General features: G+C 40.4%; 5 protein-coding genes and 1 long non-coding RNA gene across 7 annotated transcripts; 3 read left to right on the forward strand and 3 right to left on the reverse strand.

Annotated features, from left to right (window-relative positions):
• Positions 1–9,249: 9,249 nt before the first annotated feature.
• On the reverse strand, positions 9,250–18,146 carry LOC134288696 (uncharacterized). The gene is made up of 3 exons (XR_009998099.1): positions 17,353–18,146; positions 9,765–10,151; positions 9,250–9,586 (listed from the first exon to the last, which is right to left on the reverse strand). It is a non-coding gene; the product is annotated as an uncharacterized LOC134288696 (long non-coding RNA).
• Positions 18,147–19,662: 1,516 nt separating this feature from the next.
• Positions 19,663–29,684, forward strand: LOC115267927 (uncharacterized). 2 transcript variants are annotated; one of them, XM_062854324.1, is made up of 2 exons: positions 19,663–21,075; positions 29,513–29,684. In XM_062854324.1, exon 1 carries the CDS (start codon positions 19,906–19,908, stop codon positions 20,860–20,862), a length of 957 nt encoding a protein of 318 aa, XP_062710308.1. In that variant the 5' UTR covers positions 19,663–19,905; the 3' UTR covers positions 20,863–21,075; positions 29,513–29,684. The 2 variants fall into 2 exon arrangements, with proteins under 2 accessions (XP_062710308.1, XP_062710307.1); XM_062854323.1 differs by lacking the exon at positions 19,663–21,075 and adding an exon at positions 27,755–29,437.
• A 3,742-nt stretch (positions 29,685–33,426) lies between these two features.
• Positions 33,427–66,131, reverse strand: LOC109622492 (ubiquitin carboxyl-terminal hydrolase 31). The gene is made up of 6 exons (XM_029870500.2): positions 64,890–66,131; positions 48,981–49,169; positions 48,765–48,899; positions 48,562–48,696; positions 40,099–42,456; positions 33,427–35,380 (listed from the first exon to the last, which is right to left on the reverse strand). Exons 1-6 carry the CDS (start codon positions 65,373–65,375, stop codon positions 35,330–35,332), a joined length of 3,354 nt encoding a protein of 1,117 aa, XP_029726360.2. The 5' UTR covers positions 65,376–66,131; the 3' UTR covers positions 33,427–35,329.
• Positions 66,132–76,590: 10,459 nt separating this feature from the next.
• Positions 76,591–78,514, forward strand: LOC109622491 (monocarboxylate transporter 12). The gene is made up of 5 exons (XM_020076833.3): positions 76,591–77,009; positions 77,073–77,199; positions 77,257–77,603; positions 77,672–77,938; positions 77,998–78,514. Exons 1-5 carry the CDS (start codon positions 76,938–76,940, stop codon positions 78,481–78,483), a joined length of 1,299 nt encoding a protein of 432 aa, XP_019932392.3. The 5' UTR covers positions 76,591–76,937; the 3' UTR covers positions 78,484–78,514.
• A 1,717-nt stretch (positions 78,515–80,231) lies between these two features.
• Positions 80,232–81,861, forward strand: LOC109408528 (otefin). Its single transcript, XM_019681850.4, has 2 exons — positions 80,232–80,389; positions 80,457–81,861. The coding sequence occupies exon 2, from the start codon at positions 80,458–80,460 to the stop codon at positions 81,679–81,681; it is 1,224 nt and encodes a 407-aa protein (XP_019537395.3). The 5' UTR covers positions 80,232–80,389; position 80,457; the 3' UTR covers positions 81,682–81,861.
• Positions 81,862–85,952: 4,091 nt separating this feature from the next.
• Positions 85,953–88,855, reverse strand: LOC109408514 (xyloside xylosyltransferase 1). The gene is made up of 2 exons (XM_019681844.3): positions 87,912–88,855; positions 85,953–87,700 (listed from the first exon to the last, which is right to left on the reverse strand). The coding sequence occupies exons 1-2, from the start codon at positions 88,507–88,509 to the stop codon at positions 87,045–87,047; spliced, it is 1,254 nt and encodes a 417-aa protein (XP_019537389.2). The 5' UTR covers positions 88,510–88,855; the 3' UTR covers positions 85,953–87,044.
• Between the last annotated feature and the right edge of the window lie 55,324 nt (positions 88,856–144,179).

Below are 144,179 nucleotides of genomic sequence, written 5' to 3' on the forward strand. Positions count from 1 at the left end.
GAGCTTATTAAAACTAAGTTGAACGGTTACAAGCTTATTTATACTGACGGCTCCAAGGATCTATGTAAAGTAGGCTTTGGCGTTTACGGCCCCAACATCAATATAAGCGGCGGTCTTCCCGAATGCATTTCAATCTTCACGGCTGAAGCTACAGCCATCCTTTCCGCCGTTACAGAATCAAGTTTCACCTGGAAAGCCATTATCACTGACTCAGCCAGTGTGCTGAAGGCCCTCGAGAGTCCACGCAATCGACATCCACTCGTCCAGGCTATTAGAAAGGCTACGAACAACAACACCACATATGTTTGGGTTCCCAGCCACTGCGGCATCAGCGGCAATGAAGCCGCAGACAAACTGGCAGCAAATGGTAGATCAAAAACGCCCGCTAATCTTGAAGTACCTGCAGCAGATCTAAAAACGTGGATCAAGTCGGTAGTTTCTTTGGCGTGGGAGAACGAATGGAATCGAGTTCGCGATCTATTTCTACGAAAAGTAAAGGGGAACACACATGGCTGGTCTGACAGTAAAAACTGGAAGGATCAGAGAATACTGTCTAGGCTACGATGCGGTTACACCAGATTCTCGCACGATCTAGGATCTCGAGATGGATTCCACAAGCAATGCGCGGCGTGCTCAACAAAAATGTCAGTTGAGCACCTTATTGTAAATTGTCCTGCTTACCAAAACCTTCGAGACCACTACAACATTAGCAATAGCGTCAGAGAAGCGCTATCAAACGACCCCGATAGAGAAAAAGCACTAATTGAATTCCTGAAAGATACAGGTCACTATCAATCAACATAGTACCAATAGATGCGACGAGGCACGACTGTGGCAAACGACATTTTCGAATAAAGCTGCCCTACAATTGACGTGACAAACTGACGAACACCAAGGATACATCAAGGACCCGACAATTATATTTCAAAACTCTGTAAAAAATATGTAATCTATTCTTGTTTCGGGGCCCCTTCAGGAAACCCTCTTTTTCCGAAAGAGACGAACCAGCTCAGGGCTGAAAGTCTCTAAAATAAAGCAAAAAAAAAAAAAAAGTTACATACGGTGATTTTTTAAGTTAAGCTAAATATTTAAATTTTCAAGAAGTGTCATTATGAATTCTTAATGATATTAAAGTGTTAGTGAATAATTAGTGTATCTAAATATCTTGGATATGGTGTTTAAGGACGATAGACCACAACCTGGAGTTGGTTGAGGATCTGAATGGTTCGTGAAGATAAGGCTAACGATGTGCACCTATGGGTAGAACAACTGAAACGCAATCTGGCGGAAGTAGGTAATACGAACCCAGATTTCAAAAATGCGAATCGAGGGTTGTGGTTGACAAGTTATGTGGCTTAGATCAATCCAATGTCCATCAACCCAGAGATTCAATCTAATCACGAAATAGGTGGGAGAGGGTGGGAGATGGAAATAGGCATCGGTTCTGTAAGGAGCAATGTTTATTATTCAGAAGCGTAGTAAAACTGCGCAGCGCATTACATCTCAAACTGACACTCATTACGAGCAATAATCTCAATGGCTTGGAGCTTCCTCCAACCCAACTATAGACCGCGACTAACCCGCACTCTTCCGCAGTATGGTGTGACGTCGCATAGTGGCAAGATCATCTGTATTTATTGAACCCAACTACCTATAAACAAAGCAACACGCGACTGACAAAATTGCATTTGCTTTTATTGTCCCACCACTAATACAAACGCGGCGCACATGGCGTCTGACGCCTTTTCGCGCCTGCCGCAATGCAAGTTCGTTCGTTAACTTCAGGCGCGGCGCGCGCACGCACCACTTGCACCACCTAGCGCGACAGGCGGCGACAGCGCAATAAGCGGAACGAAACGGACAGGCGGCGACGACCTTGAAGCGCGTCACTCGCGGTCGGTGATCGCGTTCGCGCGCTCTGTGCTGTTGGTATTGTGCTTGTGGTGATGGTCATTTGGAGGCTTGTTTTCAACAACAGCTAGCGAGCGTCCCCACACAGAAGAAGGAACTGTGTTTTGCACATACAAACAAGGATGCGATTTTGACGCGTTTACCTTTGTGTCAATCGTTCCATTGACTTTGGACTTTCTGTTTTGGTATTCAGGTTGGATTTGGATTAATTACGCACCAAGGATGAAGTCTAAATAGCTAAAGTCGACAGATTTTCTGCAAAGTGGCTCAATAACTTATTCTTTTTTATGCGAGATTATAAGACACAAAGGGTTTCCTTCCGAAAGAAAAGGATGTTATTGTGAGGTGATTTCCATCGCAGATATGCAGCAAGACTTGATTTGTACCCAGCATCCTCAAAAAGGACAGTATATCGTGGCGTGAAATTATGCCGTTTTTGGGAAAGAATCAATCATAACTCATAACCTTCAAGAATTAGCAGTAATATAATACCGCTATTCAACACATCCAAGGAAATATCCGAAAGCTTCATCATATCAATGTCGTTCACGCGGTAGCAATCACTTAACGACTATGTAGGTAAGCTGCTGCTACAGAGTTCTTTGTAGCTAAGTAACTGAAACCCCATCGACACAAAGCGCCGCTTGCCAATGAAGCAAATGGGATTGACCGCCACTCAATGCCACACGACGACCAAGCGCGGGCGAATTGTGCAACTACATACCTACGCCACGCTAAAGCTCAGCTCGTGTGGCTCATCTTCTCTCGGTCTCGATCCGCTTTCATCGGCCTAGGATTTCAAAGAGTGCTACAGCGAGCGGAGTCAATTTTCTGCTCCGTTGCTCGATATTTCCTTTGGACATCTTCAGTATGCATGCAGTAGGAAAGTTTAGTAGACCCTGTCGGAACCTGGCTAGTGTGAATAACTGAGTATGTTGCTGAAAAACTGGTTTTGTAACATTAACGTTGCATTCCTGTTTTCCACATCAGCTGCAGCGTTGCATTGAGCCTTTACGCGTGCCCATGCTTACCCGAGTAGATGTGAACAACAAATCAGGAACAAATTTTTAAATTGAATATTGTGAACATTAAATGTTAAAAAAAATTTAACTGTCCAAGTTTCCAGCGTTTGTTACCATTGAAGTGCGGACCTCTTACGAACACCAGCTTTGCAGGGCTGTTTTCCGGCATTCCAACAACATGCCCTGCCCATTGTATCATTCCAGCTTTCGCGACCTTCTGAATGCTAGGTTCGTCGTAGAGTGCAGCGAGCTCGTGATTCATTCTTCGCCGCCACACACCGTTCTACTTCACACCGCCAAAGATAGTCCTAAACACCCGACGCTCGAACACTTCGAGTGCTTGCATATTCTTCTCGAGCATAGTCCAGGCATCGTGCCCGTAGAGAACCATCGGTCCTATTAGCGTCTTGTACATGGTGCATTTGGTGCGGGGGTGAATCTTTTTCGACCGCAGGTTCTTGTGGAGCCCATAGTAGGCCCAACTTCCAGAGATGATGTGCCTTCGTATTTCGTGGCTAACGTTGTTGTCTGCCGTTAATTAGGATCCGAGGTAGATGAATTCTTCTATAACCTCGAACGTGTCCCCGTCTATCGTAACACTGCTGCCTAGGCTTACCCTGTCGTTCCCGGTTCCACCTGCCACCATGTACTTAATTTTTGATGCGTTCACGATCAGTCCGACCTTTGTTGCTTCACTCTTCAGGCGGATGTACAGTTCTGTCACCGTTCCAAATGTTCTTGCAATAATGCCCATGTCATCCGCGAAACAGACAAATTGGCCGGATTCCGTGAAAATCGTACCCCTGTTGAGCACGGCTCGTCGCATAACACCTTCCAGGGCGGTATTGAACAACATGCATGAGAGTCCATTTCCTTGTCACAGTCTCCGGCGAAATTCGAACGAACTGGTTAGTTCACCCGAAACCCGAAACGCAGTATTTACACCGTCCATCGTCGCTTTTATTAGTCCAATGAGCTTCCAGGAGAAGCCGAACGGCTCCAGTTAGCCTAGTCGTTAAGACTATGGATCGCCAATCCGGAGACGGCGGGTTCGATTCCCGTTCCGGTCGGGAAAATTTTCTCGACGCCCTGGGCATAGTGTACCATTGTGCTTGCCTCACAATATACAAATTCATGCAATGGCAGGCAAAGAAAGTCCTTTAATTAATAACTGTGGAAGTGCTCAAAGAACACTAAGTTGAAGCGAGGCAGGCCAAGTCCCAGTGGGGACGTCGAGCCACAAAGAAGAATAAGAAGAAGAAGAAGAAGAGAAGCCGTTCTCGTCCCTGATTTTCCATAGCTCTATGCGGTCAATACTGTCGTACGCCGCCTTGAAGTCGGTCGAAGTTAAGACCTGGTATTCGTGGCATTTTTGGATAATTTGTCCGCACGGTGAAGATCTGGTCTGTTATCGAGCGGCCATCGACGAAGCCGGCTTTCCTGAAACTCATTCGCTTTAGGTGAAAGACGACGGAAGATAATCTGGGATAGCACTTTGTAGACGGCATTCAGAATAGTCATCGCTAGGCATCATTACAATTTGCAGTGAAACATAGTAGCCTTGATTTCTTTGTGCTATCTTTGGGCTTGTGTAGTCTTAATTCTCAACCAAATCAGCCAGCTCAAGTTTTAGGAGGAGGCATAGATTCTGGTTATGAATCAAATAAGCGGTGTGGAGCAAAAACAATTTTATAAAACATGCTAGGTGTACTTTAGAGTTCTAATAACGTGAGATAATGAAGTTATCAGTGAGGTGAAAAGGTAGCTTGCAACTACAAATGGGGCACGTTCGGTGTAGTACTAGATTTGTAGTAATGAGCTGAATTTTTGTATGGTGAGAAGGTCAATTCTCCGTTTCTGCAATGAAATGGTGGAAAAAGTGTGGGTATTATGATTTCTTGCCTAAATTGATGCTGTTTGAGCAAAACTTTGGATAACTATGTTGTTTATGTTGCAAGAAATGGAGAAAACAACAACACAGTTACCCAAAGTTTTGCTCAAACAGCATCAAATTAGGCAAGAAATCATAATACCCACACTTTTTCCACCATTTCATTGCAGAAACAGAGAATTGGCTTTCTCACCATACTAAAATCCAGCTCATTACTACAAATCTAGTACTTCACCGATCTGTCCTATTGTGCAAATACGCTAGAATTGAGCACTTATTTGCAGTATCGCATAGATTGAAAGTCGGAGAAACGTTCGTCGATAATGATATTCTTTGGAGAACCAGGAAGAGGGTGAATTCGCGTGCTGCGAAGTGGTATTCCTTCATTCTGAAATTTTGAAGAAATTCCCTCTGGCATTCCTACAAGAGTTCTTTCTGATATTTTCCTCCATAAATTATTTTTGGTATTTTACAGAATTAGCTATGAGATTCCTCTTACTAATGTTCCTGAAATTAATTCAGGAAATCTATCGGATAATCCTTTAGGAGTTCTTTCTGGTATTCCTCCAGGAGCTCACTCATTCTGGGGTTCTCTCAGCCCATTCTAGGAATCATCAAGAAGTTGCTTCTGGTATTCATCACCACAGAGAACAGACATCCAAGTCCAGTTCCGAAACTGTGTAAAGAATTTAACGGCCATTTGAAATCGGCAACACAAGTGGCAACATCGTGGCGCTGCAATCGATTAATTTCCCATACTAATATAATTCACCACTTGAAATGTTTCAATTCACCACTGACTGTGGCAATATGGTGTTTGGTGGCGTTAGTGTTTTCATCGTGTATTGGTTCGAAACCTTACTCAAGTGAAGATTCAAATCCTTACACAGCTTTCTGAATGAATTTTTTTCTAGCCTGGATGTCTGTTCTCTGTATCATCACGAAGTTTTTTTTATAGGGATTCTCTAGTTAGAGAATTCCTTCTTTTGGGGTTTTCTCCGGGAGTTGCTTCTACGATTCGTCCTAGAGTTTCTTCTGAAATTCCTCAGGGAATTCCTTCCGGGATTCTTTCATTTGAAAACTCCTCCTTCAGCGACTGCTCAGAGAGTTGCTTTTGAGATTCCTGCGGGAGTACTTTTTCAGATTCCTCTAGGAGTTTTTTCTGAGCTTCCATCAGAAGCTCTTTCTGAGATTCCTCCAGGATATTCTTCAGAGATCAAGCAGCATTTCCTTTCTTCTGTATTCTCCAGCAGCTATTTTTATGGTTTCTTCAGGAAGTCCTTCACGGGTTCCTTCATGATTTTTTCAGGGGTTCCTCCAGGATTTTCTTCCAAAAATCTACAAGGAGTTAATACCGGGATCTCTAGTGCGATTATTCAAGGGGTTCTTTGAAGGATTTTTCCTTTTGACAGCTCCTTCAAAAAAATACTCTCTCGGTATTCCTTCGGAAACTTCTTCTAGGATTACTTCACGAGGCCCCTTACGAGATATTGACGGTCTTCTTTTTTGAATAGGACAGATCGTTGATGTACTAGATTTGTAGTAATGAGCTGGATTTGAGTATAGGGAACTGCACTGTTTTGATTTTGTATGGGATTTTGACGTTTCTTGGCCTTGTTGTTTACAAAATCCCTGTAAGAGTGAAAGAGAAGGAGAGAATTTCATGCAGTGCCCTATGGTGAGAAGGTCAATTCTCCGTTTTTGCAATGAAATGGTGCAAAAAGCGTGGGTATTATGATTTCTTGCCAAATTTGATGCTGTTTGAGCAAAACTTTGGGCAACAGTGTTGTTATTTTCTTCGTTTCTTGCAACATAAACAACATAGTTATCCAATGTTTTGCTCAAACAGCATCAAACTAGGCAAGGAATCATAATACCCACGCTTTTTGCACCATTTTATTGCAGAAACGGAGAATTGACCTTCTCACCATACTAAAATTCAGCTCATTACTACAAATCTAGTACTACACCGAACGTACCCCATTTCTCCAGGATTCTCTTTTAGATCAACCAGCAGTTCCAACTGGGATCCCTCCAGGAATTTATTCTATGAAGTTTCTTCACGGATTTCTACATGAGTTTTTTCTGAGTTGCCCCCAGGGGTTCCACAGGCATTAGTTTTATAAAAAAAACTACAAGACTTTTATAAATCAATGCTTATAAAGCCATGGTCAAAGCAAAGTTATCGCCATTGCTGCTATCAAAACCTTATAAAGAATACAATTGGGTTTTTAAATTTTGAAAAATATATTGATTTTATGATTTTATACGAAAGAGCACCTTTTTCTGAGCCACTATGATTTTTTTCTGATTTTTAGAACCTTGTTTTGGTACCTAAAATCTATTCCAAAGAAATTTTTTGAAATCACCTTTTAACAGCTCCGCCCAGTACAAACTGAGACGAGGGGTGACTCGACAAATCGCTCCCATACAAACTTTAAATTGATTTTTAAATAGGTTCCCGGGCTCCAAAATTCATGAAAATTTGGATTTCGGCTCAGTTTGGCATGCAGATTCAGAATATCGAATTATATCAACACAGTTAAAGAAGCCAATTCTGCCAGAGTGGGCCAGGTAGAAGTTTTGAAGAGTATGTTTACGACTTGTTTCAAGATCAAAACAAAACAGACAGGTTACATGACGATTGCGTAGAAAGGGGCCGTTCATAAACCACGTAGACTTTTTGGCGGAAGGGAGGGGGTCTGACCAAAGTCTACGCTCCATACAAATTTCAAAATTTTTGTATGGACAAAAGTCTACGAGGGGGGGGGGGGTCTTTTCTAAAACCAAGCAATCTTGGTATACATTATGATTACTAAACGCTTTTGAAATAGCCAGAAGTAAAATTTTGAAGGGTAGTCATTTTGCATCTTTAAATGCCTCATCAAAACAGAACAGTATTATGTGCAGCATTCTAGATGTTAAAATAAAGCATTCATAAAGCAGTCAGATTGTAGCTTGGGATTCCATCCGTTCAGTTGTTTCTTCTGGGATTTCTTCAGGAATTCTCTCTGGAATTCATCCAAGATTTCTCCAGGTGTTCCTTCAGTGATTCCTCTAGGGGAAGCAGGGTGTTTCTGAGATTTCTCAATGAGTTCCTTCTATGATTGATACAGGAATTCTTCCGTTAATGTTTTCCACTTTTCCAGGATTCCTCCAGGAACTTGTTCTAGGATTCCTCCATGAATTCTTTTACGAATTTCCTTCTTAGTTTCTTCGGGATTCCTCCTGGAACTCCTATAATTTGACCAAAAGTTTGTTTTTTTTTTTCATTTTTCCTTCAGGATTCCTTTGAAGATTCCGTCAGGTATACATTCCAGAACTTCTAACGCCCCCATCTGTAATTCCTGCAGATCCTTCCAAAAGTTCATTTCCCAATGGAATTCCTTCAGAAGTTTTGTTTATTACAACATTTCTTATGGAATTACGCAGGAGTTCCGTTGTAATTCTTCCATGAATTCCTTATGATATGCATACAAGATTTCCTTTTCGAATCCCTCCAAGAATTCATCGGGAATTCTTAAAAAAGCTACTGAAAACATTCTTAACCTTCCTTTTGCATCACGTTGGCAGCAGTTCGCTGACGTAGTGTACGGTTTGGGTCAAAATGATCCTAATGCCAAAGGAGGGTTAAAGGAACTGCAGGATGTGGAGCGGACCTGGTGTGATGGTTAGAACACTTGACTATCACGCTGAGGACCTGGGATCGAATCCCACTCCCGACAAACTCACAAAATGTGAGTTCTTCCTTCGGAAGGAAAGAAAAGCGTGGGTCCCGAGATGATTTAGCCTAGGGCTAAAAATCTCGTTAATATAGATAAAAAAAACTGCAGGATTCTCAGAAAATACTCCCATAGAAATCCCCGACGGAACTCCTAGAAGACCCTTATGGAATCTTGAAAAAGTTCCTCAAGCATTCTCTGGAAAACTTCAGAAACTCCTGAAAGAGTCCTGGTAAGAATTCCTAGAGAAATCCCGGACGAAATCTCTGAACGAAACTTATGAGAAGAGGGAGCTCTTTCAGGAAGAATATCTGAAAGAGCTCGCTGAGAAATCCCAAGAGGAACTCGTGTAGAATCCTGGAATAAGTTTCAGTAGAAACCGTGGCAGAAATTCCTAAAGGAATCCCAGCTAGATTTCCTAGGGGATTGATTTGATTTGACTTTATTATAGAGACTTTCAGCCCTTGGCTGGTTCGTCTATCTTTCCTAGGGGAAGATCAGACGGTATTCTTCCTACAATCCCAGAAGGAATTGTAAAAAGAATTTCAGAATGAATCCCAGATGGAGCTCTTGGAGGAATCCCTCCAGCAAGTCATGAATTAGCATTGATAATTACATTTTGATAAATTTAATCACTGCAGTTTACTACCGTATTACTAACATGCACTATATAAGCAATATGATTGTTTTTTTCTCATTTCTCTATTTCACTAGTTTTGTTTTTCTATTCTTCTATTTCACTTCACTGGTAAAAGTTGCTAAACATTCTACTGTTATTCACCTCAACTCGGGTAAAGTGCGCTACACATCCACCCTCCCCCTTATATAAGCCCCTCGGCAGAAGACAAAAAAGGGATTGACCTTGGCCACTTACCGATCACGATCTTGGAGAAGAATCCCACCAGCCCGATGACTCCGGTGCTAGCAATGTGCCACAGCCGCGACGGTTTTCGCAGCTTGGGAAAGATCCAATCGATGTTGTACTGGATCAACGGTTGGGCACCCGCCGCCGCCGCTGCCACTCCATTCATCGACGGGGGCTTTAAAATTAGATTAAACAGAAACGCACTCATTAGATCCGTGGTTGCGAGGTGGTGGTGGTGGTGTGGAAACTGGGGCGCGAATTTCTCGTCAAATTGGCGGTCAGTCAGCTCGTCGCGAACGCGAAATGTCAACTGGCCGCGCCACCGCTGATCGAGTCGTGCTCGTAGCAATTACCTTCGAGTTCATGTTTCCGCTCGTGTGTGAATATATGTTTATATTGACGTCAAATTTAATTAGGAAAACTATCCGAAGTCGCACAACAGTAACAGTAACGTTGCACTCTAACGGTCCTCCTCTCGCTGATTATGTTCGTGATGTGTCGTCGGATGACCGTCTTCGTCGTCGTCGCTGCGCGTTTCCTTGCGCCGAAGTCTCGCACGAGATTGTTGTGCTGTTTAGAGCTGGATGTTGGTGTTCCTGACGATGATAATGCTGTTGATGTAGGATAGGGCAGTGTATGCGTATCGCGTACGTCCGTCCATTCACCACCTTGTCTCGGAGGTTTCTTTGGTGGAGATCCTGTTTTTTTTTAATTGTGGTGTTGTAGGCCTCACGGTGTCACTGGAAAAAAGTAAGTTTTTTTTTAAATTAATCACTTTTGCTATTTGAAAAGACATTTTCTAGTTTTTTTTTCAACTGATGCAGCATTTCTTTTGGAGTTTCTAATAGATTTTTTTAGTAGATTATGAGATTTTGCCAGAAATTGTTATGGAACGTAGCGTTTTATCAACTCAGGCTCATAATAAAGTTTAACCCGGGACACCCGGGACAATCTTCTTTTAGTAGAAATTCAATATATTGCGATATAGATATACAGCTGCGTTCATAAAAATAGCAGTGCAAGCCGTTTTCCATAAACAATTGGCGATTAAAAGTAGAGGTTATGTCGTGAAAATTTGGAAGTTTGAAAGGGGAAAACCAGTTCCCCATCAGTTTAATCATTATTTTTTGGTAAATTTATCGATAAAATGAAGTTTTCTACCCCGATCTCACATTGAATTTTATCTGAAACGACTCAATCACTAAAATACGAAATAGGCCTAATCAGAAGACGTTTGAAATCAGCTGATTTTGGGGGCTTTTGACAGTTCTCCTATGAAAATGACAGTTCAGCGTTTGCGCCTTTGTTCGGCAGTTGTGGCACAGTGGCATACGCGAACCTGTCAACTGAAAAGGCATATGGGATTTCACAAAACTTAACCTCACTTTAGGAGGCCAATAACCAATGTTCACATGCTGTAACTCTGTTCTACTATGAGTGATTCATCTGAAAATTTGACAGCAAAATCTTTCGAAGCACGTGGAAAACAAGCTAAACACTATGTAAAATTGTTAATAAAAGACGCGGACACCGTCTTCAGCCAGAGGCTGTACAGACTGAATGAAATTAAACACTAGACAAGGGACACACGGAGCATGCACCAGTGGATACGGGGAGAAACTATTCTCACGAAAAGTTTCATCGCCCGGATCGGGAATCGAACCCTCACCCCATAGCATGGTGCGATTAGAAGCTTGGTGACCCTAACCGCACGGCTATGAGGCTCCACAATTGTTCAAAATAATAGCAGATTTTGCTATAACAATATTCACCATATGTGTAGTTCGCTATCAAATTTTCAGCCCAATCATAGGAGAACGAAGTTACAACATTACAAAGTTGGCCATTTTGTATGAAAACGGCTTTCATTGCTACTTTTATGAACACAGCTGTATCTTCTTTGTTTTCAAACATTTTAATATTTTTCATAGCCAGGGGAATAGCTGTGCTGAAAAATGCATGGTACCTCCCTACTCTTCACCCTTCCCCCTTTTGCTAATATGTAGTAACAAATACGTAGCTTTTTTGTATTTTTTTATTTCTTGAGCAAAAAGCTCAAATTTCATCGTTTTGCTAATCAACCGTTTCCACTGATCCTTGACATGAAACGTATACACTATTTCTGTTAATTTTTTTCATTCCAGAACTCTAAGGCCTTCAAAGTGCTAAGAAGTTTGTGTCACAAATCCAGCATACTAAAACAAATTTTCCTCCTCTCTCCTCTTCTTGGCGTAACGTCCTCACTGGGACAAAGCCTGCTTCTCAGCTTAGTGTTCTATGAGCACTTCCACAGTTATTAACTGAGAGCTTCCTCTGCCAATGACCATTTTGCATGTGTATATCGTGTGGCAGGCACGAATATACTCTATGCCCAAGGAAGTCAAGGAAATTTCCTTTACGAAAAGATCCTGGACCGACCGGGAATCGAACCCGTCACCCTCAGCATGGTCATGCTGAATACCCGTGCGTTTACCGCCTCGGCTATATGGGTCCATTACAACAAATTTTATACACGTTGAATAATCATATGTACAAGGGTCTACCAAAAGCCTCAAAGCATCATCATAAGAAAATTCATGACACATGACTTGGGTGGTGTAGATCATCCAAACTACTCTGGAATTGTTTTTGTTTATTGCGACCCATACTTCAAAATACATTGGGGTCCATCTGTTGTTGAACTGGCATCACTGTTCCGACACCGTTACGAGAATTCAGTCAGGCAGCGAGCGTTACCTTTTGATTTGTATAACGTTATTAAATAAAGTTACTATGCAATTTCTGAATCGGTCGTGCCGTGTTTTTATTCCACCGAATTCCGATATATTCCGGGTTGATTAATACTCTGCGAACCGTCCGCCCATATCTATATGTCAAATACTTTCAAATAGCAGCACATACATATTCCCGTATTATAATGAGGTACAACAGACACGATTGTGAAAAAAAATATGCCAAAGGAGTGGAGAGAATCAAGAATAGAGCCGGTAGACATTGAAGGTGCTAATTCCAGAATAATTTGGATAGCCTAGAGTATCCCATGAATGTTCCAAAAGCGTGCACTGAAGCTCGAGCAAGCAGCATAGACTACAGTCCACGAACATTCTTTACAACCAAAGCATGTCACAGTATGTAACCCAAACTTCAAAGTGAAATGAAAGCCACGGAATATCCAACTATTACAGGGTAACAAACAAAGTGTACAGAAATGATGGTAAATCCTGAAGAACTTTTATTTTAGGATTTGAACCATTGCGATCATTACTGTGATCTATTGTAGTATACCCCTATTTAATGTGTTTGCATTCCAAGGGTAACCGTCGTTTGTTGAGGATGCAATGTTGGCCAATCTGGTATGATTCTAAGAATGTAGGACTCTACAACTAGATTGGGATGTTTTAGCCAAATTTTTAAAAGGACTCACGACTTCCTTGTTGATATATTTTCTTCTACGCAAATTTTTCAAATGATATCTGACGGACAATGTCCTGTGAAGAGCCCAATGATTACGTTCAGAGTTTTTTTTTTATATTTAGTAACTTCTCTGTAATTTTGCTATTTGGCGTTATAAACCATTTTGATTGCCTTGCATTTTTCGTTGCAATTCAATTCGACTGTATCTTTTGGTGTTTCCATTTTTTTATTTCCATTCGTATTTCACGTTTAGCAACATCACATAAAGGTTCAGGTTCCAAGAATTGAACACCTGAACATTCTCTAGCAAGTAAATCCGCTTTTTTATTACCTTCTATTCCACAATGACCTAAAACCAAGTACAGATTAACCTGGTTCATAACGGGCAACTGTTTCAATAGTCCTATACATTCCCATACCATATGACTTTAGCGCATTCAAAGCCGCTTGACTATGTGAAAATATGCATATTTGTGTAAGCCTATACTTTCGTTTTAGACACGCTGATGAACATTCTAAAATAATATAAAGTTCTGCAAGGAAAACAGTTGCTCATTTCTCCATTGGTATTGAACTATTAAGCCCTGGGCCTGTAATTCTAGCTCCAATGCCTTCATTCATTGTTGATCTAAAATAACCGATTCTGGTGAGATTAGCATCGCACCCAATGATAAACCGTTTATTATTTTTGCTAAAGTTAACAAAAGTTATCAGTTCGGGTGGCGATACCGTATGCACATCCCTTGGAAGGTAGGCTGAAGCTCTGTATGCTTCAGTTTTTCCTCGGGTCGTGGCGGTATCTCCATTTGAACTGCTACTTAATTTTTGATAATGAACTTTGTCAAAGGATGAATTTTGTTCCCCCTTTCATAAGAAAAGCTGTACAAGGTTTTACGCAATTTTCATCGTATATTAACTTTCCTGTCTGCATATAAATTCCAAGAACTTGGTTTTTATGAGCCCACGGTTCTTGTAAAAGTGCTACGTTCAAATTTTCTTCAATAAATCTTCGACAAAGGATTCCCGTTGGTGCATTAGCATGATGAAGATTGATTTGGATGAAGTTGATATTGGTATTAATTTTTATAATATAAAACAGGATGTTTATTATTCCGTGTCCTCAATTTTATTATTCACTCATTGTTTTAGTAACTCATTTGGTCCTTTGTTTGCCTGGATTTTCCGTTTATTATATTGTCTTTCCTATTCTGAAACATTTTGGTCCTTAGGAAGCCCAGTTCCCGGGCCTGATTTATTCTGGTTTCAGAATTTCTGAAGCTCCAGATTGATTCTGACCAGTCCGATCTATTATTGTCCTGGAGCTTTCTGGGTTCTTCAGAGTTCTTTTTTTTTCTGGCCCTTTGTGGGGTCAGAGTTGGACAAGATCTGTGGAATTCTAGAAAGTTGCTGCTAATGGTCAACCAGGGAACTTTGAAGACTGTCAAGTGTTTTTATTTATTGTCTGCTGTTGAGTAATTCCCGGTTGTTCCACTCGTTCCCGGGACACTAGGGTCTTGTCGGTTGCCAGGTCTGGCTGAACGTTCCGGTTTTTCCTCTCTGAAGATCTTAGAAAAAATCAAAGTAGTTTGGATGACCTAGATCAACTAAGTCATTGAAGTACCTTGATTTTTTTTTTTGCGATGCTTTGAGCCTGATAGAACCAAAATATCTACATATTTCTTCTATTAGGCCAGTTTCAGTTACTTCTGTTCTTCTAATCTAACTGACAAAAAATAAAACTATGAATTTCAAAATTTGAACTTGAATATTTTTGTTGAATTTACCGAGTTTTCCATGAATATTGCCTGTAGCTACTGTGATTGCATTACTCCCCTCTACTATGAGTAGTATTAGATTCCCGAAAAAAAAAACTAATAAAAGATAGTTATGATAAATTATGCGAAGATCAAACCTATAACATTTTGCAATACCTAAATTTGTTGAATTTATTGATGAAAACTAGATTGAATTTCTGTTCGAATTTCAGGAGGACTGGAATTAAGAACCTGGACAATTTAACGGAGATGTTTCTAGCTCAATAAAAAAATGGTAAGAGGAGCTTGCAAAACATTGTCACAAGAAAATTCATTGCAAAAACATATTAAACCATTTCCTTAGAGAATTCCTGACATTTTCTTGTAGATTTTGCAAGAGTCGAGTTCATGAAAAATTCAAGGAGGAACCCAATGAATAGAATTGAAATATTTTGAAGTATTTACGAAAAAAAAATAAATGCATAGGAAAAATATTTTTAAGCAAATGTTTTGGTGATGTTCCTTGGAAAACAATTTATTATTAACCATTCATTATCCATTCGTAGGTGTTTTCTTTTGATATCTTTAGTAATAATATCTACGTAGGCATTTAGATTGTTACACTGAAGTTTTAGATCTTTCAACTAGTACTTAAAAGCACCTACTAACAGTAGACTAACCCGAGGAATAAGTTGAGTCGGTGCAATAAGATTACTCAAACGAGAGCTTTTGAAAAAAGTTTTGAATGATTTTTGGAGCAGTACAGATTTAAGTGGTGAGCTTAGACAAATTCTTGGCTTAATTTCATTGTTTGTTTAATAGGGAAAAAAAATGCCTAAATTCTTGGAATAGGTAGGTAAAGCCTGTATCCGCAATAATCGGGACACAGATGTACGGCTGTAGCTCTGTAATGAATCAGTAAAATTGGCCAAACAATTGACTGAGAACTCTTTGTTGTATGTTTATTATGTGTGCCAAATTTTATAAAAATCGATGCATTACTTTTAACTGTGGATGAAAAAAAAAACAGACGTGGTTTTAAGCATTTTGTACAATCGTGACCAATTTTTATTCACAAAATAGATGGTTCTTTTACGCTGAAGCTCAAAGTTATGTGATAATAATTATGAAATCTCGTTAGCAGTTATGGTTCTAACAGAGACACTTTCTTGCATAATTTCATCAACTTTGATCAATTGGTTAAAACGTTACTGGTGTTGATAGGGGTGAGTGTTAGTGAAAATTTTTCGTGTTGCCTATTCGTGTTTGCCTATTCATAACTTTTGAATTTCTCTGCCAATTTTCATAAAATTTTCACAGAAAGCAGTTGATTATGTGTATATTAGGGGCATAATGGACACTCTAAGCAAATGAGTATGTTAGGCCTGTATAACAGACAAAAACTTAACATATTATCAGTTGTCTAACAACTTTAATTTGTTTCCTACGTATTTCAATCATTTATAGCTGGTAGAATGTCATTATTGTGAAGAAATAATGAATTGAAAACCGTGTGTTTTTGGGGCTGGCAGGAAAGGTACGGGGCGAAATGGACACCCATCGGGGCATAATGGACACCCCTGCATAATTTATGCTGTATTTTAGAGAATATCGACCAGTTAAGTAATTTGCCAACGGAGATCAATACCACAGATATAATACTCCATCTCAGACGAGTTTACATAACTTCAAAGTTAATTAAATAAATTTTAGGGTAAAATAATCGGATTGAATTTTTTCAAACTCTCTAAAACGCCTAACAGTATGCAATGCGCGTACATCCATTCATAATTGCCAGTGTTCATTTCGCCCCGAATTGACTACAACATTGAAATTGCTATTTTCAGTGTGTTCTGATCAAAAATATAATACTTCATCCATTGCTGAATCTACGTATACATGTAGATAAGCTAACAATTCATTTGTCTGTATGGTGGACACACTCAATCACTCGTAATACCTTATTTGCTGCTGCTTCGAAATTATAAGAAATCCACCATATGAAAAACATACTTCAATTTCAATGATATTTTGGTTATTTTGAAGGAATATAAATGGTATTTTTGAAAAATAGAACAAGACTTGTTCCTTTACACTTATGCATTGAAAGTTTTACATAATAGTCAACGGTTTCAGCAAGAACAGGGGTGTCCATTTCGCCCCGGGTGTCCATTATGCCCCTAATCCCCCTATACTTGCAAAATTGGATGATTATTGGTATAGTACTTTAAATAATACAATCGAAACAATAAAGGATGCTAACTAATTGCTGTTTGAGGGGCTAAAATCACGATTAGTCCCAATACATGTTTCGACTATAAAATTGTTAATAGTGCATCGATTTTTTTTTTTAATTTTGCCTATGCTACAAATGTAGATTGAGAAACATGTGTTCAAAAATTCAGCCATTTTCTTTGCCAAATTCAAAAGTTACAGCGATGACAAGCAAAACTGGGGGCTGTACAAAATTCAATGGCGCACATTCTACTCATTCATTGCTACAACAAAAAGTACTGCACCGATTCACATGAAATTTTGTAGATGAAATTAACACATCTTAAGATGTTATCAGGCCAAATTTGAGCCATTTTCATGTATCTATTGCAGAGTTACAGTTGTATCTCTGTGTCCCGATTATTGCGGATACAGGCTTTACTTTCTTCAGAGATTTGTTGTGGAGCTGGAATCATTGATTATCATGTATTGAGATCAAAACAAGTCACTCGTAATGATTATTTGAATAGAACCGCCATTCAGAGACACCGTGACTTACCTACAATTTCTACTGATGTAAGTGTGATACGCAACGTAGTAGTATTACAGCCTCTCGCACCACACTGCCTGATGGGTTGTGATTCTCCACACCACTCACTGTTACGAGTAAAATACCTAGTATGCAGATAAGCACTACTGCACTATTTGATGGCGCTAGAGTTCACTAACTGCGGCACTATCACAGTGAAAAAATCCATCAATCAATACTCTCAAAGCGTCGTGGACTAAGCTTTTGCTGTTTTCTTCGGAGACTACCTCAATGCAGCACTTTCTACGACGCCACTAAATCACTGCTGAAACACACGCGCCGTGCCCTTCAATAGCACAATCACAGCACATTCAATGGACCCTTTAAATTTTGACCCTGAGTAGTGAATGGCAGCCTCGGGGTGGACGAGCGCTGGGAACATTTACACACGGTACCGTTAGTTCCAGACACGACGCGATTACCGAGCTCTGCCAGCTTTTTTTCTCTTCTAGTTAGATGCTGGAGCCAGCCGTCGTCAGAACCTCCAGTTGTTACGAAACCAACGCCAAAATGGTAAACACGCGAGAACGACGTCGACGACGGTCGAACGACAGACAACCTGGCCTGAGGAAAGGCCCAGCCGATGCGAATTTTGACAGGTTTGCTACGCGATGGAGGGGAAGTTTTTGGCGTTTTGGTTGAAGGTTTCTCTCTTTGTGTTTTGGCATTTTGGAAAATGTAAGAGAGAGAGTAACCACGTTATGAATGAGTCATTCATATGAAGTGAGATGATTGTGAGCAAAATATTAGTGAGATGTATGAGTGTTATCAATGGGGTTACAAAGCATGTGTTCGTAATACATTAAGAATATGTATTTATTTCACTTCATGAGATTTTTAAAATACCTACCAATGAATGGGATTTAGAATTATACCGTGTACAGCCTTGATATCTTACTGGCTACAAATTAATCTTTGTTGATCGTGGGCGATGTTCCTCCAGTTTTCCCGAACGTTCCCAGGCCTTCTTCAATCACGATCCTACACCTAGCGCGTCCACGGCCGCTAACCGGCATCTACCTGATTCCCTGCTGAAAATTGTTTTCACTACTCTTTCTTCCGACAGTCGCACTACGTATCCAGCCCACTGAAGTCTGCCGTTTCAAATTGGTACAAATAGTGGTTAATACGTTTGCGTCAAACATATTTCTATGTTTCCCCCCACGAATTCGCCTTTTGACTTCACGGTTAACGTCATTGTTACATATCACAAGAGTTCACATTCACAAGCTCAATAAACTCTTCAATTTCAAGCACATGCCCATCTCTCCCTACCTCAGCACTAACACCGCTAGGCTTGCCTTTGTCTTTACCCGTAATAATGTACAAAAAATGTGGTCGTGTTTATCGTCAAACCTATCTTCGCTGTGTCCCTCTTTAAGAGTTTTAGCTTTCGAGTGGCGAGCGTTTTCGCGAGCGGAACGGTCTGAGCGCGTGCGATCCAAACTCGTTTTTCTTTTGTGGATTGAGTTGTAAATTTGGACAAATTTTTACGTGCGGAGTATCTTGCGAAATACTCGTGTGAAAAAAAATAAGTGCTGATTGATTATTGTGGACTGTTGTAAAAGAAAATCAAAGAGAAAAAGTGCTTTTGAAGAGAAAAAACATGGCGTCTGGTGGAGGCGGCGGGCTGCCTCCGGATAAAGGAAAAGACCAGAGTGAAAACGACGGAAACAAAATGGCGGACGACACAATGCCTGAATCGTTCATGTACACGGCTAGGGATGCTGCACCGTATCGCGTATACGTTGAAATTATTGACAACACCAAGGATGGAAGAAAATCACTTCTAAGGATAAATGATACACGATACGAACAATCAAAGATAGCCGTTGCTCATGCGGTAGCATGATGCGACACCCTCGCATTGTGCCCGCATCACAGAACAATCAATGCATCTGATGCACGCTTTATCGCGGGATCTATCGTTATCGGATCATGTTACAAGTCGCGATAAACTTTATTCATCGCGATTAATGCCACTTATGCACCCGGAACCCCAATTCATGACCAGAAATATTACACTCATATACATATCGTGAAGATTCAGTAACAAGAATGCACAAAAAGTGATTGATAATCGAAATTTATCATTCCGGCTTCATGATAACGATCGCATCGCGGCCGCACATGCCGAGCGATTCATTATTCGCGGAGCATGGTTTGTTATGAATGCTTGACGACAAAATTCTATCGTTGTTGCTATGATCGCGCGAAGCCTTCCAACCGCGACACATTTGGGATCCTATCATGATCACTAGATTCCCATCCTTGGACAACACGAAGCGTATCAACAAGTTTTCGGTGGGCTCAGTCCTGCGAAAGCTCGAGAAATACCGAAATCAGATCACGGAGCTCAAATACCTCGGACGAAACAAAATCATTGTCTTCTTCAACTCATTTGTGAAGGCGAATCTCCTTGTAGGCGAAACTGCACTGGCGGAAAAAGGCTACAAGGCGTACATCCCTCGGCACCTGGTTTGCATTACCGGCGTGATTGGTGGCATTCCGACGGACATCGAAATGGAGGATATTGAACAGGACTACGAATGTGCATATCCGGTAGTAAGTCTGTACAGACTCAACAGATGGGATCGTGAGAGAGGAATGAAGGTCGCTTCAAACCGAGTCAGTGTCACATTCCGGGCAAGCAGTTTGCCAGAAAAGATGAAGGTGTTCGGATCGTCGGTGAAAGTACAACCGTACGTCCGAAGATTCGTATTCTGCAACAACTGCCACCGTTTCGGCCACAGGGAAGAAAGCTGCAAATCAAAAAAGCGATGCGGCAAGTGTGCACGCATACACGAGGAGACTGAGGACCATTGCCCGAATGAAGTGAAATGCCTGCATTGCCGAAAATCGGACCACCGTACCACGGACCCAAACTGTCCCTCCCGACAGCGAGAGATAAGCATCAAAACAATGATGTCGAAGAAGAATCTGACCTACGTGGAGGCACGAGAGCTCATTGCTCCGCTGCCGATACAGAATCAGTACGACGTTTTGGCTGACATCGCCGAATTCCCTGCACTACCGAATACGTTTGCGAGAATGACGGCCGGTCGATTCACCATGCGGAGCAATCAACCACAACAACAAAGGAGTAACGTAACTGCTAACAAACCCGAAGAACGACAGCTGGGCGCTATCAAGAAAACAGCGAACGACACGTCAAGTGGAGCAAAGAAAATGAAAATCGACGAGGAACGCCAGCAACTGATCAAAGATCGGAACGCAGAAGGATCGTCGAGAGGAAATGGACTGGAAAACCGACATACCGTTAGCGAGCGAGAAAGATGGGACAACATCATCAAGAAAGCAAACGCTGACGCACTGGAAACGGCGAACCGCAACGTTCGGGGTGAACTCGCGAACTTCTACACAGCTCTGATCCAATGCTCTGGGGTCACAGAAGAACTACAGGAAAAGATTAAAGAATACTCCAAAAAATACCTAAATCTTGAAAGCATAATAGTTTAAACCAACTTTGAACAGATCATTAAACAACACGGAATTTGCAATTGATTTAGTTTATCTCTTTTTTTTTTACAATGGATAATTTCAGATTTCTGCAGTGTAACATACAAAGCATTTCCAAAAATAAGGATGAGTTACAGAGGATACTAACCGTGGGAGACTATTCAGCAGTTTTACTATCTGAAACTTGGACAAATCCATCATTAGAACAAACAAGTAAGTACAATATTTCTCGGTATCACAGATTCGTTCAATCTAGAATAGACGGATATGGAGGTAGTGCTATTTATTTGAAACAAGAATTCGGTCATAGGATTCTTGAAACGCCCATTCTTTCTGACGCAACACAAGCAGTTGCGGTCCATAAATGTACTTTGGACATGGTTATTATCGCTGTTTACATTGCACCCTCGATTTCAAAAACAGATTTAGAATCAGATCTAACTAAGATTTTTGATATGATCAAAAAATATTCTAGAGTGTTGGTCGGAGGAGATTTTAATTCACATCACCATGCTTGGGGCAACGATTTCACCGATGCAAAAGGATCAATAGTAATGAATTTGATCAACGATAGCAATTTACTTCTTCTTAATGATAACTCTAAAACTTTCATTCCTATACAGTTAAACAAGAAATCAACAGCAATAGACCTAACCCTTTGCACACCTAATCTTTTTTCTAACTTTGAATTCAAAACGCTAGATTATGGAATTGGAAGCCAAGCCACCATTTATTAATAGAACTAACTTTCAACTATCATTCAATAGATAATAGAAAATACGTATACAATCATAAAAAAATTAATGCTCAGATTCAAGAATTAACGTTAAGTACTTGTAATAGCATTCAGGAATTTCAAGAAACAATAGCAGAAATATATGAAAAATGTAAAATTCGCAATAGATATACTCCCAAGCATTGGTGGTCGAAAGAACTGTCTCAGGCATGGGATGAGAAAAACAAAGCAAGATCAGAATTCAATAAACATTCTTCCTTGGACAAACTACTTGAATGCAAAAAAGCTCAAGCTAAATTTAATAAACTCAAAAAAGATGCTCAAAAAAAGAGCTTTCAAACCTTTGTTGACGAAATCAACCCTACAATGTCTTCGTCAGAATTATGGACGAAAATTGGAAGATTAACTGGTAAACGTAGAAAACCACTTTCCAACAACATCATTCAAGAAGATAAGTCCATGGCAGAATTGTTTCTAGACAAGCACTTTGGTAAAAATGATCCATTTTTCATGGTGGATTCAACTTATCGCATTGAGAATAATTTGCTTACATTTGATACATTTAATAACATAATTAATGCTAAAAAGAGCAGGTCTTCACCAGGAGAAGATAGGGTTACATACTCAATGTTGCGACAACTTCAACCAGAAGCAAAAGTTACGATAATAAAACATTTAAATGACATTTGGCGTGAATGCTATTTACCGATGACCCTTAAGACAATCAAAATTGTAGCCATCCCAAAACCAGGAAAACCTCAGGACAGCATTGAAGGCAAGCGACATATTTCATTAGTACCCGTTTTCACCAAAATTATGAATTCAGCGGTTTTAGTAAAATTAAATAACTTTTTAGAGGACAATAAAATTATTCCACAAACATCATTTGGCTTCCGAAAAAATATGTCAACTACAACAGCTTCAAATTTTTTAGTTAATTTAATCAAACAAAATAAAAGGGACAATTTTCTGACTGCAGTAGTATTTTTAGACTTGTCTAACGCATTCAATGCCGTTAAAACAGATATTCTTGAAAATATATTGATTGGTTTTGGTGCACCTGGTGAAATAACTTCCTGGATTGTCAATTTTTTACGTAATAGAAAAATATCATTTGCTTTGAAAAATCAAGTTATCGAAAGGTTTGTTTCCAACGGATTGCCACAAGGAGATGTGTTATCCCCCTGTTGTATCGGCGGAGAGAAGACGATCGGACGCGGAGTAAAAGTAAGAACGTTCGGACTCGGTACAAACACGTTTAATAATGATCAGTTCAAGTTTGGTTGGTAATACATGTCAAAGAGTCAAAGTATGTATAGTGATAGGTAGAACATTACACTGAGAAATTATGACAACTCTCCCCCTCGTGAAAAGGACGTTATACAATGCAAAAAATTAAAGATTCAATCTTTGAGGGGGTTTTACTACTCTTGTGGATCGTCTCAACGGTCCTTCGTTGCGTTGCTGCCCATTGCCATCGGATACCACGGCATGTGGTCGTTGCTCACGTTCGCCGTTCGCCACGGGTTGAACAGGTGCAGTTGCTCGTTGCCTTGGTGATGTTGCGCCAGGATCGAATTGATCATCTGCAGCTACCGTCGTACATCCTTCACCTCCACCACGAGAAGCAGCAGTAGCAGGTGGAACAGGGTCAATAAGCTCGTAGTTATCCTCGGCCATCGCTCGTGGTACACTTTCTTTGAATGGCTTGAGATTCGGTCCCACGCCGGCCATGTGATCGACGTGTCTCTCCCAAAGCCTACCGTCATCAAGTCGTATGGAGTATCGGAGTCTGCCCACTTTCGTCACAACTGTGCCGAATTGCCACTTATTTCCCGAAAGAAAATCGCGAACTCGTACTCTGTCCCCGTCGGAAAACGAGCGGGCAACGGGGTTTGTTGGTCTTCCTCCCGGATTTTTCGGTAGCATCAGGTCCAGGCGGGATTTGATCTGTCTTCCGAACATCATCATGGATGGGGATTGTCCGGTTGACGGATGGATCATCTTCCGATAGGTCATCAGGATATTGGCAAGTTCGACATCCAGTTGCGACTTCGAACAACGAAGAGCCTTGAGCTTCTGTTTAAAAGTCTGAACATAACGTTCAGCTTGTCCATTTGTCGACGGGTGGTAGGGGGCACCCATCTTATGTGTTATTCCGTTCTGCTTCAAGAATCTCTGGAACGAATCCGCCGTGAACTGTGTTCCGTGGTCACTCACAAACACCGTAGGGATTCCAAAGCGGCTGAAGATCTCCCGGCACATTCGTTCTGTACTTTCGGCTGTGATTGAATTGCAGACTTGGATTTCAGGCCACTTCGTGTAGGCGTCGACGACTATGAAGAAATAGGAGCCAAGGAACGGGCCCGCGAAATCCGCGTGAACTCTCTGGAAAGGTACGGTCGCTGGCTCCCATGGATGTGGCAGAACCTTCGCTGGTGCAGGACGTACAGCTTGGCAATCCGCGCAGTTTGAAATCATGGACTCGATGTCGTGATCAATTCCCATCCACCAACAGAATCCTCTTGCTAGTGATTTTGTACGCGTGACGCCGAAGTGAGTCGAGTGAAGCTCCTTCATTACCCGTTCTCGAAGCGGACTTGGAACGTACACACGTATTCCTCGCAGCAAACATCCGTTCTGGATCGAAAACTCCGACTGATCTATTCCAAAACGATCTTTTCCCTCGACAGCTTGTCCGTGCCGCAGCCCCTGCATCAGGTTTCGCACGATTCGGTCTTCCGATGTTGCCTGCGACAACTCATCTGCAGTTAACGGTAGAGCGTCAATCTGGTTCATTTCCACCACGTCCGATTCTTCCACGACGTTTTCCGGAACGGATTGCTTGAGTGGACATCGGGACATAGCATCGGCATTCGCATGATCGACGGACTTCCGGAACCGAACTTCGTAGTCAAAGGACTGCAGAAACGTAGCGTAATGTTGCATCCTCAATGCGGACATCACTGGCAACCCTTTGTGTTCATTGAAAATCTTCGAAATCGCATGGTTATCCGTCACCAGGATGAATCTTCGCCCGTACAAGTACTGGAAGAACTTTTTGACACCGAAGATGATGGCGTAAGCCTCTTTGTCGACCTGCATATACTTTTGTTGTGTCTGGTTCAGTGTCTGAGATGCAAACTGTATTGGCCGTTCAGAACCATCCGGGTAGACGTGGCTCAAAACGGCTCCCACGCCGTACGGTGAAGCGTCCGTAGCCAGGACTAACGGCAACTCCGGCGAGTAATGCACCAAACACCTCTCCGACTGCATCTGCTGCTTGACAGCGCTGAAGGAACGTTCACATTCTTTCGTCCACTTGAAGTCAACCGCATCCTTCAACAAGTTGTTCAACGGATACAGCGTGCTACTCAAATTGTCGAAAAAGCGGCCGTAGTAATTGACGAAACCTACGAATGATCGCACTTCGTCCTTATTCCGGGGTCGCGGCATCTCCTGGATTGCATCCATCTTCTTCGGCATCTTGTGAACCCCCTCCCGATCGAGGAGATATCCACAGTATTCGATACGGTCGACGAAAAACTCGCACTTCTGCTTATTTACCCGGATATTGTAGTGGTCCAACCTACGCAGCACTTCTTCCAAGCGAGCCAGATGAATCGCATCGGTCGGCCCTGTGACCTTAATATCGTCTAAGAATACGGTAACACCTTCGATTCCTTGGAGGATGATCTCGATCTGGCGTTGCCATATTGCGGGAGCGGACGAAATACCGTACATGAGACGATTTGGACGATATAGCCCTCGGTGCGTATTCAACGTTAGAATCTCTCGGTCTTCCGGGGCAACTTCCAACTGGAGACAGTGTTGGTAAAAACTCAAATTCTCAAATCTCATGCTTGAGTTGTTTCACGCGCGATTCTTGACTCGCCAAACTCACCGCCGAAAAAATCATGCATGAGTTGACTCACGATTTCACTCATTGCGTTATTTCTTGGTGTTCTTATTATGTACATCGAAGTTTTTAGGATTATATGATAGAACAAAAGCAAACCTATCGTACAACAACATTGGATGTCGTTCAAATTGATTTGGATTCGTTTTACAAGCGATCGAGATTTCGGCGCTTGACTCGTGAGAGCGAGATTTTGCATGAAAATCTCGCGCGTGAGAAAATGATTCAGAATCGCGTGCGAGTTTGCTCACGCAGGAGCGTTTCATGAGTGTGCTTTGAGTGTGATTTTACCAACACTGACTGGAGATACGCTTGAACAAGGTCGATCTTAGAAAACTTCTCGCCACCGGCAAGAGACACAAACAGCTCGTCAACAGTAGGTAGAGGATGTCGATCGACCTTCAGGATGGGGTTCACCGTCTGTTTGTAATCCCCGCATATTCTGACTCGGTTCTCTGATTTCCTAACCGGAACAATAGGAGTTGCCCAGTTACTGTTGTCTACCTTGGTTAGGACGCCCTCGGAGACCAACTTGTCCAGTTCATCCTCCACTGCCTTTTGCAAATTGAAAGGGACCTTCCGCGCCTTCAGAAAAACCGGAGTCGCATTCGGCTTCAAAGTGAGACGAGCCTGCACAGAAGAAATTTTACCGATCGAATCTTCGAAAACCTTTCCGTAAGTCTGGAAAAGTTCATTCAATGCAAAAGACGGAGACGCCGCAGGTGGGTTGATCGAGTGGACTGTGGATGTGTTCCGCAACACAGAATTCCAATCGACCGCAAGAACCTTCAACCACTCACGGCCCAATAGAGGATGCTTCCCAGAGTCAACAACGTACAGCGGCAGACGCGATTTCGATCCGTTGAATTCCACGTCCGCATCTAGCACCCCTTTGACGCGAATGTCGGTGTTGCAGTAGCTGACAAGATTCACGTCACTATTTCGTAGAACCATTCCACGGAAGCATTCGTTATAGCACTGGAAGTTGATTATGCTGACCGGGCTTCCCGTATCGACCTCGAAGCGCATCTCGACACCGCAAACCTTCACCGGCAGCCACATTTTTCCTTCCAACGATCGTGATTCCACTGTACAAATCTCCCCAACAACAATATCCCCACCAGAAGCAGCATCAGATCTTCCTGCGTCTTCACGAAGTTCAATGTAACTTGTCCGCGCTGAACCCGGCTTCGGACCATGCCGGCTGCTATCCCCTTTGTTCGCAGCAGATTTCTTCATACAAACACGCTCAAGGTGTCCTTTTATTTTACAGAAAGAACACACTGTGTTTTGGTGCCGGCATTTCTTCGCCAGGTGTGATTTATCGCCACAGCGATAGCAGTGTAGGTCACCCGCGGACTTGCCTGCTGCGTGACTCGATCCTCCCACTTTCTTATGCTTAGGCTTACCTGGTGGTTGTTGTAGGGCATGTACTTCCTGTTTGGCGAGAGCTCCTTCGATTTCGGCTCCTCCCTTGAGAGACAACTCCATTCCGACGGCAATGTCCCTCGCCTCCGTCAGCGTCAACACACGTCGCTCCAGTAGGCGGCTCCGGATGTCGTTCCGCTTCATCCCAAACACAAGCTGATTCCTCAAAGCGGTCTCCAGGTAGTTCCCGAAATTACAGGTTACGGCTATCCTTCGCAAAGCAACAAGGTACTCATCGATTGTCTCGTCCGGGGAACTAGCGTTCTTGTCCCCCTGCCGACGGCATTTGAACCTAAAGTTCTCGCTAATTTCGAGGGGCTGGGGATTGAAATGTCCCTCGAGCACATCGACAATCTGTTGGTACGTCATGTTGCGCAGGTTTCGTGGAGCCACTTTATCACAGGCAATGTCGTACGTGTCGGGACCCATCAAATGCAGCAGCAAATTTCTACGACGCAATTCTTCCGCACCGATCCCGTAGATGACGAACGCTGTCTCTAACCTCTCCACCCATCGCGCCCACCGAATCTTCTTCCGATCGAAGGCGTCGATGTGGAAGTTTGGTGGCGGAGCACCAGGGTTCACTTGCGGAGCACCTCCTTGTGGCTGTTGCGCCATCCTCGTCGGCCAAAACTGTTGTATCGGCGGAGAGAAGACGATCGGACGCGGAGTAAAAGTAAGAACGTTCGGACTCGGTACAAACACGTTTAATAATGATCAGTTCAAGTTTGGTTGGTAATACATGTCAAAGAGTCAAAGTATGTATAGTGATAGGTAGAACATTACACTGAGAAATTATGACACCCCCACTTTATTTAATGTGTATACAGCGGCTCTACACAATATGTTTGAAAATGACGAAATATTAATTCAGTTTGCAGATGATTTTGCTTTGATAATAAAAGAAAAAAACCTAGAAAAATTAAACAATAAAACTCAACATGCAGTCAATATTATATTCAGAGAACTAGAAAAGTTAAACTTTAGTGTAAACCCTCAAAAAACAAAAGCCATACTTTTTCAAAATAGTAACAATATGCTAGATCTAAAAGTTAATAATATAGAAATAGAAACAGTTAAATCGCACCCCTATCTTGGAATAACTTGGGATAGATATATGAGCTTCGGTATACACATTAAAAACACAAAACTTAAAATAATAGACAGACTTAACATGATCAAAGTAATAAACGGTTTAAAACAAGGAGCCCATCCACAAACTATGGTTTTGATTTACAACACAATTTTTCGTAGTGTAATGGAGTACGGAGCTTCAATCTTCAACAATGCACGAAAGACAAACAAAAAATTGTTGAGCACAATTAATAATCAAGGTCTACGTAAAATAACCGGCTGCACCAAAACTACTCCTTTGAATTCTCTGATTGCAGTTGCCGCAACTCAAACTTTGGAAGATAGACATGAATTAGTTACCTGTAAAGAAATAGCAAGATCCATATTTAACAAAAACCTAGTTGCTACACAGTTATTATCATTAAATGAAGGGACTGATAACGATAAATTATCATACATGGAATCAATTTTCATTAAAGAACAAGCCATTTTCAAAGTTATATCACCTCTTACGACTATTGATAGTAGTATACCCAAGATCGAAATATTTCCTGAATTAGACTCCATTAAATCGTCGAAAAATACTACAAATCCGATTAAACTAAAACAAGCTGCACTATATCTTTTTAATGGTAAATACAAAAATAGGCCAAAAATATTTACAGATGCTTCTAAAATAAATAAGCAATGTGGAATAGGTATTTACAATGCTTACAATAACAATAGATACTCATTCAAACTAGAAACAGAGACATGTATTACAAAAGCAGAATTATTAGCCATAGATAAAGCACTTTCTTTAATTGATGAAGAACAAACAAATTTAGCTGTTATTTATACCGATTCTAAGTCATCTTGTTTGATAATCGATTCTGGTCAACATTCTAGACAAACATCAAAATTAGTAAAACAAATTATAGATAAAGCTTCTAAGTGGAACGTAACAATACAATGGATACCTAGTCATATCAATATTATAGGTAATGAAATAGCTGATAGACTTGCAAAGTTTGCTCTTACTGGTAACTCGATCATTTCTAACTGCATACTACTTTCAGATGCCTTTATTTTGTTTAGAGAAAAATCAATTGAAAACACGAATCTGTGGTACCGAGAATATTCAACTGAGAAGGGCAAAACATTTTTCCAGTTTCAACAATCAATTAACAAAGAAGCATGGTATTTCAATAAAAATTTTACAAATCAGAATGTAAGATTGCTGAATAGACTAATAACAGGGCATGATTACTCTAAATTTTGGAAAGCAAAAATGAAATTAGTTGACGATGAAATGTGTGAAATCTGTGACGAACCTGAAAATGGAGAGCACGTTGTGTTACATTGTGTGAAATACGGAATGACGCGATCGAAATACTCATTTGATTGCAAGTTTCGTAGTTTAATTGATCTGTTCAAAAGTAAATCTATCGATACTCTTCTAGATGTGTGCAAATTTTTGAAAGACATTAATGTAGACATTTAATTTCCTGTAGCTTATTTGACTGATCTTATCATTGGTGATGGTTGATAGAGGGAAACGGGGGAGCCTTGTACTTAGTGGAACGCCTGAGTACAACTCTCGCTAATAACCACAGGGCATTATAGTCTTTGCCACTCTGCCCTTAAACGAACTGTCGGTGACAGTTCCAGAGATAAAGAAGAAGAAGAAGAGTTTTAGCTTCTTTCACCCACTGCTTTTATTAGTTTCGTTGGAAAGCCATGTTCTGAGTCAACTTCTCACACTGTCTCTCAAAGCTGTTTTCTTTTCACCAAAGTCATAGCCAGTTTTTTGCTAAGGGGGGGGGGGGGTCGATGGCGAACACTCTTAGCTAATTTATACCTACTACCTTTTATAACTAAACGAAACACGATGCAATTGAATATACAGTCAAGATTCGTTATACACGGTGGGTGATACTTTACGCCCAAAGCGATTTTTCGGCTGCCTTACATCCGATTGAGCTCATTTTTTGTGTGTAGTTGCGGCATATCGTAAACTAATCACCTTCCAAAAATGAGCTGAATTGGCTGAAAAACAACAGAGAAATTGCGGTGGGCGTAAAGTAAGTAGCACCGTATATAACGAATCCTAACTGTAATAACATTATATGCTAAAAGCACAAATCTGCACAAATCAGCGTGGTGCTAGTAGTGGTGATAATTTATGTAAGAAATTGTGCCATAGGGTATCGCGCTACTTGGGCGGTGGTTTTCTTTGTCTGTTATTTTCGTCTGTTTTCCACTGTAACTCGGTCAATTTTGAACCGATTGACTTGAAATTTTGTACATGGGTAGATACTATACCTATCTCACCGCATTCCAAGAATTGTGTCAATTGGTTCAAATTTGACTGAGTTATAGTGGAAAACAGACGAATATAGAAGCCACCGCCCAAGTAGCGCGATTCCCTATTTCTTCTGGCGCTATTTATTTATTTTTTTGTTCATATCCACAAAACTTTCGTAAAAAAACATAGTTGAACTTTGAGCTGAACTCTTTTGCAAATTAAGAACTAACTAAGACTAACCCAAGATTTTCTTCATGATTAACTTAAACTTTTTTTCCAACATATTGGAAACCAGTCCGAAGATTTTTTGAAAATAATGTCTTCCATGACTAATTCAAGTTCTTTCAAACTTCATGAACTTTTAGTGCCAACTCGTTGGTGATCGTTACAAGGATGGCCCTTCTTTGTTGAGTTGAAGCACTTATCCATGTTCCGGACTATAGGCCATGCCCCCAGGGAAGTGGCCAATTACCGACATGAAACAAACCCTAGCATGCGACCTATCATAGCTCTTGAATTCCCAGTGCCAGCTCGTTGGTAACCATTACAAGGATGACCTTTCTATGTAGAACAACTTGGCCATGCTCCAGACTAGGAGCATTCATGCTGAAAAACTCCTACAGGAACAACTTGGAGAAAAAAAAATCTCAAGATATATTTCTATAAGAATCGAAAAACGAACTTAAGACGGAATTTATGGATAAATTTCTGAACATATCCGTTGATGAACTCGTACAAGAGTTAGTTGAAGAAAAAAGATTAATTGGAAAAAATTGAGAAATAATTTCTGTATTACTTTTTGGAGAATTTCCTGACTCCTGTATCCTCTCAAAATATCTTAAAGAGTGCTAATACAAAACGCTGGAGAAATTCCTCTAAAAATCTCTAGAGGAATACCTGGAGGGATTTCGGCTGGAATGCCTAGGGGGATTCCTGAAGAAATGCCTGGAACTCCTAGAGGAATTATTCGAGGGATCCTGAATGAATCCCTGGAGGAATTCTTGGAGGAAATTCCTGGACGAGTTCCTGTAGAAATACCTGAAAAATACCTAGAAGAATTTTTGAAGGCATCCATGGAGGATTTCCTGGTAAAGTTCCTCGAGGATTTGTTTTGGAAAATTCTGAAGAAACTGCTGGAGGAATGGCTGGAGAAATCCTCGCAAGAATCCTAGGAGAATTCTCTGGAGGAGAAATTCGAGGAGAGGATTTTCTGGAGAAATCCTCGGAGGAGTTACTGAAGAAATCACAGAAGAAATTCTTGAAAAAAAAAACCTGAAGGGATTCCTAGAGGAATTCCTGGATTAAATTCTGAAGGAATCCCTAAAGGAATGCCTGGAGGAATCCCTGGACGAATACCTGGAAGAATTCTTGGAGGAGTTCCTGAAGGAGTCCCTGGAGGACTACCTGGAGGAATTCTTGAAGGAACTGGTATTGGAATGCCTGTAGGAATCCCTGAAGCAATTTTTGGATGAATGCCTGAAAAAATCCCTGGAGGAATTCCTGAAGGAATTGTTAAATAAGATCTTGGAGGAATTCTTGTTAGAATCGCTGATGAAAGCCCTAGAGGAACCCTTTGAGTAATTCCTAGAGGAATCTCTGCCTGGAAGAATTCCTGGAGGAATTCTCGGATAAATTTCTAGAGACATTACTGTATGAATTTCTGGAGAAACCTCTAGAAAAATCCCTGGAAGAATTACTGGAGGGATATCTAGAGAAACTTTTGAAGAAATCTTTACAGCAATTCCTGAAGGAATCCCAGGAGGATTTTCTGAAGAAATGCCAGGAGGAAGTGCTGAAGAAATTGCAGAAGGAATTTTCAGAAAAATCCTGAAGGAATCCTAAGAAGAGTTCGTGGGTGAACCACCTGGACCATCGATGGGTGATCTCCTAGAGGAATCCCTGTAGCAGTTCCTGAAGTAACCTCTGAAGGAATTCCAAAAGAAACCCCAGGATGAATCCTGGAAACAATTTCAAGACGAATTCCTAAGGGAGTCCCTTAACAATTCCTGTAGGAATTTCGGATTGAAGTCCTGGTGAATAATCTGTGGTGTAGTTCCTGAAAGAAACCCTGAAGAAATTCCCGAATGAAGCTCTGCAAGAAATCCTGAGGGAATCCCTAGAGGAATACCTGGAGGACTTTCTGAGGAATCCCGGAAGCAATCCCATGAGGGATTTCTTAGGATATCCAGGATATCCCAGGAGAGCTTTCTAAACGAATTCCTGGAAGAATTTCTGTAGTAATCCTTAGAAAAAAAAATCTGAAGGATCCTTATCTACAGTAATCTCTGGACGAATTATAGAAGGAATCCTCAGATGGACTCCTAAAGGATTAGTGTGTAACAATTTGAAGAAATTTCTGGATTATTTTTTTAATAATCTCTGCCAGAGATTCTCTTGTAAAATTTTCTGGAAGAATTCCCCGAAGAAATTCCTCCAGAACTTCGAATAATTCAAGATGCAATCATTGGAACAATCTCTAGCGTAATTCTTTGAAGCAAGGATGGGATCATTCATTTGCAATCATTTACATTCACTTGCAAATAACTCGCTTCAGAAACATCGTAGCAAAAACTAATGTATGGAGCACTTTTTCATTTTTGTTTTATCTGAACTTTTGTAAAACAATATACTAGCGTAGCGTCAATAATTAAGTCAACAGAAGCAAACGGAACTACCCACGGCGTGAAAGTAATTTACATTGTGGAGAGTTGCTTTCACAGCTCGTTCACGAATTTGATATGCGTGTGCGACCCTAATGCTATTCGGAGAACTTTCAGATAAAACTACAAGTTTCAATTCATCCATATATTGTTTTTTGATAGAATGCTTCTGAACTGAGATATTATCAAGTGAATGTAACTCTTTGCAAATGAATGATCCCATCCCTGCTTTGAACGAATATATGGAGACATCCTGAAAAAATAGAACTTACAAGTGCTCACGTTCCAAGATCCGACTTGTCAATCGTTGTCTTTAGTTCGTTTCTTGGTCTGTTGCCGTTCAATCAATCCGTTTGCTCTATGGAAAAGGTGACCCCAAACTTTTGATCGGGAGTGCTGATTCCACAAGTTTCTTAAAAAAGGGAAGTTTCGGAAAAATAAATCCCACCAGCTTCATAAATCTATTCTAATGTTTTATAATTTTACTCCTCTTTTTACAATCAAATAACTAACATTAAATTGTACTTGTTTCTGTATGCTTAATGTTGTTTTTTCTTTCCTTCTTCGGTAGTTCCTCTGCCTAACTGCAACGCTAGCTATCCAATCCGCTTCGACGAATATCTACGCAAAAATCTCTCGTTAATTTGGTTGATTTCAGACAGTTTTTTTTTTCTTCTTGTTTTATCACTCGCTCTACTAAACTCAGTCGTCAGTGCCAATAGTGCTAGCCTACAGTTGTTTTTCTTTTCTTAAATTTTGTTCTGGGCGGGGAGGGGCTGGCCTGAATGGCTGAATGGCGCAACACTTTCCGCTTTAATCGCTGCAGCTCGGATCCCGAAGGTAATGCGCGTGTGTGAAACGTAAATGTAAAAGTTCACGTAGTGTAAATTTACATTCGTCTAGATAATTGCTGTCTACTTTCGCGGTCACTTGTGATTCTGAACTTGCTCTAGTGGGTACCCCCGAACAGTTTTGGTTTAGTCTAAAGTTTTTCTCTCTTCTCTTTTAATTTGGAAAGTCTTGAAGAATGTGTCTAACGCGAAATAGGATTGTATATTTAGGTAGTAAAACTTCTGCATGGTTAAAGAGGAATGGGACTCTATCAGCAGTTCGATGGGAAAAGGTTGTAATTACTTTTGATAAATTTCCTTTGGCATAAACGATGTGAAGAAAACGAGTATTTAGAGAAAACAGTGAAAGATTTAATCTACTTGCAGTGTTGCGTGCGATCCTGCGCATACACTTACGCGGCCGTTTTTTGGTTATTGATGATGAATGAATACACGCTAAGGTGTTTTCAGACATGATGTTACATAGTATACATTATTATCCAGATCTTTAACACTAAATGAAGAATTGCTCTATCCAAGGATGGGAACACTCACTTGGAAAGAGTTATACTCACTTGCAGTTTTCTCAACTCAGAAGCGTGCAATCAAGAAACGATGTATGGATGACTTTTACCTTGTGATTTCGTCTAAAATTTTGCCGAATAGAGTAGGGGTCGCACACGAATACCGAAGTCGTGAGGGAGCTGCGAAGCCAACTCTCCACGAGGTGAATGTAAATTACACTCACCTCGTGGAGAGTCGCTTTCACAGCTCTGACACGACCTTGGGATTCGTGTGCGACCCCTACTCTATTCGACAAAGTTTTAGACGAAATCACATGGCAAAAGTCACCCATACATCGTTTCTTGATTGCACGCTTCTGAGAAAATAGCAAGTGAGTGTACTGCCAAATCATAAGAAATTCAGAAAAGTGGTACAACTTTTTTACACGGAACTGCATCTATAGTATAAAGTTTTTCATTTCGTTTCTTCTATCTTATAGTCTACTAGTCTACTAGCTCAAATAAATACTCACCCGAACGCGGACGTGTCCACTGTCGTGACGTCCGCGCACCACCTTGATATACACTAAACGGTACTATAGCGTTACCTTTTACGAACCCTCGTTCCTCCGTTTTTGTTTGTTTATAAATAAATAATAATGAGTGACTTTTTCCCTACTATTACTCACAGGCAAACAAAAAATTATAACATAAAAACGACTTTAAAACTTTCAACATGATCATATATAAATAGAGCCGCGTTACTCGCATTGCACGTGTAGGTAGTGGGGGGTAAGGTACTTTCACGCTGCGAATACTGGGATGCTCTGCTCTGCTCTCTCTATGTTTCGTGTACGGATTCCGCTGCAAAGCTACATGGTACTTATAAAGGACTGCACTGCAATATGTTCGATTTTTTTTTCTTATTTGGTGGTTGGGAGGTTGGTGGTAGATTTTTGAAATCTCATTCGACTTGTTGCCGTTGCTGTTGCTGCTGCGACTCATTCTCACCCACGGCAAGCTTCGTAGTTTAGTTCTTCGGTGAGACCGTTATCAGCTTATGCGGCGTGACTGGCGATATCTGCAATGGAAGAGTAGAAGTGATGTTATCTTGAAATTTACGGTACTATAATTTTGAAACCGGTTCGGATTGCTATTGTCTTGTTTAATCTACTGGCTTAATCCAGATAAGCTACTGTGATTTTTTTACACAGCCCGACTGAAAATATACATTTTTCTGACTCATAACTCCACCGTTAAAAATATCTCGTTTAATATTTTCTGAGTTTCTTGATTAATATTGCTAAAAAATATCACTTTACTTCAATCAATCCACTTGTACGTGGTACATCGTTCGAACTCATGTTGATTAGAAAAATGAATTGTTAACGGCATACGTAAGAATGAGTCATATTGGTGAGCTTGTTTCATGAAAATGTTTCAACACACCAAATAAACTAATGAAAGAGTTTCCAATTCCGTATTTTTTTTATTTATTTTGTAGTGGCTCTACAAAGTAAGGTCATCCTCAGTTTGCAGCAATTTGATCTCCTATATCACAGTCTGATTAAATAAAAAAACAACTCATGCAACTTTTGTAATGATGAAAATAAGTGAAATATTATGTTGTTAATTCTATCACCGTGGAAGAGTTTCTGGAAGAAATCCTGAAGGATTTCAGATAGATTTTTAAGATTAGCTCTGCCGTCATTTTTGAGCGAATGTTAGGTAAAAAAAATGTGTTAATAACTCCTAATGGTTCACAGTACACTAATTCCTCTATAGAAGCCACCATACTTAAATTGCTAGAATAATTCAACAGACAATAGGAAGCAATCAGTGAAGTACTAGATTGAAAGTAGTGAGCTGGATTTTTGTATGGTGAGATGATCAATTCTCCATTTCTGCAATGAAATGGCGCAAACAGCGTGGGTTATATGATTTATTGACTAATTTGATGCTGTTTGAGCAAAAGTTTGGGGACTGTGTTGTTGAAGTTGCAAGAAATAAATAATACAACAATGCAGTTACCCAAACTTTTGCTCAAACAGCATCAAATTAGTCAAGAAATCATATAACCCACGCTGTTTGCGCCATTTCATTGCAGAAATGGAGAATTGATCATCTCACCATACAAAAATCCAGCTCACTACTTTCAATCTAGTACTTCACTGGTTGCTTCCTATTTCTATCGTTAATATTGCCGAACCGTGGTACCACATTTGGGCCTGTCGATAAACTATGTAGATTCTTACTGTCACCACTCGCATAACAGTCATTTTTGATGTCTTATCACTATTGAGTTAACGTTTTGAATAGTAATAGAAAATGTTGTATGAACAAAAGTCTACAAGGGTTTGTGATGGCCAAAAATAAATCTATATAGTTTAAGGACAGCGCACTTCCTGGAAAGAATGAAGTAAGGTGATTAGGTAAAACCCCTCTGAAACGTCTACTGAAGCATCCAGAAATCTCCGAAAACGACTCCACATCCCCACTGAAACAACACAAAACACCTCAAAATGTTTTGAAACGCCTGCGAAAACCTTTTAAAACTTCCTTGAAAACCCCCAGAAACATCTTGGAAACATATTCTCTCAGAACATCTCCAAAATGTCTTTGAAAACAGAATAAAGCACTAGGAAACTACCTTTAACCCTTTGAAGATGGATGGGTCACATTACCCCAGCCGAGAATACCGATCTTTACAAACGTGTTTTAGACCAGCGAAGTTGCTTTCAGAAAGGCGAAAATATCGTCTCCAAAGGGTTAAATTTACTTGGAATCTAGCCTGGAATACTCTGAAACCACTGGAAACACCTTCAGGTATCACCTTTGAGCAACTCCTGATACTCGATTGAAAACCCCTTGGAATGCATTGGAACGCCAACACTTTCTGAAGCCCGTATCCTGAAACCACTTCCAAACACCTCTGAATCCACATCTAACCCCCTGAAACCATTGGCGTAGCTAGCCTAGGCCCCTTTTCCAACCTTGACTTCCTCGTGCTTGTTTAGGAGAGGGAGTAAGAAAAAAGAAAAAGCTAGCTACGCCAATGCCTGAAACGCCTTGATACCTCTCTTGAAGCCCCTTGAAACTCTCTTGTAAGCCCCATAAAAACCTCTGAGAGCCCTGAAAGCCCATCAAAACCCCCTAAAATACACTCAGAAATTGCCCTGAAACCTATCGAAACATCCTCTGAAGCATCCTGAAACCTCCGGATAGAACTTCAAAACCACCCGAAACGGCTTGAAATACCTTAAAACATCTCTAAAGATCTCTTGAAACTACCTTGAAGGACCCTAAAACCCTTGCACCTGTAAAACGGCTTGAAACTTCAACTAAATTCGCTGGATTTCCAGGGTTTTTCTGTTTTAAAAGAAATTCATCGAAAGTTCCAGAATTTTTTCAGGCAGTGGACAGCCTTAATATGAAACGAGCTCATCATCATCATCTGAAAACGACTTTTTGCGACCATTGCGTCGATTGCGTAAAGAAAACACTACAGAAACAAAACACTACGAATCAAACAATACCAAATTAAATCCAACAACAGCGGCCTTCGACATCAACTTGACCACACCATGCCAGATGAACTAATCCGATACGCCTGGTTTAGACGCCTGGTTTTGAAACGAGCATCTGACTTGAAAACTGCTCAAAAATGTGCAATCCAATGGAACGATGTGTTTAGACTGAGCAAATAACTTGAGTGTCCAATGCTCTTGAACGCATCTCAGTTGGAGCTCGTGCAGTGCGTAAGCAAACTGAATTGAATTCATCTCGCTTGACAGATGACTTGAATTCAACTCAAATGAATCGCGAGTTTAGACGGGGCATGTGGGATGATTTCGTTTGACTTGAATGAAAAAGTTCAACATGTTCAACTTTCGCTCAAGTCAAGAGAGTTGCTCAAGTGAGATGCGTGGGATGGGGGTGTTTACACGCTTAATTCGCATTGAATTTGGCACTTTCCATAGACTTGAATCAAGTCACTTGCACCGTGTAAACCAGGCATTACAAAAAAATCGTGCCTTCTAATTACAAGTTTTTCCATCAGTATTCCACTCGGGATTCCTCCAAGAAATTCTTAGCGTTTTTTTTTTTAATTTGTTCCAGCACTCCTCCAGGAGGTTCTTGTGGGATTCCTAGGGAGTTCTTGATGAGACTCTTCCGGTACTTTATTTAGGATTCCTTCAGATCCTTCTTTTGCGATTCCTAAAAGGTTCCATCTCAGATTCCTCCAGAAACTCCTGTCGGAGGAAAACCAGGAACATGCTAAGATATTTCCTCAAACAAATTCTATAGGAACTTCATAAGGAATGCCATAAATAAAAACTGCAGGAGAAATTTCTCAAAATATTCCCTAATAAACTGTCATTAGAAACATCTGAAAGAATTCCAAAATGAACTTCGGGAGGAATTCTAGAAGGATCTGCAGGAGCTCCAAACGGAACTGTTGGAGGATCCAAAAAAAGAGTTCCTAGATGAATCCGAGATCTGACAGAATTGTAGGCGAACTTCCCGTAACTATCCCGGTAAAAGTTCCCAAATGAATCCCGGAAAAGATGTTCCCGAAGAATTTCCTAAAGAAATTTCAGAAGCAATTCCTAACAGAAGCCTAGAAGAAATTCCCAGAATTCATGAAGCAATCCATAAATTAATCAGTAAAAGAATCCCGGGAGGTGCTCCTTGAAGAATCCCGGAGAAGTTTTTGGAGGAACACTGAGAGAAGTTCTTGTATAAGATTCCTGGAAGGATTTTAGAAAGAATTGCTGAAGAAATCACAGAAGGAACGCCGGGAGGAACCTGGCATGAAATTTCTTTGGAAGGAGTTTCTGTAGGGATATTGGAAGGAATTCCGGAAGAAATCCCGGGTTTAAATTGTCCGGAATTCCTAGGCATATCTTCCATGAATACCTTATGCTAGTAACAAAAATCTGAAGGAATTCCAAAAGACACTGTTGGAAGAATCTACGATGGAATTTCTTGAGGATTCCCAGAACTCCTTGGGAAATTCTGGAAGAAATCCCTTGAATTCCCAAAATAATCTCTGAAGGAATCTCAGTAAGGATGAGGAACTCATGCAAAAATACTGGAATAATCCTAGAAGGAATTCCTGAAGGAATCACGGAATTAATTTCTATAGAAATTTTGGAAAGAATGTTGAAGGAATTTAGGAACTCCTGAAGTGGGTAATCTCAGAAAGTATTTCTTGAGAAATCCCAGAAAAATTCTCTGGAAGAATCTCGGGAATACTTCCTGAAGAAATCCTGGCAAGAGCTCTTGAAGGAATGCCAGACAAAACCTCTTTAGAAATCTTAGAAGAAATTAGGAATAGCAGAAGAAGAATCTGGAAGAGGAATCCTAAATAAAGCCCCGGAAGAGTCTCATCAAGAACTCCCTAGGAATACAACAAGAAACTCCTCGAGGAGTCCTAAAACAAATTTGTAAGGAAACCGCGAAGAATTTTTAGGAGGAATCCCAGGTGGAATGCCAGTGATATCCTGGAAGAGTGCCACCGTGCCGTCTTCAAATCATAAATCAGCACACTTTCCCACGCTCGTGAACTCCATGTTTTAAATTTAAATAAAACTAAACCACCCATGACAAGCTACAAAATTCTTCTGAGTCCGAAAGCTCGTTGAAAGTCCGAATCGTAAACAACAAGACCACGAAAAGTCAAAGAATTAAAAAAAATATCTAAACAACCGCGGTATGCAGTGCCCTATGGCATCCCACCCGTTACACCTGTGAACAATATGCACCGTAAAACCCTGAACTATAATAAACACTCACCCACAGCGCCCGGCTGTTCCCCATCATGTCGTCCGAATCGTCATCGTCGTCGTCGTCGTCGCCCAGCATGATCCGGTCCAGCCCGGCGGCGTGCGACTGCTGATCGATGAACAGCAACGTATCCTTGCTGCACGTGTTGGCCCCTCGGATCATCGACACGGCATCCTGCGGTTCGAAGCTGGATTTGTACGCCGTAAACGAGGACGGCCGGTGATGGTTGTGGTGATGGTGGCCCCAGAGAATCTCCGGGAAATGCGAATGCGAGCGCGACTGCTGGGTTGGCAACGAGAAGCGACTGCTGGAGTCGGACGGCGATTTGGGCGTGGTGCTACCGCTCGTATCGTCCGACTGCTCCGAGGTCGTTGGTTCCGTGGAACGTCGCAGTTCTGGCGAGGAAGGTTCATCCGTTAGGGTTTTGATGGAACCTTCCTTGGAGGCATCAGCTTCGGGTGTGTGTTCCTCGATAGGGGAGTTTACCGGGTCCTCTGTGATGGAGGACGGGTTATCCGAAGGCTCATCGGATTTTGGACTGTCTATGTTCTGAGGTTCCACTTCCACGGTTGTTTGCACTGTTGCAAATTCTACACTGGGTTCTTTAGGCATTTTGTTGTCACTCGATTCACTTTCACTCTCGGAATGTATGGTGGCAGTTTCTTCGATTTCCGCCTTTATTGGAATCGCCTGCACTTCCGGTTTTGCAGTAATAGACGTTGTAGTCGGGGTAACAGTCGCAGGAGGAGCTGATTTAGGAGGATCTACCTTTGGCTTGGATTCATTGGTAATACCCAGTGGAGCCGCGGAAATTCTCGATACCCAATGATCGTTTCCGGAGCTCGAACTCGTTCCGGAACATTCCGACCCGTCGATTTTCCGTCTTTGGTAGAAAAGTATGTAAGCCTCATTGTTGACAATCTCTTCTTGAATGCGTTCGTTGGGGACCTGTGCCACGCGTTGATCATCGAATTTGTACCACTGGTGGTCGTAAGGATTCTTACACGCAGCAGTATAGTGGCCAGTTTCCAGAGTGTCGCCCTGGTGATAGCAAACCGCATAAAGATCATAACGATTGTCCATATGTAGGGAGTTTTGATTGTAGTGATTTGAGGAATGTTTTGTATATCGATTGGTAGTTTTTCGCCAGGGACTCCAATTGTCATCGGCTCCGTTAGTACCGGAGGATGCTTCCGTATTGGAATCCCTCGCCAGATGGGGCGACATATCGAAGCCGGTCAAGGGAAACTTCACCAATGTTGTTAATTTGGCCGCCTGAGGTCCGCGCAACTGTTGCTGCCGGAAACGCTTGAAATGGATTACCATAATATCCGGAAGTGACCACAGCCCTAGCGTTTTCACCACCGGAAGATACTTCTGGCAGTGAGGACACCTCCAAGCATCTTCCGCGCTGAGCGTTTCCGCTTTGGTGTAATGTTCTAGGCACTGCTCCAAGGTCAGAGACGAACTGCCCGGAATCTTCTCTTTCATCTGGCTGACACTTTCGTGTTCCACGAAAGGGTCCGTCATATCACTAAAGAACCGCTCCGGATTAGTCCACTCAATTAAAAGTTTCACATGTGCCGGGCCGGCATCGGTTGGTAGCACCGACAGTGCCAAATCAATCATCTCCGTAAACAACGGATGCTCTACGTTGGACTCCAGGTAGGTATCCGCATCACACGAAGGATCCTGCAATCGCACCTTGAACATTTCCTGCATAGGGGTACTGAACGCAAATACTTCCGATTTTAAAATACTCGCCATTTCCTTCAACAGCAACTTCTGCAACTCCACATACGAAACATCCCTATTGACCACTATACAAAACGGAGTTCCGAACCGCCGTATTTCACCACTCCCGACATCCCTCCGTCCATTAGTAATACACAGCACGATTTGGGTCATTCCTTCCGCAACCGGTGGACTTTCTATACAATAAACCGTCGAACCGTCATCCCCAACCGATGACACCAAATGCGAATCACAGTACACCCGATTGAAGCCCCCGTCGCAAACCTCCGCCAGTATCATCCGGTCCACGGCGATCCCCGTGTCGGCGTGCAGTTGCTCCCTCAGCACCATCACCGGTGACCCATGCGGTACCCCCAGGCCCAGCTGAACCTGCTTCGGTTGCTGCGAGGCGTAGATCACCCGCACAAAAACCGGTTGCAGCGTCAACTGCGGCAGCTGCACCGAAATGCAGTGGAACGGGTCGAAGGTATTGCTCTGCTTATGGCACCGGGGACAGGTTAGCGACGACCGAAACTGGGCCTGAAAGACGGCCTGCACGAACGAACTGTTGCAGCGGATGTGGTTGGCTAGGGTTTCGGCGGCGATCACCTCGTCCGAGCGGCCGTAGTTGTTCTGGAATTGAAGGGAACGAAAAAAGAGTGTAAGAATTATAACATTACATTACTTGAAGGCTGTTCTTCCAGGAGTTACATTGGGAATTCATAACGGTGTTTTTTGTTGAGCGTTTTTTCATAAGTTCCTGCAAGTCTGTCTAGAAGTTTCTTCTGGAATTCCTCCAAGACGTTCAAGATTTTAGTCAGAAAATTCTTCAAGGAATCTTCCTAAAGTTCTTTCAGGAAATTCTCCAGAAGTTCCTTCGGAATATTTTTGAGCAATTCCCAAAGTAGGTTATGGTGGAAAGATATTCCTGAAAAGAAACTCCCGGACTGAAACAACTAACAAAAAAACTCTTGGAGAAGTTACCGATAGAACTCATAGTGCAATTTCCCGAAAAAAACTCTTGGAGGAATTTACGAAAAAACTCATTGGAAAATTCCCGACAGAACTCCTAAAGCATTTTCTGGAGGAATTCTAGAGATAATTTTTTAGGATTTTTTTTTTGAGGAAACTCCTAAAGCAATTTGCGATTGATCCTTCAAGAATTTCCGATAAAACTTCTGGAACAGATTGCCGAATGAACTCCTGGAGTAATTCCCAATCCAACTCTAGGGTTCCCAATGGAACTCCTGGAGGAGTTATTGAATGAATTTCCAGAAGGAATCGTTAATGCTACATCTGAAGAAATTTCCAATGGAACACTTGGATAACTTCCTATTTTATATAATGAGGAACTGGCAATAGGACTTCTGAAAATATTCCCAATTAAATTCATGGAGAGATTCCTAATAGACTCCTGAAATTCATTAAGGAACCCGTAGAAAAAAAATCCAATGCTATTCTTAGAGGAATTGCCCATGCAAATCCTTGAGGAAATCCCTTTGGAACTCTCAAATAAACTCCCTAGTGGCATTCAAAGTAGGTCAAAGTAGGAATCCCACCATCTCAAAGATATTCCTGAAAAAAACCTCCCGGACGTGGTCCTGGAGGAGTTGCCGATAGAACTCATAGTGCAATTTTCCGAAAAAACTCTTGGAGAAATTCCCTCAAAAACTCATTGGAAAATTCCCGACAGAACTCCTAAAGCAATTTCTGAGTGAATTCTAGATATAATTTTTAGAGAAATTTTTGAAGAAACTCCAAAAGCAATTTGCGATGGATCCTTCAAGAATTTCCGGTAAAACTTCTGGAAAATCGAAATAAAACTATTAGTGAAATTCCTAATGGAACACACGGAGAAATTATTAATTATATTGCTGGAAAAATTGCAATCAAAAAACTTGGAGCAATTCCCGTTGGAAATCCAGAAGAGTATTTCATACAAACCCCTGGAGGAATCCCCGAAAAAGTCCAAGAGTAATTGCCGATTGAACTCCTGAAGCAATTCCCAATTCAACTCTAGGAGGGAATCCCCAATGAAACTCCTGGAGGAATTCTTGAATGAATTTCCTGAAGGAATCGCTAATGCTACATCTGAAGAAATTTCCAATGGAACACTTGGATAAACTTCATATAATATATGGAGGAACTGGCAATAGGACTTCTGGAGATATTCCCAACGTAAGTCATGGAGATTCCTAATAGACTCCTGGAATTCCTTAAGGAACCCGTAGACAAAGTTTCAATGAAATTCTTAGAGGAATTACCTATGCAAATCCTTTGAGGAAATCCCTTTGGAACTCGTAATAGAAACTCTCAAAGAAACTCCCTAGTGGCATTCAAAGTGCAATTCCTGGAGAAAATCCTGCAGGACTTCCCAATGGCTCTTTTGAATTCATTTCAAAAAGATTCCTGGAGGAATTAATGAAGGAAGTCCTTTCAAAATTTGCGATAAAACTCTTGGGGAAATTATCGTGCGAACTCCTGGAAGATCATAAATGAAATTCTTGAAAAAAAAACTCGCCAATGGAATTCCTAGTAGAATTCCTGAATAGATTTCCAATAGAACTTTCGCAGGCACAATGCTGCTTTTGAAGATTAGGTATCAAAAGAAATCCAAGAAAAAATGTTGATAGAACTCCTGGAGAAATTCTCGAAGAAACTCCTGATAAGATTCCCAAAAGAGCTCTTGGAGGAATCTCCGAAGGAATACCGGGATGATTTTAAAGAAACTCCTGGAGTAATTGTGGAAGAAACTCCTCAAGAAATTCTGAAAGATACTTCTGATTTCCAAAAGAACTCATGCAGATATTCTCAAAGAAGCTTCTGAATTATTTTCCAAAAGAACTCCTGAAGTTAAAGTTATATCATGTAAGGTTAAAAATATATCATGTAAGAAATTCTAGAGAAATTGCCGATGTATTTTCTGCAGGAATCTGCTATAGAAATCATGGGATAACTCCCGGCCCATATAGCCGAGGCGGTAAACGCACGGGTATTCAGCATGACCATGCTGAGGGTGACGGGTTCGATTCCCGGTCGGTCCAGGATCTTTTCGTAAAGGAAATTCCCTTGACTTCCTTGGGCATAGAGTATCTTCGTGCCTGCCACACGATATACACATGCAAAATGGTCATTGGCAGAGGAAGCTCTCAGTTAACAACTGTGGAAGTGCTCATTGAACACTAAGCTGAGAAGCAGGCTTTGTCCCAGTGAGGACGTTACGCCAAGAAGAGGAGGAGGAGGAGGGATAACTCCCGAAGGAACTCCAGGAGACATTCCTGAAGGAATTTCTAGAAAAACTTCCGAGGAAATTTCAATGGAACATCTGAAGAAATTTACAAAGGAAATTCTACTGGAACCTCCCCAAAAACTCCTGTGGAGTTTTTAAGGAACTCCTGAAACTCCTCCCTTGGAGAGATTCTCGAAGAAATTTTTGAAAGAATTCCCAATGAAATTCTTTGGAACGACTGGAGGAATTCCCGATGGAACTCATGGAGGAATTCCCGAAAAAACTCCTGAGGGATTTTCCAAGAAAATTCCAAGAAATTCTTAAAAAGTTAAAAAAATATATCATGTAAGAAATTCTAGAGCAATTGCCGATGTATTTTCTGCAGGAATCTCCTATAGAAATGCTGGGATAATTCCCGAAGGAATTCCAGGAGAAATTTCTGAAGGAATTTCTAGAGAAACTTTTGAGAAACTTTGAATGGATCATCTGGAGAAATTTACAGATGAACTTTTACTGAAAATTCTGGAAAAATTCCTGTGGAATTTTTAAGGAACTCCTAAAGTAATTGCTGAAAAAAGCCTTGGAGAGATTCTCGAAGAAAGTTTTGAAAGAATTCCCAATGAAATTCGTTGGAACGACTGGAGGAATTTCCGAAAAAGCTCCTGAAAGATTTCCCAAGAAAATTTTGAAATAATTATTTAAAGAACTCTTGGAGAAATTCTTAAAAAGTTGAAAGTTTTATTGAAAGATCTAGAGCAATTGCCGATGTATTTTCTGCAGGAATCTCCTATAGAAATGCTGGGATAATTCTCGAAGGAATTCCAGGAGAAATTCCTGAAGGAACTTGTAGAGAAACTTTCGAAGAAATTTTAATGTAACATCTGGAGAAATTTACAAAGGAACTTTTACTGGAATCTCCCAAAAAAACTCATGTGGAATTTTTAAGGAACTTCTGAAGTAATTGTTGGAGGAACCCTTGGAGAAATTCTCGAAGATTTTTTTTTGAAAGAATTCCCAATGAAATTCGCTGGAACGACTGGAGGAATTACCGATGGAATTCATGGAGAAATTCCCGAAAAAACTCCTGAGGGATTTTCCAAGAAAATTTTGAAATAATTATTTAAAGAACTCTTGGAGAGAAATTCTTAAAAAGTTGAAAAAATATATCATGTAAGAAATTCTAGAGCAATTGCCGATGTATTTTTTGCAGGAATCTTCTATAGAAACGCTGGGAAAATTCCCGTAGGAACTCCAGGAGAAATTCCTGAAGGAGCTTCTAGAGAAACTTTCGAGGAAATTTCAATATAACATCTGGAGAAATTTACAAAGGAACTTTTACAGGAATCTCCCAAAAAAAATCCTGTGGAATTTTTAAGGAACTTCTGAAGTAATTTTTGAAGGAATTCTTGGAGAAATTCTCGAACAAACTTTTGAAAGAATTCCCAATGAAATTCGTTGGAACGACTGGAGAGATTCCCGGTGAAATCCCTGAAGAAATTACCGATGGAACTCCTGAAGGAACAACTGGAGGAATTCCCGATGGAACTCTGGAGGAATCCCAAAAAAAAACTCCTGATGGATTTTCCAAGAGAATTTTGAAATAATTATTCAAGGAACTCCTGGAGAAATTCTCGAGAGAACAAGAAAACTTTGAAAGAACTGTTGGAGAAATTCTCGTAGAAACTTTCTCAAGAATTTCCGAAGGAACTTCTGGAGGAATTTTAGATGAAACCCCTAAAGGAATGGAGTCTCGATGGACTCTCCCGGATGAATTTCCATTGGAACTCCTGGAGTAATTCCCAATTGAATTCCTGGAGGAAATCCTAATGAAACTTAGGGAAAAAATTACAATGGAACTCCTGCAGGAGTTCCCCATGGATTTCGTGGAGAAATTTCCGATGGGGGATTCTTTAAGAAACTTCTTAAATAACTGTTGAAGGAACTACTGAATAAATTCCCGATTTTTTTTAAATCCTGTAAGTACTCCTGGTATTCTTGAAGAAATTTCCTTCTTCTAAAAAGAAATTACTTAACGACCTGTTGAAGAAATTTTTGAAGAATCTCCTGGAAGAATTCCAGCAGGAGTTTCTGGAGAAACTGCGATGGAAACCCTGGAGGTATCCCAAATGGAACTCCTGGAGGAATTTCCGGACGAATTCTCGATGGAGCTCCTGCAGGAATTAAATCCTGGCGAAATTCCCGATGGAACTTTTGGAGAAATTTCCAAAGAAATGCCTGGGAGATGTTTCAAGGAAATTTCGGAGTAATTATTGAAGGAACTACTGGAGAAATTTCTAAAGAAACTTTTGAAAAAGCCTCCTAGAGAAATTCTTCAGGAAATTACTAAGAACATTTCCTGAAAAAGTGTTGGAGAAATTCTGGAAGAAACTTCTTGAAGAATTCCCGAAGCAATTGGTGGAGAAATCCCCGATGGAACTCCCAAGAATTCCTAGAGCATTTATTAAAAGAATTCCCAATGGAATTCCTTAAGGAAAGCTTAATAGAACTGGGGCAGATTCACAATGGAAATCTTGCAGGAATTCCCGATGAATTTCCTGGAGGAATTCTCTATGGAACTCCTGGAAGAATTCGCGATGGAACTCCTGAGGGATTGAACGAGTTCGAAATGCAACTCATGGCGAAATTCCTTACGGAACCATTTTGTTGCATGGCGTTAAAACTGTTTCCTCTGAGAATGGATCGCGATAAGAATTCCATAATCGCGTATTGATATTGCAATTCCATCGAGTCGAATGACCTCGACATTCCACTGAACACCAAGTTCCCACATCATCGACCAACCATAGCACGCAATAACCGGAGGCCGGTCGGGGTCAATTGACGATCTAAATGTCGTCGTCGTCGCCCATTATATGGAAAAAAAAGTTGCGGCTCGGGAAAGAATCAATTGAGCTAGTTTGACAGTCCGCTTCTCGTCGCACTGCATTCAGGCTGGAGCTGGAGGATGATATTTAGGGTAAATAGAGTTGCGCCGAGGTGAATCCAGCTCGATCCAGATACTTCCCACACTGACTGCGCCGCTCGCTCGCTGAGACGTCATCGCGAGCAGTATCGCGCAACGTCGTCGTCTAGCGGTCCCCTAAATCCGGGCTTAGAAAAACATCTTGTGTTAGCACCCCAGTGTTAACTTTCGAATGATTACTTAGAGCAGTGGTTTTCAACGTAATGAGTTGCTGGAAACAGCTTTCCTTGCAACTCAACGTCATTGATTGATTCGAAATGTATCGTGGTTTGTAAATCACCCCAATTCAAAATCAGCTAACGACCCACACAAATCTACCTTGAGGAACGCGGTCACCAGGTTGGTAACCACTGACTTCAATAACAGAAAGACTTTAACTGTATACCTGACTTCCCATTAGCGACGCTGCTTGCAAATCCTAGAGAACGTATAGCACGTTCACTAAAATTTGTCAAGCAAACAATCACCCAAAAATGATAATGAACCGTAATAAATAGCCAGCCACCGTCCGATGGAATTCACATACCTTGATCGCTTTATATTTCCGCTTGCTGGCGGTGTTTAGATCCTCGTGCACCTTATCTAGCAACCAGAAGAGGAACTCCTGCGCGTCATGCTGCGTCGAGCTCCGGAATTGACTACCGTATCGGTCAACGACGGCCTACAATGAAAAAGAATACGTTCATTCATGCTTTGCTGAAACTGTATCAACGATTATCAGCCACTCACCTTAAAACTAGAACTATATTCGGGGGCATCCTTGCACGTCCAGAGAGATTTTAGCACCAGTGCCAACTGTTCCGTCAGCTCACCCTTCGTTCCGAACTTTTTCGCATTGATCTTGTTACGCCGTTTTAGATCCGCCTGTAAAATCCAAAAGAAACAAAACATTAGTTCAATTTGGGTTTGAAGTAAATTGTCACCGCAGCACTACACTGATCGCACCTTGTATTGATCCAAAACGAAGTACTCAGCCAGGATGTCCGTATGGCTGAGGCACTGGAGGACGGCATTCATGAAGCAGGTGTTGCCGTGGTTGCGCAGGCCGATCACGCCCGGGATCGTGTCCGGTGGCCAAACGAACCCATTGGCTGGCGGCGCCGGAGGAACCCGATCGGCCTCCTTCTGGTTGCCCTGTTTTATGATGAGAAAGGCAGTTATTGGATTAGTCTAAAGGCAATTCTTTGAAATGATGTACAATATGTGGTCAATGATTTGGAGGGTTGTCGTTGGTGCGAAACTTTGATGATCTATTAATCATAGAATCCTAGGCGAAGTCGAAGGTTCAATGGGACAGGGGGCATAACGCCATGAAGAAAAATAAATTAGACAGAAGCGAACTCCTGAAATCCGTTAGCAACAAGTTCATTGCCATTCAAATATTTCTCCCTAACTACATCACCCGATGTCTCCGAAAAAAGTTACACGCCGCATGCTGAATTCTCTTATCAAAAATGACAGACACACGGCCTTCACGAAAATTCACCCGTCCAAGCTCGTTCCCATTCACACACACATCAGACACGCGAGCCGTTCCGGTGCGCGAAGCTCTTCAAACATCTCCCCGAGGTGTGATTTACGAGCAATAAGTCACCCGATGATCAACGCCTAGCCTAGCCTAGCCCAGTGCGGTGCAGTGCGCGGTGGTGGCAACCTCTAAATTGGGGCTTCCTGAACTGTTTCACTACCATCGGCGCGCCCCTCGTCGGTTGTCGGTTGTGGGGGCTCAATTGCCTGCGGTCGCCGGTCGGTTTGTTGTGGATGATGATGATTGGGAGCAATCAGCGAAGAAGGTCAATTATATTTCAGCAAAACGCGAGTCTAATCATCTCTGCTCTCCCTCGCATATGTAGGCAGCGGCAGCAGGCATTCCGAGCGGACGTTCCCAATATTTGTGTTGTGGTCGGGTGGAAAGACAATGACGCTATTTCGGTCACTGGTCGTCAGCACGCGAGAATGGGTTCGCCTTTTTGGCGCGTTTGTTACACACCTTCGGTAGTGTGGTGGTTGAAGATAAGCTTTTGTAATATGAATATGAAATATTCGTGAAATTGTTGCATTTCCACACTTGCCAGATCGTTCTGTACCTGGTCCGCCACCTTTCACGCTGCCCTCCAGGTTTTTCTGTACTATCCGGATCACTTGTGAACGCCAGCTTTGTAGGGTTGTATTCCGGTTTTGTGACAACATGCCCCGCCTCCCAGCTTTCGCTATTTTCCGGACTGCAAAAACTGCAAATATTCATTTTATGTTTCGTACACATATATTTTTGCAATTTGTCTGGACAAATGATATTTATGTGTGATACACATACCCAATTATTTTTGGTATTTATCGTTTTGATGTGTGATTACACATAAAAACAATACCGAATGACAAATAAAATCAATACATGTGCTAAAATGTTTTTTTTTTTGAAGATAAAAGTTTTACCAATGATGAAACTTCCATAAAGCAGTTAAAACTATTTATTAACAAGTCAAGAGCTCATGTAGAACGAGCCAAACACCGTATTACACTGGAGAGTTGGTCGTTTGTCAACCAACAGTGAGTGACCAAACGGTCAACTTTGCAGCTCCGAATGATGATCAAAACTGCGCTCCTCGCCCGAGTTTCTAAATGTTTGTCGATATGAAGCAATTGATGATGACTATTTCGTACTACTAGGAGGAATATAGCTGCGATCGAGACTGCGATGATTTAGGTGAAATAATTGAACAATTCCTGGAGTACATGATTTTGTAAACACGTCTCAGTCGCCATTTTTTCACTTAGCGCATCTCCGGCGGCTGACACAGACGCTAAGCATTGGTATTATGTGTGCACTCACATATTTTTTTGCTATGGGTGTTTACACATACCATGTATTTGCGAAACTAATCTAGAGCATAAGCAACAAATATCTTGGTTATATTTTAGGTAATAAAACTGATGTGTGGAAAGACCAATTGGATCGATGTTTATTTTCATATAAAATAAATGTTTGCAGTTTTTGCAGTATAGATTCGCCGTAGAGTGCAGCGAGCTCGTGGTTCATTTCGTTCTCTTGTACACCGCCAAAGATGGACCTAAAAACCCGCCGCTCGAACACTTCGAGTGCTTGCATGTCCTCCTCAAGCATAGTCCAGGTCTCATGCTCGTAAAGAACTAGCGGTCTTATCAGCGTTTTGTACATGATAGGTACATTTGGTGCGAAGATGAATCTTTTTCGACCGCAGATTCTTGTGGTCCGACTTCCACTGATGATGCGCCTACGTATTTTACGGCTATCGTTGTTGTCTTCCGTTAACCCTTCAGCGCGCGCGCTGTTGTAAAAAGTACAACACTACCAAAAAACCTCGCTTTTCGTATACAGCGCGAGCGCGGTGCAGTTTCGGTTACTTGATGGCGCGCGTCCTGGAAGGTTAAAAAGACGAAGTGCTCCACTATCTCGGAAGTTCCCCGTCCATCGTAACACTGCTGCCTAGGCTTGCCCTGTCGTTCGTGGTTCCACCGACCAGCAAACGAAGTAGGTACATTTAAGACGGGTGTACAGTTCTGCCACCTTTCCAAATGTATTAGCAATAATATCCATGTCATACATACATTGATTCCTCCGGTGATTTCTTCCGGGTCTTCCACGGATTATTCCTGAGATACCATCATAAAATCTTCCAGATTTCTCCCGGGATTGCTACAGGGATGTCTTCCGGGGATTCCCTTAGGGATTTTTCCCGGGATTAATTCTTGCATTCATTCAGGTATTCCCGCAGAGAATAATTGAACTATTGGGATCGAAGTAATCCGCGAAGATTCGTAACAAACCATGATTTAGTAGTTTAATAAAATGTCATTTCACTCTTTTCACTCAAGCAGTCGAGACGTCTTTCAATTCCATTCCGATAGGTTATGAGCCCAGCGAAACGTGACATAGCCGGAATATTTTCAAGCAGTTTTATTTTAACCGATGATTTTCTGAAGAAGTAGTTCTGAAAGCTCTTACCACGATGGCTAACACCGGAAGCGGAGAATTTGGAAGCGGACCGGGGTCAAGCGCAGCAGCATTGGATCACCGGACCATACGACCCGCTGGAAGCAGTGTCGCTGGAGAAGCTCAAGAGAAAAGAGAACTACGTGATGTGGGCGTTCTTGATGAAGATGACCGTCCGCCGATGCAGTCAAGTCCAAGATCCTCCAGGACGTGAAGCCGAAGCAAGGACCAAGGAGCAGCAACGATGAAGGTGCGTTCTCAACGGCCAGCAACACCAAACACGCCGTAGAGGCGGCGATTCGAGCAAGGTTAAGGACGATTGCTGTTTCAACTGTGATAAAGCTAGCCATAAGGCTGCGAATTGCCCGGACAAGCCTGGTCGTTGAAGCGCAACAAGGGACGCGCAATGTGTGCAGTTTTTACCATCGGTGACGTGAAACAGGAGGAGTAGTACTGCGACTCCGGAGTGACCACCCACATGACGTGTGTTTGAACAGCAGTGTTTGGACGAAAAAGTGATAAAAGAACCATACGGCAGTTTTTCTTCCCTTCTGTTGGTTCTGTTTCAAATACCAAGTGGTGTATATTCTATCGTCGAGTCGCATGGTTCACGAAGGAACACAAATAAGGCTGTGACCATAGTGGGTAAGGTGAGATGCGATCGGATGCGATAAGTTATGAGATGAGAAGAGGGATGTTTGATAGGCCATAGTGCATGAGGTTTTCAATGAGGGTGCGCATGTTGTTTTCACATCCTTTTTCGCCTATTTCGTGCGCATCAACGACTCGCGTGATTTGATCGATGAAGTCGCTTGTATGTTGGAGCGCTTCTTTGGATGAGGGTAGTGAAATGATAGTTTCATCTATTAGAGCGGAAAGATAAAATGCACCCGCTTTTTGTTTGGCGCGGGCCGTTTTTTTTTTGCTATAACATAGTCAGTTTTGATCCTGTTGCAATAGCAAAAACCGATCTGTGCAAAAAAAAGCTGGTGTAACTGTACAAGATTGAGACTATTGAATTAATTATTTGAGAAAAGAATGCATAAAATGTAATTATATCCGCGTAAGCGATGTCTTTATGTATACACATATTTTTACTTTCCGGACTGGGCTGTCTGAGTGTTGATCTCAAAAATCAATATAAGGCTATTATACTGATTTTCGGCATTAAAACATTTTGTAGACTACTTTATTGTGCTGACTTCGGCAAAAAAAAACAAAAATTCGGCAAGTATGTATTATTTAAGGGTATAGGTTTTTTTATTACAAAATTTTCGACGATATCTACGAGAAAAGATATCTCTAATAAGTACACAAGCAATAAATTGAAATTCTTCAATAAATATGTGTAAAAGTTTTAATAAACCATGACATGTCTCCATTTATTTACAAATTGCAACCGTTATTGAAACATAACTGCCAAACACCGTATGTAACAAAATTCATTTGAAATTCGAAGATGTACGTATGTATGGCACCTCTGCCCTTGCCCCTTGCCAACTGTAATTTTCATGAATTTGATCGTATACAGAACAAGCCGTTTATGAAACAAGGTTTGATTTATACATTGAAGAACAAAAAATATATTCAATAAATATATATAATATTACTGTTAATTATAAAATGTTTCATATGAGTTTGTATGACGATAAAATCGAAACATTACTGTAACCTATTCATACCAGTCATCTAGCTACATGTGAACATTGTGAAAGTTAAAGGTTTTAAAAGCTCTATTCTTTAAAGCTTTTATTAGTATATGATGCAAATAATTTTGCCCAGATTGCAGGCGCAATACAAGTTGCCATTATGTTTGAGAATCGCCTGTGAAACCAAATGTTGCGATTAAAAAAAACAAGTAGGGCATATGTGCCATCAGTAATCTCACACTCCCATATTCATTCTATTCGAAACTAAGCGATTACGGCACCGATTGATTCCGTTCTTATTATTTTCATTGGTGCTCACATCTAACATAAAATACAAAAATGATAAACAAAACAAACAGCGCTTCCATCCTTTTCTGTTTTTCGTAGAATGAAAATGGGAGCCACATTCTCAATAAGGGATATACCCTAGTAAGCTCATGTTCCTTCACAAAGCAACATTCGTAGCTTGAAGGCAATTCAAACTAATACATTTTTTAAATTGTCAGTATGAACATTTTTAACAAAAGTTGTTTACGCCCGTAATGCGTGAAACCCATTGTCGTGACCGCAGCAGCACACGAGGGAACACTCATGTCGAGTGCCCAAACTGGAGAACAAACTCCGTATCCAAATGCAGTGGCCACAGTGAGGAAACTCTTCAAAACCTCACTGCTTACCGACTGCGGTGTACACCTACTGTTGCTGCTGTTCGAGTGCTCGATAGATCAGCAGCTATCTGATTGTTCCCGACGCTCCGACAGGCAGAGAGAAATGCACCCGATTTCTCACTTTCGGAACGGATGCTGCTCTCGCTGCTGCTTCTGGGCTCTCGTTCGTTTCTGCATCGGTCAATCAACTGAACTCAGTGCACGATGTGCGCTTCTTTTATAGATTTCGTTGTCATCAATTTCCCCTCCAATTCTGCTTTTCGCGTCGTTCGTTTGGAAACTAGTAATGGGCGGTCTCGTCCCAAACTAACCAGAATCATTTTTAATATCGATTTTTTTTTCTTTCTGTTGCCAATACCTAATCCTACACCCATAACGTTAAATATGAACCATAACCATACATAGGATCTGGGACCATTTGGGCAGGAGCACCTATTTTGGGCACTTGCTCCTGTAACTCAGTCAATTCTTCCGATTGACTTGAATTGTTGCACATGGCTAAATACTGTGCGTATCTGATCGTGTTTCAAAAATCAAGTCAATCGGTTCAAAATTGACTGAGTTATAGACACATGTGCCCAAAATAGGTGCTCCTGCCTAAATGGTCCCAGGCCCTACCTTGTTGAAAGTTATGAGAATGATTTTTAAAATTAGGATAAATTAATTAATATTCATAATTTTGTATTCGGTGTTCTTTGGTTTTTAGCAGTATGATTTGGATGCATGGTCAATATTCGTGTTTATTTACTCTTTTCGTTAAGGGATCTAGTTTTGCCTGACAAAGAAAAAAGCAGAACCTTACAATCAGAAACCTTTTAGCAATTAAGTTGAATACCATAAAACCTTAAACTTTCTAAACTTGCACATGAATAACATGCACTGAACAAACGACCATATCAAACATTGATCACTTGATTTAAATCCCGAACAGAGAAAATAAAATGTTTTCTCATACACATATAATAACAAAATTATGCTGTAATAAAACTTAAACGATTTGATGGAATACTATTTTATATGCAATGAAATATGTTATTTTACATGGCTATCGATAGACAGTATGATAAATTTTTATTACATCTGGTCCGTCAAAATGTAACTCATGTGAAAAAGCATTGAGTTATGTTTAAAAACAACCACATATTAACGCATTTTATATTACCTACTAGCATTCCCAGCACATGAAAACCGCATTGCTTTACATACACAACGAGCGCAATCATAAATACCATACCCGACAAGCGTTCTCTTGCGTTCACATGCGTCGAAGCAGCACCATCGCATCTCCGCACTCATCGCAACTCATCTACTATTTACGGTTCATGCGTTTTGCATATAGTTTCCACAGAGTGTGCTTCGACGCTTATCCGATCTCTTATCTCTTTGCATCGCACCTCACCCATTATGTGCTCAACGTAAGATGCTCCGATATAGACAAGCTGCGGCGATGAGCGGGCATCGCTAAGTGTAACGAGTGTAACACTTACCGATGAACTCTCATCGTTAGCTTGGGACAACTGTGAATAATCATTATTTTTATCAGTATTTAATGCGTTTTCGCTTTAAAAGCGTGAGCTACTGTTTAATTTAACTGTATTCATGACGTTGCAGGTTGTGTAGTCAGAATAAAAAAAAATTATGACAATAAATTCTTACCGAATGCATAGCTTTCATTACACCCTTAAATGAAACAACACAGCACACGAGTAACTTTCACGCAGCGACCGAAAAGACAAAAGAATTTTCACGCAGATTTGTGTAACACCGGATCAGCACATTATTTGTGTTGATCCAGTGTTACACAAATCTGCGTGAAAATTCTTTTGTCTTTTCGGTCGCTGCGTGAAAGTTACTCGTTACGCTGTGTACATTGAGTTCTGCGTGTAGCGTTATCGAGCATCTTCTCTCTTGATTGCGCTCTCGTATCGAACCGGACAAGAGAATAAACAGCATTTCGAAGAGCGTACTCGAGCATATCGGTTCACGAAATGTTACATTCGCGAATGTATCACTTGCTGAGTATGGACCATTGAGTGGTTCGCGATAAAAATCCACACACTGGAGGACAGGCAAGAATTAGCGTTTCAAATCGGGACGGCGAACAATGGAACCATGTGTTCGAAATCAAGAGGAACGGTTAATTTGGAGTGCGTCCCTGCAGGTGTTGGAAGTACACAACTTAGCAGCGAATTTGTTATCCGTAAGTAAGATTTGTGCCAATGGGTACGATGTGATTTTCACTAAGGAAGAATGCCAAGTCCTAACGCAAGCCGAAGAAATTTTCGCATCTGGGGTTGCGAAAAGAGGATTGTACCGACTTAACCGACGACGCGAGATCAACCGAGCATACGCAGTCATCGATATGAGCATGTGGCACAGGCGAATTAGGCACCTTAACAAGCAAGGTATGCAGAAGCTACGAAATATGGCGGACGGAATCCAGTTCAACAACAACAATAATCTGGAATGCGTTGCCTGTATCCGAGGTAAGCACTCCCGTGATTCGTTTCCAAGCAGCGAGAGTCTAGCACAAAGGAAGCTAGAGTTGTGGACCGTTTGAAGTCGCCTCGATCGGTGGCAGCCGATATTTCATGAGCTTCATCGACGATGCAATGAGAAAGCTGGTGATTTAGGGTTTGGGTACTAGTAGTGGACCCCCTAAGCCATCGACATTTACTTCTGCGGGTTTTTAGTTATGTTACGTCAGTGGATTGTTCCAAAGTGGAATTTTATGACAAATTTCATGTCCCTTCTTTATGTTAAGATCGTCAAACATACAACAATAATAAATTATTCCAGTAAAATACGCATTTGAAAATATGCATCGCTGTTGCCTATAATGGACCCCACCGGGGTCCACTATAGGATTGTTTACACATATCTCGGCGCCTATAGTGGACCCCCCATTTGATTTCCATGTTATCTGTCACGCTGCCGACGGAGCTTATAGTGAACCCTCCTAAATGTGCCCTATAGTTAGGGTGACCACATGGAAAACAAGCGAAGGAGGACATTTAGACCAAATTCGGTTGAAAAAGGAGGACATTTGTATAAAAAGGAGGACACTTATTAAAACAGCAGTGAACACAAAACATGTTTTCCACTAAAAAGTCATTTTTTTTGTATTTGACTTATAATGCATTTAACTGACTAGCATTTCTTCAAGAGCATCCAGATTATTCAAAAAGCTGAATCGGTCGGGCTAGAAAATTAGTTGAAATCTCAAATGACAACATTTCTAGTAAACCTACTCCAACTATTTTTAAAATGCCTTTAAATTCTCATGTCCTTCTTCGAGCTGTTATTCTATTCTATTGAGTAATTATCGATCAATGAAAATTATTATTTGATAAGCAAAACAAAAAATATAGGAGCGCAATAAAATTGTGTTATTTTCATAAAAACAATCTCTTCGAATTAGGAACATAGGGAAAATAGCTTTATTTCAATCGTTCAACTAAACAATTATTTGTTTTTTGCTGTATAACAGTCGAATTTAAGCAGCAAACTTTGAATAACAAGTAAGCAATCTAGAACAAATCATAAACAAATTCACAGCTGCTATAAAACCATCTGATAGTCTATTAGTCTCAAAGTTCTGGAATGAAGAACTTTTCACTTGGGATACTTTTACCAAAGATAAATACTATAAAATCGTTGCTTTTACTGCACTCTATTACAACTTCTGGAGATTTGCCAGATAATTGATTACTATAATTTTATTAAATATTCAAAAGGAGGACATTTCCGAGGGAATGGAGGACATTTGATTTTTGATCAAAAAGGAGGACATGTCCTACTTTAGGATACCATATGGTCACCTTACCTATAGTGGACTCTTTTGAGTGTCTACATTCATTAAATAGTTATAATAATCGATTTTTGTGACCACTAGGCAATTTGTTTGTCAAGAACTGCTGTGGAACAATGTGATTGATGTTCCTCCGGTGGAAGTTGCCTCGAATCAGTTGATTTGGGCATTCATTTTTGGGTTTTTCGGTAGGGGGTCCACTATAGGCGCAGGGTCCACTACTAGCACACAACCCCTACACGCTGGACCCAAGTAACACACATGTTATATTAGAGTTACGACAGCGCAAGTTTTGGTTGTATAGAAGTTAATTTTACGTAATTTTAACATTGTGTTGAAATAACGTGAAATAAACTTCTATACAACCAAAACTTGCGCTGTCGTTACTAATATATAACATGTGTGTTGCTTGGGGAGAAAAAGGACCAGGCCCTCGAAGCATACAAAGAATTCAAGGCTATGGCGGAACGTCAGACAGGCAAGAGATTGAAAATTCTACGCAGCGACAACGAACGTATGTCAATTCGAGATTCACGGCCAGCATGGCTCGAGATGGGGTGCGACATCATTCATGACCATACAATCCCGAACAAAATGGAGTAGCCGACCGGATGAACCGCACCATACTGAATAGAGTGAGGTGCATACTGAACGACGCGAATCTATCCGAAAGGTTCTGGGCGGAGTCAGTGAACACAGCAGTGTACCTGATCAACAGCAGTACAGCACGAGCATTGGCGGGAGAAATGACTCCGGAAGAAACGTAGACGGGTAAGAAGCCACACCTGCGTCATTTGAAGATATTCGGTGCAGCTTGCTTCGAAATCCATCAAGTGCGTTTTCATGGACTATGCTGAGGATACCAAAGATACCAAAGGGCAATGTGATACAAGTAAGGTGAAGAGATCATTTTGTATAATACACAGCCGTTTGCTAGTGTGAGTGCGCTGTTTTATATTTTTCTTAGCAACCCGCAGCATCTTGACAACGCTTGACGTCATACAGTCAGTTGTTGTTATTTTCAACGCCCGCCCAAATTCTCTGCCTTCCCACTACTGCCCCTACATTCAACTGTTACCAAGGGTGATTCGCATGTTGTTATTTATTCAAACACAAACGAGCTCAACTTTTGCAGCGTCAGAAAAAATCTAGGGATTACTAAATGTTATAACAATTTCTTCTATTTTAGGTTGAAATGCAGCTACTGGATCATTCCAAGCTTTGGCTCACAATTGAAATATATAAAATGATCTAAATATGGAACAAAAAATGTGATAGTTCGTGTGCTAATGACCATGGTACTTCGTCAAAAGGCACGATGTCCCCCAATAGTACCATTTGCTAGGGAACACAAAAATGAAATTCCTCCGAATATTCTCGCTCTAGACCCTCCAAAGTTTGTATTGAGCGAATGCATTGGGAGTTGAGGGAAGTTTTTCTTCAAGGGTTTCGGTTATACGATCCGGATAGGGACCACATTGTCATCAGTCGTAAAATCATCATTGTGAATGAGGAACGCAGCGAGTTCGGAGCACAGAAGGATCCGCTCGAGTGCATGGAGATAGAATTTCCGGAATGGATCGATGAGGTACCAGTACGGGTCCCGGATCGCAATCTGAACGTGTTTTGCGCCCAGTTAGTCATTTGAGTGACAATTCATTCAAATGAGGGAGCTTTCATAAAATACGTCACGCAATAATTGCCCATTTTAATCCCCCTCCTCCTATGTCACACTTTTTGTATGGGACCTCTGATTTTTTGTACGGGTCGTCACACTTTGCTGAACTCCTGTCACCTCACCATCCCCCCTCCCCTCAAAGCGTTACGTAATTTATGGACGTTCCCAAGGAATCGCTTCCCATTTGAAGAGAGCTCTAGTGGACTGAAAATCGTTTTAAACAGAACCAAATGCAAAAAAAGGCTGAAAAGATTAGACTAGAAGCGAAAATAACAGAAGAAAAGAACGCCTTCGAAAGCCCCTGAAATACCCCTGGAAACCCATGGGACCCAGTCAACTCCCTAGAATACCCCTGAAACGACCCGGAAATACTTTGAAACCCCGTGGATCGCTCCTGAAAAAGGTGAAGGGAAAAAAAATATCTGGCAGTCATGCTAACATCGTAGGTTATGCTAGTGTTCAACAATTGGATCTTAGCTGCATAATGATAGTGTGATAAGAAAAATATTTTTTTCAAATGAAATTACCTGCAATGAAAATGTGATTTTAAACAATGTTAATCTATGAAATTCAATTCAGGGTCGTGAGTTCAAATCTCACCTGAGCTGTGGATTTTTTCCCAATTTAACCAATAATTTACCCATCTGTACATATGTACGTTGAATTATTTGAATTTCATAATTTGACCACACGGATTGGTATTACCGAAAATACATCCTTCCAGTTATCGTAACTATGGTGTGACTTTGATATTTGTGGTCGATTTGCCAGCAAAGCTTATTTCGTAACAGCAATTTCTTAAAATTAATCTTAAGAATTGTGCAGTTTTCGTGTCATTGACGGTACAAAATTTTCAATCGACATTTTTGACGTAAAATATGTATAATTTTGTAACTTTATTAAAGCAATATCATGACACACATGTATACGCATCTAGATCATACGTTTACGTTGATGGAAAACTACTTAAGTTTAATTTATAATAACATTTTCAAAAACTGTTCAACATTTGGGTGGTGTTCAACAATTGGCGAATTACCCTATTCCTTTGGTGCCTGCCTATGCCTAGTATCAAGCACGCAAGACTAGTGTTGTTCCTTGGACGCTGACAAGGAGATTGGCGCTGCTTCTGACCAAACGATGGATAACTGGGCGAGGGCGCCGTTATGGTAACGCATGAGAGTAGGAGTGCGCGTATGCAAAGACGCAAAGAAGAATATCAACAACAGCAAATCCATGCAAATCCTTTGGACGCGCACTCAAACTCTCAGCGCCATTACCGGTGGTAGAGGGACGGCGGTTCTGGGTCCAGCTGACGATTGCTTTGCCCCAGACTTAAATGAAGTAGCAAATAGACAATCAAGGAGGAGTATTGGTATTGAAGATCCACAATGATTTAGTAGTTTAATAAAATGTCATTCCACTCTTTTCACTCCAGCAGTCAAGACGTGTTTCAATTTCATTCCGATATGAATGATAGTTTTGGAGGTTCTTTCAGGATTCGGTATTCCTTTTGAAATTTCTCCTGAGTTTGCCTCAATGATATCTTCAGGGATTTCATCAGAGGAAATTCTTGAATGGATGTCTTCCGTATTTTTCAGCAAATTTCCATGGTAATCCTTTCGGGATTCTTTCCAGGATTCCTTTATGGATCCTTACAGGGGCTTCTTTAAATTTTTATCCTGAGATTCCTCCAAGATTCTGTCAAGTATCCCTCCTGGAACTGGGAAAGGGTTATGGTTCATGCAAATTGGAATAAAACCCAAGGTGCACGACAATCTAAAAAGTTCATTACTCCAAATGTATCAATTACAAACAAGCTTCTTTCACTGTCCAAAAAAGACCTGTGCACATATACAGGACTAATAACAGGACACTGTCTTAGAAAATAATGAGAAAAGTTGAAGATGATACTTGTCGATTTTGCGATGAGGAATCTGAAACCTCTGCACATTTATTGTGTGACTGTGTTACTACAAGAGTAAGATATTTTGATAAGGGATTCCTACAGCCCTCTGAAATATGGTACTTACAGTCTTGTAAAGTAATTAATTTTATACGACACATTCTTCCCTGCGGGGAAACATCCGACGATCATGCGCTGAGGGCAGGGGCGTACAATTTCGTTTCAATGATACACTTTCATGCAACATTTGAATGAGTCACTTCAAGTGTTTCATACATTTTTCTAATGACTCGGTCGTTAAAAAAAACTTTTCCACTCATCGTAGCACTCGGTAGTCTCCCACCCGGTCGCATTGCTTGTGCTTCACCCGTCAGAGCATTAGTGTCTCACTGGTGCGCGCTAGTCTCTCAATGGTCACGGGCGCCGGTTAATTGGATTTAAGTGGTCGAATTTGTTATCCTCTTTCATAAAACATAATTATCATTCTATTGGCGTGCTCCACTATTGAAAAATGTGGTTTAAATAGTGTTTTTAGCATGTTGAAGTATTTCAATGACTCATAAATGAAACGAAAATCCAAGTGTATCATCCCATGTTTCATACACACTTGCTGTGAAGCATCACAGCAGTCCGTTCGCATGGGAAACGATTTGCTACAGTCGTCGTACGTCATGTTTTCCTTTCGAAATTGCACGACCCTGGCTGAGGGTCTCTGCTCATAGTGACCTATCGCCTTGATGGTTATATAGATTAAAGCGGGTGGTGTATCATAAAAGATCAGAAAATTGGTCGCAGTGATAAGTTACCCTACAGAAAAAAATCCCTCCTGGAATTCTTTCTGGATTCACGGATTCACTGGATTCTGGATCACGGATTATTCCCGAGATTGGAGCAGATTCCTCCAGGATTGTTTCTGGATTTCCAGGATTCCTTTAGATATTTCACGGTTTTCTTCCAGGATGTCTTCATTGATTTTTCCCAGACTTTCTTAGTGATTCCTCCAGAGATTCATTCAAGGATTGTTTGACGGATTCTTCCCGGTCCTTTAGGGATTTCTCTCGGTCTCGGGATTCCTTCTGAGATTATTTCATTGATTTCTCCCGAGATTCATTTAGTGTTTCCATTGGGGATTCTTCCTGGTTCTTTTCAGATATTCCTTCCGAAATTGCTCCCGTGATTCCTGGATTGATTCCTACTGGGTTTTGTTTAAGAACACATTCCGGTATTTCTTCGGGATTCCTCCTTTAATTTTTTAGATGATTACTTCGAGGATCCTTTCATAGGGATATCTCTAGGCGTTTCTGTAGAGACTTTTCCCGCAATTCTTTAAGAGATTCCTTCAAGGATTTCTCCCGGGATTCCTATACTAATTCCTGTATTTCTCCATATTTCATTTATACCTTCAAGGATTTCTCCTGGATTCTTCCAGAGATTCCTCCAGAAAATTCAAAGGGGAATAATTCAGAGATTACTCCAGCATTTATTCCTTGGTTTTCTCCCGGGATTCCTTCAGGCATTTCTTTCAAGCTTCCATTACGAATTCATCCCAGCATTCCTTTATTGATTCTTCTCGGGTTTCCATCAGGAAGTCTCACAGGGATTTTTTCATAGATTTCCTCCGGAATTTATCTGCGGATTTCTTCTGAGATCCCTTCATTGATATCTCCCGGGATTAATTTCGATAACCTTTCAGGAGATGTATTTGGGGATTCCTTCGAGAATTTCATTTGAATTCTTTCAGTATTTTTATAGCGATTCCTTCATTTCCTTTAAAGATTTTTCACGAGATTCTTTTAGGAAATCTTTAAGAGATTATTTGTCCAGGAATACTTTAGGGATTCCTTCCTACACTTCTTCTGGGGTTCCTTCAGGGCAGAGACTTTTCTTGAGATTCTTTCATGGATTACCTCGATATTATTTCAGGAATTTCTGACGGGATTACACCTATATTCTTACAAGAATATTTTCTTATATTCCTCTAAGGATTTATCCTGAGACTAAATTCCTCCAGATAATTTTCTCGGGTTTCTGCGAGGATTACTCCATATGATGAGTAAGGGTATTTTTCGATAGTGCAATATGCTATAATACATTTGAGCGCTAGAAGTCGCCTGTGAATGTTCATTAACATTAGGAAAATATTTTCAAGTTGAAATAGAACATGCAAGACAGAAATAAAACTGATAATAGAACTGATAAAAGAAAGTGAAAATCCGTTAGAATTTCACCAAAGATTTCCGAAATTAAAAATACTCAAGTAATCTTTCCCTTTTATTCGGTGTCAATTTCATCATTCATTTGCGTGTCAATGTTTGCTCCTCCATGATTGATCCGGACTGTTATAATTTGTACTTTGATCAATAACGGCGCCAGCCAAGTCCTAAGAGTCAGTTGAGAAGGAAAAGCAATCTTAGGGGCGATTTCTTCACCTCGGCTTAACCGGTAAGCCAGGCTTACCCATACAGTTAAACCTGGCTTACCGGTTAAGCCGAGGTGAAGAAATCGGCCCTTAGAGTGTAGAGAACGAAAGCACTCTGCATATCCTCAATTAACGGGGTGTAAGAACATATTTCTTCTTCTTCGTAAAATGCGTTTTACTATTTAGTTTGAACAACCTGATCCATGTTACAAGAAATTATTGTATCATAAATACGCCCTACATATCTTATGATTTTCCACTACTCATAAAACAATGATTCATCATAGGTTCACCCCTTTTGATGAAATCCTAGCTACGCCTACAAATCACGCGCTCGCTACTTAGTTCTTAATTTTTCGCAATGTGCTACCCACTTGAGAGCAGAGCAGAGAGGTACCTATTTATAGTAGTATGTAAGCAGCAGTAGGGGGACATATCTCGCCTGTCCAGTGATATGTATTGTATGATAATAACACCATCTCAAGTGTAGATACAAGGGAAAAGAGGTGTGCCTAGGATCAATCTGCCCTGCAAGGTTCTGTTTGCACAAGTGATCACAGGTGCAGAAATGAGCGAAAAACATCTTAGTTTCCTTAGCTATGTATAGAATACTATAAGATCATTCTAACCAGCATCCATCGTTGCTTTCATGTAGAACTGAGTCAACCTCTTCCTATAACAGCCCCATCAAAGACCACAAACAATCGAACATTTTACCCAGTTTTTTTTTTATGTGGGGATCCCTCTACTTACCGCAAGGCTGACATATGTCATTTGTTGTGCAATGCGATTAATAAACTTTTTGACCGAGAGCCGACGAAATAGCTTCTTCTCCGACCCACCCCGATTGGCTTCGGGGCAGTTGCCTTGCACTTTGATTGCATCGCTGCCACCACCACCAACTCTCCCCACTCCTCCTCCGCTGTTGATGGAATTTTGTTCCGAGGTCACGACGCCTGCATTCGTCATCGACGTCGACAGCGCTGTTGGCGTTCCTCCAGATGCGGACTTTTCCGCGGCTCCGGATTTCTTGCCAGTTTGTCGCGAAACCGAATGGAACGGATTGCGCGACATCGAGAAGGCCCGCTTCAATTTAGACCCCTTTCCCTGCTGCTGCTGCTGTTGTTGTTGTTGCTGTTGGCCACTGCAGATGGTGGTGCTAGCGGCGGTGGCGGAGGAACTGCTGGTAGTTTTCTCACTTTTGCCACCGCTGCTGCTGTTGTTTTTCGTATTCTCCATTTTCACTAATGACGCTGTTTCCGACGAAGCGCACTATGCTTTTTTACACCACCAATTATCGCGCGCCCCTGCCCAGGGACGGCAGACGGCGGACACGTAATTTTGCACACCCAAAACAAGAGAACGAAAAAAAAGAAACACGACGACGACGATGACCACTTTTGACGGACGACGCTCATCGACGACCTTCTTCCACGACGACGACGGCGACCATTCGCCACTTCCGATTCTTCGCACTCACGAAATTTTGCACAACACTTTAAGGCGCGTCGAGTCGAACGCGGGGCAGCTCCTCAAAAACCAGAAAAAAAAACTTTCGAAAGTAATTACGGCAACCCCGACGACATTATAATGGATAGCAGCAGCGGAGTTGAATGCATAAACGCGAACGAACGAACACTCTCGATCCGACTCGACACCGACACTGACACTGCTACTCTGCTGCTGCTGACTAGCTGATGCAAAAATGGGACGAGCTGAGGAGGATTTACTTAAAACACTAGCCACTACTGCTACACTGTGTGTGAGTACAATCAAAGGAGGAAACTACTGCTGCACACCACAGAAAAAAGACCTTAGTACTTCACGCCCGCTCCGTGACGCGACCTGTGTTTTGAATGGAAGTGGGGGGCGGTTTCTCTCCACCCAAGCTCCACAACTACACGTACCTACGCACACACTCGCGAGACGTGATTCAAGGCGAAAATGGCGTGACAGCAGCAACAAAAGGCGAGTGACGTTACCGTTGGTAGGGTTGCTTCCATTGAGTTCTCCAAATTTTATCTCACGAAACCTAATGCAAGCCTATCCATATACGTGAGAACAAAAGATGTTTACAAAGTTCTTACAGATAGATTACCACGGGAAATCTGAACACAAACCACTACCACACAGGAATTTGGATTGGTCAATGTGATGTTGAGAACTGCTCGAAATTAACGGGGTACTAGACTACACTGACCTGCAAACATTAAATTTTGTGTCATGTGGAACGGCAACACCCCATCACCATTTTTGTATGGTGAGATGATCACCCGCATAACAAAATACTGTTTGTGTTAATCTCCACACAGTATTTCTCCTTTACCACTTACTGTTACTGTACCACGAACAGGTGTTTCTCTGTTGAAAATATGAAACTCGAAGCATCCGACCATAAAGGTCTTTGTAAACCAGTGATTCCCAAAGTGGGCGAAATCGCCCCCCAGGGGGCGAAAATCAGGCCGAAGGGGGCGAAAATTTGAAAAACCAAAATTGGGGGCGAAAATACTGAAAAGGGCGATTTTTTAAATACTTGAGAAATTCCAAAAGTAGTAAAATACAAGTCTAGAATATCAATTTAATCATTAAAACTCCCTGGCATATCAAGATTTTTTGTTTTTACGATAATTATAAAAAGTCTGTTTTGAGATCGACTGGCTTTTTGAAGAATTTGTGATGTTTATGTGGAGTTTTTCATGAAAGTTTCATGAAAAAAAGCAAATAAGATTGCTACACGAATTTCCGAAAGAATTTCTAGGGATTCTGAAGATCGAATAAAATGTATAAGAAGAAAATTCCATGGCGAAAATTCTTTATTTATTTTTGTCCAAATTATGAAAGACAGGGTGTTTTTTACTTGATAAGAAAGTTTTGTTTTTAAGTGTTTTTTCATAGAAATTTTAATCAAAAACATGAATTTTAATGAGTCTTAAAACAATTCTCGGGTGACAGTCGTCACACATTGATTAAAAATATTTCTGAGAAGCTCCCCGGAGGGATTTCAAACATTGCTTATTACAAATAGCTTATTTGAAAATTTTCCACGAATTCAGTGTTGAATAGGACGCAATCAAAGAAGTACTAGATTGAAAGTAGTGAGCTGAATTTTTGTATGGTGAGATGATCAGTTCTCCATTTCTGCAATGAAATGGTGCAAACAACGTGGGTTATATGGTTTCTTGCCTAATTTGATGCTGTTTGAGCAAAAGTTTGGGTAACTGTGTTGTTGTATTATTTATTTCTTGCAACTTCAATAACACAGTTACCCAAACTTTTGCTCAAACAGCATCAAATTAGGCAAGAAACCATATAACCCACGTTGTTTGCTCCATTTCATTGCAGAAATGGAGAACTGATCATCTCACCATACAAAAATCCAGCTCACTACTTTCAATCTAGTACTTCACTGATTGCTTCCTATTCTCTCAAAATGGAGTAATGACTGATGAATGTCAACTTATTTGACAATAAAAGGTTCTCTAATGCAGAGGAAATTTGTCAATTTGGATCATTGGTCTCTTTTATTTTCGATTACTGAGCGAAGCTGACTACATTCAAAAATACATCAATATATTCCTGAGTTGTACTTTTTGCATATTTTTGTAATTGTTTTTCGATTTGCCACCAGTCTTATTTGAGTACTTGTAACCAAACAACTCGGGTTTTGAAGAACACCCTATTAGAACACTAGTAAAACATCTGGTTGAAGATAACATTCTGTTCTGCTCGATTTTGTTCAAGATTACACAGCGCAACATTTTTTTGTCTCAAGAGCAAACTTATGTGTCTCCGAAGGTTTTTGGGCCACTGAATCCGAATCCGGGCTCAGATTTGCTCCAACACGTCATAATTTTGAGCTATACCTAAATTTATAGGGCAAAATATGCGATTTTGGGCTTTTTTGACTGCAAGCCCTTAGGCATGGAAAAATTTTTTTTGAGCAATCAAAAGGTTAATTGGTCAATTAACATCTAAATTAACGACTCATGCAAAACATTTCGTTTTACCTAATCAAATTTGATAGATTTAAGCGTTTTATGTTAGTATGAAAACTTGCATGCAATTTTTGGAGGGTGACTTGTATGGGAAATATCGTACCTAACATAAATCGCTTAAAACTATCAAAATCGATTTGGTAAAACGAAGTATTTTGCATGAGTCGTTAATTTAGATGTTAATTGACGAATTAACCTTTTGATTGCTCAAAAAAAATATTTTCATGCTTAATGGCTTGCAGTCAAAAAAGCCCAAAATCGCATATTTTGCCCTATAAATTGAGGTATAGCTCAAAATTGTGACGTGTTGGAGCAAATCTGAGCCCGGATTCGGATTCAGCGGCCCAAAAACCTTCGGAGACACATAAGTTTGCTCTTGAGACAGACCAAAAGTTAATTTTTGTTACGCTGTGTTATGTATACATAGAACAAACATCATTTCAAAATGCATTTTTTTTTTCAAATTCAGACGATCGATGCATTTGCAAAACAACTCAATGAAAATGAGAGCAATACTAATTAAGATATATTAAATACCAGTTTTGCCACAGTAGTGTAAAATATCATGGAAAATCAAATCTCACTTAGGGGGGCGAAAATGTTTTTCTCAAGCTCCAAGGGGGCGATACCTCCTAAAAGTTTGGGAAACACTGATGTAAACCATATCAGTGCAGAAATTATCGAACAATATAGTACAGAAAACTCAAGAGGCATGGTGTCAATGCATAGTAACCTTTTCTCAAACGGTTTGCGATTTCATTTGCGCAACACACTCACACATGTGCATTTCACTGTATGCCACTTGAATAGGACAGATCGGTGAAGTACTAGATTTGTAGTAATGAGCTGAATTTTAGTATGGTGAGAAGGTCAATTCTTCGTTTCTGCAATGAAATGGTGCAAAAAGCGTGGGTATTATCCCAACTAACAATCACCAGCCGCTAACAAGCATGCATGCTGAATTGTTGCTTTATAATAGTAATTATAGCTGAACTAGAATTATGCTGTACACATTACTGTACAAATGCTATTTCAATTGAAAAAGTAGCCAATGTTCAACTTTTCGTATTTGTATTAACAATGATAATTTAAAACACTTTTAAAACGTTCAATAAGATTTTTATTCGACTCGCAGTTATTCCTTTACAACATAGTTTAACAAGACTTTTTTCTGCTTCTTGTTGAGTTCATGTAAAAATTAGCACATGTATCTGTATAATGTGTTTTTCACAAGTCAAATAAGCGCTTTCGTTTCATCATACTTCGACTCAGAGTACATGATGAAAAACACGTGGTTTTTTACAGAACAACAGCTGAATTAATCTGTTGTTCAGTCGTTAACCATAATGTTGTACTAATTCACCACTGCTGAATAGGAGTCGAAGTCTGATCATTATTAAACCACGAGAAGTTTATGTTTTGATTTGAGCGCTGCAATTCATCATCTCTAGGATGGCGCAGATATGAAGGCATGCGGCTGGCGATCGACGGATCTTGAGTTCGAATCTAGATTTAGGTAAGTTTATGTGTAGTTATTGTTTGTGCAGTTGAAAATCGGAATTCTTGACACGCGAAAATCGAAGTATCTCCTAAACCGTGTGTCGGACGTACGTCGGGCACAGTGCGCTGGATAGAGGGCCAGGTCCGCTGTCCAGCGCACTACGTCCGACGTAAGGTTTCACGTATGGATTTTGAGAAAATTAGATTGTCGGGTGTGGGGAAACTTCGGGTTTCAACCGCGACGACAATATTATTTCACAATAACTGTTCACAGCATTAAGTTCCAATCATAAACTCTCGTGAAAATTGAAAAATTTTGCATTTTTTAATTTTTAATCATTTTTGCTCAAGCTGAATAACAGCTTTACTATATAGTTGCAAAACGATTTAACAGCAAACAGTTCAGTTGGTACACAAAACTATGCTTTATAGTTTCTCCAAATTTGTGTGAACAAAACCCGAACAAAGGTTGTGCCTGAAAATTATCCAAATGTTATTCAGCATCATGCTGAATCAATTTGTCGTGAAGGTGCTTGTAAAATGAGTGGTTGTTAGTTGGGATGATTCCTTGCCTAATTTGATGCTGTTTGAGCAAAACTTTGGGCAACAGTGTTGTTGTTTTCTCCATTACTTGCAACATAAACTACATAGTTATCCAAAGTTTTGCTCAAACAGCATCAAATTAGGCAAGGAATCATAATACCCACGCTTTTTGCACCATTTCATTGCAGAAACGGAGAATTGACCTTCTCACCATACTAAAATTCAGCTCATTACTACAAATCTAGTACTACACCGAACGTGCCCTATTCAACAGTTTGTCAAATAGTAGCTTTTATTAGTATCTGTACCAAGATCTGTACTGATCGAACTTTGCGGTTTGCATTTAGAAGAAAAAAAAAACAAAATCTTTCGCCCGCGAGTTGAGTGAACAAAAACGAAAAACTTGCCTCGAAAAATGGTTAAAAGTGCTTGGAGCGGTCTGGATGGAACAAGGGTAAGTTTTGCACGACTTATAAATTTAGTTTTTTTAGCTATATCTCATCAGATACTTCTAGCGTAACATTTGAAAAGGGCCTATCTGCAAAATGTAAACAAACCCGATTTTTCACTATTCCTATCAATATCTACCTAAGCTATCCCATAACACCTTAATCAATGAGAAAAGAGCTATTTTACCCGTATTTTAAATAAATTTCAGAAGGGCCTATCTGAAATTGAATAATCTTTTAGGGCCTAACAGCATTCAAAAGGGCCTAACTGAAAACTACTTTTCAAATAGGCCCTTTTGTTAATTTTGATTATTTTTCATCTTTTTTCAATATTTTTTTAGTAGTTCTTTAACTTTTCTTGAATTATAGGTAAAAATAAATCCAAAATATTTCAAATTAGCTAAAATTAAGAAAAAATAAAAGGGCCTAACTGAAATTTTTCCTTCAAATCAGATATGCCCGAACCATATATTACACGCTTAAAATACAATGGAAGACCATAAATCAATAGTAACCAATGCAGAGTTAGTTTTTCTTCTGGATTTATTGTTAAACTGTTCTATAACCATTTGTTATGCAGTGAATTGTCCGAAAAACTGGATAATATATGGACCATATCCTATACTGTAATGCGAAAAATTTGTTCGAGAAAACGAGCAATTTTTTATGGTAACCTATCTTAACCGCCTATTCCACATACTGTAAATTGGCGGATTACCATTTGTCAAACTGGCAAATCTGTACATGGAATGGTTCGCTTACTGTTATCTCCGATAGTCTGAGAAATGGTTCAATGACAATTGCTAATGGTCATCTACAGTATGACCAGTCTTTTACAGTTTGTAGTTATGCGGGCAATACTCCATTTCTGCTATGAAATAGGGCAAACACCCATTTCTTGCTTAATTTGATGCTGTTTGAGCAAAAGTTTGAGTAACTGTGTTGTTGAAGTTGCAAGAAATGAATAATACAACAACACAGTAACCCAAACTTTTGCTCAAACAGAATAAAAAACACTCAGCGAAAAAAACTAACGAAATTCATCAAAATACCTTATGAGTTTTTGCTATAAGGTATTCTCATGGATGTCATAAGAATACCTTATGAAAATAGATCTTGCTTGTTACGACAAATTTCATAAGATACACTTATGAAAAAAGCAAAAAAAATCTTAAAATGATGCAGACTGGATTCGATCCATGGACGTCGCGATTACTAAGCTTATACCCGAATAAAAAATGCAGTAGAAAAACCGAACGTTGTATTGTAACAGTACTATTTAGAACCATAATTTTACAATAGACACCACTGTAAAAATAAAAATACAAAAACAATAAGATGTAATGTAGACACCATACAGTGAGTTGTAAATAAGATTTTTACAATATATTATACAGGTTGTTAAGTATCGTAACAATATAAAAAATAGTTTTCTCCATATATATTTTTTGCAAAACCATACATTATATTGTTAATGAGTTGTTCAAAATCCTTTTAGTTTTTTCAGTTTCTCTCATTTACTTGGTTCAAATTAAAGTAAACACGCTGTAGTTTTTTTATTATCTTATTTTTTATATTCTTTTTAAGTTTCACTTATGGAATACTGAAAAAAAAAAGTTCTACTTAAAGAAAAAAAAAATCAATTTGTGTTGAAAAAAAAACAGTGACAAAAAAAAAGTGCCCACTTCAAAAATCGATATGTTTTCCCCTCGATTCTTTATGTTTTGATATTTTGACATGTTTTGAAGCAAACGGCTTGACCTGGTGCATTTGTTTACGAGATCGCGTTTGATTAAGTTGAAAAAAATGGAGAACGTAGTGGTTTCGAAAGCAATTCCGTTGTGTATCCGAAAACTGATAGTTCGTGATGTGCAAAACGGTGAATCGCACCGGGCTGTCGCTAGGAAGTACAGTATCAGTAAGGCAGCGGTTGGCAAAATTCTTCTGAAGCTTAAAACGTTTGGATCAGTGGTGGATCGCCCTGGAAGAGGTAGGAAGCGGAAAACGGATGCGAGAACGGACACCAAGATCATGCGCGAAGTCAAGAAGAACCCGAAGGTAACTGTCCGCGAGATTCAGGAAACCCTTCAGTTATCAGTTTCCGGTCGAACTGTTCGTCGCCGTCTCGTAGCACAGGGGTTGAATAGCAAACTTGCCCGGAAGCGCCCATTCATCAGCAAGGCAAACAAAGCCAAACGGCTTGAGTTTGCTTAGGAGCATGCTGATAAGCCCCTAGAGTTCTGGAAAACGGTTCTCTGGGCGGACGAATCAAAATTCGAGCTGTTTAACCGAAAGCGGCGGGTTCGTGTTTAAAGCAGATCGGGAGAGGAGCTTCAGGAGCGCCACATCCAAGGCACGGTGAAGCATGGAGGAGGAAATGTAATGGTGTGGGGATGTTTTTCGTGGAGTGGGTAGTCTCGTGAAAATCGACGAGATAATGACGGCGGATTCCTACATCAACATCCTGCGAGAAAATCTGGAGGTTTCGCTGCTCCAGACGGGCCTTGAAGAGAAGTTCGTATTCCAGCAGGACAACGACCCGAAGCATACTGCCAAGAAGACCAAGTCTTTCTTCTGGTCTTGTCGGATCAAACCGCTGGAATGACCTCCACAAAGTCCGGACCTCAATCAAATCGAGAATTTGTGGGCGATTCTCGATGCCAGGGTTGACAAAGCTGGTGTTACCAATAAAAATAACTATTTTGAAACCCTGGAGCGCGTCTGGGAAGAGCAAGATCCACAGCACCTAAAAAACCTGGTCGAGAGCATGCCGAAGCGCCTGCAGGAGGTCCTGAAGGCCAAAGGACACATCAATTATTGAAAAGCTTTTGTTTTACATTAATTTATGTTTTCTGTAGCCTAAATGAAGTGGGCACTTTTTTTGTCACTGTTTTTTTCAACACAAATTGATTTTTTTTTTCTTTAAGTAAAACTCCTTTTTTTCGGTATTCCATAAGTGAAACTTAAAAAGAATATAAAAAAATAGATAATAAAAAAAACTACAGTGTTTATTTTGAACCAAGTAAATGAGAGAAATTGAATAAACGATGAGGTGGGCACTTTATTTTGCCTATCAGTGTATATAGGATCGCTCACGTCTAAGTCTGAGTAGTCTCTGATTGCATTACCAGTTGAAGTTTGGGCTCCCATGCCCCACCAGCCAGATAACCGGGTTTTGCAAACTAAGCATTATTTGTGGCAATACTTTGAGCGGCATGATGAAACAATGCCGAGCGCGCTAAGTGTTGCTAATTTAGAGAAAAATTTCCGTTTTACGGAAGATTGAGAAAGCTACCGCAGCTGTCAGGCTACTGATTTTCATCAAGTTATCATCAATCGGGTCAAAGATGCCTTGGATACGACGCCGATGATCATTGTTTGTTGTTGCTTCCCAGAGTAATTCACATTGCAAGCATACTTTGATTAAACCGTCTGTTTCAATGATATGATGATTTTCAGGGCTGCGGTAGGACTTTGACAGCTGCGGTAGAACTCGGCGGCTACCGCAGAGTGGAAATTTAAAAAAAAAATCCGCAATATCATTAGACCACTAATGTAGTTGCATGAAGTGGGTGACGAGGTACATTAAGTATCATTACAGCGTGCTTAACCGTTATTGCAATATTGAGGCTCAAAAAAGTCACAAACATCAACAAAACAAAGAACGGAAAAAAAATCTAAAACTGAATAAATAATTAAAAATGCACGGAGAAATTGTTACATAAAAATCGAATGTAAATGTATAGTAGCTACAATGTGCAAAGCTTTTGGCGAACCATTTCATTACAATACACATTATTGTAGCTGTTAAACTGTATGGTGCAGGAATGGTTTTCACCAAACACCCTATGGTTAGTTTATATCCGGGATAATCACAATTGCTGCCACAATATGTAACTTATTTTTAAACTATATTAGGTGTAGTTTCAGCACTTTTGTATGCAGCTGAACGCCAATAAACATAATTTAAATTTTCGACAATTTATTTTTATTGCAAGGTAGTGTGCATACTTTTTAAAGTGTGCAGCAGTTTGACGTTTGCGGTATAGGTCTTCTTTGTCTACTTCACTCCGCCAGGTTGGATGATTTCTCTGGATAAGCAATAATTTTAGGGACTGATTAACTGATTTATGTTAGGTTTTTCTATTCTAGATCTGGCTTCTCTTTTTGACTATAGTTTGTAAGCGAGTGAGCCAGGCCCGAAACCCGTATAAATAATTGAAGTTTTTGTTTGAATAAAGAAATTGCCAGTCAATAAGTGAACTGAACGTATTGTATTTCCTCCAATCCAACCGAATCTCTGCTCCTCGTATTTCAGAGGGTCTATAACGGTTTCCATTAGATACAACCCAATATTGATTTCAGGCCCTATTAAATCCTCCTTGATCTTTGAAAAGAGGATTCTTTGCTGAGAGAACTCTAAGTTTCGACTTAGAAATTCAACGTCATAATAAAATAGAAAATTTATTACAAAAGTATTGGAGAGAGTTCACATCGGCGGCCCCAGAGCTGGGACCATCGACACTGTTTGATAACTGAAACAGATTTCAACGTTGTTGAATTATTGTCTTTTAACAAATAAATCTGAATTATATCTGAAATTGGCCCACTGACTAATTTTTACATGATTTATGTAAGAAAAACATTTTTAAGCGTAATCAAACTTCATTTAAGATATGCATAACTATTCGTACAGTCAGGTCTTTTTTTACGAGGTTTTTATTTACGCGGCCGCGTAAATGAAACTCCACACAAAAAAAATTGCATCGTCTTATTTTTGCATGATTCATCGAGAAATGGTGTGACTTTTTTTACGCGGTTATTTGAAATTTGAACTGAGTTTTTTTACGCGGTACGTATCCCCACGTAAAAAAACCTGACTTTAATAATAGCCAAATGCTCAAACAGTACCCCGCCTAAGGTGGGCTTTGGTAGGGTCTAATTGATTTAATTTAAATAAAAAGAAAATCGCGTTAAGTACTGTTCCTTTGAATTCCACTAAGAATTTGCATCTTTTGACAGATACGTATTTCGACCTCAACTGTAAGGTCGTCTTCAATGTCTTGTACTTGACTCGACTGTCGAGTCAAGTACAAGTCACTGAAGACGACCTTACAGTTGAGGTCGAAATACGTATCTGTCAAAAGATGCAAATTCTTAGTGGAATTCAAAGGAACAGTACTTAACGCGATTTTCTTTTTATTTACACATATGCCCCTTACAAGCCCAGGTTAATCATCATGATTTAATTTGTTGTTGACGGTGATAGGCATACATTATTCAACCATGCGCAAAAACTTAAATCAATAGGACTTAAATTGTCTGTATTTCAGCGAGAAGTGTCTAAAATAGGACAACTGACAAATGGTTCAAAACCCTAGCAGAGAATTAAAATAAATAAGTCCAACGTCCAACGTGGTCCTACCTTCTTGAGTTAGTGCACAAATGCACAATTCAACCACATACACATTCCAGCAAAACATAATCGTGTAAAAACAAATGAAGTAAAACCCAAAAAACTAACGACCGATTAGATTAATTAATCAGCAACGGAAGATGACCAATTGATCAGCTTTAGAACAAATCGATGTTTTATGCTTTAGACTTATGTTATTCAAAATTCGTTAAACATTTACATTATTAACAGTGGGTTAAGAAGCACAAAGCGAATTTTGCACAGTTTTTCGCGCAGTTCGCGTAGAGTCTCTTTGAAACGGCTAATTTCACGCTACGTTACAGCATATTTTCAAAACATATTTGATCAATTAAAAAACTTTAAATGAACTCAGAAATAGTAAGGCTTGCAGACTGCAGACACATGCCAAACAATTCCACTCCCGGATTTCGTTTTTCGGAACGCAAGTTCAATGGTCTGGACTGGATGCAAGTCGAAATTTTGTTTATCTACCAGATAACACGGCACTGACATATTGCCCATTAAACCGGAGGAGAGAACGGAAAACAAATGCACTTTCCACGGAATGCTCACGATCCCGTCCGCATACGTACCGTGTGCATGTATTGTGCACTCCAGCAGGTTCGCACCCTTCGCACCATTTGCATCGCACGAGAGGATATTAAGCTCCATCACTCTCGTAAGCGATAAGCACATGGATGAATTTATTTTATCTTCCCTAGCGAGACTGTTTGATGGTTGATAAGCGATGGGTGGTAGTCCAGCTTCCAGATTATTTTAATGAATCACTCGTCAGATAAACCTTGGCTTGAGAAGAGTTCAGGTCGCTTTTCGATTAGAACGAGATATAATTACTTGATGTTGAAATTTAAAATTAGTTCAAGTGAATTTTGGAAACATGGTATCAAATAAAGTGCCGCCTGATGGCGGTTACGGGTGGATGATTGTAATTGGCTGTGCTATTATCAATGTATGTGGACAACTGGATTAGCGTATAATTGTTTACTGTGAATAATATATTATGTCTTACAAGGTCTTCAACCAATCTCTAATATCCGTGTTTGGTTTAATGTTTGGTGATTATCTCACGGCTATGGGTGAGAATGCGTTTGGTGCAGCGCTTGTCATGAACGTGTGCAACATTTCACTGAACTTTTCAGGTGAGTTCCACTATTTATGAGACTACATATCACTTCTAAATATTGTTTGTATTGCAGGCCTTATAACGGGACCGATAATTAAAAAGTTCAAAACTAGAAAAGCTTCCATTTTAGGTAGCTTGTTAACAGGAGTAGCCCTAGCGACATGCGCGTATGCAACACAAATGTGGCAAATCTTGCTGTCTTATAGCGTAGCATTTGGATTTGGGTTGGGTTTGATACAGTCATCTACTTTTGTTGCGATAAATTCTTATTTCCGAAACAATAAAGGAAAGGCGGTTGGGCTAGCTCTCGCTGGGACCGGCATAGGTCAAATTCTAATGCCACTACTTGTTCAGTATTTGCTTGATATTTTTAGCTTTAGAGGAACTACTTTGATAATTGGTGGATTAGCTTTCAATGGGGTATGATTTGAATAACAGATACAATCAATTATTTTTTTAATAATTCTTGTTTTAATGCATCATTCTAGGTGGTTGGTGCTGCTCTTCTACAACCTGTTGAGTGGCACATGAGAGTTCAAATGAATGATGAATTCGATGAGCGGATACCACTTTTAGATAATGCTAAGACCTCTTCGAATACATCTAAAAAATCAGATAGTGGCTGGTCGAAACTCGCTGCGTTAATGGATGTAGCAATACTTAAACGGGTGTCTTTTCTCAATTTAGTAATAGGTCTAGGGTTAGCATATACAGCATCGACAAGTTTTTCGTTATTCTTTCCATATTTTCTGCAGGTAATCACCCCCCAATATGCTTTGAAAATATTGTATTTCATATTACTCTTATTTTTCAGAAAACAGCAAACCTGGACATGTTTCAAGCAGCAAATTGTATGTCTATTTTATCGACAACAGATCTACTAACCCGCATCACAGTGCCAGCTTTTGTGGACAAGATGAAGTTTTCACACAGAAATACTTTTCTCATGGCTGGATTGTGTCTAGTCATCGCCCGATCCATTATGGCAGAAATGCGGAATATTGTTGCGCTGATGGTGACGTCCGCTTTCTACGGAATATTCCGCTCTATAACGATCGTGAATCAGAATCTCACTATCGCTGAATATTGCAGCGAAAAAGGACTGGAATCAATGCTGCCAAATGCATTGGGATTTAATATGATTGCAAAAGGCATTTTAGTGTTGAGTTTAGGGCAGCTGCTTGGATGGTTCGTAGATTATACTGGTAGTTACTCGTTAAATTTACATGCACAAAATTTGTTGCTTGTTTCGACGTGTGTCTTATGGTTGTGTGAGTTATATTTCAAGTATAAAGATTAGTATATATATTTTAAAGCTTCAAACACTGGAAGCATGTGAATGTTTATTTGTTTTTTAACCGAATATTCAAATGCGATTTGCTCTAAATTTATACAACACATGGTCAATTTATGCTAAGTACATACAAATTGTTAACTTTCACTCTTATCAAGTGCCGTTACCTATGATCAAACGGACTAGACCTCGAACTGAACACCGAAGTATCAATCGCGATTCACGGCAGAGGAACACTGCACTGAGCAATAACATCAGCAGAAGGCACTAGTGTGAAACGTCACAACTATGAAGATTTAAATTGATCGCTAACAATTTGGTCGACGGAAAGTTTGCCAGCGTTACGTCTGTTTGTTTGTGATATTCTTCTGTTCCAAACGAGCAGCAGACCTGTCAAAACACAAAACATAACGCCACTCTTTTTTTTAGTCACTTTATGAACTTGTCCACGATGACTTCACACGATGCATTTGCATCCGGTGAATATCCAGTGAACTTTCGCTGGATGTTCATGAATGTGTTATTTTGTGTAAACAGTGCCGCATTTTCAGAAAAATTAGGGAACAAAGAAGATCGTGGATAAGTTCATAATTGCAAGTTTATCGAATGACAGATAATGCTCAGTGTCTATAATCAGAACATGACAAACAGACAAACAGACGTCTTACTTTACTTACTTCCCATCGTTTCCTTTTTTAACGAATAATTAATATTTTGTAGTTCGAAAATCTCTCGCTCACGGCGCTAGCATCGTTTTCGCTCCTGTTTGACGTTTGCCCACTTCCGTCATCTACTCAGCGAGTTTGCGAAATTACAACGTGGTTAGCATTGGGCGATTATGTTTTCGTGACGATGATTTTAATCGCATTTTGTTCCAAGTGATACGTCTGTTTGTCTGTGGTTAGTCTATGGCTCTCCTATGATAATGACATTTCTGTGTTTCCGTCTTTTTTCGACAGTTTTAAACAGGGACATACACGGACTCTCAGACACGGACCTGTCAACTGAAAGGACCTATTATTTTCCCATGGCTGAAATGGACTTATCCACAGCCTCCTTTTTCACCGTAATGCTTCTTCTTTTCTTCTGCAAACGCGGGTACTGTTTACATAAACTGACACATTCATGAACATCCAGCGATCAAAAGTTCATTGGATGTTCGCTGGATGCATGATGTGAGCATCGTAAAATGGTTCATGAACTTGTCTACGATGACGCCACAAGCCAACGACCAGCAAGATGTGAATAAACGGTTACTCCGGTAACGGTAACTGCTCGCATTTTGCATCCGACGAGAGCCGGTGTAAATCCAGTGAATTTGTGGTTGCTGGATGTTCATGAATGTGTCATTTAATGTAAACAGTGCCCGCATTTGCAAATAAAAGGATGATTCAACTCTAAAACATACCGTGGATCAGTCCATAGACATTTTCTTGTGACAGATCCATGCATTCATTTGTTTACAATGGTTGAAAAACTGCTGCTATAACACGGACCTGTCATCTCCATAGAAGAATGTCAAAGACCCGAAAAATCAGCTGAAAATGAATAAGGTCCATTGCATCCGTGATTGCATCATTATCTGTTTATTTGATAATCATCTTGTCATTATTTCTGTCAAAATGACAAATGCGGCATCTAGTACTTCTAACCCGTTCCATTCGAGCACTTGTTTTTCCTTTGCACACCCCTGTTACACAACGCCACTGCTCGAAACCTTGACCAGTCGTGGAAAAACAAGAAAAACAAGACATTTCAAAAAACAACTTTTCGCCGCTGCGGAGTAACGTCATTCCGCAAACCGCAAAAAGTGAACGAACGAACGGCTTCGCGAGTGGATGAGCTGTAAATTTAAAAGGATTTCCAAAAGGATTACGGTGTTCTAACCAGATAACGGGATTTAAATCGCAAGGTGAGATGATTTTCTTGTGATTTAGGCGTGAAGAGTACAAATTTGTGTGTTTTTATGCCTGTTTCAGGATGGAAAACTTTGACGATCTTTCCAACGATCAACTCCGTTTGAAGATGCTGGAATACGGCATGCCGAACATGCCCATAACGGCAACAACCCGGAAGTTGGTGGTCAAGAAGCTGAAGAACTACGTTGAGACCGCCAACAGCAAAACTCGCCGGGACACGATCCACGTCACAAAGTTTTCATCCGATGAGGACACGGATACTGCTGAGGAACCGAAGAAGGCCCAGAAGAAAGAAACGAGTCGGCGCGCTACGATTGGTGGTTCGGCAGCCAAACTGTCCAAAACCCTGCCGGTAATGCCCGATTTGCCGCCACCGAAAGCAAAATCGGAGAAAGCGGAACCAGTACAGAAGCGCAGATCCGGTAGAATCACTCCGGTTCAAGGCAAGGACGATGCTCCAACGTTGGCCGCCCCAAAAGAACCAATGATTGTAGAAAATTCCGACGATGATGAGGATGAAGACATGATTCCGTTGACCCAACCGGTAAATCGGCGTGACCGGAAGTCAAAGAGTCCATCGCTGTCACGTGCGGACATGGTCACTACTTCGTACATCCATCAGGTGGAAGTTGAACCTCGAAATGCCGCAGTTGTGGAAACCATGGAGATAGACCTGACCGAGTCGACGGATGACGTCGTGGTGGAACCGGAACCGGTCCCGGAACCCAGAACACGGCCACAGCAGGTCACTCCGTCCCGTGAATCACGATACAACACAACTTCTAGTTCGGTTACCAGCAAGAGAACCACTATTGCCGGAGGATTTTCCACTGGAACCCCAAGTCGCCAGCCCGAGCTCTCTACTTCGTTCGGACGCCCGTCCATGTCCACCGTTTACTCCTCTCCCAGGGCAACGGAGACACGCCGCGAGGACGTTCATCTGGAACCAACGGATTCTCCCTATTTGAGCGAGTTCACCAAGCGTCTGTCCCGGTTGAAGGCGGAAAATGCCCAGCTGAACGCGGTCCGGGATCATCCGATCCGGCGTACGATCGCTTCCAGCTATGCGGCGACACGGGGAGCCGATGGCGATTACGTTTCTTCGCGTTTGGCTCAGCGAATGGATGGCAACAGCAGCAGCAGCAACAAGAAGCAAGGCGAAATCCGAGCCTCGATCCGGCAGGTCATTCTCGCGCTGGACCAGAAGTATTCGATCAGGAAGATGTTCTACTTGCTGATCGTGGCCATGATCGTCATATTCCTGTTTGTGTTTTTCTTCCTGTAGGCGCGAGTTGTTTGCTGGGGAAGGAGCAGCTCAGATCTGACGCGTCGAATGGTGGTGTGAATGAAGTTGAGATGTTTTTGTGTAGTACGATGATCGTTGTGTTTTATTACTTGCCCTTGTAAGGTTTATGTGAAATATTTCAATATCTAATAAAGTAATTTTATCTTGATAATACTCATACGCTCTGTACAATTAATTGAAATAAGGTACGAAACTGATTACACTCATTCGAAGAGGGTATTCTGCTTAGAGGGTTCGAAAAGTCGCTACAAGATGAAATAATCCGAAATATTTTTGTTCACTGGTCGTAAAAATTGGTATAGGTAGGCATGTTGGTTCACATGAGGAGGCACGTTGGCCAGATGAACATCACAGATATGCGTTCTAAGAATTTTATAAGAAAAGAGGCCAAACTGATAGGCGTGGAACTCTTTGCTTCTTCATACGATACTTGACCCACTTTCGGAATAACCTTTACAGGATTTTGTTTTTTTTTTTTTTTCCTCCTATGTTGGGGAAATTAAGCCACTGCGTCCAATAGGCTGAACTTTTGTGGCATGTCCCGTTTTGATATTCGCATCTAGCCAGCTAATTACCATGTGTCAAGTAATCAGCTACTGCCACGACGCGTCGTCTCCCAGTCAGGTGCAATGGAATTGATAAACTCCAAGACCTTCCCAGGTTTTGCAGACCAGATCGCGTGTATAAAGCACCACAACTGCAAAGCAGATGTTCCGAGGTTTCACATTCCGTATTACAGAAACGACATATATCACTCTGAATATGGCCAATATTTTTCAAGTGATACCTGCTCGGGCAGTGTCCAGTTACTAGGCCAGTGTATGTACATAGAGCTCTAAGAGCTTTTTGGTTTTATAAGCATTTGGTGTTATAAATCGTTTTGACTGATTGCAATTTTTGACGTCCATCCAATTGGATATCACCCTCTGCTCAGCCCAGCGTTTCAGGTCCATTTTAATTGTACAGTTTGATATACCACAGAATGGTTCTGGGCCAGCAAACTGTAAATTGGAACCACTTTTAGCAAGCTCGTCTGCCATTTCATTCCCTTCAATGCCACAGTGACCTGGAACCCAGTATAAGTTTACTGAATTCCCTTGGCACAGCCTGCGCAGTGAAAGAATGCATTCCCAGACAAGCTTTGGAGTACATTTGTAAGCGCACAATGCTTTTAGTGCAGCTTGACTATCTGAGAAAATACAAATATTTGCATATCTGTATTTTACAGGATGGAAGGATTTATGAAATTTCTGAAAGAACCCAGAAAAAATTTTTGAACAGATCCCGAGAGGAATTTCTGAAGGAATCCCTGGAGGAATTGCGGGATAAATTTCTGGAGGATTTCCTGGATGAATCCCTGGAGGATTGTTTGGAAAAATCGTTGGAGGAATTCCTGGAAGAATCCCTGGAGAAATTCATGATGGATTTCGTTGAGGAATACCTGGAGGAATCCTTGGAGAAATTCCTGATGGAATCCTTGGAAGAATTCCTGGAGGATTCCTTGGAGGCATCCCTGGAGAAATTCCTGGCGGAATCCCTGGAAAAATTTCTGCGACAATCTCTGGAAGAAGCCCTGGGAGAATTACTCGAGGAATTCTTGGAGGAATTCCTGAAGGAGTTTGTAAAACAATCCCTGTAGGACTGCTGAAAAAATTCCACGAGGAATGACTGTATGAATTACCGGAGGTATTCCTGGATGAAATTCTTTAGGAATTGCTGGGAGAATTCCCGGAGTAACTCCTGGAGGATGCTTGGAGGAATGCCTAGAGGAAGTCATGGAGGAATGCCTGGAGGAATACCCGAAAGAATTCTTAGAAAAATCCTGGAGCAATTTGTAGATCAACATATTTTGGCTTCTGTATAGCATCCCTGTGAAATTATTGTAAAGAATTTCAATTCATATCGCTTAAGGAATTCCTTTAGAAATCCGTGAAGTAATTTAAAAAAATTGCAGGTATCCCAGAAAAAGATGATGGAATGATTTCTGAAATTTCTGAAGGAACCCCAAATAAATTTTTAAACAGATTTCGAGAGGAATTTCTGAAGGAAGAATTCCTCCTACAAGATAAATTCATGGAGGAATTCGTGGAAGAATCTCCGATAAAATGCCTGGTGAAATTCCTGGTGGAATCCCTGGAGGAATTCCTAAACGAATTGCTGGAGATATCCCTTGAGGAATTCTTAGAGAAGTCCCTGGAAGGATTTCTGAACGAATTCCTGGAGGAATTCCTGAAGGAATTCCTTGAGAAATTCCTGAATGAATTTCAGGATGAAAAAACCTTTATGAATTGCCGGAGGAAAATTAAAAACCTGGGGAAATGCCTGGGGAAATGCCTGGAGGCGATTCCCGGGGAAACTCCTGAAGGATTTTTGGAGGAATGCCTGGAGGAATTCTAGATGACAGCTCTGGAGGACCCACTGGAGGAATTCCTGGAGTTTTCTTTGGAGAAACCTTGAAGAATCACGGGTGCAATTCCAGGAGAAATCGCTGGAGGAGTTTTTGGAGGAATTTCTAGAGGAGTTCCTGGAGGAATCTTTAGAGGAATTCCCACAGGAATCTCTGCAGGAACTTCCGGAGGAATCCCAGAAAGAGTTCCTGAAGAAATCCCAGGAAAATTTCTTGAAAGAATCTCAGAAGAAATTCCTGAAAGAACCCTAGAAAGATTTCCTGAAGAAATTTCACGAGGATGTACTGAAGAAATCGCAGGATTTCTTGGAAAAATCCTGAAGAAAGCTTGAGCTTGAGCTTGATTTAACGCCCGTTCGTGAAGGAACTCTTTGAGGAATGCTTTTAGCAGTTCCTGGAGGAATTCCCGACGAAACCACAGGAGAAATCGTGGAAGCTATCCCAAGAGGAACTGCCAACGGAATTCCTAAACAGTTCCTGGATGAATTCCTGGAAGAGTTCCTGAAAGAATTCCAGAAAAAAATCCTTAAGGAATCCCAAGAAGAGTACCCGGACGAATTCTTGGAAGAATGTTTGCAATAATCCCTTGAGCTGTTCTTGCAAGAATCCCAGAAGGAATTACCGAGTGAATCTCTGGAGGAATTGCTGGAGGAATCCCAGGAAGAATTGCGGAAGAAATCCCAGGGGGAATTCCTGAAGAAATCCCAGGGGGAATTCCAGAAGTCATTCCAGGACTCAGGAGCACGTACTGAAGAAACAGCAGAAGGAATTCTTGAAAAATTCCTGAAGATAGCTAGAGCTTGAGCTTGATTGACCGCCCGTGGATGCTACTGCAGTATCGCCAGACCAGCTACACTCACACAAGCAACGAATGAGATATCTTCCGGGGACTAAGCAGGCATCTTCTATGTGTGAGTGTGTGAGGAAATCCCACGAGAGATTTGTAAACGAATTCCAGGAATAATGCTCGTAGGAATCCATAGAAAAATAAATTGAAGGAATTCATGTCTGAAGTAATCCTAAAGGATGTTTAGTAGAAAATTTTGAATGAATTCCTGGATTAATTTTTAAATAATCTCTGAATTACCTAAAAGAATTTTTGAGAGAAAATCCTGCAGAATTGCTTCGAATGTTTCCCTATGGAATTATTGGAGCAATCTCTAACGGAAGTACTACATGAAAAAATTCATGAAGCAACCTCTGAAAGAATACCTGCAGAAATACCTAAAAGAATCTTTGGTGCAATTGCTTTGGGAATCCCTGGAGATATTCGTGAAGGAATCCAAGACAAAAGCACTGGAACAATCATCGGAGGAATCTCTAAAGAAGTCCGAAGAGAAATCCGGGGGAATGTCTGGTAAAATTCCTAAAATTTGGAAGGAATCTTTGGAGGAATCTTAGAGGGAAGCAATAAGAAAATTCCTTGAGGAATTCTTCGATGCATCCTTGCAGAAGTATCTGTAAGAATTCCTGAAGGAATCGTGGGAGGAATGGGACAAGCCCTGAAACAATCACTATCGGAACGCCGCCAGACGACCATGAAGGAATTCACGATAGAGAAATTCGTGGAGTAGTCTCTCGAGGAATTCCTAGAGAAATTTCTAAGGAAAAACCTGGAGGAATTTCTGAAGGTGTCCCTGGAGGAATTGGAGTAGCATACAGGATACTTCATTACTTCTATCTTCAAAAACAATTAATACAAGCAATTAATCAATTTCTTAACTTCAGCAACACGCCTACCGTTAACCATCCGTCATTTTCAAACTCAGAACAACAGCTAGTTGTACTTACGAAAAAACTTGTTCAAGACCAAGGTCTGTCATCCAAACGAAAACGCCTTACATTTATGTCTAATTTCAAAAAAGAAATCTATATTCAATTCCTTCTGCATATATAATTTCGTCGGTGTATTATAGTCACCGTTCTTATTTCAATTCCTCAACACTACTGCTGTTCACTAAATGAAAAAAAAAAAACTAATTGCAGTCGATTATATTGTTGGTTTCCTTAACACGTTTGTATAATAATGTCCATCTAACTGCGACCAGTAGTTCACCTCGTGGCCGCTCAACGTAACAACATCCAGCGAGACGCGGTCCCGCTCTACACACGGATAGACGAAATTGCTCATTCCCTTAATGTTATCTTCTACCTTCGTTTATTATCATTGCGTCGTTTTCGTTTGAAACAAAACTCCTACTTAGCACTAACGTGAGCTTGCACTATAAAAAGTTTCTTAACTAAACACGTATCTTGGGGGTACGTATATCTGCGCTGTTAGCCAGCGAAAAACCTAAACTCTAAATAAAATCATTCAAAATAAGTAACACTTAACGAAGTACAGAAAACGAGAATAAACCGGAAAAATAGATTTTCCCTCTCGAAATCAATAGATTTCATCTGGAATTTGATTCGACGTCGTAGGTTGTAGTAGGATATTGCAACAGAAGTGGAAGCTGGGTGTTAAAACATTGTGTTTTGAATTAAGAGTTAAATAGCTTAAAAATTAGTACACTTAATGCTCTAGTATGAATGTACGTTTTTTGTTAAAATTAAAACAGATCATTTTTTAAAAATGAGATCACAAAAGTGGAATGTTTTTGTTTTGTTTAGAGAGGATAAGAAGAGAACAATGTTTTGTCTAAGTGGGTACACCTTACAATAGTTCTGGAAGCGTTTTATAGGGTACGAGATGGGTATTGCCAAATTTTTCGTTTCAAATTTGCTTCATGGACGATATTATAGTATATGTAGATAGAGTAACTTCACTGGTGGTTTGTTTTTCATACCTAGAGTTTCAGAAGGAAATAATAATTGGGAAACCAACCACCAATGAAGTTGCCCTTAAGCGCGTATGAATTTGAAGAACCAACAAAAACTTCCTACAGCGATATGGCAAGAGTAAATGCGAGCTTTCCCCCCTTTTTGTACCAACTCATTCCGGAACCCGGGTATTGCAGTTCCCGTGGTACAACTTAATTGCCCCCTCACAGTGAAAATAACTATCGAATACCTTACCGTAGCCGTTCTCCTTCCACCAGGTGCACAGTTGGCGATTCCACACGCAGTCCAACCGGTAGATCAGCCCCGGGAACTCAAAACCCATCAGCGTGTAGAAGTCCTGATCGCCCAGGTGACCCTTGAAGGCATACTTCTCGACCATGTTCTTGACCGATTCCTGCTTGATGATCTCCTCGTACAGTCGCGACTGCCGGATGCGATCCAGCCGGAGCATGACCACTCCGGAGTTCAGCCCCGGATAGCCGTGCTTGGTTTTCTTAGCCGTTCGGCTGAAGAAACCGCCCACCGAGTTTCCGATGGCCGTTTTGTTCAGATAGTACGGTGTGCCGAACAGTGTGTGCGGATTCTGTGCTCGATATTTGAACAGGATGTGCAGGTAGACCGGAGTCAGCTCCGGTGCTAGGCCGAACAAGTGATCCGAACTGAAACGGTTGAACTCGTCGAACAGGTCCTTGACGGACGAACGGAACACCACGTCGCAATCGATGATGATCGCCCGTTTCATGTTCACGTCTACGATCCGGTGCAAGCCGAGCGAGATCAAGAACAGAGCGTCGCTGTAGTAGCTTCCTGTAAAAAATGGAATAAAAATAAATAAATTGCAACGCATTTGAAGAATGTTTACCTAGAAAACTTTTGCTCAAATAAACACTCTATCAAAAATTTGGTAGTAAGTCAATTCGAAAGAAAAAATAAAGACAAAATCGTGATAAAACCGAGTCACGATTGAATTTCAAAATCATTTCAAAAATAACATAGTTAAAATCATCTTTCATCTTACCCGTCTTATAATTGAACAGCGGCAGCATGTTCTTCACGATGTCGCTCGTTTTCTCCGCGCAATCCTTCACATCGTACAGCGTGTAGAAAACCACCTTCCGGTAGTGGGCAATCTGCTCCCGGATCAGCTCCTCAGCGGACGTTTCGCTCTGCTCGTCCGTTATCACATGCAGGTGGATCGGAATCGTTGTATATTTGAGCAAGCTTTTCAAAAACAGCTCAAACTTGTCCCGCAGGTTCGAGTTCTGACTCTCCTTGGTGTAGATCACAAAGATGTTATACTCGGTGGCATTGTTCTCCTTCGGAACGTACTTGACCCTTTTCAGTTCGCCGAATCGGATCGACCCAGAGCCACCAGCACCACCACCACCGCCACCTGCGCCCACCAAATGTGCCACCCTCGCTGCCGTTCCTCCGCCACCACCACCGTTGTTATCTAACACTTCCGGATGATGGTCGAAGCCGCTCCCGCCGTAGCCGTCCGTTTTCTGGAAAATCATCAGAATATTCCGCCGATTGAAGATACTGCTGTTGGCGTAGATTATCAGCAGGAAGCCGCTGGCAATGATCAGCACCAGAAGAATCTTGTTCATGCTCATAGGATGGTGACGCTGCGGTGGGTGGTCCGATTTTCGCCTCAGCTTGAATGTTGTTTGTTGGGTCGACCAGCGGTAGGACAGGAGTTTATTTTGCTGCTGATGCTGGGGAACAGCCTTAATCTAATTACGACACCACAAAACTTATCTCATTCGACATTTTCCAGCAATCTTTCACCACCGGGCACAGAATAACACTATTACGCGAACTAAGCAGCAAACAGTGCCGACATTTTTAGGCCATTTAAAATTAAATTCCTTCGTTTAAAAGGATTTTCCAGTTTTTTTTCCTTTTCGGTTTTGAAGTTTCACTTCTTGTTGTTTGTCTGCGGTTTGTCTTCTTCTCCTATCCTTTTTGGTAAAGACGAGGGGTACGCAGAAGCTAAGAGGATGTCGAGCTCTAAAAATATTGATGGAATGGATCACTAAAATAACTAAAACGGCCGCTATGAAATGAACAGATAGCGCCACCGTAGCCTTGTGTGTTTGACGTTACTCGACTGCTGTCACTGTGTTACCGTCCATATACGGTGGCGCTTTTGTTTTGATGCGGTGAGTAGCAGAAAAGTCGGCTTCAATGATCCATTCAAATTTATTCTTTCTAACTTTTCGTATGCGTTTTTCTTGGTAGTAACTCCTATACAGAAAAACTTGTTAAGGTAACTTTTGCGACATTATTTCATATATTTCATAATCATGCATTTTGTGGATTATTTTTGAAAATAAGAAAAATATTTTTGAATAAGAAAATAACAGGTTATACTTTCGTTTTAATTAATTCATAGTTGGACCCCTTGGTGGTTTGTTTTGTCGGATTGGTCTTTAGCGTGACGTCGGACTCAATGGGTTTGGTCTGATGAACCTACATCCTTTACACCGGACGAGCTGAAAATTCGAGAATGACTAATTGGGTTTTTAAATTTGGAAAAAAATTGCTTTTTAATTTCACACGAAAGAGCACCTTTTTCTGAGCCACTATATCACCGACGAACCGACGTGACAGTACTGATTCAAAAGTGTCCCCCCCAAATTTAACGGTCGACCACCGAAGCGAGCGATCGCTTCTGTCAAATCAACGCAGACGCGAACCGTTTCCTATATGAACACACGGGGGTTCGGTGTCGAGTTATCAAATCATCGCGAGCCGTTATCCACTTATCCACGAGCGGTAATGGCGGCGGCGGGCACAAATAACCGATTCGAGTTTTGACGTTTCGTGGGGATCGCAGTTGGTTGGCGCCCTCAAATGGTGGGTGAAGAGGGGTGGAGGAGAATGAAACTGTTTTGACTTTCCCCCAAGAAACGTCAAAATCCGAACCGGTTGGACATGCCCGCCGTCGCCATTACCGCTCGCGGATAAGTGGATAGAGGTGGCGATAGTGTTCGGCTATTTTTCATCATGACGTCGCGGACAACAAATTTGAATTTATTTGTTCTAGCTGTCACGTCGGTTCGTCGGTGACTATATAGCCACTACATATGATTTCTTTTTTTAGATTTTTAAAACATTATGTTGCTACCTATAATCAATTTCAAATAGATTGATTGCTCCTCTCAGTACCGTATCCACTTATCCGCGAGCGGTAATGGCGGCGGCGGGCACAAATAACCGATTCGAATTTTGACGTTTCTTGGGGATTGCAATCGGTTGGCGCCACCAAACGGTGGGTGAAGGGGTAAGGAGGAGAATGAAACTGTTTTGACTTTCCCCCATGAAACGTCAAAATCTGAACCGGTTGGATATGCCCGCCGCCGCCATTACCACTCGCGGATAAGTGGAACGACACCTCATGCAAACCAACGCGGTTTATTTTTAATTTGAACTTCCAGTAACCCTGTGGGCATCGAAAAACACATTGATGGTAACCCTTTTTTTTGGGCTGCAAAGCGGCGAGTCGAAAAGGAGAGCGTCCAACATAGCTCTGGTCCTCACAAGTTCCTACCCCATGCTTCCACGGGTCAAGCGATGACAAAGACCACCAGCTAAGAGTTGTGTGCTTAGCAATGTTGCCCTTCTGACTTCAGCTAGATTGAGGAGGTACATCTCGAGCGTCTGTTCACCAAGGAGGTGCGGCTCGAACAGCGCGTCTGTTCTGGCATCCAGCGGCTGAGTATGAAATGCTCCTCCACCGGAAGCTATCCACTTATCCGCGAGCGGCAATGGCGGCGGCGGGCATATCCAACCTGTTCGGATTTTGACGTTTCTTGGGGGAAAGTCAAAACAGTTTCATTCTTTTCCTCACCCCTTCACCCACCGTTTGGTGGCGCCAACCGATTGTGATCCCCAAGAAACTCAAAATTCTAATCGGTTATTAGTGCCCGCCGCCGCCATTACCGCTCGCGGATAAGTGGATACCTAAGGTGGCAGCTCCACCACGGTAGATAGGGGACCTTAGGCCAACAACCTACTGTTCCGAAACCCAAAAACCGTTACTGAAACCAAAAATGAAAGATTACGAACTGATTCAACGGCTGGAACTTGGAATATTGTCGTCGCGGTTGAAACCCGAAGTTTCCCCACACCCGACAATCGAAATTTCTCAAAATCCGTACGTGAAAGCTAACGTCGGACGTAGTGCGCTGGACAGCGGATCTGGCCCTCTATCCAGCGCACTGTGCCCGACGTACGTCCGACACACGGTTTAGGAGAAACATCGATTTTCGCGTGTCAAAAATTCCGATTTTCAACTGCACGAACAATACATTAACCCTAGCCCAGCAGGGTAAACTGGCACAACTAGCCAATGAGGCATGCCGTATGAAGCTTGAGGTCCTAGGACTGAGCGAAGTCCGTAGGCCGAGCTTTGGAGAACACAGATTGAACGTCGGGTGGCATCACGGAAAATCAAATCGATCACATCTGCATCAGCCGAAAATGGAGACGGAGCCTTCTTGAGACGCGGAACCACGCGCGGAACAAACGTAGCGCCGACATTGCGTCCTACCATCATCTCCTAATCGGCGAGATCCGACTGCGTATTGCCAGGATCCAGCGACAGGAGGAGAAAATCGAGCGCCGGTTCAACACACGCCCACTGGAAGACGCTGCGGTGAAAAGGTCGAGGAGATAGAGAACCGTGCTGCGAATATTCTAGAAGGTGGAAGCGTAGAAGATCAATGGAGCGCCATCAAGAACGCCTTCATCGCCACCGGCGAGAATAATTTGGGTGAGCTACGCACCCGAAGAAAGTAGTGGATCACAGATGATACCTGGAGGAAGATAGAGGAGCGAAGGAATGCCAAGGCCACGATAGAGCGAGCGAAAACACGAACCAAAGCCGTAGCCCGTCAGTGCTATTCGCCTCTCGAGAAGGAAGTGTAACGCTCATGTAGACGAGACAAAAGATCGTGGGCGGACTCCCTAGCCGACAAAGGCGAGAAAGCCGCAAATACAGGCGACATCCGTCTCCTCTACGATGTCTCACGTCGCCTTAGTGGGACCAAGATGAATGCTATACGATGCCCGTAAAAGTCAGTTACTGACCGATCCGGCTGACCAGTTGAAACGCTGGTTCGAGCACTTTGGAAACTTTTTTCAAGTGTCGGTCACGCCATCAACATCTCAGCATAGCTCAGCATGGATTGACGCATTACTCGTGTCAACACCGAAGCTCCTCCATCAGTGCAAGAGATAGAAGTAGCCATCTGGACCATCCGATCTTTATGTAACAATATATTATACTGTTTTTCTTACGTTTGAACTATTCACTATTCCGAAACAATCTTTTTCCGTGCATTTTTAATTATTTATTCAGTTTATGATTTTTTCCGTGCTCTGTTTTGTTGATGTTCGTGACATTTTTGTTGCAAAGGAAATGAAAGAGAAAAAAGTGAATAAGTTGATACATCTATTTAAAGTCAATAAAATGTTTAAATAAAGTGGTAAACCAGGTGTCCTAAGGACTGCCCGGATAAAAAATACAATAAAAAAACATAGGATTCTAATGTTACAGTACCATTGAAAACCATGCTCTCACAATAAAATTCAACGTTAAAATAACAATAGAAAAACAATAGAATCAAATGTTTTTAACAATAGAACCAAATGTGAATGAGCATTTCACATTGAAATGTATAGGTTGTTAAGTATCGTAACAATACAAAAAAGGACTTTTTTCCATACAAGTTTTTTCGCAAAACAGAAGATTCTAATGTAAATGAAATGTTGTTAATACATATACGTAGAATCAAATATACCGTAGATTTTTATGTATTTGTATTGTTTTGAACTGTTAAATATGTCGAGAACTGTCTGTTTTGAACAGTGATTTTACATTAGATTCAATGGTTTGGGGATGGTTTTCTATTGTGAAACAGAAGATTCTTATGTTTTCGAATTGTTTCAAACAGTGAAATGCTCAGTAAACGTATTGTTTTGGGTAGTGATTTTATTTATGGTTCCACATTTGATTCAATTGTTTTTGAATTGTTTTCTATTGTGAAGCAGTACATACTGCTTGTATTGTGTTTACATTGAATTCAATGGTTTGGGTATCGTTTTCTATTGTGATACAGAAGATTCTTATGTTTTCGAATTGTTTCAAACAGTGAATCGTACGGTAAACGTATTGTTCTGAGTAATGATTTTATTACTGATTCCACAATTGATTCAATGGTTTGGGAATTGTTTTTTATCGTGATACAGAAGATTCTTATGTTTTTAAATGGTTCTAAACAGTGAAATGTGAGGGTAAACGTGTTGCTTTGAGCAGTGACTTTAGTACTGGCTCCATGTTAGATTCAATTGTTTTGGAATTGTTGTCTATTGTGATACAGAACATACTGTTTTGTACTGCTTTACATTAAATCGAATGGTTTGGAAATTGTTTTCTATTGTGAAACAGAAAATTCTAACTTTAACTTCTAAGTTTAACTTTACAAAAAATATAAACTGCTTGAGCAAATTCTGAATGAAGCGAAACTGAACAATTATTATGCATTTGAACTAGAAGCTTGTATATTTTAAGCTACATTTCAAAAACAGATCGAACAATTATCAAATATTTGGATCACTCATGTAGTAAATCGAGTAATCTTTAATTGCATTGATGGTTGAAGCTTTGGCTCCCATGCCCCACAGCCAGATAACTGGGTTTAGCAGACTAAGCATTATATGTGGCAACACTATAAGCGGCATGATGGAACCGTGCCTAAGCGCGCTAAGTGTTATTAGTCCACTAATGTAGTTGCATTTAGTGGGTGATGAGGTACAAAAGTAACATTACAGCGTGCTTAACCTTTATTGTAGCACTTAAAAATACTCGATATACTACAGCTTGAGCCTATATTAGAAGATCGTTCGAAGCGTTCCAATGGTACATTTGTGTGTCGACTCAAAGACATGCATGCGTTCAGGTTTGAAGAGCGAATCAATATTAGAAGATCATGCGTAGCGACCAAATGCAAAAAAAAAACTAACATAAATATAACATGTTTCACCGGACGAGTTTGATGTGAAGCAAAAAATTGCAGTCAAATTAGAATGGTGAAATTGAAATACCTATCCACAGACAAACAGACGTAACACCTTGAACGATTTTCATGGAAATCCACCGCCCAGTTCACACTACCATCACCTAGTGGAAAAATTGCATGAATCACTGTGTTGTGCCATATCGTCAACAGAAGGCGCTAGTGTGGAACGTCAAACGCATTGAAAAACGATGCCCGCGCCTCTGGTTGTGAAAGCCACAACTATGAAAATTTAAAATGATCGTTAAAATCGTGGTCGATGGAAATTTTGCAAGTGTTACGTCTGTTTGTCTGTGACCTATCTATCTAAAAATGAGTTACTACCTATGACTGTCTGTCTGACCCTAATAGACTCGGAAACTACTGAACCAATCGGTGCTATTAGAATAAAACCATAAGGTTTCTTGATCCGCATGTTGAAATTGCTCGAACCAGCATTCAGCATCCCCGTTCTCTTCGCAGTGCTCCTAGTTCTCGTCCATACAGGGATCAGTCCTAATCGTGCGCATTCCCTCGACCGCAATGCGATCGAACAAGCTGTGAGCTAACTGCTCCTGTACAGGCTTCATGTCCTTGCGACTGCTAAAGTGATGATGGGAAAGAATAGATATTTGGACACTATTGGGTTTTAGTTATTCTGCATGGAAGCCGTTCATAAACCACGTTGACTTTTTGGAGGGGGGGGGGCAAAGTCTACGTTCCATAAGCCTGTAGTACACAGGGTCAAATATTTAACAAGGAAAGAACTCAAAAAACAACATCAGTTTGACACTACTGTAATGAAAATTCGATCGACGTTCTTTAACAACATAAAACTAGAGAAAATACTGATGGGTACATGAAAAAAATTAGAGAAAGAATGGTAGATACTAATTAACAAGGTACTCCATTTTACGCTAGCTTAAAAACTTTTAAATGCAGGGGGGCAGCACAATTCGAAAAAGCCGAGAAATCCCACAAAAACTCGGCATTAAGGGCTATTCCCATTACGCCGGGCCGGGACCGTGCCGGGCCTCGACCGTGCACCAGTCATCGATTTCTTTCTAACGATGTTTATGGAGTGAGCCAGGGGGCGGCACTAGTTTTGCCAAGCCGAAACATCGCAAAACAGTTTTCCTCCTTCGTTGCGTTTGAGATCCGTTCCTCTTCGTGCTCACCTCTGCCCATCTTCTAAAACTACGAGTTGGTTCGGAAATATTCTTTAACCTCGTCATGAACTTACCACCATTCAGTGTTGATCCGTCATCCCTTTCCAGTCTCGGTTCCAGTCAATGCCTTCCTGCATACTGCACAACCGAATGCACACCGCAAATCCGTTCGCCGTCGGATCTACCATCCTGCTGGCGCCACTGTACAAACGGCATCGTGTTTCATCACCGATTCCAGCAAATTCCATTGTGAGTGTGGTTCCCGGCGACACATCCGATTGCACCGGTAGAGCCACCCGAATAAAAAATACAGTAGAAAAACCGAACGTTGTATTGTAACAGTACTATTTAAAACCATATTTTTACAATAGACACCACTGTAAAAATAAAAATACAAAAACAATAAAATATTATGTAGAACCCAATACAGTATATTGTAAATAAGATTTTTACAATATACTATACGGGTGGTTAAGTATCGTAACAATATAAAAAAATATTTTTCTCCATATATATTTTTTTGCAAAACCATACATTATATTGTAAATGAATTGTTATAAATACTGATACGTGGGTTTTAATAAACCGTACATTGTATGGTACACATATGGTTTCAAACAATAAAATGTACCGTAAATATATTGTCTTCAATTGTAGTTTCACTACTGGTTATACATTTAATTAAATGGTTTTGGAATGGTTCTCTTTTGTTATGTTGTATTGGTTTACATTACATAAACCATATAATGTTATATTATCTTGTCATTTTCCTCCTGTTAATGGCATCTTAGGCTTACTAGCATTATGAAAATGCGCTTTGGGAATTCTCCAGAGCGTTTTGGATAACCCTTCATATTGGATCGCCCACGTCTAAGTCTGAGTCGAGGTCTGAGTAGTCTCTGATTGCATTAACAGTTGAAGCTTAGGCTCCCATGCCCCACCAGCCAGATAACTGGGTTTCGCAAACTAAGCATTATTTGTGGCAACACTTTGAGCGGCATGATGGAACTATGCCGAGCGCGCTAAGTATTATTAGACCACTAATGTAGTTGCATGAAGTGGGTGACGAGGTACATAAGTATCATTACAGCGTGCTTAACCGTTATTGCAATATTGAGGCTCCAGCATGGGCTCCAGTTTGACTAAAGTTTGAAATACACGGAAATACATAACAACTGATGAGAAAACTGTCAAGTTCGATTCAAGTATAAGTTAGGTTAAAAAGCGAACCCGCAGACGAACCTATATTAAAAGTCATTTCAGTGTTCAGTCCAGTCCATGTGTTAAAGATGGCTCTACGTCGAAGATAAAGTTTGTCAATCGCATTTGATTCGATTGTGGTCGAAGGCAAGTTCACATGAGAGAAGAGGAGAAAATTCCCCTAAATGCAAATACAGAAATAATAGTGTTGAACTCATCCACTGATTTACGGTAATCTGACCTGCACCATTCCGGGTTGGCCTACATTCGTATTTCTCTCATCGCACTCTGCACACCTAGCCCGCCATATCTCTTGGACCCCTGCTTGGACCTGCAGTTCTTAGAATAGGACATTTGGTTTACCACTGATTTAAACATGTTATTGATTTTCAATTGATGTTTCAACTTATTCACTTTTTTCTCTTTCCTATGAAAGCTTTCCTTTGCATCAAAAAAGTCACAAACATCAACAAAACAAAGCACGGAAAAAATGTTAAACTGAATAAATCTGGTGTTCGATTTGAATAGGTCGAATCTGCATATGAATCACAGCAAACATACGACCTATTCAAATCGAACACCAGAAATAATTAAAAATTCACGGAAAAATAATGTTTCGGAAAAGTGAATGGTTCAAACGTAAGAAAAACAGAATAATATATTGTTACATAAAAATCCAATGTAAATGTATAGTATAGCGAACCATTTCATCACAATACACTTTATTGTAGCTGGTACACTGTATGGTGCAAAAATGGTTTTCACCATACACCCTATGGTTGGTTTTTATCCGGGCAGAATCACCTAGAATAATGTAATTTATTATTTATTTATTTATTTCGAAAACGAAAGCCCGCTACTTACTTTTAACACTCCTGAGATGTTAGGATTTTCGCTTCACGATGGCGTAGTGCACGTTCAGCGTGCCTGTCTGGGTCATTACTCAGGCACTTCGAGGTAGGGCAAACGACATCCAACAAAATAAACGGCACTCACTCACTTTTTTCGGGACCACCGCTTTCTTCCAAACGGAATTTGATTATTTTTACACTGCGATCACTATTTCAACCAAACTGCATTTTCCATTTTGTATTTTTTTCTGGAACAGCCGCACAGAAACAACAAAGGCGGTGAAAACAGTACACACTGAATTGACGGCAGTCAAAAGAGCAACATAAACAAAACACATACACGCTTAAAAGTGTTACACCAAAATGCATATAAGTAACACATTTTTGAACAAAAGTAAAAACAATTGAATCTAATGTTAATCTATTGTATGCCAATAGAAAATGCTGTAACAAAAAAATCTATTGTAAATCTATTGTAATGAGTACAATTTTAAGAAGCATTCTACAATACATTTACAATAGAATTCATTGTTAACATAAGAATCTATTGGTTTTCTATAGTTTTTCCAATAGATTCAATGGTTCCTTTTTATACGGGTGCATATCCAAGAGATATGGTGGGCTAGGTATGTAGAGTGCGATGAGAGGAATACGAATGTAGGTCAACCCGGAAAGACGCAGGCCAGATTACCGTAAACAGAGCCGTAGCGTGGTCCCATGGCGCCCTTGGCAAGCATTCAGATTGGCGCCCCACGACAATTGGCTTCTTTAGCGGTGTTGAGATAATTTCATATTCTGAATCTGTATTTCAATCTGAGCCGAAATCCAAATTTTCTTGAATTTTGGTGCCCGGGAACCTATTTAAAAATCAGATCGAAGTTTGTATGGGAGCGATTTGTCGAATCACCCCTGGTTGCATTTTGTACTGCTCAAAACCTCTGAAACTAATTTAAGGTACCAAAATAAAGTTCTAAAAATCTGAAAAAAACAAGGACTCAAAAAAGGTGCTATTTCGTATAAAATTAAAAAAAAACAATACATTTAAAAAAAAATTAAAAAAAACCTAATTGGATATCGCAAAAGTTTGCAGTTATTTTTATTTTTTTTCTGTAAAAGTTGGGTTTTGGTGTTCCGAAGAAACAAATTTTCCCCGTTTTTTTTTATTTTCTTAGAGTATTTTTCATTCGTGTATTTCTTTAGGAATTTGAATGGGGGTCAACCAAAAATTATCCAAAATTCATTTCTCTTACACGAGTAGCACAATAATTAAAAATAACATTTTTGATTTCTAACATAAATGATGCATACATTTCTCCAAGAAACCGTACAGATTTTTGGTTTAACTGAATTTTGTTATCAAAACTACTTAATTTAGTTCAAGGGTTTCAGGAATCCTAAAACGACCTATTCAATTTTAAATTTACCTTTATTGTTATTCAAATTTAAATTTTCTCTACCAAATAACGAATGCTTCCTCTGAAGTTTAATCAAAATATTTCCCAGAAGAAAGTGATTCTTCAATAATCATTAGACGCACCACGGACATGGAGGAATGCCGGGAGAAATTCCTGAAAAATTTTCTTCATGAGTTTTTGTTGGAATCTCCAGAAGAATTCCTGCTAGAATCACTGAATGAACTTCTGAAACTCTGGAGGAGTTCCTGCAGGAATATTCGGAGGAATACCTGATGAAAACCCGGGAAACATTTCAGCAAAATTTCAATTGCTGGAATTTTTGGGGCACTCTATGAAGAAATGCCTGTAAGAATTTGTGAAATATTTTTGAAAGAATGCATGGAAGATTTTTTGAAGGAATTCGTGAAAAAAAAAAACTGAAGGAATCCCTGTAGGATATTCTAAAAAAATCCCCAGAAGGTTTTACGAAGAAATCCCTGGAGGAATTTCTGAAGGAAACTTTTGGAGAAATTTTGGATGAAATCAATGGTGGATTTGTTGGGCGCTTTCGAACAAAAGAATTACAATCGCGAAAATTACAAAGAACTTAGAATAGTTTATTAAACTAACGATAAAAGAAAAGTTACATCCTTCATGGACTATCGACTATACGTGTGTGTACATAAAAAGCGAAAACAAAAAAACGGTTTGTTTATTCTTCGTAAGGAGTGAGATGCGAAGACTCAATAGGGCACACACTGCTCACTTCAACACTCCTCCTCAGTGTATGCCCCGTAGCTATCAACTAATACAGGCTTAAATATAATAAAGTCCATTTTTAATCACGCAATCCACAATCTTCCTGTCATTTTTTAAAATATGCCCTCCTGTCGAATCAAAACGAACATCAAATCCGCGACGAATAATTTGTGCAACCGACAAAAAATTCCCAGTGAGTTCTGGCACAAACAATACATTCCTTATCGTTATTATATTTCCTCTAGCTAAAAGTTTTCCTGTACCTCTAGCTGTTGCCCTAACTTTTCTTCCATCCGCCAAAATGACAGCTTCATCGCATTCAACCATATCGTCCAGCAGATCAGCATCACCAGTCAGATGGCCCACGCAGCCGGAATCCAAACACCAACGATCTTTACGCAGCACTGCATTTTCGACAGCTTCACTGTCTCCTCCTGAGACAGTAAAACAGATTCCTCCTCCATCATGCTTCGGTGATCGTAGCTTTGACATCCTTGCACTTTGTTTCCATTGATCTTCACGTTCATCGCCTTCGTCAGACACATCGAGTTTTGGACAATCCCGCCAAAAATGCATATCTCGCTTGCAGCAGTAGCAGGTTTTCTTCTTCCTCACAGTACTCTTAGTAGCAACGGTTAACGCTTTGCCGGCATCACAATCACCATTATCACATCGACGTCTCCAATCATCCAATAACCGTCCTTTTATATACTCCAGCTTAAGCTCCGTCTCCGGACGAGTTTCCAACGCCGTGATCAATGTGTCGTAACTTCTGGGAAGGCTTGACAACAACACCGCTATTACCCAGTGCTCTTTGAGGTCCTCACCCATGGCCACTAACCGTTGAACAAGCTCCGACAGCTGGACCAAATGTTCCGCCAGATTTCCACCTTCTTCCATCTGCAAGGTGAACAGTCTTCGCATTATGTGGATTTTGTTGGTTAGTGAGTCTCTCTCATGATAGCTCTTTAGAGCGTCCCACATATCCTTCGCTGTTCGAGCACCCATAACATGGCACAGTTGGTCATTTTCTAACGCAAGGCCGATCATAGCCCTGGCTTGTCCATCCTTCTTTTCCCAATCTCCGGGTGTAGGCTCTGGCTTCGGCTGAGTAATCATATCATGCAGTTGGTCCTTCAGCAAAAGCAGCTCCATCCTGTACTTCCAGCTGGACCAGTTGAAACAGTTGAGGCGTTCAACTACTATCTTCGACTCCGCCATTCTGTTGTCTCCAAATCACTCAGAACGCGAACGATACAAAAACGCACAAAGTTCTTCGCTTTCCGATCCGTAATTAGCTTTCTCCGTCAATCACCGCGCAACTGGACCCATTACCTGTTGGGCGCTTTCGAACAAAAGAATTACAATCGCGAAAATTGCAAAGAACTTAGAATAGTTTATTAAACTAACGATAAAAGAAAAGTTACATCCTTCATGGACTATCGACTATACGTGTGTGTACATAAAAAGCGAAAACAAAAAAACGGTTTGTTTATTCTTCGTAAGGAGTGAGATGCGAAGACTCAATAGGGCACACACTGCTCACTTCAACAGGATTTACTAACGGAATACCTGGGGAAATTTATGAAAAAAATCCAAATTTAGGATTTTCTGGAGGAAGTTATGGAAAAATTCATGGTTTTATAGAGAGATTCCAGCAGATATTTATGGAGAAATCTTTTGTGAACATGGAACAATTTTGGAAGAAATCAATGGTTGATTTTCTAACCGATATGAGAGATTACGTCTCAGAGGCATTGTTGGGTGAGATTTCTAAAGGAATCTCTAAAATATTTCGTATTCTATGGGAAATGAGGAAAAAATGTGAGATAGAAGTATTGAGAAAGAGAAGCTTAAACCACCAGAAGATTTAAAGAATCTGTAGATAAATTTCTAAAGGTATCCTAAAAGAAAATTTCCAAATTTATTCTCGAAAGATGTTTTGAAATAATTTTCTTAACCTTCTTCGTGCATTAGCTTGCGCTCACCTCGCTGACCTAGTGCACGTTTAAGCGTCATAATGACCTCAATGCACGACGAGTGTTAAGAAAACAATGAAGTTTATTATATAAAATCCTTAGAAAAATATCAGAAGAAAACCTTTGATCAATTTCTGTATAAATTACTAGATAACTTCTGAATATCTCTCTGAAGGAGTTTCTATAGGTAACCTTCGAGAGCAATCTTCTCAGAAGAATTTTTGATTTTATTTTTTTAAGCATTCCTGAAAGAGTTAATGTGAGAATTTCTGGAGGAATTGTTTTGGAAGAATTTCTAAATGAATTTTTGAAAGATTTCCTGAAGGAGACCAAGCAAGAAATTCCGAAGAAATACTCAAACAAATCTAGAGAAATCTGAATTTTTATGAATGCAGAGTGTGCAAAACACATGATCAACTTTAGATACTGAAATTTTGATAACATTAAAAAAAAAATACCATCATTCGATTTCCTTCTGGCCTTTTTGGCGCCCCTCTGAGGCTGGCGCCCTTGGCGGGGGCCAACCTGGCCAACCGTACGCTACGGCTCTGACCGTAAATCAGTGGATGAGTTCAACACTATTCTTTCTCTTCTTCTCTCATGTGAAATTGCCTTGTACAACAACCGAATTAAATGCGATTTATCTTTGACATTTTTAACATAAGGACTGGACTGAACACTGAAACGACTTCTGATATATGTTCGTCTTCGCTTTTTAACCTAACTTATAGTTGAATCGAACTTAACAGTTTTCTCATGAGTTGTTATGTACATATTTCATAGTTCAGTCCGAGGTTCAGTCAAACTGGAGCCTCAATATTGCAATAACGGTTAAGCACGCTGTAATGATACTTATGTACCTCGTCACCCACTTCATGCAACTACATTAGTGGTCTAATAACACTTAGCACGCTAGGCATAGTTCCATCATGCCGCTCAAAGTGTTGCCACAAATAATGCTTAGTTTGCAAAACCTAGTTATCTGGCTGATGGGACATGGGAGCCTAAGCTTCAACTGTTAATGCAATCAGAGGCTACTCAGACTTAGGTTAGTTTGGCTAGAACTGCCATTATCGAAGGAACATGACGAGATAATATAACATTATATGGTTTATCTAATGTAAAACAATACAACATAACAAAAGAGAACCATTCCAAAACCATGATTAAATTCATAACCAGTAGTGAAATTACAATTAAAAACAATATATTTACGGTACATTTTATTGTTTGAAACCATACGTTTACCATACAATGTACGGTATATTAAAGCCCACGTATCAGTATTTCGAACAGCTAGTTTACAATAAAATGTATGGTTTTGTAAAAAAATATATCCAGCTTTTTACGCTGTGATGAGGGGTTATTCATTTTTGACAGGTGTTGCCGACAGCCCTTGCAGCATCATAGTATCCAAAAATTTCAGTTCACTGCTTTCGAATTGTCAAAAATTTTCCCCTATTGTTACCATTGTTACCTTCACAACAAATCTAGTCTATAGGATGTTGGAATGTTGAGAATTTAATATCCTAATTAATATCGAACAAAGTTTAATTCCCTTTCAAAATTACAGTGAAAAGCTCGTTTCAGTAGCTTAAGGCGCACGGTAGCAGCAGCCCAATATGACAAATCAAATCTCTGAATTATACAGAGCAGGGAATTCGAAGCTGATAGCCAACCAAGAGCTTGACTACTGAGTAAATTCCGGCGCACAATTTCTTCAAAGGAAGGAAACATGGAAGGCAAGATCTTTACTTTGAAAAAATTAAGCACCTGAATCCACCCACATGAGTAGCGAATGTGGAAGGAAGGAATAAGTTAGTCATATTTGTGAGTTAAACTCTAAACACCAACCAAAAGCCATGAATAAAGTAATTCAAAACCACCAACAGACTTAAGGGAAATTCATCCTAGTTGGGTGGTTCTAGGTCGGTTCGGTTGTGCTGGACGGTATCCATCAACGATTGCATCAGGAATCTAAGAAAGACCTTGCCAGTAATCCAATCAAGATCGTAACGAAAATCTGAGATTGTCAGACATCTAATACGAATGTGTAGCCAGAAATCTGTCAACGATTTCAGGAGTTTGCGGAGTTCACAGAACTGTGTCCTCCAAACCACGCTTGATCCGTGACCGACCCCTACGGAATTGATGCAGGTAACGTTCCTAATTCTACCGATTTGATGATGGGTTGATTGTGTCCATAACAAAGGTTCCGTGATGACAACTGATTATTTACTGATGGTAACAATGGTAACATCGATAACATTAGGTGAAAATGTTTGACAATACGGGAGCAGTGAACTGAAATTTTCGGTTGCTGTGATGCTGCAAGGGCTGTCGGCAAGATCTGTCAAAAATGAATCACCCCTCATCACAGCGTAAAAAGCTGGATATGGAGAAAAATATTTTTTTATATACCGCATTTAGTTCACCACTGGACTGCGAACTGCGACTTCATAAGTGCGAAAACGTAAATAAAAGTGCGCGATTGCATCAAATCAGGTTGATGTCTTCGGCGCACTATTTCTTCAATCTATGGTGAACAAGTGCTCTGAAGACACCGAGTTGATTTGATGCAATCGCGCACTTTTATTAGCGTTTTCGCACTCGTGAAAACTAGTGCGATAGTCCAGTGGTGAACTAAATGCGCTATATTGTTACGATACTTAACAACCCGTATAGTATATTGTAAAAATCTTATTTACAATTCATTGTATGGTGTCTACATTACATCTTATTGTTTTTGTATTTTTTATTTTTACAGTGGTGTTTATTGTAACAATATGGTTCTAAATCTTGTTCTAAATAGTACTGTTACAATACATCATTCGGTTTTTCTACTGTATTTTTTATTCTGGGAGGCTTTTACGAACATATTAACATCATCATTATGTACACTGAAAGACGGCTTGCGGTTATGACAAGCACAAAAATATTTTCAAATTTACTATGACAAAACATAATCTTCAACCCATAAAAGCTTCTTGTGTGCATTATGTTTCCTTTCATATCAACCGGTTCGATAGCCGAGTGGTAGCGTGCGAGCAAAGAATAAGAATATCAAGAATGCCCACTTCGCTATTGCTCGGGGGGACACTATCGCAGCCACCAGGGTGCTAGGACGCCATCTTTAAGAATCCAACATGTTGTATGTAAACATTTGTGTATCCACAAAGGATTCCATTGTGGATACACGATAGATGTTGGCTCCTGTCAGATGCATTAGGTAGGATTAGGGCTGCCACATACGTGATCGCAGCGCTATCTGCGGATGAAAGTTCAACTTTCATGCGGTAGTGTTCGTTACTGATTGTATGCACATACTAAAACAAACGCACACAACCTCCTCTTATGACAAATCACGAACACTGTTACATAGAGCTTCCACCTTGAAACGCTTAGAGAGCGCCACTTGTCTTGTCGCTTGACGTTTACATAGAAAAAGACAAGAGAGGGCATTCTTTCTATTTTTATTCTTTGACGAATCTCAGTCTGCACAAATCAAGTGGCGTTGTGCATTTATGTTGACCCTCAGAATAGTAATTTCAACCGCAAGCCGTCTTTCAGTGTAAGAATACCCTCTGAATCTGTTTGACTTTGACTTAAATTCAAACTAATGTCATCTAGGGGTCCAAAATTCAACCGTTACCCTATCAGCTGAGATGCTCAAAGCTGACCCCGTGCATGCAAAATTTCCCAAGTAACCACAAGCATTATATCATTGCACGAATTAGACTGAATATCAACCTTTGCAATGCAAAATGCAGTAATTCCACACTTCTCATGCAATAATCCTTTAGATTGACATTATCAATGTATTGATGCATTACATTTTTTCTTTACATTAGGGTGCATTAAAAGGTGATATACGATAATTCAATAATTCAACACTGTAAAAACTGAGTAAATGCAATGTACAAACTAGCAAAGGTTGCTCTAACAATACAATTACAAAAGCTTGACTCTAATGGTAAACAAATGAAATCAAAAAGAGTGAACAACTTTACGGTCAACTCTAGCGGTTTTCAACATTTCTGGTTCGGCTCTCGATCAACTTAATCTCCGTTTGAAGCGGTTTGAACCACCGATCCACGCCTTTCTTCAGCAAAACCTTTTTAGAGACGACTTTTCTCTTTTCTGTTACCTGCTATCGCATGCAAATAATGCTGGAAACCCCAATTAGCATATGAGTTGTGTGCGAGAGGTGTTTTAATTTTCTTATATTGAATAAATATATTCTAAAATGCATTATGTATTTTTCAGTGATTTACTTATCAGAATGTAATTACAGGGATTCTATTACATATGACGTTTTGCCCTCTACAGCAATGATTGAGACAGAAGAACAGTTTCCTTTTAGTTAACGAAATATCTGTTGTTATCACTGCAGCGGAAACAGTCCAAGGCGCCAGCACGTATGGAACTCATCCAGTGGTCTTCAACACTTCTGGTTCGACTCCCGACCCGGCAACAAAAAAATGATGGTTAAAACATTCATGTGGGGGGCATTAGTACCGTCGATAACGAAACGGTGCTAAAAATAGATTTTTGTTTTGGTTTTTCATGTTGCACGTATTAAGCATGTGCAAATGCAAATGTACAGCACATGCATTTATGTCACTTTAGCAATGGCTGTCAACGTGCTGCAATATGTGGCACTAATCTGATTTTAGTGGGGCCCTTTTCGACTTTAATATTGCTTCAATGAGGTGTATAAAGTAATGCAGCATTATATACACAATTTTAAATATGAATATATGGCAAAATTGATGCACTTATATACGGCTTCGTGGTTACTTGGGTTGTTACGTGGGGAGTTCGAAAATTCCGAGATTCCTTTAGAACAGCAAACAAGCTCGGTATAGGGCAGTGCATGAAATTATCTCCTTCTCTTTCACTCTTACAGAAATTTTGTAAACAACAAGGCCACGAAACGTCAAAATCCCATACAAAATCAAAACAGTGCAGTGCCCTATAAAGCACTTAGATTTTCCTGCGTGCACCTTGTGTCGGACTGTCCGGTGCGGTGTAATCGCCCTGCCGGAAAGCGACCATGTCCACGCATTTTGACAGTTAAACAAAGGAAAAAATGAAAACAACGAGCCAGCCAGCAGTGAAATCGGATGCGGAACGGTCTGCAGCGGTGGGTGGCGACGGAGCGGACGGAGCAGAGTTTTGCGACCATCATCAGCAGCAGCAGTTTGTGCAAGACACAAGAGCGAACGCAGAGGAGAACGACGGGAATCGTAAAAAAAGACAAGATTCGTAATCGTTTTCCACCATCAAAGTTCGGTAGTGAAATTGAAATAAACTTTTCTCCGTGAAATTTTGCACCGTTCGATCCGAATTACGCGTCAATTTGTGCGTGCTGGTGTGTGCTCCGTGGGAATAGTGAAATTTTCCAGATCGTGATCGGGGAAAAGGGTGAAAATCTCGCGATGAAGTTGTGAAAATTGCAGAACATTGTTTCTCTTCGTCAGTCACTCAGTCAGTCAACCAAGAGGACGTAGTGTGTGGCAGACAAACGAGACAAGGCCATCCTCAGGCCAGCACGGCATACGGTGGAAGTGAAAGAATACTGCCTGCCGTGCAGCAGCAGCAGCAGCTAGCTAACGTCAGCAAGTCAAAGGCCCAACAACATCCATCGCGAGTGAGGTGTCCCGCAACAAAAAAACAAGCAAGACGTTGCGCAAATTTCCTCCAAGAATAACGCACTCCACGACGGACACTCGATTCACGGTCGGTCGGGTCGATTGGATTGGTTGGTGGCCAATGCTGTGCGGTGCCTGCTGGAGGAAGCGCCGGAGGAGTGCAGTTATTTTGTGTTTTCCGTTGTGTGTTTTGTGTGTGGAATATTAGAAAAAATAGAAGAACAGCAATTGCAGCTGGCAGGTGTGCGTGTGTGAATATATAGTGTGAAGAAGCAGCAGAACAGGGAACAACGGAAGCTGGTTGTTGGAAGCAGCTGAGCGGAGCTACGACGCGGTTGCAGTGAAGGTGGAAGGCGCCTGCCTGTGTGCACTTTTTGTATACGCATCGGTATAGTTTTACAATATAGTGCTAGCGACAGCAGCGACCGAGAAAAGACACGTAAGTTCCAATTCGTATACATTGTCCAGGCGAGCGATTGCCTCCGCACAATTAGTTATTATTGTTATTATTGCTCTTGACGGGGTAATCTAGCGGAAAGGGATTTTGCGCTGTGATTGTTTATCTTCGCCAATTGCGATGTAACTCGGGATGTTACAGTACGCAATGGTTCAAAACGAATATAGAGGAAGTCAAATTCACTAATAAAGAGATTAGCTTTCAGGTATAGCAAAACAATAATCTTAGTATACCAGGAATTTCTGATTTTCTGATGTGTGTAATCATACAAAAACTTCATTTTAAATACGATGATATGAAAGCCTTTTAGGAATAGGGTAGGACGGGGCAAACTGGGCACCCTAAGGATCACGAGGAGTTTATAGAAAGAAAACGCATTTTTTTTAAGTATCTCTCATAGTTCTTTCTATATCATGTTTTCTGTCACTCATAAACATGACAGGATTCAAAATTCAAAATAACGATTATTTATTTGACTAAACAAAAGAGATGCTTTATGGTCAGCCCGAAAATACTGCGGAGCAAGACGAGCACTTCATTAAAATCTTATTATTCTACCTGTAAATTGGCAGTGATTGATAATAGTAAAAGGATAAGAGGGAACAACGTTTTTACTTAAATCGATACAAGCGTATAACCTCATCAGATCATTATAAGCGAGCAGTGTCGATATATCTCGATCTTTATTTGCCCATTCGGATTGATGAGATACAAAAGATTAATGTATGGCTCACTAATTGTTTCAAAAAGCAATGAAACGTTTTTTGCAAATTTTGCCATGACTAATCTTTATGGATGATATATTCATTCCTGTTAAAATTGAGAAAGAATTGTTGTCCAGAACAAAACAAGTACATGCATAGTTTCATATCATATTTATTAACAACAAAGTGTAAAAAAAACGTTACCAGCCTGAATTTCTTAGGGTAACACATCTCAGGGAAAGGAATATCAGTCGCTTGGTAAAAACTAGACGCAATAAGAAATTTACTAGAAGACTGTCAACAGAAAAAGTTAGAAGCTTCCTTGGACTGGTGACTCAATGATGAATTTTGTTCATTACTATGTCTCTGGTATTTCCGTAACTTATCCTTTAAACTTACTCACTCGTATGAAAATTTCACTAGGATCCAATTCATCATCGCCCTTTCGAACAAATCAAAACCACTGCTGAAGGAAGAAACTCTTGGATTTGATTACCCCGGAAATGATACATAATGTCATTGATTACGGATGGAAATCCAGTGGGTCTAGGAGCTGTTCTTGTTCAGGAGATCCAATCCGGCCAATATCGAGTCATACGCTATGCTTCCAAGACTCTTACGGTTACTGTACAAACATATTGGCAAACCAACCGTGAGGCATTAGCCTTGGTGTGGGCATGTAAAAAATTCTGACCGCTTGTTGTAACAATCGAAGACCGATTGAAGCCATCGCCAGGTATGGTGGTATGGAACGTTGGAAGTTACGACTACGACTAATGGCTTATGATTTTAAGATTATGTATCGTCCTGGAAAGGGGAATATTGCTGATCCATTATCACGACTTTGCCAATCCATCCCAGATTCTGGACCAAGTGTTGACAAAGAATGAGAGCCTTGTCCACAGAAGGAATTACTATATCAAGGGAAAATGATTGCACGAACTCATTCAGTGGTTACCCTGTCCCTCTAATAGGTGGTCAAAACACTAACGAAGTACAAATAATTATCAAGTAGCATAACAATTAGGGTTTTAGTGAAAGATCAGAAAATAATAATTCCGAGAAGTCTATAACAACGAACGCTGATTTTAGTCCACGAACCACATCTTGGAATATCGTCCATGAAACGCAGGCTAAGGACTGCCCATGGTTCAAATGATAGAGCAGTATGTAGGAAATTGTACCGGTTGTGGTTTTTTTATCGGTACCAAACAAGCTCCTAATTTTAAGAAGAGGTTTGCCAAACAGGTCATCGATAAAAATAACATTTGATTGCACGGAGGTTCCAGAGGGAACTCGTTTGTTAGTAGCAACTGACTATTTCTCAAGATATATCGAAATAGTTATTTAAATTTCCTTGACCGCTAAGCTAACAATTACCATACTAATAAAAAAAATTGCTCGATTTGGATTCCCTGGAGAAAATATATGCGTAATGGACAACTTTTCTCTTCAGAAGATGTTACTAATTTCTGCAAATCCAAAGGTGTAATATCAACCATTCAGTTCAGTTTTGTTATAAAAACAATTAAAATCAATGTTGTTTGCACATCAAATCAAATTCGAAGAGGATATTTATTGAGGCGTCATCGGTTTGTGAATGCTGTAGAAACTCACAGCACGAAATGCTTTGGTCGATGAACATGGCTCCCTTTTGCGTTCCGCTCTTCCGGCAAACTCGACAAGATTAACCCTCTAATACCCAAATTTTTGATTTTGATCTAAATATCATTTTTCGTCATCTAAAATCGATTTAAGCATGTTTTGGAAGATGATTCTTTTTAATTCTCGATTTCATGAATTTTGGTTTTTGATTTTTCTAATTTTTTTTTTAACATTTCCACACTTTTATATTTTTCCCGGAAGCCTATTTGGGGTACGGATTTTTTTAGACGAAAACATTTTGAGATTTTATAATTATAGTTGAAATATTTTTATTTTAAATTTTTTTCATGGAAAATAATTTTAGAGTGTATTCGACTCCCTTAACCTATTAAACTAAGATAGAATGATTGGGGAAAAATTTAAAATCTGTTAATTGTGGCGATTCACTACAAAATAAAAAATGACTTCTAAAAGGTGACTAAAACATTATTTTTTCAATGATTTTTAAAAAAATGTAAATACGCTTCAAAATACACCAAAACCATTTTGAGATATACAGAACAGTCCTTTATATCAGCCAAAAATATAAAAATTTTGATTTTCCGCGAAACAAAAATTACAAAAAATGCTCAAACTATACCCCGTCTAAAGGCGGGGTTGGGTATTAGAGGGTTAAGAACCCATGGACTATAAAAGTGATCCTGTCAATGGTGCTCCCTCTCTTATAATAAGTAACTTAATAAGTAACGCTTAGGGCCGATTTCTTCACCCTGGCAGCGTTGAACCAGGTTTAACTATATGGGTAAGCCTGGCTTACCGGTTAAGCCGAGGTGAAGAAATCGGCCCTAAGACTTACCTGTGGTGTTTTGAGCCTTGCTTGTGCCTGAAAAGGAAAGGAAAATACAGAAATAAACTTACCTGTGGCGCGAGTTTAGTCCCCGTTGTGACTTGTGAAGAGTGGTAAATTAGAATTCAGCACAGTTGCGTTGTTTCTAGTTATCAACAATTCTCGCGTTTAGTATCATATAGGCGTATCTACAATGATCGATTTCTCTTCATCTATGTTCTCTTTGGATTGTCCCGGGAAATACGACCAATATTCGGGTGATCCCTCGGTGTGTTTCGGTAAATGACGACTAGGACTAACTTCTGAAACAACAAAAACAACAGAAAATGATTTGCCGGTCAAGTTATTGACCAAAAATAATAACCGATAAAGAGAAATCGATCATTTTAGATACGCCCGTATGATACCAAGCGCAAGAATTGCTTACCTACAACATTCAGAAACGTAGATACAACGTTGTATCAGCCTGCTTGTTTCGGCGAACAAGCTCTGTCTCAACCTCGCCTAGAACTTCCAGTGGAGTTCTGGAACCGTATGCGTTGAATGTCTTCAGGCTTCCCTACCGTACTGAGTATGCCTACAACCCTGCTTGTTACAGCGTATTCCAGTTGGTTTCACATAATATGTACGTTCTCATCAGCCCCGGTATCGACTACGATGACCGCCTATTTGCATACTAACGAATCGCTTACCAGAACCAAGATGGAATAGGTCGAAGATTTCTTCCGTTAATGTTTCAACTAACCTCTCGCCGGTTCAGCCTATGTCGTGAACAAATCAGCTAGTTTTATGCTGTCTGGATTCGTCCGGTGGCGAAATTCGTGATGAGGATGAAGATTTTTGAAGATCTTTCTTTTTGTTAGACCGAAGTGTCAAACTTGACCGCACATTTTGCATTTCTGTAATCTTGCTAGGCAACCAAGGGGCCGTCCATATACCACGTGGACAACTTAGAGGGGGAGGGGGTCTGAGAAAAGTCCACGCTTGTCCACGGAGAGGGGGGTGGGGGTGTGTCAAATGTCCACGTGGACAAAATTGATTTAAGAAAAAATAGATCCATCAACGAAACAAATTATGACGATTTTTTTTTTATTCTTAATCACTTAACCTAATTTACAGCTATATTGTCCACTGGGGCACTACGTGAGCAATTTCAATTGACAGCTGCACTTACATTTTTGTACAGCGTCTAGATTCTTATTCTACTTTATCGAACTGGTTGCCTTTCTGCTGCTTTCACCTTTTCTACTTTATACCAAGTAGAATGATGAGCACAAGGATGATAATGGATGGCCGTTGTTCCTTTCCAGTCCGATTGGGGGTCCATTATGAGTAGCAGTTCGCCGTTTGAGCCATGGGGCTCAGAAGAGGGTCAGTGTCAGTTGCTCTCGGGGGAAAAGCAACTGACGAAAAATTGAAAGTGCCGGGGCTGGGAATCAAACCCATGACCATCCGCATATGAAGCGAACGTGTGACCAACTACGCCACAGTCCCGAATTATTGATATGATTCTGTCGTGTCTTTATTATTTTTAATAAATTACTTGTTTGTAGTTGGCGATGGCTATCCAGCTAACCAATAAGCATTTAAATAGGCTGTATTTCAGCTATAAAACTGCATTATATCTGCTTGCTGCTGTATCGTAGCAGTTCGACTGCTTAATTGCTCTATATTAGCAATTCAAATGCTGCTTAAAATCGAACAGCTGTTGTGTAGCATTTCAAATGCACGATATTTTTTAGTTAACAAGCATCCTAACTGCTACTTTATTGCCATAAAACTGCTAAGAGAGATGAGCGATGCTAAAACTGTTGCACATTTCAACTTTTCAATTCATGTGCCACGACTATAGGATCCATTACCATTCAGATGTCCTATCATTTACTAGTAGAAACGAAGCAAATCAATGAGAGAACAAATGTTTTCCAAATAAATCGCATGTAATAAGAAACCAATTATGCCATCGTGTATTATGTGGAAGGTTCAATTATCCGTTCAATTATGTCCGGGCCAGCAAAATAACTGCCGGTGTGGTACTCAAGCCTTTAATCGATCAAAAAATCAACGCACATTATCTGATCGTTTATAGTTCATCCTGTAGCGCGGTTCAGCATCATCATCAGCCAGAGGATTGTGAGATCGAATCCCAATTTCAGCGGGAACAGCAAAAAACAACTGCAAAAATAAACAACAGCCCCAAAATCGCAGAGGATAGTGTGAGTAAAAATAGAAAGGGAAGAATATGAAGCGACTGAAATGCGCAGGGGAAAATATTTTTGTTTATGTTCGATTTTTTGGGGATAGGAAAGATAAGCATTAAATCAGCCGTATATTGGGCCAAAACCTGCATTTAATTAGCACTTATGGCGCATATACGGCATATTAGCATTTAATGATCTGCAGTAAAGGCGTATATAGTGCTAAATAAATGCAATTTTAACGGCTTATTGGTTACCTGGGTGGCTTAATCTACAATGTTTTCATAGAGGTCATTTGATTTTGACCACTAATTAAAAAAATATTTTTCCTATCTTGGTGTATTACCCCCTTAACCTAAAAAATGTTACACCTCTAAAAAGTACTTAAAAAACTATGAAACTCCTCCGAAGACACCAAATGGCTATAACCAATAGTTTTGCCGCAAAACCCAATGTCCCACTTTTTTTGAATTCGTCCCACTCACTGTGCGACGGGGTAATATGAGCACCCGATTTTTGATAAAGAATTCGAATGGGTGACAAAACGTCGAATGCCAAAACGTCGAATGCCAGAACGTCGAATGCCAAAACGTCGAAAGGACAAAACGTCGAAGGGACAAAACGTCGAAAAGACAAAACGTCGAAAAGTGTTTTCAGCGTGGATTTTTTTTTTTGAAATTTTGTGTGAATTTAAATCGATCCTGTTGGTAGCCTGAGAGGGGTGGTGATACAGTAGATCCACCAAGATGGCAGGATGACGAACTGATTAAAGGGGACACACGAACATTGTCTCGTTATCTGGGGTCACTGCCCGAGCGCTGTAGGTCAGTGGCTCATTTTGCACTCTATAATGATTCAGTTGAAACCACTAGCTAAGTAAAGATTATTGTTAGAATACTTAGCATTGTTGTAACTAGTACCATATTCTGTGAATACCGGATGAATTGCGGAGAAGGACAGCTAGTCAAAACCCCTCTATTTCAAGTAGAACTCCGGTTCTGAATGAGGAAGACATTCCCTACCACCCCTTACGTTGGGATGGAAAGTACTGTCAAGTCGTGCCGAAAACCAAACCAGACGCCCTTTGAACAATGCACCCGATGATCGCCATCGCCACCCTAAAGGTGCCAGAGATCCGGCAGACGATAGCTAGAGGCTACCATCGAAGCTACCCTGAAGGAATCTGTGACGTAATGCTGAAAATTTGTGGAAGGAAATTTGTGACAGTGTGCCACTCGCAGTGTTGCATTTGAACGCGATCAATTTGCGTTGAAGTTAAAAAACGGCACGCTGCGATCAAACATATTTGAAAATTGTTCAGTTCAAAATTTGATCAAGAACTGCACCCGCAAAAACATGGCACCCTGGTATCTGGTAAACTTAAATGGTCATGCGTTTGCCATTATTTCACAAATTCTAACAAACTTGGGTTGATTCGATTCAGAAAGTCACCCTCTATTGAGAAGGGGAACCAGTTTGGTCACCGTGGATTACCGGAAAATCCGGATTTTGGTGCAGAATCTTAATGCCCGATGCCAAAATGTCCCATTTCATTGTGGCGCATATATTCGCGCAACAACGCATGCATGCAAATGCGTCACAAAGTCCTAGGGCAGCGCCTTGGTCAGGACGCACATAAGATTAGATGACACATCCAAGCTCAGTTCCTTTTTGGCTCGCGTTTAGTTCTAATGCAACTTTGGGTGTCATTTTACACTTAACGTGACGTGATGTGAGTTTTTTATATACGACAGTGCGAATATTCCCTACCCACGAAGAACTGGTCAAGGAACATGCCGACCCTGAGGTGTTGTTTCAGAGAGCCTCAGGAAGGTTTCCCTCTGAACTAGTTGGCAGATACAAGTGAAAGAATGAGTATCCTTTAAAAGAATAAAGAACTCACTATTTGCTTAGATTACTCGTTTTCGACGTTTTCGACGTTTTGTCCTTTCGACGTTTTGTCCCTTTCGACGTTTTAGCATTCGACCTTTTGGCATTCGACGTTTTGTCTTTCGACGTTTTGTCCCTAAGCCAAGAATTCATCCTACATAATGAAAAACAAACTTGATATGCGTCATTGTGCATCAAATCCCATAGTATCAACTTGAAATATATAGAAAATAAATAAGTTTAAAAGCTATCTAAGGTATTTAAACAAGATTAGTCTTACGTGGTGTTTTTGGTCTGCGCTCGTCGGGGTAATTTGGCCAATGTTTTTGAAAATTATTTTTCTAATTTAATGTGATCTTCCAGTACATCGTTTTAACGTCTCAATCCCTTCAATATCAAGCCGGTGTTAGATCTGCAAGGTGAATTAGCAGAAATTACTAGATTTTATTGTGTTTTTCGTGAGGTGCTCATATTGCCCCATTGGCCAAATTACCGCGACTACCCCTAGATCGTAACAGTGATGGAGCTTTTATCAGAATTTTCGTTAAAATTCTGTATGGATTTCTAGAAGTTTTATATCGTTTTTTTTAAAACTACTTCAATGTTTTGAAATACATATCTATAGATACTTTCAAGTCAAGAAACTCAACAAGAAGTTTTTTCATAAATATATTTTATAGCACATTAAAGTAAAAATCATATCACTATGAGCGAGTTGCTGTGATTATTGTTTTCGGCAATGATCTAAAAAATACAATCTTCGATAGTTTTCATAATATCTCAGCATAAAAGTTATCAAAAATATGGGACAATCATAGGTTGAACAAACATTCAGAGAACCAGGTAACATATCTTGTTATACAAAAATATTCGTAATATATAAACAGTATTGCTTCGCCCCCGGGGGGAAGGAGGGAGGGGGTAAAAAACACGATTTTTCTCTCCACCGTGGTATATGGACGGCCTCCAAGATCGTTGGAACTACGTCTTCTTTTACACCGAGTGCTCCGTGACTGTTTGTGTACGTATTTCTTGGAGCTGACCTTCACTACATTATCCTCTTCTGTCTTCAAGTCAGAGCTGTTCATAAAATTCGGAACGGTGGTCCTTGGTCCTTCCAGTCGCTAAGTTAGAATCGGACCGATTCGTTGGTACGTCCAATACTCAACACTTCTTTTAGCCAGCGTGAGATCCTTCTCCAAACAATTCCGCTTCAGTTTCACATCTTTCATTGTACATAGTATTTCACGAGGGTATCGCGCCACTTGGGCGGTGGCTTCTATATTCGTCTGTTTTCCATTATAACTCAGTCAATTTTGAACCAATTGACTTGAAATGTTGTACACGGGTAGATACTATACCTATCTCACCACATTCCAAAAGTTGTGTCAATTGGTTCAAATTTGACTGAGTTATAGTGGAAAACAGACGAATATAGAAGCCACCGCCCAAGTAGCGCGTTTCCCGATTTGGTCACTGAAATCACAGAAGCCTTCCTGTTGCTTCAACCGTATAACAATGTGTCCGTTTCCTTCGGTGTCATTCTTCATTACACCAACGAACCTAACTTTAAAATGACTGACAACTGTCAGATCATTTTGAGAAATGTAACATGAGCATGATAAGGATGGCAACAAGATCGATAAAGTAGAATATATGATCCGTCCTTTTCGTGCATGGGTGTGGTCTGTCAAAATGACCTGAGAAGTGTCAAATATTTCAAGGCTAACTTTGTTGGAGCAATGGAAAATTTGCCGAAATATCTGCTGCTCATATGTTTTTGAAACACGTGGTTGCTATGTACCTGTGCATTTCATGCGCTGTAGAAATGTCACTTGATGTGACGTTCTATCAACGTTCAAGGGAACCGAAGGGTTCGACCGCGAAACAGAATAAAGAGATGATTATTTTTATCTGATACTCAAAACGCAGTCGTTTGGGCTTATTTATATTAACTAGTTTTTACATAAGTCTCCGTCGCATTATAAACCGCATTGTTCTCCTATTCTGGTCTCTTTGCTAATAAGTTCCATACTTAAAAGTGGTATGAAGTAGTCGTCGAGTAGGTTGATAGCGACACGGTAGCGATTGTTCAGCGGATATTGAACATCGTTAACTTTTGCAATCACCTTCTGCATATACGGACCGCCAAACATCATCAGCGTCCTGAACTTCCAATGATTGTCGATTTGCTTTCCCCGTTAAGTATCGAAATTTTCACGACATTTGCTCCATCTAGCGGGACCTTCGGCATCTCTGAAGAGAGGTATCTTGCGATTTACATATTAAATTAAGAAAAAAATATGCTTCACTTAAAAAGGCGAAAGTCTAGCTTTCATTTAACAAATTTATAATATAATCATTCCAATAATTTTGAGTTCCACCATACAGTGGAATAATCACTAAAGGAATCACCTCAGGGTTCTATGTTATAAGCGTATTATTACCCCATATAATAGTTTAATTTGTGACCTTCATCTCTCGAGTAATCGGCTCTGGGACTCATTGGAATTGGACAATTGGAATCGAAAACCGAATCTGACGAATCTAACATACAATACTCCAATACTTCTCAAGGACGGATTGACGGAGATCCAGAATCACAGGAATCATGCCTGACTAAATTCCTAATATAACGCATAGAGAGTTCTCTACCAGAAAATCTGAATGAACTTCAAACACTCATGCAGAAAAAAAACATCCGTTATCGAGAATTTCAGAGAAATTAAGTGCAACTATTACTGACGACACTCATGCAAAATAATGTGACGTAATTGCTAAGTATTTTCTAAGAATTTCCTGCACATTTTCCTGCCTGCACAGAAAGAAATTTTGAAAACTAAACGTAACGTAATGAAAATTGTGTTGAAAGCGATGGAGGTAATTTTGTTACAGCGAACTCAATGTAACAATTTTGAACTGTGTGAACTGTCGCTGATAGAAGTTTACGACTTACGTTTTATTGTGTAAACTAGTGTTATCAAGGATTATGGAATTTATTGGTGATTTAGATTTTTCCGGGGGGCGTTGATATAGCTGCCATTTAGAAATGTTCAGAAATTTTTACGACCATTCTCCAGGCATTCCTTAGAAATACTTTTAGATTCAGGAGGTCCTAGACACACAGTTCAAAATTGTTAACAACATTACTTTCCATCGGATTGTAAAATTAGAGGTTGTGTGCAGTATGGAGCTTGCTTACAACATAGTTTGCAAGAAGTTTCTTTTTTTTGTAAAATCGAATGAAATAAAACGGAAATTTAAACGTTCTAATATTTACGCCACGTGTAGTTTTCAGAACTTCTTTCTGTGTATACATAAATAAGTGCTTATTTCGAGATCGTGCTTCAAAAAATTTAAAGTGAAGCAGTTTTTGAGTTTTGCTGCAAATCTTGTTTTATAATTTTTAAAAACAAGGAATTTACTTAAAATCGAATATCTAGCGTTGTAGTAAACAAAATGTTAATCTTTTTGCATTAATAGAAAGCTGAATAGAATATGTTTCGACCACCTGAATTCTTTCTTTATTTTTTTTTGTACCTACGGTGATATTTGAAATACATATAAGATGTTAGTAAGTTACAGTATAAAATGCAGCTGAATCGGGAAATTGTTTACGGAGAATGAAATGTATGAAAGGAGCAATATTGTCGAAAAATAGAACAAACACCGATTTCAAACCGACAGCTTTGTAGGGAAAGCCGACAAAATCCGCTCTACTGTATTTTTTTTCCTTCACGTTTTCGACCTTAGTGCATGGTTCTAATCTGAAAATGATTATCAACTTACCAAGTTCAGAAATGCTGTAAACTAGTGTGATAAATAACACTTTTTATGGGCGAAGCAATACAAATTCAATTATTTGTTGAATTACTGGAATATCTATGAATTGAATATTGTTCAATAATGTTTGTGCATTTAACTAAAACAAAGAAAAAAAAAGGCTTTTGCTAGTTTCAGTCGTGTCAGTGCTCGTTACTATTTAAGTCTTTTTAAATGAGCTGTTGAACAAATAAATGCATGCATGTATGTATGAGGCCGTAAATAGATAGAGAAAGAAAATCGAATATTAATTACAATCATACGCGCCAACTTGTGACGTAGTTGGGGGGGGGGGGGGGTCAAGGCCTCTCAAAATCAATGAAATACTATCAAAATTGATGCAGTTTATCTAAATCAGGCATATTCACGTGGAAACTAGCGCATTTAGTCGAAAAAAGTTGCATTTTGTTCAATTTTGAAGAGCTTTGCCCCAACCCACCCAACTACGTTACAAGTTGGCGCGTATGATTACAATTTATAAAATGATGCGTAAGAAATTGTCGCATAGAACAAACAGAAACATATATACTCATTAGACTGGGTCAACAAAGTCGATTTTTTGGAACAATGCTTTTTCGATTCCTTTTAGCGTCCAAAACAACTGTGCAGAATTTGGGAGCGATTGGTTGCGTCCCCGTATTCCGCTTTGCGATTGAAGTTTGTATGGAATTTAGTATGGGAAAACGTGCTTTTTTGCATTTTTCTCATAAATTGAATTTTTTCGTCTAAAACTATCTAACTAATGACGTTGAAGCATAGCCTAGGATATGCCGAAAAACTTTGCCGAAGACCGCAAAGTGATCCGACACTTGTGAAAAAAGTTATAACGCACAGATTGCCTAGTGGTGCTTATCATTTAACATGTAAAGGAATAACATCAATAATAAAATCTCAGTTTTTGGCCTAAGTTACCAAGCGAATAACTTTTTTCACAAGCGTCGGATCACTTTGCGGTCTTCGGCAAAGTCTTTCGGTATATCCTAGGCTATACTTTAACGTCATTAGTTAAACGGTATTAGACAAAAAAATTCAACTTATGAGCAAAATGCAAAAAAGTACGTTTTCCCATACTAATTTCCATACAAATTTCAATCACAATGCGGAATACGGGGACGCAACCAATCGCTCCCAAATTTTGCACAGTTGTTTTGGACGCAAAAAGGAGTCAAAAAAGCTTTGTTCCGGGTTGACGCGGTCAAATTTAAAGTTTCTCCATACAACGTTGACCCACTCTAATACTCATGTTGTTCAGGCGCTAATTGTCCCTTTTGGACCATTGTGTACCTACTGCTCTGAGATGTGTGTGGGGGCGTGTTTCTACCATCAATATTGACAGTAAACCAAGGCACCAAACTCACGGTTGTGCAGCGCAAATACGAGATGTGCAACGGCTCGTATTACTTTTTGGCACCTTCCGGCAACAGCTCCCGAATTTGATTATAGCGCCAATTTATTGCTTCAATATTCGATTATTGCGTCCTTTTCCATATGAGGTTACATCAGCTCGAAAGTTAGAAAACATTCACATGCCTTCGGGCAGCAGCAGCAGCAACGCGTTAGCTCGTAAAGTATATCAAAATAGATCATTATCAAAAAAACAGTTCAGCGAAATTCAATTCCCGACTCTTCGGATCCGTTGAAAGCGCTGATGACTCAAACTCGTAGCGGTGCACACCGCGCGGAGGGTTGAGCTGCCGAGCCACCGCCGCCGATGAGCATACGAATGCGGCGGGGAAATAACTGTATCGCAATGTGTACACATTAAATATGGCAGGCGCGCATATAGGCTCGGCTCAGAGGCGTTCCCAGTTGTTGAACTCAGAGTTTGTTCAGCTCTTATCAGCGTTTCCTGGTTTGTGTCCACATACCGATTAAAGCCTGTATCCGCAATAATCGGGACAGAAGAACGGCAGTAACTCTATACTGAATCGATAAAAATTGGCCAAAAATTAACTGAGAACTCTTCAATGTATGTTTATTATTTGTGCAAAATTTCATAAAAATCGATGCATTACTTTTAACTGTGGATGAGAAACAAACAGACGTGGTTTTTAAGATTTTGTACAATCATGACCAAATTTCATTTGCATAATAGGTGGTTCTTTTCCGCTACAATTCAAAGTTCTGTAAGGATAATTTCGAAATTTCGTAAGCAGTTATGATACTCATAGAGACACTTTCTTGCAAAATTTCATCAACTTTTATCAATTGGATTGGTAGTTACTGCTGTTGATAGGGGGTAGTGTCAGTGAACATGTTTCATGTTTTTCATGTGCGATGTTTGCCCATTCATAACTTATGAATGTCTCTGTCAATTTTCATGAAATTTTCGCAGAAGGTAGTTGATTATGTGTGTATTATGCCTGAAAAATTTGATGATTATTGGTAGAGTACTTTCAACAATATAATCAAAACAATACGGACTGCTGACTAATTGTAGTCTGAGGGGCTAAAATCACGTTTGGCCCCATTATATGTTTCGACTATAAAATTGTTGATAGTGCATCGATTTTTCTGAAATTTTGTCTATGCAAGTAAAGTAGATTGAGAGGTTTATGTTCAAAATTTCAATCATTTCCTTTATCAAATTCAAAAGTTACAGCGTTGAAAAGCTAAACCAGGGGCTGTACAAAATTCAATTGCACGCGTTCTACTGTTTCATTGCTACAACAAAAAGTACTGCACCGATTCACATGAAATTTTGCCGGTGAAATTAACACATCTTAAGATATTATCAGGTCAAATTTAGGCAATTTTAATTTATCTATTGCAGAGTAACAGCTATATTTCTGTGTCCCGATTATTGCGGATACAGGCTTTAGTGTGCTTCTTGTTGTTACTTAGTCACAATTTACAGGACCTCGTTCTAACAAGTTTAAGTCTACAATCTCGAGCATATCAGAACGTTCGCAAACCAGTGTAATTAAAATTAAGGCTTTCGTTTGAAATATCGTTGTTTTTGCAATTAACAAAAAAAGTTGTCTTTGCAAACATTTTTTTTTTCATTTTCGTCGATACAAGTTTTAAATTTCGAAGGTCATAATTAGTAAAGATTATGTACCACTGTTTTAAAATTCATACAAATTCTTTTTCTCCTGTCTGAACAGACTACAGACTACGAACAAGACAGAGACTACTTCTCACTTTAGTGATCTAATAGCACTTCTACAGTTTTTGACTGACGAAGTTGCTATTCCAGGTATCGCCAGGTCAGCTTTAGGATTCAAAAACACTTCGGCCTACGTCGATGGAAAGATCATGAACACTAGACTGGGTCAACAAAGTCGATTTTTCGGAACAAAGCTTTTTCGATTCATTTTAGCATCCAAAGTAGCTGAGCAAAATTTGGGAGCGATTGGTTGCTTCCCCGTATTCCGCATTACGATTGAAATTTGTATGAAATTTAGTATGGGAAAACGTGCTTTTTTGCATTTTTCTCATAAATTGAATTTTTTCGTCTAGAACAATTTAACCAATGACGGTGAAGTATAGCCTAGGATATGCCGAAAAACTTTGCCGAAGACCGCAAATTGATATGACACTTGTGAAAAAAGTTATAACGCACAGAATGCCCGGTAGTGCTTAAGATTTAACATGTAAAGGAATAATATCAATAATAAAATCTCAATTTTTGGCCTAAGTTACCAGGCGAATAACTTTATTCACAAGCGTCGGATCACTTTGCGGTCTTCGGCAAAGTTTTCCGGCATATCCTAGGCTATACTTTAACGTTATTAGTTACATGGTATTGGACAAAAGAATTCAACTTATGCGTAAAATGCAAAAAAGTACGTTTTCCCATACTAACTTCTATACAAATTTCAATCGCAATGCGGAATACGGGGACGCAACCAATCGCTCTTAAAATTTGCACAGTTGTCTTGGACGCTAATATAGATTGAAAAAGATTTGTTCCGGGTTGATACGATCAAATTTAAAGTTTCTCCATACAACGTTGACCCACTCTAATGAACACGTATTTGACGAGAAAGGCACTATCACCACTAGGTGGATTAAATTGGGGTTTGTGCAATTTCATTCGGATGTCGAAGTAGTTTGGGAAATTGCTGTTTGGCAGAGGTTCACGTTGGTGCGTCGATGCCGTTTGTGAGTCTTGAAATGATAAATAGGTTATGTGTTAAAGGTTAACTTACTACCCGTGTTATGTGCTAACCTTACTAACTTAAACCCGTTTCTAGTTATAGCGATGACTATAAGTATATAAACATGTGGTGAAGAGGTTGAAAGTAGACAGGAAGATACAAAGAACGATGGGAGGGACTGGCCAGGGATTGAATCCGCGACATTCTACGTAAGAATCAGAAGATTCAGAGGTAGTAATTAGACCAACCAGTCCGTTCTACTTCAATAATAATTCTTTGGTTAGGATGCTGTCCTACTGAGTTGTATGTCGATTACACGAGGGAATTGACAGTACCTCAAACTTCCACAAGTCAGCAATATCGGTGTTTTATTGTACATAATCTAAAGTAAATACATTTCAGTACATCATAGAAAGCTCCAAGTTTGACGAATACACCTTGCCACCACCCACCACACCTGCACACGTCACTGTCACGTGTGTGATACACTGTGATATAGTAAAAAAAGAAGCGAAATCAGCTGAAGCAAGCGCTAACGAACACCGGTCCTGTCTGTGTCTTCGTGTTTGGTTCACTGTGTTGTAGCTGTAGTTTCGATAAGACCAACGCGAAAATGAAAAAAAAACATCACCCAGTGACCGACCGAACAAGCGACCAGTCCGCAGTCAGTATGTCAGTTATAGTCAGGCAGGCAACCGTCCGACCGTGTACACTGTAGGTACAATGACTATTTAGGTCAAATGGTATAATTTTAACACATCCAGTGTCTATGGGTTGTCTCCACAAACATATGGACCATTTCTCCATTCAATTCGTTATCGCACACGCTTTTGACGATGCAGCCGCTAATAAACTGCGCCGCGAGTGCGAGGGTGGTAGTCCATTGCATTGTTTTGATGCGAAGCTCGTGAGTCGTTTGGATGTTGACGATGCTGTTGTCGTTCAGAGCCAGGCATAGTAGTGTGCAATTGTGTGCACTGGCTGTGATCACATATCAGTCCCATATTTTTGATGGGCTTCCTATTTGTATGAGACAGTTATGTGATCATAGGCAGATCAACCTTAGAGATTTCCCGTTGGTATGAATTTGTTCACTCACATAGTGTCTTTCATCTGCTATGGTGAGGAAGGTTTCTTTTCATTTTGAACTTATAATTGCGTTGTCGTTGTCGCACAGCAATAATGTTTATTCGGCACCAGTGAATGTGAAATGCATGGATATAAGATGCAGATTTTCCTAACGTAACTTAACATAGGGTCTGGAACCATTCAGTCAGTTTCAGTCCGTTTTTGTACATGGTTAAATACTGTGCTTATATCGCCGTATCCCTAAGTTCACGTCAATTGGGTCATAATTGACTGATTTATAGCAGCAAGTTCCCAAAATAGGTTACCTAGCACAAATGGTCCCTGACCCTTTGTACAATAATTGTAATTCATTCAATTGATGCGTACATTCTACAGTAACACCAAAGCTTATTTCACCATTGAATTAAATTTCATTTTTATTTTAGGTCTCTTAAAAGGGAGATATTGGTTATCCTAGTAGCTAGTACGACAAACATCCCCATATTGCGTTTAGGACTCCATTTTTACCGCAGATCTGTGAGCAGTGTTTGGACGAAAAAGTGATCAGTGAACCACTCGGCAGTTTTTCTTCCCTTCTGTTGGTTCTGTTTCAATTACCAAGCGGTGTATGTTCCCTCGTTGAGTCGCATGGTTCACGAAGGAACACAAAGAGGATACTCCGATATAAACAAGCTGCGGCGATGAGCGGGCATCGCTAAGTGTAACACTTACCGATGATCGCTCATCGTTGGCTTGGGGCAACTGTGAATAATCGTTATTTTCATCAGTATTTAATGCGTTTTCGCTTTAAAAACGTGAAATACTATTTAATTTAACTGTATTCATGACGTTGCAGGTTGTGTAGTCACAATAAAAAAAGAATTATGGCAATAACATATTCTAACCGAATGCATCGCTTTCATTAGCGTCATCGAGCATCTTCTCTCTTGATTGCGCTCTCGTATCGAACCGGGCAAGAGAATGATCAGCATTTCGGGGAGCGTTCCCGAGCATGTTGGTTCATGAAATGTTACATTCGCGAATGTATCACTTGCTGAGCATGGACCATTCAGTGGTTCGTGATAAAAATCCACACACTGTCTGTGAGCAAACGCAGCGCGAATTGAGATCGTGGTTTATACCTTCATATTACAAGATGGGGAAACCATCAAACTTTTAGAGTGGAGCTATCAAACTTTTTAAAATGTGGTATTTTGAGCCACGTTAATGGCATTGTTTTTAGGATGCGCACCATCAAGGTTTAGTTTTGGATATAGCGCATTTAGTTCACCACTGGACTACGAAACGAGTTTTCAAGAGTTCGAAAACGTAAATTAAAGTGCGCGATTGCAACAAATCAACTCGGTGTGTTCAGAGCACTTATTCAGCATAAATAAATGAATTAGTGCACCGAAGACCCCTGGCCAAGATCACAGGGTTTGACGGTATTAAAGTGAAGGATGTTAATTGTAATTCTTGTAATGAAAATATCACCTTTAACACTTTAATGCGCCTCCAACGGTTCATTGCGAACCGGCTGCTACAGATGGAGTATGGCTGATTTATCAGAAATGCTCGATATACAGGAGGAACCTGCTGGGGCCTAGTAGTTTCTATACCCAGGAAACAGTTCCGGTCGATTGAGTCTAGGAGGGTACCGAGAGTCGTTGTGAAACATAATGAAAATATTTGTGTTTTGTGACGGGTCTCGGAATCTTTTTTGAGTCAGCAGACTTTGAACTGTTGCATGGGCTTCCCACTATTTGGTTAATTTTAACAAATACACTAAAAAACTCAATTCAAATATGAAATAATTAGTAGTATCTCGTGTATTCAATTTGCTAATACATAGTTCTCAACATTTGATGTGCTTTCGTGATTTAATTTTCTCTTTAATTATTTTTATATCTGATAGTTTTGTGAGTAAACCCTAATATGTTTCATGCCTAGTGCTTAATGATATTTTCCTGCGATATCAATTCAAATTAACTAAAAAACTAATAGTGGGAAGTGCAGCATTTAATAGTGCATGCTTATAGATTCGAAGCTAACGTGTGATCAAGACGAAATCGACAAAAACTGACTACTTCGACTTTGACTAACGTAGACTATTTATGACAAATTAGATTTTTTTTACATTTTTCGGCTGTATGGAAGGTTTTTTTTAATTTTGACCTATTTGGACCTTTCTGATAGTGCTAGGGATGTGGACGAAATACAACTTGCAAAGATAAAAAAAAACAGTACTAAAATAAGGATTAACAAAAATGGACATAACAAACACATCGACCATCTAACAGATCTTAGGCACACCTAAGATTACTGAACTATATGGCAGACCATAAATTTGAACAATAACATTCTTTAAACCTAGACATGACAAAAAAACACAAATACAAAATCGACCAAATGACAATAAACCGAAACTTTCACACCTTCTACCGTAATCTTCTGAATCAGTACGCAACAGTGTCTTACTGGACGACATGTCCGTGCACGGCTGGTGAACTGCTTCTGAAGGAATACGTTCTCTATCCTATCCAAAGGCCTAGTGAACTGTCGTTGTCCGCGCAAACGCATCGTGCTCTTCCATATAGACGCGAGACGATTGTGCACACAGTGATGGGAGAGGTTTCTACGTCCCTCGGCGTGCCGCTAGGAACCTTTCAAAAAAAAAAAACAAAAAAAAAAAAAAAAAAAAAAAAAAATTAGTGCACCGAAGACATTAATTGGTTTTGATACAATCGCGCCCTTTCGCACTTATGAAAAATGAGTGCGCAGTCCAGTGGTGAACTAAATGCGCAATAAGGTTTTGGGTTTTGGTTTTCATCGGTTTTCTCACCTAGGCTTGTCTATTTTGTCTCTGTGGTCAAGTGGTGGCCCTAACTGTTTCCAGAGCTCTTTAAAGGGTATCTTTGGTTTTACTTTTCTATAGTTAGGAGTTTTTTTTAGCATGATGTATACTGCGCTTCTAAGCTGATGTATACTGGCCTTTTAAGCTGATGCATACTGTTCTTCTAATCGCTTGCATACTGCATTTCTAAGCTGGTGTATACTGTTTTTCTTAGGTGATGTATACTGCTCTTCTAACCCGACTAGATGGGAAATACAAAATTATTACAGGTTGTGTTATTTTGTTTTTTTTTTACTTATTCGTTTATTTGGAAGTTCGGGTGCCTCATGGGCATAACTGAGCCGAAATCATTTGTTGGTTTTTTTAACAAAATTTTTACATTTTACAATATTTACTGCCTTAATGCTATGTCAGTTTGGGAAGCCGAAGTACTCGCGGCTGTTTCGAGGTTAGGGATAAAAAAATAAAATTGGGAAGGAGGGATTTAGGGGTCTTAAACTAAATTATTTGCTAACTTATACTAAAAACATTGATGGGACAAAATGTCGTTATCTGAAATGGAACAAAAAAGAAAGGGCTTTATCGGTAGACAACGACAAGAAGAAGACAAACGGTAGGGGGAGGGGGGATTGGTCGACAGACAGGGACGATAACAAAACCAATTGGCGGACAACGAAAACAAGAAACGTACTACATCAAACTCTGACATCAACACGTTTCAAAAACTGATATATGAGATTCATGTATCAAGGCAAATCAAGGCCTGCCAACACTTCTCTAACGGGTTTCTGTTGTTTTCCTCGGATCCAGAGAATTTCAAATCTGACCTCACGATGCTCATCGCATCCCCACACGACATGTTCGATATCTTGGTAAGCCTCGCCGCAGACACAGAGATTGCTTTCTGAGAGCCCAATGCGGAAGAGATGTGCGTTTAACAAATAGTGGTTGGACATCAGCCGACACATCACACGAATGAAATGGCGGCCTTAACCTTCGTCGTGCATTAGGGTCATTATGACCCAAAACGCGATTTCAAGCATTAATATCTCTTTTGTTAGTTAACTTATCGTAATGAAGCTTCTTGACTTTTAATATTTTGCAGAAACGAGTCTTTTACAAAAAAAAATTTTCTTAAGGTGAAACCATAATGGCGCCACAAAAAAAGTTACGAATAATGCATTGGGGTCATTATGACCCAGAAAATCAAACTCTAATAGAATAATGATTTTTTCACCAATTCAAATGACCAAAGTCTTATTTGATAGATAATTTCGTCAAGAATGTGTTGATATGTTGAAATAGTGGTTCCGGGAACATTGCCCACCGGGAATCTGCTACACAGGGCACCATGTCGGACATGTGGGATAGCACTACATTTTGCCAATAGTTGTGGAATATCTCGCATTCTGGACCACTTAGAAGGATACTGTCTTCGGCAAAGTTGCTCTGAAGACTAAGAGCTTTCACATAGGAAACAATTTAGTTCGAGAATCATTCACTGCGTGGCGCTAGTGTTCCTATGAGCTCCCAGTTCAGTATGAATGTCGTATATCTCGCGTTCTAGACCACCAAGAAGGATACTGTCTTCGGCAAAGTTGCTCAGAAGACTAAGAGCTTGCACATAGGAAACAATATAGTTCGAGAAACACTCACTGCGTGGCGCTAGTGTTTCTATGAGCTTCCAGTTCAGTCTGAATGTCGTATATCTCGCGTTCTAGACCACCTAGAGGGATACTGTCTTCGGCAAAGTTGTTCAGAAGTCTAAGAGCTTTCACATAGGAAACAATATAGTTCGAGAATCACTCACTGCGTGGCGCTAGTGTTCCTATGAGCTTCCAGTTCATCCTGAATGTCGTATATCTCGCGTTCTAGACCACCTAGAAGGATACTGTCTTCGGCAAAGTTGCTCAGAAGACTTAGAGCTTTCACATAGGAAACAATTTAGTTCGAGAATCACTCACTGCGTGGCGCTAGTGTTCCTTTGAGCTCCCAGTTCAGTATGAATGTCGTATATCTCGCGTTCTAGACCACCTAGAAGGATAATATCTTCGGCAAAGTTGCTCAGAAGACTAAGAGCTACCACACAGGAAACAATATAGTTCGAGAATCACTCACTGCGTGGCGCTAGTGTCCCTATAAGCATTCAGTTCAGTCTGAACGTCGTATATCTCGCGTTCTGGAGCACCTAGAGGGATACTGCCTTCGGCAAAGTTGCTCAGAAGACTTAGAGCTTTCACATAGATAACAATTTAGTTCGAAAACCACTCACCGCGTGGCGCTAGTGTTCCTTTAAGCTTCCAATTTAGTCTGAACGTTGTATATCTTGCGTTCTGGACCACCTAGAAGGATACTGTCTTCGGCAAAATTGCTCAGAAGACTAAGAGCTTTCACATAGAAAACAATATTAGTTCAAGAATCACTCACTGCGTGGCGCTAGTGTTTCTATAAGCTTCCAGTTCAGTCTGAATGTCGTATACCTCGCGTTCTGGAGCACCTACAGGGATACTGTCTTCGGCAAAGTTGCTCAGAAGACTAAGAGCTTTCACATAGGAAACTATTTAGTTCGAGAATCACTCACTGCGTGGCGCTAGTGTTCCCATGAGCTTCCAGTTCAGTCTGAACGTCGTATATCTCGTGATCTGGACCACCTAGAAGAATACTGTCTTCGGCAAAGTTGCTCAGAAATCTAAGAGCTTTCACATAGGAAACAGTTAGGTTCGAAAATCACTCACTGCGTGGCGCTAGTGTTCCCATAAGCTTCTAGTTCAGTCTGAATGTCGTATATCTCAAGATCTGGACCACTGAGAAGGATGCTGTCTTCGTCAAAGTTGCTCAGAAGACTAAGAGCTTTCACATAGGAAACAAGTGAGTTCGAAAATCACACACTGCGTGGCGCCAGTGTTCTTATAAGCTTCCAGTTCAGTCTGAACGTCGTATATTTCGTGTTCTGGACCACTTGGAAGGATACTGTCTTCGGCAGAATTACTCAGAAGACTAAGAGCTTTTACATAGAAAACAATTTAGTTCGAGAATCACTCACTGCGTGGGGCTAGTGTTCTTAGGTGCTTCCAGTTCATTCCTATTAGCTTCCAGTTCAGTCTGTTAGTCGTATATCTCGCGTTCTGGATCACCTAGAAAGATACTGTCTTCGGCAAAGTTGCTCAGAAGACTAAGAGCTTTCACATAGGAAACAATATAGTTCGAGAATCACTCACTGCCTGGCGCTAGTGTTTCTATGAGCTTCCAGTTCAGTCTGAATGTCGTATACCTCGCATTCTGGAGCACCTAGAGGGATACTGTCTTCGGCAAAGTTGCTCAGAAGACTAAGAGCTTTCACATAGGAAACAATTTAGTTCGAGAATCACTCACTCCGTGGCGCTAGTGTTCCCATGAGCTTCCAGTTCAGTCCGAACGTCGTATATCTCGTGATCTGGACCACCTAGAAGGATGCTGTCTTCGGCAAAGTTGCTCAGAAATCTAAGAGCTTTCACATAGGAAACAGTTAGGTTCGAAAATCACTCACTGCGTGGCGCTAGTGTTCCCATAAGCTTCTAGTTCAGTCTGAATGTCGTATATCTCAAGATCTGGACCACTGAGAAGGATGCTGTCTTCGTCAAAGTTGCTCAGAAGACTAAGAGCTTTCACATAGGAAACAAGTGAGTTCGAAAATCACACACTGCGTGGCGCCAGTGTTCTTATAAGCTTCCAGTTCAGTCTGAACGTCGTATATTTCGTGTTCTGGACCACTTGGAAGGATACTGTCTTCGGCAGAATAACTCAGAAGACTAAGAGCTTTTACATAGAAAACAATTTAGTTCGAGAATCACTCACTGCGTGGGGCTAGTGTTCTTAGGTGCTTCCAGTTCATTCCTATAAGCTTCCAGTTCAGTCTGAACATCGTATATCTCGCGTTCTGGATCACCTAGAAAGATACTGTCTTCGGCAAAGTTGCTCAGAAGACTAAGAGCTTTCACATAGGAAACAATTTAGTTCGAGAATCACTCACTGCGTGGCGCTAGTGTTCCTATGAGCTTCCAGTTCAGTCTGAACGTTGTTTATCTCGTGTTCCGGACCACCTAGAAGGATACTGTCTTCGGCAAAGTTGCTCAGAAGACTAAGAGCTTTCACATAGGAAACAATTTAGTTCGAGAATCACTCACTGCGTGGCGCTAGTGTTCCTATGAGCTTCCAGTTCAGTCTGAACGTTGTTTATCTCGTGTTCCGGACCACCTAGAAGGATACTATCTTCGGCAAAGTTGCTCAGAAGACTAAGAGCTTTCACATGGGAAACAATATAGTTCGAGAAACACTCACTGCGTGGCGCTAGTGTTCCTATAAGCTACCAGTTCAGTCTGAATGTCGTATATCTCGCGTTCTAGACCACCTAGAAGGATACAGTCTTCGGCAAAGTTGCTCAGAAGACTAAGAGCTTTCACATAGGAAACTATTTAGTTCGAGAATCATTCACTGCCTGGCGCTAGTGTTCCTATAAGCTTCCAGTTCAGTCTGAATGTCGTATATCTCGCGTTCTGGACCACCTAGAAGGATACTGTCTTCGGCAAAGTTGCTCAGAAGACTAAGAGCTTTCACATAGGAAACAATTTAGTTCGAGAATCACTCACTGCGTGGCGCTAGTGTTCCTATGAGCTTCCAGTTTAGCCTGAACGTTGTATATCTCGTGTTCCGGACCACGTAGAAGGATACTGTCTTTGGCAAAGTTGCTCAGCAGACTATGAGCTTTCACATAGAAAACAATTTAGTTCGAAGATCACTCACTGCGTGGCGCTAGTGTTCCTATAAGCTTCCAGTTCAGTCTGAACGTCGTATATCTCGCGTTCTGGAGCACCTAGAGGGATACTGTCTTCAGCAAAGTTGCTCAGAAGACTAAGACGTTTCACATAGGAAACTATTTAGTTCGAGAATCACTCACTGCGTGGCGCTAGTGTTCCCATAAGCTTCCAGTTCAGTCTGAATGTCGTATATCTCGCGTTCTGAACCACCTAGAAGGATACTGTCTTGGGCAAAGTTGCTCAGAAGACTAGGAGCTTTCACGTAGGAAACAATATAGTTCGAGAATCACTCACTGCGTGGCGCTTGTGTTCTTAGGAGCTTCTAATTCAGTCTGAACGTCGTATATCTTGCGTTCTGGACCACCTAGAAGGATAATATCTTCGGCAAAGTTGCTCAGAAGACTAAGAGCTTTCACAAAGGAAACAATTTAGTTCGAGAATCACTCACTGCGTGGCGCTAGTGTTCCTATGAGCTTCCAGTTCAGTCTGAATGTCGTATAACTCGCGTTCTGAACCACCTAGAAGGATACTGTCTTCGACAAAGTTGCTCAGAAGACTAAGAGCTTCCACATAGAAAATAATTTAGTTCAAGAATCGCTCACTGCGTGGCGCTAGAGTTCTTAGGTGTTTCCAGTTCAGTCTGCATGCCGTATATCTCGTGATCTGGACCACTTAGAAGGATGCTGTCTTCGGCAAAGTTGTTCAGAAAACTAAGAGCTTTTACATAGGAAAAAAATAGTTCAAAAATTACTCACTGCGTGGTGCTAGTGCTCTTAGGAGCTTCCAGTTCAGTCTGATCGTCGTATATTTCGCGCTCTCGACCTTAGTGGACTTCCAAATAAACGAATAAGTAAAAAAAAAAAATCTTTGGTGGAAGTTTTCAAGTCTTCTTACTAACTTATGTATTAAATGCTTCGGCAATGGCTTTGTTGTCTTTTTCTATAAAATTCTTTTACGGAAATTTCTTTGGGAATCCCGTCTGGAAGTTCTTTTTGTTTTTTTTTTACAATTCGTTTGGAAAACCCTATGCTTATTACTTTGGGAATATTTTCAACATTCATTTGGAAACATGTGCCAATTCTTACTGATTCGGTATTTCCTTTGCAAATCGGTTTGGCGAATTTCTTAAAAGTAACCATGCGAAAATATTTCGAATTTCCTTTTGGCGGAATTTCTTCAGCAAATTCTTTGAAAATCCTTTAGCAATATTTAGTGGATTTGATCCAAAACTTCATATAAGTTATTTAATTATTTTAACGGCTGTTCGAGTCCGTATGAAGTTGATCATCAATATTAACTTCTTTTCTCGATCAGCCTAGATAGCTGTGTAGTGTCGGTAGCGATTGTCTCAATTGGCTAAGAATAACACTACGGACCGCCTGTTCCGGTGGTAAGAATCCACCAACAGGTGACCCCTAATTCATGGTGTGATGCGGCTTTATGCTTACCGTGCCTAGGAATGAATGGCTAGGGGGGTCTAATAAAAACCTAACCGCTAACGGAGCCTGTGGAGTACCAGGGCGCCCTCCACAGTATGTAGCCCTTACTGCGCTAACCGGAGCAATGGTGCAGTGGACCTTGTGTTTCTCCGAGACAATCAGCTGCCCTTCTTTAGTCTCACTTGAGGCTAAATAAGGGCGGGATTATGAAGATGTTGTTAATTAGTTTAAATTTTCACCTATATGGTTTCGCATTATGCGATTTACACAGTGTATTCTGTGTATCCTCGCCTTTGGCGTTTTCCAATCGATACCGATTTGGTTTTATTGTTGCTGTTCTTTGTTGTGCTGCTGTTGCGAAGAGTTTAATCTTACCTAGTTTGGGTAGTGGCTACGGTTAGGATAGCTCAGATCAATCTTCAGCATAAAAGAACAGCAACGATCAATCTTTGCAGACTTATGCAAAATGGTACAGCCCAAGTGGCCTTGGTACAAGAACCTTACTTTCGTAAGGGAAATTTCTATCTAGGAAACCTTGTGAACCCGGTGTTTGCCACTTTCAGTAAACATGAAATGGCAAACTCGCGTGTCATGCCTCGAGCCTGTGTGCTTGTCAACAACGCAATAGTTGCTACACTCATCTCTGAACTAACCACCAGAGATGTATGTGCTATCACAATTGATGTATCTGTTGGAAACCTCAACAGGAAATACGTCTATTGTTCTGTGTATTTACCACATGATGAACCATCCCCTACGGATGCTTTCAAACAAGTCATCGCATACTGCACTTCAAAAGGCCTTCCGCTAATTGTTGGCAGTGATGCTAATGCTCACCATATCATCTGGGGCAGCTCAGACATTAACTTGAGAGGCTCCAGTTTGATGGAGTACTTAAGTAGTACAGATCTTGCATTACTTAACATAGGCAACCGCCCAACCTTCATGGTATCTGCTAGAGAGGAAGTGTTAGATATAACGCTTTGCTCTAGCAGAATTAGTCACGAGCTGACCAATTGGCATGTGTCAGATGAAGAATTTTTATCTGACCATCGCTATATCTTTTTTGAACATTTAAATGTTACTTCGCAAACATTGCGTTTCAGGAATCCTCGGTCAACAAACTGGGATCTTTATACTGATTTGGTTGCAGCCAAATTTCATGGATATTCACCATCCATTGACACTCCAAGTGATTTAGATGATGCCGTTGATACTACAACGACCTTCATCATGGAAGCTTTTGAAGAAGCATGCCCTCTACGGTCTGTGAAGATCACAAGAGGAACCCCTTGGTGGAACTCTGATCTGGCGAAACTCAGGAAACAATGTAGAAAGAGTTGGAACAGACGACGTTCGGCTGGTTCGGAGGCTTTCAGGTCGGCTCGCAAGGCCTACAGGAAAGCTCTCCGGTCTGCTGAACGATCCGGCTGGAAAAACCTTTGTACAAATGTTTCCAGCTTGAGTGAAGTCAGTCGGTTAAACAAAATCCTTGCGAAATCTAAGGATTTCCGGGTGAACGAACTTCGTTTGCCAAATGGCGATCTGACTTCCTCTGATGAGGAAGTTCTGGAATGCTTATTCAGCACACACTTCCCTGGATGTGTGGATATTACATCTTCGGATGATCCTGATGTCTTTTCTTGTAGTTATGATTCTTTAGCTTCGGCTCGGAGTATTGTAACTATAGAATCGATTGAGTGGGCTCTTAATAGCTTTGCTCCTTTCAAATCTCCTGGGGCAGATGGGATTTATCCTATTTTGCTTCAGAAGGGATTTGATTATTTCAAACATGTTTTGAAAAAACTACTTGTTTGCAGTTTTGCTACAGGGTATATTCCCAAATCCTGGAGGGATATTACTGTAAAGTTTATTCCGAAAGTGGGTCGTGCGTCGTATGAAGAAGCAAAGAGTTTCAGACCTATCAGTTTGACCTCTTTTCTTCTGAAATGCTTAGAACGCATTGTGGATCATCATATCCGTGATGTTCATCTGGCCAACGTGCCTCTTCATGTGAACCAACATGCCTACCAATCTGGTAAGTCCACTGTGACTCTTTTACACAAGGTTGTTTACGATATCGAGAAAGCATTCGCTCAAAAGCAATCTTGTTTGGGTGTTTTCTTAGATATCGAGGGTGCCTTTGACAACGTGCCTTTCGATGCCATATTGGAAGCCGCACGGAGTCATGGTATATCTCCAATGATTTCCAATTGGATTCACCAAATGCTCAAAAACCGATATCTCTTCTCGACATTGCGTCTAGCAGGGATTAGGAAATTGAGTGTTTGTGGATGCCCCCAAGGGGGAGTCTTATCACCGCTTTTGTGGAATCTCGTAGCAGATACGCTATTGAGGCAACTCAATAATAGCGGTTTTCCTACTTATGGTTTTGCCGACGACTACCTAACATTGTTAGTTGGTATGTGCATCAGCACCCTTTTCGACCTGATGCAAAACGCCCTTCAGGTAGTTGAGGGTTGGTGTCGCCAATATGGCCTTTCGGTTAATCCGAGTAAAACATCTATTGTTCTATTCACGGAAAGGCGAAACCGTAATGGCGTTCGACCTTTGCGTCTCTTTGATTCTGAAATCGATGTGACTGAACAGGTAAAGTACGTTGGAGTCATTCTTGATTCCAAGCTTTCCTGGACACCTCACATTGAGTTCAGAATCAAGAAAGCTTGTATGGCCTTCGGGCAATGCCGGCGTACTTTTGGTACAACTTGGGGTCTAAAACCCAAGTATATCAAATGGATTTACACAACTGTGGTTCGGCCAATATTGGCTTATGGATGTCTTGTGTGGTGGCAAAAGGGTGAAGTGAGAACGGTCCAATCAAAATTAGGCCATCTCCAAAGGATGTGCTTAATGGCGATGTCTGGAGCGTTCTCTTCAACTCCTACGGCAGCGCTAGAAGTTCTCTTTGACGTTGCCCCACTACACATTCATCTCAAACAAGAAGCCCTTTCTTGCACTTACCGGTTACGGGTACTCGGTCTACTAGAGGAAACTCCTGTGAACCGCACATCAACACACACCTCGTTGTTTCCACTTTTGGTGAATTGGGACAAAATTGTCCTTGCTCCAAGTGATCTTACAATTGCTTGTAATTTTCCATATAGGACATTTTCCACGAAATTCCCTTCCCGGGAAGAGTGGACATCTGGTTATCTGGAAAGAAGTATTTCAGACGGCATCGTATGTTACACTGATGGCTCCCTTCTCGAAGGTCGAGCAGGTGCTGGTGTTTATTCTCGTGAGCTAAGGCTGTATCAGTCTTATTCACTTGGTAGACACTGTACCGTTTTTCAGGCCGAAATCTTTGCTCTTATGTGCGGAGTGCAATCAGCACTTCAGCAGCACGTAATGGGCAAAGTAATATACTTCTGTTCAGATAGCCAGGCTGCTATTAAAGCACTTGCTTCGGCCAACTCCAGGTCGAAGATAGTTATCGCTTGTCGAACTCAAATCGAGGAGCTGAATTCAGCAAACGCTGTTCACCTTCTATGGGTACCTGGTCATTCTTCCATCGCTGGAAATGAATTGGCTGATGAGTTAGCTCGCTCTGGAGCATCACATGACTTCATTGGCCCTGAGCCAGCTATTCCGATATCGAAGTGTTGGATTAAGCTTCAGATTCACACCTGGGCTGTCACTCAACACAGACAATATTGGAATAGTTTGGAGTCATGTCGTCAAACCAAATTGTATAGTGCTGAGCCATCTCTACGGGTGGCGAAGTATCTAACTAATCTGTCTAAGCAGAATTGCAGCATGCTGGTCAAAGCATTGACTGGCCACTGCCGACTCAGCTATCACATGGCGAATATTCAGCAAGCTGATTCATTTGCCTGTGATAGCTGTGAATCCGATTATGGAACTTCGTATCATTTGATATGTAACTGTCCAGTTTTCGCGCAACTGCGTTTCCGAGTATTCGGTAAACACTTATTAAGTGAAACTGACTTCAGAAACCTGAATCTTCAGGATATTCTGTTGTTCTTAACCCGCTGTGGTAAAGAGCTATAGGCTCTCTTTCGCTTTATGCGTTATTACAGTGCCCTTTTCAGGGCGCTGTTTGAACCCATTGTGGTACGCTTGTGCGTTAGTACCCTCTTCCAGGGTATTTTTCCTATTTCCCTACCTGTCCCTATCCCCATCCAAATCCTTTTTCCTTCCTTTTCCCTCAGGTAGATGATGAAATAGGCTGTTATTTTGGCGATGGCACAAATGTCCCAAATGGAGGATAACGTGCCTCTGGAGCCGGCCTTCTGATACCTGATATGTATTAAATGCTTCGGCAATGGCTTTGTTGTCTTTTTCTATAAAATTCATTTACGGAAATTTCTTTGGGAATCCCGTCTGGAAGTTCTTTTTGTTTTTTTTTACAATTCGTTTGGAAAACCCTATGCTTATTACTTTGGGAATATTTTCAACATTCATTTGGAAACATGTGCCAATTCTTACTGATTCGTTATTTCCTTTGCAAATCGGTTTGGCGAATTTCTTAAAAGTAACCATGCGAAAATATTTCGAATTTCCTTTTGGCGGAATTTCTTCAGCAAATTCTTTGAAAATCCTTTAGCAATATTTAGTGGATTTGATCCAAAACTTCATATAAGTTATTTTTTGGGTTTTCTATTTCGGTAATTCTTTGGAATGTTGTTCGATAAATCTTTTGGAAATTTCTCAGCAGTAATATTGGAAATTGATTGAAGTTATTATATTTAAAAATACCTTCAGCATAACTGTGGGGTTCGTGATTGTACACGGAGAAAAATCAAGCTAGTTTAAAGCAACCAAAATTATGGTTGCCATTCAAAGTATGATTTTGATTGCACTAAGGTAAACAAAAATTTGTTTCTATGCTGAGGTTTCGTTTACAACAAATGATTTTTTCAAGTACTTCCAACCCGGAGGATTTGGTTCTTAGGAAGTAATATTTACTTTGATACAAACAAAGATTACATCTTCCTGCAACCATTGCCATGTTTGTTTTTGATAAAAACTGGGTTGACGAAAAGGATTCATTTTTGACACATCTAATTTAAATCTTAGGTTGGAGCTAATCAATGAATTCATCAAAAATAAACTGGATTTTTGGTTGGGTGAAAACCAACCTCAAAAATGATTCGAAGCAAACTAAATAATTAGTTTGTCCTCATCACCGTCAGCTAAGTCGCCTCAGCTTCCATCTTGTTTTAGATTGTTTACTCGACGCTTGTTTTACTTGTCGTTCGTGCATTATTTTACGCGAATTTTGCGATTCTATTGAAATTCTGCGACTATCATCGACATCTCAGGTAAGGAGAGAAGTCATAAACTTATTCAAAGTTTGAAAAATAGCGTTAGATTCATATTGCAGGTGCTTCAAATGATGATTCCCTACGTGCATCCTTGTTCAATTGGCACGGATTTTGGTAGGTTGGTGAAATCTCAACGTGTGAAATATGGAAGGAGACGGACGTACTCACGTGTAAAGCCTGGAACACATAGCGTCCGTTCCGTCGAGGTTTGCGTTTTTTTGACAGTTTTCCCATGGGAAATGTGTCAAACTACTGTCACGCACACGCAAACGTATGCATTGTGTGGGGCACTTAATCGGGGCGTGCCAGGAACCTTTTGCGTTTTTCATCGGTTGCCGCAAGGATCGGAAAGCTATTCAATTAATCGTTGTTGAAATTTGATGACGATAAGATGGCCATAAACATAAAAATGTGTAATACAAAAACTTGTTGTGCCAATAAATTTTATATGAATGTTTTATAAGTATTTTTTATTTACAATAAAAAATAAACGTGGAATAAGCGAAATGCATGATTCAACCATGCGAATATTATTTTCAAACAAAATACATGTTTTTTGCTAAGCAGATTTTGTTTGTAACAAATTAGTTTCATTACATCAAAACAACCTATAATTTTGGTTGATTTCGTGCCTGTCAAATAAAACAATTAATACTTTGGTAATTACAAACAAATTTTGGTTGAGTTTAACTAAGACTCCGCGAAATGATCAACGTCATATTTTAGTTTGTTTCAACCAATGCACATAGTGAAGGCAAATTTGCTTTTAGTTTGTGCAAATATCAATGCAGATTCTTGGTTGAAATAAACTAAGGTTTGGCTATATTTACCATATTTTTTTCTCCGTGTACTGTTAGTAACGCCAGCCTTTTAGGCGTATTGTAAGCCAAGAATTGTGGGTTAGATTCCCATCCCGGTCGGAAGAAAATTTTCGCCAAACGGAAAATTCTTCATTGAGCCACTGGATATCTTACAGTCTTACATATAATCCGTTGTCTAGTGTAAGTTATATTCAGTCTGTGGTCTTTGGCTGAAAAAGGCGTGCAAATTTATCAGGCAACTCTTACGGGATTTCCTTTACCAATTTCTACAGAAGTTTTCATTTATCTCTTTATTCGGGGATTTTCTGCCGTAGGCAGGTTCACACCGGCTTTCTTTGGAAGTTTCATCTGCAATCCCTTTGGAAATTTAGCTGACAATTACTTTTGTTATTCTTTCGACAGCTCTTTGCAAAATTTCTTCAGTATTCTTTCAGCATTGGAAACTCCTTTGGAAAATCCTTACCGAATTTCGTTTGTTATTACCTTGGAAATTCAATTAGATACTCCTTACGAATTAAAAAAAAATACAATATTATGGCCGGAGAAAATCTCATCGGAATTACCTAAAAATTTCCAAAAATCAAGGTATTTTCAAGAAGATCATCAAAAATCTATATTCAGAATATTTCAAAAAGCAAATCCCAAATACGTTTGAATGTTGAAATAGTTGAAGGCACCCTCAAGAAATTACCGAATAACTTTCCAAAGGAATTGCTACTGAAATTTCACAAGGGAATCCTGAAGTAAATTCCGCCTTGAACTAAATTGTTTTCTATGCGGAAGCTTTTAGTCTTTCGATCAATTTTTCCCAAGACAGTATCCTTCTAAGTGGTCCAGAACACGAGATATACGACGTACAGACTGAACTGGAAGCTCATAGGAACACTAGCGCCACGCAGTGAGGGATTCTCGAACAAAATTGTTTCCTATGTGAAAGCTCTTAGTCTTCTGAGCAACTTTGCCGTAGTCAGTATCCTTCTAGGTGGTCCAGAACACGAGATATACGACGTTCAGACTGAACTGGAAGCTCAGAAGAGCACTAGCGCCAGCAGTGAGTGATTTTCGAACCAAATTGTTTCCTGTGTGAAAGATTTTAGTCTTCTGAGCAACTTTTCCGAAGACAGTATCCTTCTAGGTGGTCCAGAACACGAGATATACGAAGTGAAGACTGAACTGAAAGCTCATAGGAACACTAACACCATGCAGTGAGTGATTCTCGAGCTGAATTGTTTCCTATGCGAAAGATTTTATTGTTCTGAGCAATTTTGTCGAAGACAGTATCCTTCTAGGTGGTCCAGAACACGAGATATACGACGTACAGACTGAACTGAAAGCTCATAGGAACACTAGCGCCACGCAGTGAGGGATTCTCGAACAAAATTGTTTCCTATGTGAAAGCTCTTAGTTTTCTGAACAACTTTCCCGAAGACAGTTTCCTTCTAAGTGGTCCAGATCACGAGATATACGACGTTCAGACTGAACTGGAAGCTCCTAAGTACACTAGTGCCACACAGTGAGTGATTTTCGAACTGAATTGTTTTCTATGTGAAAGCTCTTAGTCTTCTGAGCAACTTTGCCGTAGTCAGTACCCTTCTAGGTGGTCCAGAACACGAGATATACGACGTTCAGACTAAACTGGAAGCTCCTAAAAATACTAGCGCCACACAGTGAGTGATTCTCGAACTAAATTGTTTACTATGTGAAAGCTCTTAGACTTCTGAGCAACTTTGCCGAAGACAGTATCCTTCTAGGTGGTCCAGAACGCGAGATATACGACGTTCAGACTGAACTGAAAGCTTATAGGAACACTAGCGCCACGCAGTGAGTGATTCTCGAACTATATGGTTTCCTATGTGGAAGCTCTTAGTCTTCTGAGCAACTTTGCCGAAGACAGTATCCTTCTAGGTGGTCTAGAACGCGAGATATACGACATTCATACTGAACTGGGAGCTCATACGAACACTAGCATCACGCAGTGAGTGATTCTCGAACTAAATTGTTTCCTATGTGAAAGCTCTTAGTCTTCTTAGCAACTTTGCCGAAGACAGTATCCTTCTAGGTGGTCTAGAACGCGAGATATACGGCATTCAGACTGAACTGGAAGCTCATAGGAACACTTGCACCACGCAGTGAGTGATTCTCGAACTAAATTGTTTCCTATGTGAAAGCTCTAAGCCTTCTGAGCAACTTTGCCGAAGACAGTATCCTTCTAGGTGGTCTAGAACGCGAGATATACGACATCCAGACTGAACTGGAAGCTCATAGAAACACTAGCGCCACGCAGTGAGTGATTCTCGAACTATATTGTTTCCTATGTGGAAGCTCTTAGTCTTCTGAGCAACTTTGCCGAAGACAGTATCCTTCTAGGTGGTCTAGAACGCGAGATATACGGCATTCAGACTGAACTGGAAGCTCATAGGAACACTAGCGCCACGCAGTGAGTGATTCTCGAACTAAATTGTTTTCTATGTGGAAGCTCTTAGTCTTCTGAGCAACTTTGCCGAAGACAGTATCCTTCTAGGTGGTCTAGAACGCGAGATATACGGCATTCAGACTGAACTGGAAGCTCATAGGAACACTAGCGCCACGCAGTGAGTGATTCTTGAACTAAATTGTTTCCTATGTGAAAGCTCTTAGACTTCTGAGCAACTTTGCCAAAGACAGTATCTTTCTAGGTCCTCCAGAACGCGAGATATACGACGTTCAGACTGAACTGGAAGCTTATAGGAACACTAGCGCCACGCAGTGAGTGATTCTCGAACTATATTGTTTCCTATGTGGAAGCTCTTAGTCTTCTGAGCAACTTTGCCGAAGACAGTATCCTTCTAGGTGGTCTAGAACGCGAGATATACGACATTCATACTGAACTGGGAGCTCATAGGAACACTAGCGCCACGCAGTGAGTGATTCTCGAACTAAATAGTTTCCTATGTGAAAGCTCTAAGTCTTCTGAGCAACTTTGCCGAAGACAGTATCCTTCTAGGTGGTCTAGAACGCGAGATATACGGCATTCAGACTGAACTGGAAGCTCATAGGAACACTAGCGCCACGCAGTGAGTGATTCTCGAACTAAATTGTTTTCTATGTGAAAGCTCTTAGTCTTCTGAGCAACTTTGCCGAAGACAGTATCCTTCTAAGTGGTCCAGAATGCGAGATATTCCACAACTATTGGCAAAATGTAGTGCTATCCCACATGTCCGACATGGTGCCTTGTGTAACAGATTCCCGGTGGCCAATGTTCCCGGAACCACTATTTCAACATATCAACACATTCTTGACGAAATTATCTATCAAATAAGACTTTGGTCATTTGAATTGGTGAAAAAATCATCATTCTATAAGAGTTTGATTTTCTGGGTCATAATGACCCCAATGCATTATTCGTAACTTTTTTTTAATGCCCGAAGAAGGTTAATCCAACCCTTTGAACCATGGCTTCTTCGACACCTGTGGAAAGATGGAGTGCAACCATCTACCCATCTCTCCATCTCTCCATTTGTGTTGCCAGCTGATCAAGGTCTCCTGACGGGGCAATACAAAAAAATCGTCGAAGAAGATTTGACGCTCGTAAATATCGCCTTCGCTAGCGCCCACCTTGGACAGAGAGTCCGCTTTCTCATTGCCCGAAATCGAGCAATGTGAAGGGACCCAAGCTATGGTGATGGTGTATGAGCGTTTGCACAAAGCACTCAAGACCTGGCGTATTCCATTCAGGAAGTACGCTGAGTGCTTCATCAGTTTCATTGACCGAACAGCCTCCAGGGAACTTAGACTGTCGGTAAAAATGAAGTAGTGCTCATGTGGAAGAGTGCGAATGTACTCTAAGGTGTAGTAGGTGGCGCTATGAAATTCGTTGTAGACACCAAAACCAGTCGAATCATCGGTTTTTGAACCATCTGTGAAGAACTGTCTGTCCCCGCTAACATGCCCGAATTTACTTGCAAAAATCTGTTGAATACCTACGGAACGAAAAGAAGCGGTGATTTCATCCTTCATAGAGAGATCAAAATCCACAGAGGAGCTGTTGAAGTCTGAGAAGTTGTCACGATTGGTTAACCGGAGATGGTAAGCCCAGCGTCAGTGTTATTTTGTTACAATGATTTTTGTTACAACGGTTGTTATAAAAGATGTACTGTTAGTAGTAAAGATAACAAACATTCTAACAAAATTTGTTACAATTGAAACAACAATATAACCAGTTGAGATATAATCATAACAAGATTATATCAAATTTTGTTAGACTAAACATGCGAAATCATAACAAAATTATTACAAGTTCTGTTATATATTTCAGAACAAATTTGTTACAAGTTTTGTTATAAATCTCTTGGCTCGAGTGACCAAAATAACAAAAAATATCAATCTTTTTCGCGACAACACAAAAAATCTTACAAATTCTCAAATAATTTTGTTACAAAAAATATAACAAAGATTGCAATAAACGTGTTGCAAAAAAAAGGAAAAACCCTTACACAAAACATAATTATATCAACTAGTGTTATGCATGCCGAGGCGAACCAGCCTAGGGCTGAAAGCCTCGTAAATAAAACCAATAATAAAAACTATTGGTATTTCTAACAACAGTTGTCATAATTTTGTTATGATCTTGTTATGTGCTTCTGGTCAGGAAGCTAATGCATACTGCCCTTCTAAGCTGATCTATGTGATGTACAGTCATACCTCGATATAACGTACCTGCAGTTTTATTTTCGTTGCGTTATATCGGAGTTACGTTATACCGAAGCCATTTTTTTCTGGAGTTTTGCTTTCAATGTATAATTTGAGAAGGAAATCATCCTAAAACCATGTTATTCACTCAACAGTGATTATCGTATAAAGCAAGGTTCTTCCGTATAAAGCAAGATTCTTCTTGCGAAACTGGAAGCATTTTCTCATTTTTTCGGTTTTTGATTTTTTATTAAATAACGAAGCAATATTTTCAAAATCGGTTTCCGTACACATGTAGAGTATGGATCAAGGTATCTTCTGAATTTTTTTGAGGTGGAAAATGTTTTCCATTTTTGCAGAAACCATTTTTTTGTGAAATTTTGGTCAAAAATGGTTTCTCAAAAAACATTTTCCACTACAAAAAAAAAAAAATTAGAAGATACCTTGATCCATGTGCACGAAAACCGATTTTGAAAATATTACTTCGTTATTTACTAAAAAATCAAAAACCAAAAAGTGAGGAAATGCTTCCAGTTTTGCCTTAATACATCTGGATCTGGTCAAGCGTCAATTTTAATCTTATGATGTGATTATAAGTTAGAAATTTTCCCAGCAGGTGTTCCTGATGAAATTGCTCA

This window comes from Aedes albopictus, chromosome 2 (genome assembly GCF_035046485.1).
Source record: "Aedes albopictus strain Foshan chromosome 2, AalbF5, whole genome shotgun sequence".
NCBI classification, from domain to species: Eukaryota; Metazoa; Arthropoda; class Insecta; order Diptera; family Culicidae; genus Aedes; species Aedes albopictus.

Bases quoted from the DNA above. Each gene is read 5' to 3' on its own strand.
- LOC115267927 (XM_062854323.1), top strand. From the start codon at position 27,790: ATGTTTGAAAATGACGAAATATTAATTCAGTTTGCAGATGATTTTGCT. The intron at 29,438-29,512 runs GTAAATCTATCG...AATTTCCTGTAG, and splicing joins TTTAATTGATCTGTTCAAAA to CTTATTTGACTGATCTTATC.
- LOC109622492 (XM_029870500.2), bottom strand. From the start codon at position 65,375: ATGGAGAATACGAAAAACAACAGCAGCAGCGGTGGCAAAAGTGAGAAA. The intron at 48,900-48,980 runs GTGCGATCAGTG...TGGATTTTACAG, and splicing joins TCGTTTTGGATCAATACAAG to GCGGATCTAAAACGGCGTAA. The intron at 48,697-48,764 runs GTGAGTGGCTGA...TTTTCATTGTAG, and splicing joins AATATAGTTCTAGTTTTAAG to GCCGTCGTTGACCGATACGG.
- LOC109622491 (XM_020076833.3), top strand. From the start codon at position 76,938: ATGGTATCAAATAAAGTGCCGCCTGATGGCGGTTACGGGTGGATGATT. The intron at 77,010-77,072 runs GTATGTGGACAA...ATGTCTTACAAG, and splicing joins TTGGCTGTGCTATTATCAAT to GTCTTCAACCAATCTCTAAT. The intron at 77,200-77,256 runs GTGAGTTCCACT...TTTGTATTGCAG, and splicing joins CATTTCACTGAACTTTTCAG to GCCTTATAACGGGACCGATA.
- LOC109408528 (XM_019681850.4), top strand. From the start codon at position 80,458: ATGGAAAACTTTGACGATCTTTCCAACGATCAACTCCGTTTGAAGATG.
- LOC109408514 (XM_019681844.3), bottom strand. From the start codon at position 88,509: ATGAGCATGAACAAGATTCTTCTGGTGCTGATCATTGCCAGCGGCTTC. The intron at 87,701-87,911 runs GTAAGATGAAAG...CATTTTTTACAG, and splicing joins GCTGTTCAATTATAAGACGG to GAAGCTACTACAGCGACGCT.